The sequence below is a fragment of the Ipomoea nil genome, unplaced genomic scaffold (genome assembly GCF_001879475.1).
Source record: "Ipomoea nil cultivar Tokyo-kokei standard unplaced genomic scaffold, Asagao_1.1 scaffold0143, whole genome shotgun sequence".
NCBI classification, from domain to species: domain Eukaryota; kingdom Viridiplantae; phylum Streptophyta; class Magnoliopsida; order Solanales; family Convolvulaceae; genus Ipomoea; species Ipomoea nil.
In genome coordinates, this window is record NW_017616571.1 from 213,271 (window position 1) to 357,449 (window position 144,179).

The following is a 144,179-nucleotide window of genomic DNA, read 5'->3' on the forward strand; positions in this document are numbered from 1 at the left end:
CCGTGTCGTTTTTTTAGTTTTGTTATTTACACTAGTGTGTGTATTTTTATGGTATGGCGTGTGCAAATTTTTGGCAATGGAACTTTGTATCATGTGGTCTATTGTACACGTCATAACACTCCAATGCACACACCAAATACAAAAAACAAAAGCATATGAAGAAATAGGCCAGTGCATATCGCCTATACAAAAAACAAAAACATATGAAGAAATAGGCATGTGCATATGAAGAAATAAGCCTGTGCAAAAAAAAAAAAAAAAGGCGTGTGCATGATAGTAGCGTACGCATGTGCGTAGGTGCTGGGATTTTCAAACACATGATAATATTAAGTGGAACTGGAGGACACATCTTTATTACGAAAATGTTAATGTCGAAATTCAAAAACTAACACCAACTACTTGGAAAGGGGAACCAAAGTCAGAAACCCCAGCTAACGCATCGGACTCCAAAGTCAGGCCCAGGAGGTCATCATGGAGCTCCATAAAGTGGGCCATGTCTTCCAAAGCTCCAGCTAACGCATCGGACTTCTCAGCATATATCGCAGCCATAGTCTGCAACATTAAAAAATTGTGTTCATATTACAATGCATCCACCCCTTTACATCCCCCTGTTTATACTATAATGCATTAACCTCCTACCCCATACGCACATAGCATACTTGTAAAAAAAAAAATTTTTTAAAAAAACAACAAGTTACATTACCAGCAAGAATCCAACCTCATTGCAAAAAAAAAAAACTCAATTACGAAACAAACACAACCCGAACCCCATTAAGCACAAACCCATACTAATTAAAGCTACACCATGTTTACACTGTACTGCATTCATCGCCTAACCCCTACGCACATAGCATACTTGAAAAAACAACTTGAACTATTTTACCTGCAAAAATCTAACCTCAGCATAATAAAAAAAATCCCAATACGAAACAAAACACACACAGACTAGTTACAACACCATTAGCATGACCACCAACCCCCTACCCCCACAAAAAAAATACACTAGTCACAGACTATGTACGCACAAAGCCATAGTAAATAAAGCTACAACAAGGGTATACTATACTGCATTCAACTCTAACCCCCTACGCACATAGCGAAATTGGAAAAAAAAAAGAAGAAGATATACACAGTAATACCAACAAATACCCAAACAATATTTCCAGTACATTACAAATACTATAATGCATTAACCTCCTACCCCATACGCACATAGCATACTTGTAAAAATAAAAAAAAATAAAAAAAAATAAAAAAAAACAGCAAGCTACATTACCAGCAAGAATCCAACCTCATTGAAAAAAAAAAAAAAACCCCATTACGCAACAAACACAAACCGAACCCATTACGCACAAACCCATACTAATTAAAGCTACACCATGTTTACACTGTACTGCATTCACTGCCTAACCCCTACGCACATAGCATGACCAGTTACAACACCATTAGCATGACCACCAACCCCCTACCCCCCACAAAAAAAAATGCACTAATCACAGATTATGTACGCACAAACCCATAGTAAATAAAGCTACAACAAGGGTATACTATACTGCATTCACCTCTAACCCAATCACAATTGGCTTAACTGAACAAAATTGTAGTACCAAACAAACAGGAAAGATAATAAAATAACAACGAAATGAAATAACAGCAAAGGAACATCAAATTAAAATAACGAGCCTGACAAATTAAAGTGCTCAAAACAAATATCAAATATAAAGATATTAACAATCAAATTAGAAAAGCCTAAATTTCGATTGGGAAATTAACTTAATTTATGCAAAACAATCATGGTAAAATCATTATGAAATCTAACAAAGCATAAATAATTTGGCAGCAATTGTCTCATGCAATTTATCTTCCAAAGACTAAACACAAACATAAATTAGCAAAGAAGAATAAAAGAGGATTAAAGAATTGCCGTACAGAAGTTGCGACTACCAAAGAGAAATTCGTGAACTGTGTACATAGCAAATTAAATATTGATGTTGAAAAGCTAGACAATATATTTGAATTATAGCAAAGGAGAATTAAGCAAAGGAAAGAAGAATTCTTATGCCAAATAAGAGGACTTTGAAGCTGTCGAAACTTGCTGCTGCTAACGAGGAGTCTGTAACGTTGGAACTTCTGCTACGTCGAAGGAGATTGCTGGAATGGAAACAAATAATGTTTATCACATAACCACACCCATCACCGCCACCACCGAAAGAACACCCCACCGCTAATCACCACCAGCTAGACCACCCCCACCCCCCGCCGCAAAACCCATCACTGACCAGCCACGCAAAAGCTCCACCACCCCCACCCCCGGAAAACACCCGTCTCCCACAAAAAAAAAAAAAAAAAAAAAAAAAAAAAACGAAAACAAAACAGAATCCCCGCCGGAACCCACCGATCCCCCGTCAAACACCACTAGCAAAACCCCCTCCCACCGAAAAACCACCAAAAAACAGCCATGTAAAATTCCCTAGCCCCGGAAACCACCCTTCCCACACCAAAAAAAAAAAAAAAAAAAAAAAAATGCACAAAATGGGAGAGCCACGCGAAAAAGGCGAAACAAAAAAACCCTAATAAAGTGCGCAACCCCCAACTCCCAAGCCGGAAACTACGAACCCCGACTCCCCTCGAACAAAATGATAGAAACAAAAATACGAATAAAAAAAAGACTTAGGAATACCTTGAACACCACCAGTAGCCTCCCTCTTCCGACGCTTTGACTATCGGATGGAAGACCAAGCTATGGAGAATCCGATCGAGGAAACGACTTTAGAGATCGGTTCGAAGATTGGTTCGAAGATTGGTTGTTCAGAGAGACAGAGAAACGGGAGGAGGCGATGAGAACGAGAGGAAATCGGAAGAATTTGAGAAAGTGATGCGAAATACTCACGCAGATTCCCAGGCGAAAGTAAATACATGCTATAATAAAAGCCATTGCGAAATTACAAAACAAGCCCTAATGTCCTCACAAAGCTGATGCACGTGGCAAAAAAGTCCAAATCATCTGTACCATTCATCTAAACTAATTAAGGGTCAGAAAAGGTGCTCAGGAGCTCATCTGCCAAGGGGGTGTGCACCGGATCCAAAAAAAAAAAAAAAAAAAAAAATATATATATATATATATATATATATATATATATATATATATATATATATATATATATATATATATATATAGGGAAGGGATCAGGTGCATTTGTGTCTTCCTGTGCGTTTGTGCGGGTGGACGCATGTTAAGCATTAATATGACGCACTTAAAGTATACAACACACGCACATTAAGCACAAAAACAAAACACATTCAGAACACAACCTCACACATGTTAAACACAAGCCTCACGCATGTTAAGTACAAGTCTCACGCATATTAAACACAAGCCTCACACATGTTAAGCACAAAAGCACATGCACCTTAAGTTTTAAAAACAACTCAAATTAAGTACACACTCACACACATTAAGTACAAAATTCACGCAACTTAAGCACAAAACTCACACACATTAAGCATAAAACTCATGCACTTTAAAGTTTCAATAACAACTCACATTAAGTACACATTCACGCACATTAAGCACAAAACTCACGCACATTACGCACAAGACTCACGTACAAGACTCACGCACATTAAGTACAAAACTCACGCACATTAAACATTACACACTCACGCACATTAAGCACAAATCTCACGCACATTAAGCACAAGACTAACGCACATTAAATACAAAATCCGCGCACATTAATCACCCACACAACCACACGGGAAACACTTAAATGCACCTGAATCTGAACCTATATATATATATATATATATATATATATATATATATATATATACATTCAAAATTATTTACATGACTTATGAGTGCTATTCACATAAGGATTGTATAAAAAATATCAAACAATTAAAATTTTAAAGTATTAAAATCTTTCATTTTCTTGCTCATTTTCTGGAAAATGATCCAAACACACAAAGACAGTCTTACGTTGTGTAGCCAAACACTGGAAAGGAAAATGTTTTCAGGAAAATGACTTATTTTCCAAAAAACATTTTCCATAAGTCATTTTCCGGGTTTCCAAATGCACCTTTAATAGTAAACGTTTATTTTTAATATTCAATCCATTCTCTCTGGTCAATAACAAAGAGTGTGTTTGGTTCATGAGTTTACACATAAGAAATGGAAATTAAAATTATAGTTATTGTTTGATTGACAACTTTATAAAACATAATTATGTGATTTGATTACCCTAAATAAAACATCATTGCGTAATTAAAATATGTATTGTTCCATCTTATCCCTCCTCATTTGTCACCTCTCGATATGTTCCCTCCTCCCAATGCAGTGTTCATCAGTTCAAAGCTGCGGATTCCCAAGCCTCCATTTGCTTTACTCTTGGTTACAATGCCCCAGTTCACCAAATGATGACACTTTCTTTCACCCTCTGAGCTTCCCCATAGGAAATTTCTAATAAGTATTTCAATTGTTGCAATCACCCCAGCTGGAAATAATGTCGTTAGCATAGTGTAATAAGGGATTGACGATAACACTGATTGGGCAAGTACTTACCTGCCTGCAAGGGAGAGTGATTTGGATTTCCAACTAGATAATCTTCCTTGGACTCTCTCAATGATATTTGTGAAAGAATCTCTGTTTAATCTTCCAAGGATGGAAGGAACACCAAGGTACCTTCCTAACCCTTGGAATACCTGTTAGTTCTATAATTTCCTGCTGCACTTGAGTGTGAGTATTCTTGGAAAAAAATAAGGAAGATTTCTGTGTATTCACTCTTTGTTCTGACTGTCTGTCAAGGGCCTCACTTAAGTGCAGCAAGATGGGATAAGTGAGGCCCTTGACGTGTAACTTTTATTCCTTTCTAGACACCATTGGTTACAGCTTGTTCAATAATGTGATTAAGTCTTTCTATGTAAAAAACGAAGAGTAAGGGTGAGATAGGGCCTCCCTGTCTAATTCTTCTTCCAGTCTTAAACCATTGCGATTGATTCCCATTCCAGTTGAAAGCTAGTCTTAGTGATGATATACATGTAAGGATATTTCTTCTCCAGACCTGATTGAACCCAACGTCTTCTATAGTATCTTCAATGAAGGACCAAGAAAGCCTATCATAGGCTTTTTCTAGATCCACCTTCATGACCATCCAACCTACAGCCCTTTCTTAACTTTCATTGAGTTTAATACTTCTTGAAAAACAAGAATATTTTCAGTAATTTGCCTTTGCGGCACAAAACTCGTTTAATGAGGTCCTATCAGCTTCTTGGAGATGCCTTTGATCCTGTTTGTCATTACTTTTGTTAACAGCTTGTAGGTAACATTGCATAGACCTATAGGGCGCAACTACTTGACTGAATCCGGATTAGAAAGAATAAGGGAAATCACAGTATCATTGCAACCATTAACCAATTTACCGTTCTCAAAGAATTCTAGTGCAAATTTTATAAGGGAATCTAAAGCGACAAAGGAAATCAAGTACATTCGAGCATTTGATTCAGGCGGTGCAAGCCACGAAGCGAGAGCAGGAAAATCCTTAGGCGCTTTTAAGCCCTCTTGGCAGACTAGGACCTATTGGATGGTTAGAGAATCACCAACTAAATTCCATGATTTTTTATAGAACCCTGCAATAAAGCCTTCTGGTCCGGTTGCTTTACACGGTTCAATATAGAATATAGCCTGTTTAATTTCCTGCTCTTGGAATGGTTCATTAACTTCTTGCCAATCCATTCTCATCCTGCTGTGCTTTTATCTTATTAGCCTTACCTTTAACTGTTGTAGCAGCATGATAGAATCGGGTGTTGTGTTCTCCAGATGTAATCCAGTCCTCCCTCGATCTTTGGTACCAAATTAACTCTTCCTGATATAAAGTTTCACCTAGTTCACTGCGCAGCTTCTTATCCAATCTGATTAGGTTGGGATTGACTCGCTGTGCTAGACTTCGTTGAACTCCATTAATTCTAGCTAAGAGGCGTTTCTTCCTGTGAAATATATTCTCAAAAACTTCTTTATTCCATATTGTAAATCTCTCTACCATTGCATTTTTATTTTACTCTAAGTCTTTTCCAGTATCACAAGTGTGGTAAACAAGATTCTGGAAACCTTCATGTGTAGCCTAGGCCATATTAAATCCGAACCTTTTGCATGGGCCATATTCTGGAAACCATATTTGTGACCTGTTTTCCTTTGTTATGACCACGGACCACGGTGTGTTCCGTTTCAGCTGCAGCACGCCTAGGAGCTCCGCCTCTTCCTCCTCTACCGCCTTATTGTGTCCCTCGGAGTGAAGGTAGCAGCTATCTAGCCGGTTCAACAAGCAGCCTATCTCTCTGTGGTTTTACAGCTCCTGGCCTTTGAGTTCTGGGGCAAGGAGTTTTCTCGCTTTGTTGTTATTGGTATCAAAACCAGCTTCAGGTCTCCACATCTTCTGCAACCTCTGAAGGAGGTAGGAATAACTGACTTTCCTACCCAGCACTCTGATAATCAATGAACGACGCCAAGGCCTGCGTAGTCGCAATTTCTCTTCCCTTATTACAACAGGAGAGCAACAGGACACATCGGAGAAACATAGGACATGAGACATAATTGAGAGAAACATGGGATGTGGCAACTTTCCAGTAGAAGTCACGGGCGTCGTCACACTCATGAGAGAGCCCGCCTCGGGCACGGATTTTCAATTATTATTGTGTGGATCATGATTCACACAAATTGTGTAGATCATATTTTGTAGACGGTAAAATAATGTACATTCAATACAAAAATCATGTAGGTTCAGTACAAAAATAATGTACATTGTATTCAGGGGATGCACATTATTTTTGTACTGAGTGTACATTATATTGTATAATGTACATACAGTACAAAAATAATGTGCATTTAGTATATTAAAAATGTACTTTTTGTTATGTTTCACATAACACTGTGTGGACCAATTTGCCCCTATAGTGTAGCTATTCGCTTAGACAGGCTGCGATTCGCTCGTCTCGCCATTCGTCCGCATGTCCTTGTTGCGAGATTTAATATGCCGTTTAAAATTTTAGAAAGGTAGATTCAAACCTGGGTCCAATTGAGATTATAGGAGATTTTTATAGTGGTAAAACATTTTAAATTACATTGAGTTTTTTAAAAATATTTTGTAAAGTCAAATCTTATACATTATATTATAAAATCTAACACATTCATCAATAGGTTAAGGTCATGTATATGGGTGAATGATGCCAATAAATGCTAACAAAAATTGAGGCAGGTTCATAACTTTATGTATAGTCTGAAAATAAGTTAGGTTTATTTTTTCAAATTTAAATTTTGATCTAAATCATTTTATATATCAACTATAATATAAATACTTTATATATATATATATATATATATATATATATATATATATATATAAAACTAGTTTTTACGCGCATTGCGCGATTGATATAATGCCCAATGTTTTTTTAAATAAGTATTTTAAAGTATATATTAATGCAAAATTATATTGAAATTGTTCATGCATAGATAATTGAATGTTGAATTTACGTATTTAAATAGGTAATTTTAAGTTTACAAATGCAAGATAATATAGTCAAGATTGATTATAATTTTCAATAAAATAATTATATAGGTATGGTTGAAACCAAATACACCACATAAGGGAGAGCAAATAAAAATTAGGGCATAAAATATTAAATATATACTAATATTTGAAGAGCTAACCGTTGATTGCTAAACAAGGACATTGCGAGGTAGTTTCCCACTTCAATTTGTTGTGTGATTTGAATACTCTTTTTATCGATAAACCCCTCAAGTAGGTAATATGATTGGCTTAATTACATATATTTTTTTAATTTTTTAAAAACTATTATTATTATTATTATTATTATTATTATTATTATTATTGTTGTTGTTGTTGTTGTTGTTGTTGTTGTTGTTGTTGTTGTTGTTGTTGTTATTATTATTATTATTATTATTATTATTATTATTATTATATCATTAGGTCATTTTACATGTTAATCTAAACAGCTAATTTTTTCAAATATCTTTTTGTCAATATAATCCGCTAACGCTAACCGCTAATGCAGGTTATCAAACAAGGACATTGCGAGATAGTTCTCACTTCAATTTGTTGTGTGATTTGAATACTCTCTTTGTCAACAAATTCCTCAATATAAATTGTTAATATTTGAATTGCTAACTGCTGATTGCCAAACAAGGACATTGCGAGGTAGTTTCCCACTTCAATTTGCTTTGTGATTTGAATACTCTTTTTGTCAATAAATCCCCAAGTAGTTAATATGATTGGCTTAATTTTTTTAAATAATAATAATAATTATTATTATTACATATTATTATTATTGTTATATATATATATATATATATACCCTTAGGTCATTTTACATGTTAATCTAAAAAGCTATTTTTTTCAAATATCTTTTTACCAACCATTCATATAATTCGCTGGTTGAATTCGCTAATATAATCCGCTAACTGGTGATTGTCAAACAAGGATATTGCGAGGTAGTTTTCACTTCAAATTGTTGTGTGATTTGAATACTCTCTTTGTCAACAAATCCCTCAATATAAATTGTTAATATGATTGACTTTATTAATTATATTGTTTAAATTTTTTCATAGTATTAATAAAATACTTGGTAAATAAATATATAGCATTATTTTGTATTATAACTTTGATATTTAATTAAAAAATAGTGCACAAAAAAGATAGTAGACAATGTAGTGAATATAATCAATTGATGAATTTGAATGTAAAGAATTTTTACATTGGAGAAATATAAAGACAATATAACTAATAAAATTATTTCTCTTAATTAATTTGTTGATAATGAATAATTTTTTTTAATAAAGACATTGTAGGGACAATTAGGGATGGCAATGAGTCTGGTGTGGGTCAGGGAGTGCTACATCCATCACCCGACCCACCTTATATTTTCTCGACCCACCCCCACCCCCAACCCGCATCGGGTGGACTTTTTCAAAACCCACTCCCACCCCCACCGGGTGCGGGTGCCCACTACGGGTACCCACCACTTATAATCTTATTATTATTTTTTAAATAATATTTAAATTACTTACACATAATAAAATAATAAAATTTATTAATTATACTAAAACATAAAATAATAGAAATATTTAAATATAATAACTAAATTGTTAATTTTAAAAAATAAACTTAGTAGTTTAGATATAAAAATAGTAAAAATTTACATAAAGTTATAGAAACTCTTATAAATAACTACATGGTGGGTCGGGTGGGGTTCTAGGCGGGTTTTGTACATAGAACCCGAATCCAACCCGACCCACATCGGGTTTACTTTTTTAAGACCCACACCAGACCCATCACCCACTACCACCCAAAAAAACCCGACCCACACATGGTGGATTCGGGTGGATATCCGCGGGGCAGATTGAAACTACCATCTGTAGCGAATATAATCAATTGATGAATTTGAATGTAAAGAATTTTTATATTGGAGAAAAATTAAATACAATATAACTAATGAAATTATTTCTCTTATTCAATTTATTGATAATGAATAATTTTTATTTTTTTTTTAAATAAAGACATTGTAGACACATAATTCTAAATTAAAGAAATGCATATGTATTATTTTTTGTTGTAGCTACTAAATTATTATTTATAATAATTTAACAAGAGTAAAATAGAGTAATTATTATGCCAACTTTGATTGGGATGGGGTTCGAACATAAGACCTTTCTTATTGAAATTAATGAGTAAGTTAACGGTGAACTAATAGAAATTAACGAAAAAGATAATATTTAACGGAAAAGTTAACGGATAATCATATTCATTAAGGATAAATTATGAAATCTTAAAAAATATTAAAATCTGATCAGTTTGAGCGATTCATTTGATTAAAAAATTTAACCGCCATTTTTTCTACCCATTATAGGCCTAACTCTCTTGAGCTCTTATTAGAATAGTGTATATATATATATATATATATATATATATATATATATATATATATATATATATATATATATATAGTAGATAGTAGATATTTAAAATAATTTTGCTACATATAATAATATAATTTATTCATATTTGACGGTTGAAATATATAATATTTGATAAAGACAAAATTATTATTATTTATGTCATACAATACAAAGATTAATTTTTATTTCAATTTGTTTTTAGGTATGAAAAAAATCATTAAACAAAATTATAATTATTTATGCTATGCAATTTCAATTACGGTTATAATATATAATCGTATGTTATTTTAAAACATGAAAATAAAAATATCAATATAGGTGTTGTTTAAAAGATCTTAATTAAAGTTTTATGATATATTTTTACATATTAATTGTTTTTTGTATAAAGAAAAAAAACAAACTTAAGTTGAAATAAAAAAGAATTTAATTCAGTGTACCTTAAAAATGAACCATGGTCCATGATATGATAATCTAATATTTTTGGCAATCATTACTATAAACGAAATTAACACATATAAAACATTATGTTACGGAGTATTATTTAATTATTTAAAGTAATTTCAAATTTCAAAATAGAAGTATTTTCCTAAGATGTCTGGAAAAAACATTTAGGAGCAAGTGTAGGTTTGTAATCTTTGTTTATAGTATTATATTTGCATATAAAAAATAAAAATATTATTGCAGTTTTGATTTACTTTCTCAGATTCGAATCCCATTGAATGAAAGCATGATGTGTAAGTATTAGGAGGAAATTGTTGGGCTGCACCTACATTCTATCATCGAAATAGCGAAACTTGACGTTAATTGCTATGCAAGTACACAGAAATAGAGTTGGACTTACCTATAGCATGCTTCCTAACCTTCAGCTAAGTTCAATTACTTGCACTTTCATTGTTTACGTGCTTTCTCCAGCCATATTTGTCGGCTTAGCTCTTACATACCTAGAAATAGTTTGTGCATGCTTAGCTCCTTAAGAATGGTATCCCTTGTGGAATCGCATCCATACTTATCACTAGCTAAAACTCTTGTTTTAGTGTTCTATTACTATTTAATTGAATTATTATGAAGAATCTATTCTATTTTTTTTCGATTTATTCAAATTTAAAGAATACAATCTTATTAGCAGTTTGAATGACCTTAGGCCAGGGTAACTATCCCAACACGATAATATTGATGCCTTTCATGGTCAACCTACTAGCATGGGGAGATGCTCGACCAACACATTTGGATGATTGAGCTTCTATTCAACACTCGTCAGTGCTCTGTCTAGACGAGCTCCTTTGAATGATGATGTGTTTACACCTCTCATCCAAGTGAAGCTCGGCCCAATGTAGCCTAAGTCTACCAGACCATAACAATCATTAAAAAGACAATCGTTATACCCTACACCACGGCGCACATAGCACTATGCGCCGCGCGCTTCCCAAAACGACGTCGTTTTGGGAGGCGCGGTAGGAAGTTGCTGAGATTATGTGTATTTGTTCACACAATTACGTGTATTTGTTCATACAATTATGTGTATTTGTTCATACAGTTATGTACATTTTTTATACAATTATGTACATTCTTTTTATACAATTATGTACATCCGAATCAGAAAATTTGTGTGTATTATGTTAAGAGTTGATGTGTATTATGTTAAAAGTTTATGTTTATTATGTATTATGTTAGATTATGTGTATTATCTTTTAAAAAGAGTATGTATATTTTGTTATATAATTATGTACATTCATGTATACAATTATGTGTATTCTAGTATAACATTATGTACATTTTTTAACAGGGTCTTTTTTAGAAAAAAAATAACTGTCATTCACTGGGGCGGGAAATTTAAAAAAAAAAAAAAAAAAAATTAAAACGACGTCGTTTTGCATCTGGGTGCATAGTGCAACGCGCGCCGTGGGGTAGGATATAAATTGGCTTAAAAAGAAGGGAAAACAAACCAAAAACGCTCAAGAGCGCGGGTGGTAATCTGCCATTTGGCCATCAAGGCCCTCCTGTCTGCCCATTCCATTCAAACCACCGTCAGGGGGGTCGTCCATATTGACAAGGACTCTCTCGTACTCCGGGGGATCATTTCTTAAGGCATAATTGAATTCTGCCATAATAGATGATTCCGGGTGTTCATTCATATGATAGACCACCAGCGTGATTAATTCAAAACCAACTTCAGGTCTCCACATCTTCTGCAACCTCTGAAGGAGATAGGAATAACTGACTTTCCTACCCAGCACTCTGATAATTAATGAACGACGCCAAAGCCTGCAAAGTTGCAATTTCTCTTCCCTTGTTACCGAAATTCTTGGACAGTTTGGATCTTCCTTATCTTGAATCAATTCTTCATCATCTAATACTATTTCCGTCCCAGCTGGGATGTTTGCCTCTCTCCTGGTCCAAGCTAGCCTGGCTTGAGGTTGCGGCTGGAGTTCTCCATTGAGCAGACTCTGATTTCAGATTTGACATTGGGGTATCTTGATTCAGCTCATCAACTGGGATGGGTGTAGTTGCATCTTGCTCTCGTCCTCTCTTGGTTTTCTTGGTACTCCGTTCAAGCAAATCTTGATCTTCCGGGACCGAGAGGTTGCCGCCGGTGAGGCATTCTCAAAGAGAGTTTCAGTAATGATATCCATTCTTTTTTAAAAAATTTTTTGATTCTATTTTGATTCTGATTTCCATATGTGAACCAAACACACCCAAAGTATTCCTAATCAATTATGAAAATCCCAAGAAAGGTCGCACCTAACTTAGGGGAATAAAAGGTCTAGGAATTCTGGTTCTGTAAAACAAAATTGCAGATGTAGAATTTTGTTTTTACCTAGTAACGGGCACCGTTATCTTTTTTTTTTTTTTTTTTTTTTTAATTAACCGCACGACTTTTCTTCTTCATTTTCACATTTCGTGGTTTCACTTCCTCTTCGCGCAAGTTTCTTCAACATTCATAAATTATGAATGTCTGGGAATGAATTTATGAATGTGCAGTTATGAAATTATGAATTTTTTTTATGAGATTATGAATTTTCTGTTATGAAATTATGAATTTTCTGTTATGAGATTATGAATTTTCTGTTATGAGATTATGAATTTTCTAGTATGAGATTATGAATTTTCTGTTGTGAGATTATGAATTTACAGTAAATTCATATCTCATAACAGAAAATTCATAATTTATTAAATATTTTTCTTTTATGCGATTATGAATTTTATGTTATTAAATTATTAATTTACAGTACATTCATAATCTCATAACAGAAAATTCATAATCTGAACAAACGCGCGCCGTTAACAACACATTAACTAAATTTTTTTTTCTCGTAAAAACGACACTGTTTAGACCCGTGTTCACCATTCATGGTGAACACGTTTCCAGGGCATAATTTGCGAATGCAGGGGGCCTTGGCCCCCTCCCCCTCCAATTTTTTTTTTTTAATATTAATATTATAAGGATTTTTTTTTTTTTTTGGGCCAATTGGCCCCCCTTGTCCCATCCAAAAGATTCTAGAATAGACTTAGGCCTTGTTTGGTTGGATGTAGTTTAGTTGTAATTGAATTGTAATTCAATGAAGGCCTTAATTACCGTGTTTGGTTGGAGGGAATTGCAATGAAGGCCTCAATTAAAATGTTTGGAAGGACTACTTTTTCCTTCACATCCACAATAATTCTATTACTCCCTACCAAACAATGTAATTTGAATTATATTCATACATTATTTCTACCTTATTCTTTCCCCCCGAATTGCAATTCATTTCCTTCCTAATTCCTTCCTCCCAACCAAACACCCCCTTAGTGTAAGCTTTGAAGAAAGTTCAGCTCCAAAAGTTTCAGAGTACTCTTTACTCCAAAATTCAGCCTCATTTTCATCTAAAAAATTCAGCATCCCACCCCCACTCCTATAGTCTCATCCAAAAGATTTAAAAAAATTTTAGCTCCAACAAAAAGATCTTACTTTTCTGACAATTATCGTGATTGGTCCCCACATTCCTAAATCGTGGCTCCGCCCTTGGTCATGTCGACAAACTACTAGTTATAATCGTGTTATTAATGTTGCGGTTTCCATGAAAAGGGAGACGATAATGTAGTTGCTAGAGGCTGCTGCTAATAAGTATTTGAATTATTCTTGCCCACAATTCATTTACTAACAGTGAAAATTCAGTACGTATTTAACAAGATTCAATTTCTATTAGTACTTAAGGGTATAGATATGTGTACGAAATAGTGAAATACATTAATTAATATTAATAACGTAACATTCGGTACAATAATTATATTATGATTATATCTAACTTCATTCTCCGTCTGACTAGCTTGATTGGTGTGAGTGGCCGCATGTACTCTTTCCCCTTAAGAAAAGTTGGGAATTCACGTTATCCCTTATTAATTGGATTGGTTAGGTGCGAATTGAAATTATTCTGATGATACCTTTATTTAATTTGTCTTCTATTTCTTGAGGGCTTGAAGATCAGCATAGTACTTGGTTATCCATCTTCGTATTATCTCAACTTCCCTTTTCCGTTGCTCGGTTAACCAATCTGGATCTGTTTTACTTTCCCCAAGTATGTCTAGACAGTGAGACCCTACAACACCCAAACAAAATATATTGTTATACTTTCATCAACTTATTATATATACTTCATTCCATTATATATGGAAAATTTTAATGTGTTCATCAACATTACTATTTTTTACACTGGATATTAATAATATTTGGTTTAATTCAAAAATCATATACATGGTTTACTGGGTGTTAAAGGCACCAATATTAATCAGTATCATATTGTAAACTCCGAAATATGTATATAGACCAACATACCATTACGGGTATAGACGGCAAGTATAGTATCTGATATGTTCTCCAAAACCCTATCAATGTACCAGAAACCAAAAAAATAACATAAGATATAAGATTAATTAAAAAAAAAAAAAAAAAAGAAGCATTAATCTCTTTAAAAAAAAAAAACAAAAAAAAAAACATACCCTCCGCTGCTAAATGGGTCTCTTAGTCCGTTGGAGAAAATAATGTTGCTACCAAACTTGTTTAAAACTAATTTGATATCCTGCAATTTTAATTTGTTATATAATACTCTCCTAGAATATAATAGTAAACATGGTAAATTAAAGCTAGCTTATACGTATATGTATACATCAAATATTTGAAGAACATACCTGTCCTCCATAATAGGTTGTTATCCAGTGTGGTCGAGGTGGAACCCCGAAGAGATTAATGCAGTTCTTGGAAAATTGCTGCAGATTGAAAGGAGCTGGAAAGAACATAGTGTCCCCATCACCACGCCCGATCGGAAACGCCATTTCACTACAACTCTACACACCAAAATCTCTCAATTCTTAATAAAACGCTCACTAGTAAGCTAAAAGTTATAGTTATTAGCAGTAAATGCACAATTCTATTTCATTTCTTTATACTTCTCCCAAAAAGTTAAATTCACAATCCTAAGGGTCCCAACAGAACATTTGAAGGATGTAAATCACAGTGACTCAATGGGTCAAGGCCAAATGACACAACACTGCCGCTGCCGAGGTTTGAACTTTGATTTTTTCTTCCAAATACTGCCTACTGAACCAGTAAGCTAAACCCCTGCAGACTTTAATTCTTTATATATACTTGTATAGTCATTGTCGTCATGTTTCGATGACAAGATGCTGCACTCGACTTTCCGAGCTTCCACCCAAGAACTTTAACATTATAGTTTAATCTTCAATTCCCCATATATAAGAGTAAGGCACTGCTTTTTATATATACTTACTTGCCAACTCCATCCCCAAATAGCAGTACCGGTGGGAATACTGTAGCAAGATTGGTTCCCTTCACTAGCGAAGACACCAGCAAAAATCCGGTCAAGAATATGAGCCCCTTTGGGCGCGCCATCTATGCCGCCGCACACCTCCGTCACGGGATATTCCGGCGGAGTGTCATATTGAGCGGCGATGGAGTAACATCCAACCAAGTAATCCTTTAGCTCCCAAGATGAGTTTAAGTCCCTTAGCAGTTAGCACCATCCATAAAATTAAAACTGTGTAACTATATAGCTTTTGGGGTATTGATAAATGCTTGATCTGACAAATTATATTTATGTACACAAGTACTTACTGGCAAAGCTTGAACTTACGACTGAGAATGGAGAGGCCGTTTGGCTTGGAAGCAATTTTGTCCATAATGGACCATGATTTTCTTATAGTTTGATAACAACTCTCACTAACTTCCTGCAACCAATTAACATTCAAAAAATTCAAGCTTTTCATAAATATAATCATCATATGATAAGAAAATAAGTTTAAGTGTTTACCCTAAAGTCTTTGGTCACTATGGAATAGTATCCATTTTGTGGTGTGATATTGTCAAAGTAGAGAATGGGAGCTGATGAAGCTAAGGCACCCAGAGCAACGTGTGGATACTTCAACCGAAACCACGAAGCAAGCACTTCACAATATAATACAAATTTCAACGCTTAATTCCTTCCAAAAACTCAATCATCAAAATATTTGAAATTTAGAAAATAAAGATGGAAAAAGCTAAGATAATCTCGTACGTACTTCCTCCATATGATCCTCCGACAACAATGATGGGAGAATCTTGAGCTGAATATTTCTTCTTTATATACAACAACACCTCTGCATAATCAGCTAAAGCTTGAGCCGAGTTAAAATAGCCACGAATGTTGTCGTTTTCCAAAACTTTTTCCGTGGTTCCGAATGGAATTGATTCCCCATAGTACCTATGCTGCATGCATGATTTCCAAATAAAATATGGATTTACAGTTTAACTGTGAGCTCAATTCAAACTTTTAATCGAAACTTGAACACATTCAATACTTCAGTTATCATGGAATAGTATTACCTCTATGTAGATAAGAAGAGCCTTAAAACGAGAGGCATTATCAGTGAGAAATCCTACGTCTAGAGGGTCATAGTCGATGGGAGATTCAGCGCCGAGCCATGCGAAGATAGGGGAGTTGGATTTTGCGCCACCCCAGAACTTGGAGTTGACTATGTATCTCTGTTTGAAGGTGGCATAGCTTTGAGGTCTATAATTGAAGTGATCCAACGTTTGATGGTAATAATAGGTTCTGAATTCCGGAGGAAGAATGTCGGAAGAAGAAGATTCTGGGCGTCGTAGGTTGGACCGGTAGAAAGGAGTGAGACGAGGAATTGTGTGTGGCGTTTCAGAAAGGGAAGTTGTTGAGAAGAGAATTAGAAGAGAGAAGCATTGAATTACAAGTGTTATGAACTCCATGGAAATTAAGGAATATAATTGAAGACTGAGATTCCTGCCTGTATGGGTTTATATAATGATCTCGGGTTCTACCTAATCTTAAATATTTATAGAGTATTCCTAGATATTTCACTTATTTTTCTCCTCTAATCCATTTCCTATGATGTGTTGTTAATTAATTGGTTACTATTTTTTTTAATTAGTAGTGAGTTAGTTAATTCATAACATCCAATAAATGAAAGTCATATAAAAAAGAAATCTAATACAGGAAATTCATGAGGATAAGAAGTATTTTAATCTCTATAAAATATGACTAATTCACACCTAACAAGACCCTAACTGGTGGTTGCTTCCCGTAGTCAAGTGCCATCAATATTGATTTTTAAAAAGTTTTCATGTCCACACCAGGTTAAAAGTATCTCCAACCCTAAAGGCTCCTCACAACCCGGTCCGACAGAGTATTTGGGAGGATGTAAATCACGGCGGTGACTCAATGGGTTCAGCGGACAAGGCCAAATGTCTGTGCGCACAAAGAATCTGCCCATTTTGGACATAATTCTCACACTGCCGCAGCCAAGGTTCAAACCTTAGTCTCTTCTCCAAAACAGTGCCCACTGAAACCACTGAGCTAAACCCGTGCGGGTTTATTAGACATAGTTTGAACTGGTCAGATATGAGTAATCTAAGTTGATTAACTCCGAATGATCTTTGGGCAACTTAATAAATTCACTCATTTATTTTTTTTGTTTTTAGAATTTTCTCTAGAATCATTGAGTTGTTATACCAAGGACCAGGGTCCACCTTGCAAGGTAGATCGCGGTCCTAAACGATGTATAATTGTGCATTTTTAGTATTGAAATTGTGAACTTTTAGCATGGATGCAGTAGGCACAAGGTGCTAGTCGGGCGGTGGAGTAGCACCTAGCACCTAGACAGCCTAGGCGGGCAACTATGTGGCTTACTAAAAAAGAAAAATTAGTGCACATGTGTAGGTGTATATAAGCCATATTATATGTGTGTGTGTGTGTGTGTATATATATATATATATATATATATATATAATGAAAAATAAATTAGCAAGGCCGCAAGCCGATCGAGTTAACTTGGCTAACTCGACCGAAATGCACGAGTTAGGCGCTAGGCAGGAACCTAGCTAGGCGGTCGGTCACCTAGGGTGGAAATCGTCACGGTTTAGGGGCGCCTAGGCGGGCGCTTAGACCGATTTTTGCAACTATGACTCTTAGAATATAAATTGTGTTTCTAAGTCAAAACACATAATTTAATACAATACAGGGTTCTCAAATCTTAACTTGTTAATATTGTGTATATTAGGACTCTATGTATTTGAGTCCGTCTATGACTCCCTATCCTATTCTCCCTATAATTCTTCTTGTATATATACCTACGATCTGTACCTGTGTAAATATATTCATTCAAAATAATTCTATTAGTTCTCACCTATTATCAATTTAAAAGCTAGGGTTTCTTTCCTAATGGCTAACGGATCTGTTAAATGCATTTATGCTGTCGGTTGGTTTTAATGCTTCGAAAGCAGATGTGTTTTTGATCCATTATTCTCAAGATTATGTTTTTATGTATGTTTTTGTCTATGTTGATGACATACTTGTGATGGGAGTTGTATGAATCTAGTCAACGGGTTACTGACTAAACTCTCCATTGACTTTAAGATTAGGGATCTTGGTGAATCTTTCTTTTTTTTTTTTGTTTTTTTTTCTTGGAATTGAGACTGTTAAATGTGATAATGAAATCTTTCTCTCTTAGCAGTGATACATGTCAGACATTTTGAATCGTGCTGGTATGACAGATTGTAAGCCTTTAGCCACTCCGGCCTATATATGTTTCGAAACCTACCTTTTTCTATGCAATTTTATATGATGATGTTATATAGTATAGGAGTTTAGCTGGAGCACTGCAATATCACACAATTACTCATCCGGATTTGTCCTTCGCTATTAACCAACTCTGTCAACATATGCATGCTCCTACAGTCTCGCATTGGGAACAATTGAAGCATGTGCTACGGTATGTTAAAGGTACTATTACTTACGGTTTACGTGTACGAAAGTCAAAGTCTAGGGAATTGCATGCTTTTTCTGATTCTGATTGGGCTGGCTATCCCGAGGACCGTAAGACAATTAACTAGTGGCTATGCTGTGTTTCTTGGATCCAATCTTGTGTCTTGGGTATGCAAGAAACAAAGAACAGTTGCTAGATCTTCTACGAAGGCTAAATACAAAGCTCTAGCATATGTTTATGCTGAAGTAATTTGGATTCTATCTCTACTGCGTAAGATTGGCGTGAATAGCATTTATGTTCCCAAGTTGTGGTGTGATAATCTTGGTGCTACATACATGTGTGCAAATCCCATATTTCATGCGCATACCAAACATGTGGGGATTGATTATCACTTCGTTAGAGACAGAGTTGCCAATGGAGACATTCAAGTTAACTTTATCTCAACAAAAGATCAACTCGCTGATACATTTACGAAGGTTCTACCTGGTCCTAGATTTCTTTTCTTTAGAGACAAGCTACAGGTCACCTCTGTATCATGTCCTTCCCTATGATTCTTCTTGTATATATACCTATGATTTGTACCTTTGTAATTATATGCATTCAGTACAATTTAACAGTTCTCATCGTGTGACTGCATTATTTGAAAGTAACTTGTGAATACAAAACAAGATAATCAATTACATATATGTTAACATTATCTGTTCGTAGTATACAAATTGTGAATTTTTTAAAAGTAAATTGTTAACATTTAGTAGATAAATTTGAACATTTAGACTTGGATCCACAGAATAATTTGCAAGAATCATTACAATCGGCCAAATGGTTTTTTTTTTTAATTAATTAATTAATTTTTTATTTTAAATAGAGTTTGGAATTTATCTAATTGATGTGGGTATTGCATTTTATCGCGTTCCCACACCTTTTTTTCTTCCATAGCCATTATCAATAAATTAAAGCATGTGCATCAGAAGTGCAAGTGAACTTATCATGATGCAATATTATATCATAAACCATGGTGGAATTAATCATGATGCCATATATAATTGGAGCTTGGTGGAAACCCAATGTTGCATTCTATCATGATGCCATATTATCTTGGAGATTTTGACATTATGATCTACCTTGACTTTATGTGTATATGTTTAAAAAATTAAATACCAATGGACATTGATTTAATGGATGATAAGTTTATTTTAAGACTTGCTTTAAGTAGAATGAAGGTATTGTGCACACAAGTGTACATTTTGGTGTTGAATTTTAAGAAAAATAAAATGATAAAGTAAGATGATAAGATATTATATTTAGTAGTTTGCAATAATCCACTAACAAAAGTAAATAAATAAATGATTCAGTACAAATCCACTAACAAAAGAAAATAATTAAGTAGAAATGTTTAATTTTATATAAGTAAAATTTTATATTAAACTCCAAAAAATTGGCATGCCAACACAGTGAACACACTAAGCCAATCAAAATGCAAGGATTTCTGCAGATCCCTCTTTGTTTACTAGACAAACAGGAACATCTTTTATTGCCTTGTTGGTGTATGTTGATGATATCCTTTTGGCAGGAAATGATTCTGCTCAAATAAATGAATTGAAGCAGTCAAGATTTTAAGATCAAAGACTTGGGCAACTTGAATTATTTCCTAGGCATTGAGGCTTTTAGAACTGATGCTGGAATTAACATTTGCCAAAGGAAATATGCTTTGGAGATCCTAAAAGAACATGGTTTTTTGGAAGCCAAGCCAACTAAGACTCCTGCTGTCACAGGACAGAAACTGAACAACTCTGATGGGATTCCCATCACACAACCTAAAGTTTTCAGAAGGTTAGTGGGGAAACTCTTGTATCTAACCAATACTAGACCTGACATCTCTTATGCAGTCCAGCAGCTGAGTCAGTTTGTGGAGAAACCAAGAGACACTCATATGGTAGCAGCTCATAGGGTGTTAAGGTACCTAAAAGGGGCACCTGGAAAAGGCTTGTTCTACCCTTCTAATTCTCTTATGAAGTTGCAAGGATTTTCAGACTCAGACTGGGCAACTTGTGTGGATAGTAGGAAATCTGTGACAGGATATTGTATCTATCTTGGCAACTCTTTGATTTCATGGAAAACCAAGAAACAAGCTACAATCTCTAGATCATCTTCTGAGGCAAAGTACAGGGCCTTAGCCTCCACAACTTGTGAGGTACAGTGGTTGTTATTTCTGTTAGCAGACTTGAAGGCAACATTCTCTACTCCAGTAACTTTGTATTGTGATAACAACTCTGTCATTGCTATTGGTGAGAATTTTGTCTTCCATGAACGCACTAAACACATTGAGATTGATTGTCATGTGGTTAGACAGAAGATCAATGAAGGGGTTGTCAAACTTCTTGCTGTTTCGGGTCCCAAAATCAGACTGCAGATGGCTTCACAAAAGCCTTGCCTAAGCCTTTGTTTGACAAATTCCATGATAAGCTGGGCCTTCAAGATCTTCATGCTCCAGCTTACGGGAGGGTGATGAAGTAATGCACAGCTCAATCATCTTCAATCATCTCAAACATCTCAATAATGCAGCACCTTGCAGCAGTCTCCAGTCAGTCCAGCTTATCTCTACTTTCTTTCTTAGCTTAATAAGTCATGGGCCTTTTTGGTCTTTTCCCTTTCCCTTTGGCAGTTATAACGGCTTGTCTATATAGCCTATGAAATGTCAGCTGTATTTCAGTTAGTTATTCATCTCCTCTTTCAGCTTGTAATCACATGAACTCTCTTCACCTTCTTCAATGGAACACATGTTGCTTTCCTTCTAACCTTTGAGGTTTCTCAACAATATGGAGTTCCTCCTTTCCTATTGTTGTTGGATATACTTGCATCACAAAATGAAGAGTGAAAGAATAGGATATCTCTCTGTTATGCCAATGATCTTGTGGTTTAGTGGCATCAAGTGATTCTCCTAAATGAGAGGTCATGGGTTTGAGACCCCAAGCGGGGCGGTATGGCAAATTATTGTGTGGATCATGGTCCACATAGCTGTGTGAACCATGAATGCAATATACATTTTTAATATACTAAAAGTATATTACTTGTGTAGTAAATTTACATTCTTTATTTATTTATTTTAGTTCTCTAATGTACTAAAATAACATAAATATTGTCACATTTGTGGCTCTCTTTGAGAGTAGGTCATAAGATCGAATTTCGGTGGTGGAGTATTGAATTATTGATTCTTTGGATTGCAATAAATAAAGAAAATATAGAAGATATATTGCCTTATAATAGAGTCAATATTACTAAAAAAAGGTACTAAAATAACATAAATATTGTCATTTTATATTGCAAAAAGTTTAGAGTTTTACATATTGGGATTGAACGATAGGGTTTCCACAATTTGAATGCTAACTTGCTATTCATTTGTTGGTTTTGAATTCATATTTTAGAAATTTAGTATTTAAGCAATATAATTCAATTCAGATTTTTGAGTTATTGTTTTTGTTTTGTTTTGTTTTTTTTTTTTGTTTTTTTTTTGTTTTTTTTTTTTTTTTGAAATGCTCATGATTTCTTAAAAGGTAGTATTAAGAATCTAAGATACTATCGAGATTTGAACATAGGACCACCAATTTAGAATGGTAACTGGGATAACATCATATTATATTGTAGTTGGCAAGTTATTGCTCTTATTTCTATTTTACTTAACTACGATTACCCAGTCCACTCATTTAAGGATTATGTAGTTTTAATTTATTTGCTCTTTAATTTGCATATGTTAGGGTTATCTAGATTATATTCGAGAGAGATAGAATTAGTGAACTTCTGGTAGAGATTCTTGATAATATTTTGAAATTTTTGCCAAGAAGATGCTAGAACTGTTGTATTGTCCACTAGATGGAGATATTTGGTCTAGTCTTAAATGACTCAAGTACAAGTACATGTGGCCATTTGCTGGGTTTTATGTAATTAATAAAATTGTCATGTAGCACAATGGGCCTATTTGGAATTTTGAATTTCTTGATGATGACAAGGCACGTTCGGATATGGAGGATAGTAGTCCATTGTATGACACTGAAAACTTGTAACATTCTGTTGCGTCTTACAGCGGAGAGATTGCATCTTTATTATATGTTGATCTATATCTATTAATCATTGCATATTTTCAAATGTCATTTCACTTTGTTGATTTTGATCCTACAAGTATACTGAAATTTTCGGTTGATGATATTATGCTTGAGAACCTCTCATTTATATGAAAATTCTTGAATGACTAGTAATTGGCCTATCTATGGCAGGAATTTTTCTGACTATCAAATGCCTTAACATTGTTACACTGCTGGGAATCATCAGATTTCCGACCACCCAAAAGTGGTCGGAAATAGGCTAAATCCGGTCAGAAACGGTGTTTTCGACCACTTTTCTGATCAAATTGGGTATTTGGAAAACACCCTGTCGCTAATTCCGACCACGCGGTAACGTGGTCGGAAATAGCGACTACTTTTATAAAGTCGTCGGAAAAACGACCAACAAAATAATTGGATGGATACCGGTTTTCCGACCACCAGTGGTCGGAAACATTACCAATTAAATACTATAGTGTGGCAATTTCCGACCACCAATGGTGGTCGGAAATTAGTTAAGTAAAAATAAAAAAAAAATTCACTAATGTAAAATTTAATACAAATTATCCTCAAATAGTTTCATAACATTTTATTTCAATTTATTACTCATCGTCAATTATATAAATACAAAGTAGGGGCTAAAAAACAACAAATGTCTTACAAGGTCAGTTCTGGCTATTTCTAAAGCCTTTTCATGGCCGCTATAGCTGGAGTCGATTTCATACTCAGCATCGGATACATTACACACACACCAACATCAAATCCTTACCTATGATATTCTATCATAGTCAAAATTATAGTCACTTGCCTGCCAAACACAAAGCATATTTTAGTAATCCATCAAAACCTAATACTACAAACTAAGGTTCATTTAATTTTTCTTCTATTGAATATGAACAAGAGATAAACACATACCTAGAACCTGCCATTGTAATGCCATAATTCTTGTACAACAGATTACACAAGTAAACACATACCTATCAACAAAATATTTTGTCCATAACCTCCATATTTCATCTATTTCGTCAAGAAGACATCCTTCCACTTCTACGCTATGGGATCCTCATAAAACAAAAGCTAGTAGCCTAGTAGGCAACTATTTATTCTACAAACAGTTCATTGCTATGAAAAAATTTACCTGTTCAATACAATCATTTTATCATCTCAAAATCTAATAAAAGTTAAACTTGGGAAGAGAGGGTAGAATGCTTGGAAAATGCTGTGCAAACTGACCCAACAGATGAAAATATGATTCAATATAAAAAAGCATAAGCTGAACTTACAAGTTTCATTATCAAAGCTGTCATGCCAGTGACTATGAACGGTACGGTATATGTTGATTCCACCAATTTTGTTTCTTGAGTCACTGCAAAAGTGGGAACTGATCACATGAAATCGTAAATCGCAAGATCACTGTCAGGAAAAAAAAACTCTGGAATTGTATCTATAGCATGCACTTAATGTGTACTAAAAGCAGGACTGGGAATACCTTGGAAAAACCTGAAGATCTTGACGACAATTTGGTAGTTGCAGATGGTCATTATGATGTTTAGTCAGTAGCAGGGCAGCATCTGTTTAAGCACATCACTGAACAGTAGTTTAGGATTTAGCTAATTTCACAAGTTCATTGTTAACACATGAGTGTTGTGTGACAGTGGAGAATTATGTTTGAGGTGATTGATCATGGTGTGCAAACTTTGATGATGAGGCAGGCCTCAACTTCAGTTGGTAGGTAAATCCTGATCAAACACAGCCTGCACTGCACCTTATGGGAATTCTGAGTTCCAGAAGAAACACTATTTCATTGGGCAATATATATCCTGCTGGATAAAGAAAAAAACACAATAATAATAATCAGAAACTCATTGCCATATTCATCAATAAACTTCTAATTAAAGCAAATCAATATATATCAACTCTCCCGATTGTAAACCCTTCAATTCCTGCAAAAATAACATTATTTTAGGCACCGCATATATAACTAACTGGTAAATCATATAAAAAATTAAACAACAAAGAACCAGAAATGAGCTCAGCTTATTAATACCTAAACCTGTAAAAGCACTCAAAGAAATAAAGATCTGGTTAGCTTAACAAACTCAATAAAGAAAATGAACTAGAATTGAAATGGAAAATTTCTGTAAAATGAGGCAACAGTGTCAATATTTCCAACAATCATCCTGTCACATTAAGGCTTCTAGAAATAATAATATTACTCTGTAACTCTGTAGTATTTATACAAGTAAAGCAAAATAAATCAAGGCAAGGGGGGCAGCACTTCAAAGAATAAGTCATGTCTCACAAAGGAATATAATTTGTGAGATGGTGCTGATCAATACAAAATAAGAAAGCTCAGTCAAGCAATAACATCAAAACTTGAAAATACAATGACCACCGAAGATCTGCAATCAACTGACAGTGTGACAAATCAAATGGCTGTATCATGCATGCATCGAGCAGAAAAATACCGAGCTACTTGGTCAGATATTTGAGTTTTAATGTTGCACTAAAGGAGCTCAAATGTGATAATAATAAGTCCAGCTACATAATAGAGTTAAATCGCCTAGAAAGTTATGGAAGTGCTTTAATATAAGAGTTTCCTACAGACTTGGCAAGACAATCTAGCCTGCCATATATAAATGGTCTACTTATAAAAGTGTCCTCCATTATTGTCTCATGAACTAAAAAGCAAAATATATAAAATAATCAATTAACATCTAGCTCATATAGAATAATCAGTTAACATTCAGCAATACATTCACACTATGCCCTATGGGGAAAAAAGTTATACCTTGAGGCTGCTGGTATCAAAATTCAAAAGCCGATGCCAGAGTAGCACTGCAGATCAGCAAATGTAGCACTTACAAAGTCTAGATAAACCTTAATATCATATTTAGGATCCAGAACTCCAGAATTTTGATATGTGAAAAATAATGCAGAAAAACAAAATGAGATCAGAACACTATCATGATCAAGCTTCTTCCTCAATCAAAAAACTGCCAGCAATTAGCTTCTTCCTCAATCAAAAAACAACCTTCTTGAATGAAATACAACAAAAATAAATAAAAGATGACAAGTATTTTAAAATGCACCTTCGTTAAGGACAAATAGAAGCTAAACTATCCCACAAAATATTGAAATCAACAACAAATGTGCAGAAATATCATAATACATTGACAACAAGAATCATCCTTTATATCTTAACAGGGAAATAAAAAATGGATTTTTGGAATCCGCAGATATATTTAGAGTATAAGAAATTGAAGGGTATTTAAACACCAAGAATAAGGCAAGAACAAGAAATAGCAGAGACAAACAGAACTCAAGCCGTCGTCCACATCCTCTTTGCCGCTGGTCAAGGTCGTCGCAGCTGCTCTCTCCGATGTTGTTCACCGATCCTCGATCTTGGCGAGCCGGATCTCCCGCTTCGCGACCGATGGCGAGCTACATTTCCCCCGCGTCCTCAACCTGGCGCATCTGATTGAAGAGAAAAAGAATGAAAAATAAAACAAGAGAAACAAAAATACCTGATGGCTGGAGGCGGCGATCGCGGCTTCCGAGTTGCGACGATTTGAAGAGGCGATGACTTGGTCTGGGCGTCAGGCCGCTTAGGAAAAGAATTAGGGATTTAGGAGAGGTGAAAAGAGAAGAGGGAGGAAGGTGTGGCTGTAAAATTTTATTTTATGTACAATAAGGCGCCAAGAGTAAAATTTTGGTGGGAATTTGATTTTATTGAATTAATTTTCATACATTAATGATTTTTATAAATAATATACTACTCTCATTCCATTTTATGTGTTTTGGTTCGGTTAACCAAGTTTGACTGGATTTATTTTTAATTTAATTTTTCATAATATTAAATTTAATATTAGTATACAAAATTTATATATTTAAAAACTACACTAAAAGTACTATTAAATATAAAAAATTAAATTTAAAAATAAGTAAAAAAAATATTAAAGAAAATAAACAAAGAATAAAGAATTAGTTTGACCCAATGAATAGTAAGTAGGACAGATGGAGTATGTTTTATTGTTAATAAATAAAAAGACACGTGTCAACACCACATGACTTTAACATGATAAACAAGTCAAATTGAACTATTTTACCGATTTAGAAAATTTCAATGGAATTTTTTTTTTTTTTTACTTAGGGGACCTAATTGCACTATCCATGTAACTTAGGGGGTCTTTGACACTTTTCCCTATATAAAATACACTTGTTATTGAAGATGTTGAAGACTATATGTCTATATATCATGTGCAGATTTTCGTTGATGCTGCGGTGTTCCCAGAAACTAACGAGGCTAGCTATGGAATTCTTATTAAGGATTCAAGTGGAGTGTATGTAGCAGCTCGCCATGGACCTATGAGTTGCTTACATGATGTTCACCTCGTGGAATCAATGGCGGTTAAGGAAGTCGGGTCGTGGGTTAAAGATATGAATTTTATGAAGGTTATCGTTTTCTCTGATTGCCAGACGGTATGTAATTTCCTTAAAAGCTCTTTGCTGGATTATTCTCATACGGGTTGTATCATCAACAAGTGTCGAGAGATTCAACGAGATTTTGATTCTATGTCTCTTCAATTTATTCCTAGATCAGTGAACACAGTGGTCCCCTTAGTTATTTCAATTCTATTCTGCATTGTATTGAACATTTGATCTAATGAATTTTGGTTCCTTTGGTTTAAAAAAAATAATATATTTATAAATGTGTACTTTTTATAAATTTTATCAAGAAAATTTTTATTATAATTATATACCAATACGATTGATTACAGTGTTTCTTTTTTCAAAATTTATAATTGTTATAATGATGAATGCTTGTATTATGGGATAAAAATAATACACAGTACAATACACGATGATATACAATTCATTATGTCAGTTCGATAGAAACAAAGTGATGTGCCGAAGGGCAATCGTGGCCACTGGCGTAGGAGACACCGTAGCAACGTTAGAGACGGTTCGCTCAGACGAAACAACGGCACAACCATTAGGAATGGATGCCATGAGAAAATCTAGACTACTGATACTATATGGATGTTTGTATTATGTGATAAAAATAATACGCACAATACAATACACGATGATATACGGTGCATTATGTAGAAATATGAAACTGAATAGAATCAACAAGAATAAAGGTTTTAAAGAGTTGAAGTTAGAAAATGATTTCATGTATCTATATGGAATGAGCAGCATGGTCTTATTTTTCATAACAATAATGGTGAGTTGGTTTCTACTAGAAAATTCTTTGCATTGTTGTCGGATGAAATAGAAAAAAAAAAGTATAATTGAAATAATTAATTATTAAAATAAATCATGTGACATTCATACCATTGAACAACAACAATAACAACAACAAAAAAAGGTTACAAGTTTAGTATACAAATTTAAACTTCTAAAAATATTTCCGATGACTAGGGTGGTCGCAAATAAACTCTTAATTTTAAAAATTAAATTTGGCAAAACGTTTCCGACCACCATGTAAAAAGTGGTCGGAATTACCGACCACATATGTAAAGTGGTCGGAAATTCCGACTACTACAACCTTCCGTCGAAAAAAATAAAAAAAAATCACTTTTTGCGACCAATTTTGGTGGTCGGAAATGTGGTCGGAAAATCGCGAAATTCCAGCAGTGGCTGCATGATTTCCAAATAAAATATATATGAATATACAGTTTGTTGGTCGCGATAGGGTGGTGAAAGTCTAGAGGGGGGGGGGTGAATAGACTTTCAAACTTTTTCACAATAAATAACTCTTTGGTAATTTCAACTCTAAGTAACAAGTAATAGAGAAGTAATTAAAATGAAATGCACAGCGGAATAAATGAGTGTAAAGAGTTATGCCCAAACAATAATTTGAATCACATGCACGTGTGGAATTAATGCTCAGATGAGGTGTAAGGATGACATGAATATCTTGAATATTTAAAGGAGATGGTTCACTCAATATTTAACAATAATATTCAAGACTATAGATAAGATTTCGTGTCACGTAGATCGTATGATAAATGTTACATGCAACACGTCAAACTTGCTTAGAATAATTCAAATGTTAAGCATGGAAAGTTTGAGTTACATGCATACGTGAAAATATGCTAAACCCGAAAGATTAAGATAGACTGTGAATAGTAAATGGGTTAGTCGGATAAGATAGATAGATAGAGCGAATTATGTAAGTGCAGTATGTAAATGAGAGAGGCTTTTTATAGTGGTTCGGAAGTGGCGTAATCTTCCTAGTCCACTTTACTCCATTCACTTCTAAGAGTAATTCACTATTTTCCACACACACTTACAATAGTGAATAAGCGCTACACAAGCACTTCTTCCGGATGTCTTGCACACAACTACACCCAACTCCGAGTGTCTCGCACACAGCTACACTCAACTCCGAGTATTTCGCACACAGTTATACTCAACGCCAACTAAGTGTTTTTGCACACAGCTACACTTAGCAACTACGAGTGTTTTGCACACAGCTACACTAACTAGAGTATTTTGCACACAGCTATACTCTTCTTAACAATTACAAATACAAAGGTAATTGTATCTCTCTCCAACTATTTTTGAGACTATTCAGACTAATTCTCTAAAGAATATTTGAGCACTTGCACTTGTTTTTCTCGTGTGTATTCACGTCTCCTTTATGTATTCACCTCTATCACTTTCTATGTTCGTATATTTCTTCAAGTCTTCATGGCCTTTTTATAGATAACCAAATATATCTGTTGGAGTGGGATATTTTGATATTTGAAGTTTGAATCTTGTAGCCTGATATTGTTGACAATGGTAAGTCTTCAATTTTGATTTGATTGTCAACTTGCCTGACAAGATAATATTTTATTTCAACTTGATTTTCAAGTTGTTTCTAAAATATTATTTTCTTTGTCTATTTTGAAGTTCCAACGTCTCTTTTGCAATAAGTTCTTCTGATAGAATTTATTTCTAGGATAAGATCTTTTATCCATGCCTTCATAAATTTTTCACCGTTCTGACCATATCTTTAGGGCCGGCAATTTGGATTCTTGTGACTTGAACATTGTGCTTTTCTGATTTGGTCACACTGTGTGACCTTTTCGCATCTTGCTTCTTTGACTTCTTTGACTTCATAAATTTTTCACCGTTCTGACCATATTGTGACTTGAACATTGTGCTTTTCTGATTTGGTCACACTGTGTGTGACTTGAACATTGTGCTTTTCTGATTTGGTCACACTGTGTGACCTTTTCGCATCTTGCTTCTTTGACTTGGCACATTTTCTGATTTGGTCACATTGTGACCTTTTCGCATCTTGCTTCTTTGACTTTGGCACATTGTGCTTGTTTGACTTGAGGGATTGTGCTTCTTCTTGAAATATTGTGCTCCTTCTTTGAAATCCGGCTTATAAAGCATAAATCCTTGAGGGGGATCGATCTCGGGTGTAATCGTTGTGTGTAAGGACTTCTACCATATCCCCATTAGGCTCATCTGGCCTTTTTTTTTGCAACGCCATTGTTTAGTACTTCAGTTCTGAATGAATACTTGTAGGACCAAAATTAATTCTCCCAATTAATTTTGTTCTTCATGTAGTAGACTTTCCTTTGTATACTGACTTGATATACTGAATTATGATGCTTGTACTAAAGACCTAAAATCTAAGGGGATCTAAGATACATTTGGCTCATAAAAGCTTTATTACAAAAATATTCCTATCAATTTTCCCCCTTTTTGATGACGCCAAAACCTATACTCAGTCATTTGGCTTGTCTTAAAAGAAATTATTTTTCCAGAGATTTTATTAATCTTGACATAGCCATGATGAGTTTAATATTTGATTTTGACTCTAGGAAAGGTATTTCTAGCAACATAATTCCTATTCGCATTTTTGGTTTTTAATGATAATGAATTTTTCAATTTTTCCAATTATGCAATTTTGATACAAGCTAGGCCAAGAAATTACCTTTCAAGACAGATTAAAATATCAATAGATAAAACACTATAAGCATCATAATCAGATCAACATATTGTAGCAAAGAGATTCATGATCATACTTAGATGTTTGTAGATCAACAAAAAACATTGTACCAACAGTTACATTTTTACTTGATCATTTTGTTCCTTTTTTCTTCTAACACATGATTGACATGCTTCTTGATTTCATCAAAATTATCACTAATTGCATAATCTTTGCATACCTGCCCAATCACATAGTAGTTGAAGGCTTCAATGATGTTGTTCTCGGGCAGTATGTTTTCTTCATACCAAACGATGCATTCTTCTATATTCTTGTCTCCTTGTAGCTCAGCATCGTTCACCTTGATGTAGTCTAGAAGCACCATGATCATTAGAGATATCACATAGCTTTTGATTCTTCTAAAATTCTCCTTTGAAACCCACATATTTTGGTCACTTGGACCACTTCTTTTCATCCCTTTTGGTAGATCATTGAGATTTACCAATTGTGGCATTTCGACTCTGCCATCTCTTGGTGTGGATTCCAAATATAGGGCTGCTTTGTTGTACCAGTTAATCTGTTCTTGGTTTCCACCTGCACACATAATGTCACGAAAAGATCTATTAGTGGTATTGGCACTGCTAGATCCACCTGGACTGCTTGCATCACCACCACCAAACCAGTATTCAAGACCTCCTCTTCGTGCAACATTGCTTCTTCCAATTCTGCCTCCTCCTCTACTGCTAGATGCACCAACATTGTTGGTAGCCAAGGCAGTCATGATTGTCTCTAACATTCATTCCAAATGACTGAATCTCTCTTCCCCCTTTTTGGCGTAATCAACCAACATATGCACCGATTCTCTAAGGGAAGAAACAGACTGTGAAATAATGTCATAAGAACTACGAAGGCATCCAACTTTGGTGTTGATGGAATCAAGATCTGTGTGAACATCCCTTATTCAATTTTCTTGTTGATGAACTTCTTTGAGAATACCTTGACTTTGATTCACTGAAATCACCTGATTGGCTTCTCTATCATTCTTGTGGGCTTGAGAAAGTTGAAGAAAAAATTCATTTAGAACTCCTTTGATATTGCCTTTCAAACCACCAATCTGTCTCTCCAAGGATTGATGTGTATCAATCAGATTTTGTTGATTCCTTTGGTTATCAACAAATGATTCTTCAAGCTTTCCTGTGTGAGTGTGGATAACATGGTCCACATGTGTATAGACTCCTTGGATCAGGCCTTCCATCTTGTCCATTAAACCAAGAATAACACTTTCCAGCTTCTTCAAGTTTTCATCCGAGGCAGTAGCTTCATGTTCTCGGTCTTGGACAATGGGTTGAGAGCCTGCTCTTCCTTGAGTTGAGTTGTCACCAGGCAGTTGACTTTGTTCTTGTTCCTGCCTTGCTCTTTCTGGGGTAAACTATTCAAGCACAAAGGTGTCATTTTGACCACTCTCAAAATGTTGAGAATGACCTTCTTCAGTGTGTTGACTTCCTTGCATGGCTTGAATTTCAATTTGTGCATGGCTCATCTCAGTCTGATTCAAAACACTTACATCATATAGATCAATATCAAGATAATTTGGATTCACAAAATCATTTCCTTGACCAGTAAACTGACCAAAGAATTCAGTTTGAGAACCACTTGCCATTTCCGGATCCGTGATGTGTCGAGACATCTCAATCACTCGATCAATTTCATCATCATTTAAAAAATCATTCCCGGTTGGCAGATTTCCTTGAACTTCATGAGCTTGAACTTGTGCAATCATTTTTGCTTTCAATTTGGCTAGAAAGGCAGCATTAATAACAGAAATCCTTGTGGCTTGAGAGATAACATTACAATCAATCCAATTTAAAGCAAATATTTCCTCATTCTCCATGCTAGGTCCACGTGATATCAACTCTTGATATGTACCAACTCTCCAATCTCTCCAATTTAGTATCCTTTGGTATTCACTTACCAAGATTGAGTCTAACCCATCAAATTGACATATAATCTCACTTTGAACTTCCTCCATGGCTTCTACCCGAGAGGTTGGGTTATTTTGAGCATTGTTTTGGTTGGAGTTTTGATTGAGACTTGTGGTGTGAGTTTGGCTTAAGTTTTGGTTATTGTGGCTAGATGTATGAGTGTTGCTTGGATTGGGATTGCGGCTAGAAGTATGAATATGACTAGGAGGATCATTGGCTTGAGGTTCGGGTGGAGGATTTTCATTGATGATATCTTCTACCAATCGTTTTCGGGCGGGTAGTGCTTGGGTGGTTCTTTTTCTCTTGTTAGATTCATTTATCACTTCAAAGTCTTTGTAAAGAACCCTATTATTTCCAAAAGGTTTCCTTGTTCTCATGATCAACCCTTTGTGTTTTAGGATTTCACCAATTAACAACCCAAATCCCAACACATGACTAAACCGCCCATTCGTGATTTTTGCTCCTTTGACAAAATGGCATATTCTGCTCAACACCAACTTACTCCAATTTGCCCTAACACCAGTCATAATAGCATGCAAAAAACCAATTCATTTTGGAGATATATCCTGCATACTATTTATTTTGCACAAAATACACTTGTATATCACATTGATCAACATTTCATATTCCGGCTTCAAATCACTTTTGTCTCCGGATAGATTAGGTTCAATGGATGATTTCTCATTCCTAATCTCTGTCCAGACCTCAGTTCGGTCATATACATGCATGTCTAAATTTAACAAGGGTTATTCCGGTGTAGATATGGGCAGTCCAAAGGTTGAAAACAACTCATTTTCTCCAATGGAGGTGGGAGTTTCATTAACAGTGGACTCAATGGTCCAGCTGTTCACCTTGGCATTGACATAGAAATCGGCTACATCCTCACAATAATATCCAGAGTATGAATAGGAACATAACCTCATTAAACCATTGTCTTGTATTGCATGGATGATCCTTTGGGCAAACTCCAAATTTTTGGCGGTTTTGAGAAATCCAGATGGGTCGAAGCTTCCTCCGGCTTTGATATTGGTAGCCAACTTGGTGAGATTCAACTGCATGGGTTGTTCTTCATGGACTTGTGAGCTTCATTGACCAATAGTTTCCATTGTGTAGTCGAGATTGATGAGGGTTGAGAGAAGTAAGAATTTTAGGATGGTTCGGCTATGGAATATGAAGAGTTTCGAAAGAGTTTGTAAGGGTTGTAAAGTGGAAAAGATGATGACCTTTGACCTTTTGACCGGTTTGAGTGGAGGGGGGTGTTTTTACGAAGAGGTCCTTCACTTATGGTTTAGGGCTTCTAAGTATTGAGGGGTATATTTGGAATTCCACTCGTTGACATACTAATTGTCAGTCTAGGTTTTATATTCTCCATTTGATTTGTCTAATTTGTGGCGCCAATTTTAGAAGTATAGAATCATTTTTGACCTGCCACATAAACAAATAGTACTAAGTCTATTCCAATAAATAAAATAATAGAAAATAATAATAATAATAGATGATAGTGGCCGAGAAAATGAATGGATAGACAACTAAATAAATGCGATGAAGTAAATGCTATCAACTACCATAACTAGATGCTCTTATTTAAGCTAATAGGCAATCATCACAGCTATCTTGTCACACATAAATAAGGTAGATATTGCATGTAAGAAAATCTTTTAAATATTTATATATACACGGTTAAAGAGAGAGGTATTTATGCAAAGAAAATAAAAACAAAACATAGTATTTAATGCAAATTATCCTAGAAGTGACATTTTGGTGCATGTTGGACGCATAGACAATAAAATGTGACCGAAAAAGAATGATACATAAAAAAAAAAAAAGAACTTATAGTTAAATGAGATTTAGTGACTTACATGCCCATCTCGTGTCTCAATTTTGCAAACCTTGATTCACACAGAGGCTTTGTGAGAATTTCAGCTATTTGATCTTCGGTCGGGATGTATTCTATTGTTAATTCTTTCTTTTCAACATGATCCCGGATAAAATGGTGTCTGACATCAATGTGTTTTGTTCTTGAATTTAACACGGGATTGTGTGTTATGGCTATAGCACTTGTATTGTCACACAATATGTTGACATTTTCACAATTCACGCCATAATCTTTTAGTTGTTGTTTTATCCAAAGAATTTGCGCACAACAACTCCCAGCAGCTATATATTCAGCTTCAACGGTGCTTGTAGCTATGGAGTTTTGCTTTCTGCTAAACCATGATACCAATCTTCCCCCTAAGAACTGGCATGTCCCTGAGGTACTTTTTCGATCGATTTTACATCCTACAAAATCTGCATCTGAGAAACCAGTTAGTGTAAAATTACCTTCTTTAGGATACCATAATCCCACATTGACTGTTCCTTAGGTATCGAATGATTTTCTTGGTAGCAAGAAGATGACTTTTTTTGGCTTTGATTGAAACCTAGCACATACTCCCACTGAGTAAGATATATCTGGTCGGCTTGCAGTGAGGTATAGTAATGATCCAATCATTCCTCGATATTTTGTTTTGTCAACGTCCTTGCCTTCATCATCTTTATCCAATCTTAAAGACGTGCTTATCGGGATCTTGATTGAGGATTTTCCATCTTGACCAAATTTCTTTATAAGATCTTTTGTATATTTGGCCTGATTGATAAATATTCCTTCATTGAGTTGTTTTACTTGTAATCCAAGAAAGTAATTCAACTCTCCCATCATGCTCATCTCAAACTTATTTTGCATGAGCTTAGAAAATTTCTCACATAAAGTTTTATTAGTACTTCCAAAGATAATATCATCAACATAAATTTGTACCAATAAAATATGATCATTTTCTTGAATTTTAAATAAGGTTTTATCAACAAGGCCTTTTGTGAAACCACAGTTAATTAAGAACGTTGATAGGGTGTCATACCAAGCTCTCGGTGCTTGTTTTAGCCCATATAACGTCTTCTTTAATCTGTAGACCTTATTAATATCACCTTTTACCTCGAAACCGGGTGGTTGCTCAACATAGACTTCTTCTTCAAGTAAGCCATTTAAAAATGCACTTTTCACATTCATTTGATAGACAGTGAAATTCTTGTATGCGGCATAAGCTAGAAATATTCTGATGGCTTCTAGTCTTGCAACAGGTGCAAAAGTTTCATCGAAGTCTATTCCTTCTTCTTGTGAATATCCTTTTACCACTAATCTTGCTTTATTTCGAACAAAAATTCCTTCTTCATTGGCTTTATTCCGGAAGACCCATTTTGTTCCAATTACATTGTAATTTTCGGGTCTTGGAACTAATTCCCATACGTCATTTCTTTTAAATTGATCAAGCTCTTCTTGCATTGCGTTAATCCAGTCTGGATCACTTAGGGCTTCTTCAATGCTTGTGGGCTCCACCTAAGAAAGAAAACAAGAAAATAAAGCATCTATATTTGAGGACCTTGTTTTTATTCCAATTACTAGCTTTGGAGGATGATTTTTGAGCCATCTCAAGTCAGGTTGTAGATTGCATGGATTTTCCACATTTCCTTGCTCAGTAGATAAGTTGGAGGTAGGCACATTTTGCTCATTAGATTGTTCTCCAACTTGTGCTTCTGCTTGAGAATTTTGATTTCCCACGTGTGGATCTTCATTTACTTCCACGTGTCCTTCACTATTGCATTCAATGTCCAATTGCTCCATACCCTGTACAACTTGATTCTTAAAAGATATGTCAATATCATTAAATGATTTTTCAACTTGACAACTTTCCTGATCATTTTTGTTGCTCTGGGTTTCCTTCTTATAGGCTTCATCAAATGAAACATGAATTGATTATTCTACCACCATTGATCTTTTGTTCAACACTCTGAATGCTTTACTGGTAGATGAATATCCCAAAAATATTCCTTCATCTGCACGCTCATTAAAAGTCTTTAGATATGTTTTACCATTATTAAGAATAAAACATTTGATGCCAAAAGTATGGAAATAGCTGAGTTTAGGTTTTCTCCCTTTCCATAGTTCGTACAGAGTCTTATTGTAAGACTTGTGTATCAAGCTTCGATTTTGCGTATAACATGCGGTGTTGATTGCTTCAGCCCAATATCTTTTAGGTAGCTCGGTTGACGTAATCATCACACGTGCGAATTCTTTTAGCATTCTATTTCTTCTTTCGGCTACACCATTTTGTTGTGGTGTACGTGCGGCAGATAATTGATGTAGAATTCCTTGAGAATTGCAGTAGGCTTTAATTACTTGATTCACAAACTTGGTTCCACGACCAGTTTGGATTTTTGCAATTTTCAAGTCTTTCTCATTTTGTAGTAACTTAAGTAGTTCTGGCAACTTTTGCTCCACTTCATTTTTCTTCTTGAGAAATATTGTCCATGTGTACCTGGAAAAATCATCAACAACAACTAGTGTATATTTCTTACCACTTAGACTTACAGGGTCTACTGGACCGAATAGATCCATGTGTAGTAGACTTAGCGATCTTGTTGTAGATTCTTGAGCTTTGGATTTGAATGATGACTTGATTTGCTTTCCTCTTTGGCAAGCATCACATATTTGATCTTTCTTGTAAACGATGTCGGGTAGACCTTCAAGGAGTTTGTTTCTTGCTAGCTTGTTGATAGTCTTGAAGTTTAGATGGTTCAACTTCCTATGTCATTCCCAACTTGTTACGCGTGAGTTGTTTGCTAATAGACATACTGATTCTTTAGTTGTGTTCCAATCCACCACATACATATTTTTCTTTCTTATTCCTTCGAGCACAACTTCTCCCGAGGAATTATCCTTCACTTGACATTTGTCTTTGAAGAATTCTACTAGATATCCTTTGTCACAAAATTGACTTGTACTCAACAAGTTGAGTTTTAGACCTTCAACAAAGGATACATCTTCGATTTTCAAACCATTGCGAAGTATCGTACCAATTCCTTTTGTTATGCCGTATCGTTCATTTCCACCGAATACGACTTTTGGTCCTTCGATATATTTAAGATTCACAAAACTAGATTTATTTCCAGTCATGTGTCTAGAACATCCACTATCGAAGTACCAAATTTCCTGCAAATAAATTACACATTTTTAGGTACCCAACTTGATTTGGGTCCTTGGGTGTTAGTCATTTTTGGTACCCAAATCCACCTTGTACTCACTGATCTAAGTCTAGGTGATTGGTAACCATTAAACACATTATAATCATATTTAATTTTTGAAAATATTTTTGGTGCCGGTTTTTGAAAATAGACTCGATTTTTTGGCACTTGGGAAGAAGATTGTTTGAGCCTATGATAGGCATTAAATCTGGACTTAGTCCATTGTTTAATATCATCAAACCAATCTTGTTTAGAGGGATAAAGTCTCCCTGCCCCAATTCTCGGATTCCTTCCCATTTTCCTATGAGGGCTTTGTGCACTTGACTCATTGGTGTGTTTCCATTTAGGAACAAACTTTTGCCTTTTTATATACTGTTTAGGCGAAATATTGTTTCTTTGAGGCTTCGGCCTAACAGCATTAATTTTGACATTAGTTTGATAACCAATTCCTTGTCTCACTGTGCTTTCTTGACCTTTTAAAAATTTTACTACTTGGACTTTATTATTTAAAGTAGTAGTAGAATTGGTCAATTTATCAGAGGCTTGAGAACACAACGGATCATAACCAAGTCCGGTTTTAGCACTTGAGGGTTTTTGCATATTTACCATTTTGTCCATTATTTTGGATGAATGCGTAAATGTTGCTATAACCTCTCTAAGGTTGTGTTCTCTCACTTCCCTTGATTTACACTCTTCTTGAAGACAAATAATTTTATCTTTCAAGTCTTTCACTTCAAGTAGAGCATTTTGCAATTTTTCATTTAATTGATCTTTTTCAAGAATCAAAAGATAATTACGCTCTTTGAGTTGAGAGTGAGTGTCCATTACGGTTTGACATTCTTCCATTAAGTGAAAGAAGGACTCTCTAGAAAATGAAGAATTTATAGAATCGTAAGAATTAGATGTTACCTCATTTTCCTCATTTTCATTTGCCATAAGACACATGCCCTCGTAGGGTGTGTTGTTGGAGATACTCATGCAAAACATTGCATTATCATCCTTTGAGGTGTCACTTTCATCACTTGAAGATTCCTCTGACTCACTTATTTCAAGTGGGTCACTAATAAGTGCTTTTCTTCTCTCTTTTGTGAACCTTTTATCTTTGGTCTTGGATTCTTCCTGTTGAGAGTTAGAAATATTTGTATATTGACTTTTACTTACCTTGGGGTGTGGACAGCTTGCTGCAAAGTGTCCAGGTTTTCTACAGTTGTAACACAAATTTGAATCTTCCTCAACCATTTCTTTCTTCGAATTCTTCGTTGCATTCCACGATTTTCCTTGTGGATTTTTCTTGTAGTTGCTTCTCTTCATGAATTTCCTAAATTTCTTGACAAAGAGAGCAAATTGATCATTAGGCAATAATTCAACATTTTGTACTGACCTTGAAGTTGATGATTGCTCAGCTACAAGTGCGTTGTTCTTCTCTTCATGATCTTCCTCTATTCTTGATTTCATCTCAAATACATAAGCTTTTAGATCACTAAACAGCTTATCGGTTGATAGGGTTTTTAGATCCCTATGATCTCTCATGGCCGTGACCTTCATGTCCCATATAGATGGTAGACCACGTAGAATTTTGAGTGAAATTTCCTTTTGATTAATATCTTTTCCAAGATCATTAATCTCTCCTAAGATTTTAGCAAATCTTGTTTCTATGTCGGTAATATTCTCGCCGTTTAGCATTTTGAAATCCTCGAATTTCTTTAATGCTATGGTGAGCTTATTATACTTTTCTTGTTCGTCTCCTTCACCAATTTGAATGAGCGTTTCCCAAACTTCTTTCGCGGATTGGCATTTTCGAACTTTTGGGAATGTCGTGTCATCGATAGATTTAAACAAAATATCCTTGACAATATTATCCAAGTTATTTCTTGTTCTATCTTTACGAGACCATTCCGCTTTCGGTTTTGGAATGTATTGTTGAGTGTCACTTGTTTGTACGGATGAAGTGTTGACTTGTAAAATTTCAATAGGACCACTCGTAACCACTTCCCACATTTCATCATGTAATGCGGATAGATGTACCTGCATGCGAATTTTCCAATCATCAAATTTTTCTAAGGAAAACAGTATATTTTGGGCAAGAGCCATATCTCTTTTCATCATCGTGATTTTTCGAGATCTGTCTAGCAGTCAAAGTTGACTCAAATAGACAACCGCTCTGATACCAATTGTTGGTCCCGATAGGGTGGTGAAAGTCTAGAGGGGGAGGGGGGGGGGGTGAATAGACTTTCAAACTTTTTCACAATAAATAACTCTTTGGTAATTTCAACTCTAAGTAACAAGTAAATAGAGAAGTAATTAAATTGAAATGCACAACGGAATAAATGAGTGTAAAGAGTTATGCCCAAACAATAATTTGAATCACATGCACGTGTGGAATTAATGCTCAGATGAGGTGTAAGGATGACATGAATATCTTGAATATTTAAAGGAGATGGTTCACTCAATATTTAACAATAATATTCAAGACTATAGATAAGATTTCTTGTCACATCGATCGTATGATAAATGTTACATGCAACACGTCAAACTTGCTTAGAATAATTCAAATGTTAAGCATGGAAAGTTTGAGTTACATGCATACGTGAAAATATGCTAAACCCGAAAGATTAAGATAGACTGTGAATAGTAAATGGGTTAGTCGGATAAGATAGATAGATAGAGCAAATTATGTAAGTGCAGTATGTAAATGAGAGAGGCTTTTTATAGTGGTTCGGAAGTGGCGTAATCTTCCTAGTCCACTTTACTCCATTCACTTCTAAGAGTAATTCACTATTTTCCACACACACTTACAATAGTGAATAAGCGCTACACAAGCACTTCTTCCGGATGTCTTGCACACAACTACACCCAACTCCGAGTGTCTCGCACACAGCTACACTCAACTCCGAGTATTTCGCACACAGTTATACTCAACGCCAACTAAGTGTTTTTGCACACAGCTACACTTAGCAACTACGAGTGTTTTGCACACAGCTACACTAACTAGAGTATTTTGCACACAGCTATACTCTTCTTAACAATTACAAATACAAAGGTAATTGTATCTCTCTCCAACTATTTTTGAGACTATTCAGACTAATTCTCTAAAGAATATTTGAGCACTTGCACTTGTTTTTCTCGTGTGTATTCACGTCTCCTTTATGTATTCACCTCTATCACTTTCTATGTTCGTATATTTCTTCAAGTCTTCATGGCCTTTTTATAGATAACCAAATATATCTGTTGGAGTGGGATATTTTGATATTTGAAGTTTGAATCTTGTAGCCTGATATTGTTGACAATGGTAAGTCTTCAATTTTGATTTGATTGTCAACTTGCCTGACAAGATAATATTTTATTTCAACTTGATTTTCAAGTTGTTTCTAAAATATTATTTTCCTTGTCTATTTTGAAGTTCCAACGTCTCTTTTGCAATAAGTTCTTCTGATAGAATTTATTTCTAGGATAAGATCTTTTATCCATGCCTTCATAAATTTTTCACCGTTCTGACCATATCTTTAGGGCCGGCAATTTGGATTCTTGTGACATGTGAGATGTATCAATATAAATTCTTTTCGAATTTATACAATTTCTCATCTTCTTGCTTCTTTGTCACATTGTGCTTGTTTTTCTCATATTCTTGATTCTTTGTCACATTGACTTGGCACTTCTTGCTTTTTGACTTGAACATTGTGCTTTTCTGATTTGGTCACGCTGTGTGACCTTTTCGCATCTTGCTTCTTTGACTTGGCACTTTTTCTGATTTGGTCACATTGTGCTTTTTTTCTCATATTCTTGATTCTTTGTCACATTGACTTGGCACTTCTTGCTTTTTGACTTGAACATTGTGCTTTTCTGATTTGGTCACACTGTGTGACCTTTTCGCATCTTGCTTCTTTGACTTGGCACTTTTTCTGATTTGGTCACATTGTGCTTTTCTGATTTGGTCACACTGTGTGACCTTTTCGCATCTTGCTTCTTTGACTTGGCACTTTTTCTGATTTGGTCACATTGTGACCTTTTCGCATATTGCTTCTTTGACTTTGGCACATTGTGCAAGTCACTTTTTCTGATTTGGTCACATTGTGCAAGTCACTTTTTCTGATTTGGTCACATTGTGACCTTTTCGCATCTTGCTTCTTTGACTTTGGCACATTGTGCTTGTTTGACTTGAGGGATTGTGCTTCTTCTTGAAACATTGTGCTCCTTCTTTGAAATCCGGCTTATGCTTCTTTGACTTGGCACTTTTTCTGATTTGGTCACATTGTGACCTTTTCGCATATTGCTTCTTTGCTTCTTTGACTTTGGCACATTGTGCTTGTTTGACTTGAGGGATTGTGCTTCTTCTTGAAACATTGTGCTCCTTCTTTGAAATCCGGCTTATGCTTCTTTGACTTGGCACTTTTTCTGATTTGGTCACATTGTGACCTTTTCGCATATTGCTTCTTTGACTTTGGCACATTGTGCAAGTCACTTTTTCTGATTTGGTCACATTGTGACCTTTTCGCATCTTGCTTCTTTGACTTTGGCACATTGTGCTTGTTTGACTTGAGGGATTGTGCTTCTTCTTGAAACATTGTGCTCCTTCTTTGAAATCCGGCTTATAAAGCATAAATCCTTGAGGGGGATCGATCTCGGGTGTAATCGTTGTGTGTAAGGACTTCTACCATTTCCCCATTAAGCTCATCTAGCCTTTTTTTGCAACGCCATTGTTTAGTACTTTAGTTCTGAATGAATACTTGTAGGACCAAAATTAATTCTCCCAATTAATTTTGTTCTTCATGTAGTAGACTTTCCTTTGTATACTGACTTGATATACTGAATTATGATGCTTGTACTAAAGACCTAAAATCTAAGGGGATCTAAGATACATTTGGCTCATAAAAGCTTTATTACAAAAATATTCCTATCAATTTTCCCCCTTTTTGATATTTGAAGTTTGAATCTTGTAGCCTGATATTGTTGACAATGGTAGGTCTTCAATTTTGATTTGATTGTCAACTTGCCTGACAAGATAATATTTTATTTCAACTTGATTTTCAAGTTGTTTCTAAAATATTATTTTCCTTGTCTATTTTGAAGTTCCAACGTCTCTTTTTGCAATAAGTTCTTCTGATAGAATTTATTTCTAGGATAATATCTTTTATCCATGCCTTCATAAATTTTTCACCGTTCTGACCATATCTTTAGGCAATTTGGATTCTTGTGACATGTGAGATGTATCAATATAAATTCTTTTCGAATTTATACAATTTCTCATCTTCTTGCTTCTTTGCCACATTGTGCTTGTTTGACTTGGCACTTCTTGCTTCTTTGACTTGAACATTGTGCTTTTCTGTTTTGGTCACATTGTGCTCTTTTCGCATCTTGCTTCTTTGACTTTGGCACATTGTGCTTGTTTGACTTGAGGGATTGTGCTTCTTCTTGAAACATTGTGCTCCTTTTTAGGGATTGTGCTTCTTTTCAGAGATTGTGCTTCTTCTTGAAACATTGTGCTCCTTCTTTGAAATCCGGCTTATAAAAAATAATAAAAAATAAGTCCTTAGGAGGGATCAATCTCAGGTGTGATCATTGTGTGTAAGGACTTCTACCATTTCACCGTTAGGCTCATCCGGTTTTTCTTTGCAATGCCATTGTTTAGTACTTCAGTTCCGAATGAATACTTGTAGGACCAAAATTAATTCTCCCAATTAATTTTGTTTTTCATGTAGTAGACTTTCCTTTGTATACTGACTTGATATACTGAATTATGATGCTTGTACTAAAGACCTAAAATCTAAGGGGATCTAAGATACATTTGGCTCATCAAAACTTTATTACAAAAATATTCCTATCACAGTTTAACTGTGATGAGCTCGATTAAACTTTTAATTGAAACTGAACACATTCAAATTCTTCAGTTATCACCGTATTACCTCTATATAGACAAGGAGAGGCTTAAAATGAAGGGCATTATCAGTGAAAAAAATTTGAGGGTCATAGTAGACAGGAGATTCAGCGCCGAGCCAGGCAAAGATAGAGGAGTTGGATTAGGCACCACCCCAGTACTTGGAGTTGACTATTGGAACACGAACGGGAAAGATAAGAATTAATCAGAGTTGACCCAAGCAAGGTTTGGCAAATGCACTAGTACAAAAAACATCAATAAAATCGACTAATTCGCGTCCAAAATTAAAACTTTGAACGCCAAAAGTGTAACGCGGTGGCATTTTTATAATTAAAATGCCACTGTATAAATAATTTTATTTTTTTTAATTTTAAAACAGTTTTGGCGTCCAAAGCTATGTACTTTGGACGCTGATATTAAAAGCCTTCTATTATTCGCGTCCAAAGCTGGGCACTTTGGACTCAAATAATAGAATCCCTTTATCCCCCACAACCCTAGCATCAGATCAGATCGACGCACCACCTTCCACAGCAGATCAGATCGTAGCTCTCCATCCTCCACCGCACGCCGTCCATCGCCGTCGTCCGGCCAGTCCAGTCCATCGCCATCGTCCGGCCAGTCCAGTCCATCGCCAAACACTGCCGCCCAAGCTTCTTCATCGTCCATAGCTCCGATCGCACGCACTGTCGTTGCTTCAGATCGCTTCCCCTCCGCTGCTGCCCAAGCTCGCTTCATCTTCCATAGCTCCGATCGCACGCACTGTCGCTGCTTCAGATCGCTTCCCCTTCGCTGCCGCCCAAGCTCGCCGCCGCTGCCGCTCCAAGCTACGCACGCCGACCGCGCCTCCGGTCTCCAAGCTTCGGACGCCGACCGCATCGCAGGTACGTACGTCGTTTTTAATTGTTTTTTTGTTTGTTATTTTTTTCAAAAATAGTAATTAATTTAATTATTTTTTGTTATTTGTTATGGTTGTTTATTTATTTTAAAATTTGTTGTGTATATTCCTTTTCGATCCCTCCGTATGTTCTTCTATATTGCTTTTATTGGAATCGGTTCTCTTGGGGGATTTATAGCCACATCACAGCTGTTTGGAGCACTGGCAAATTCATCAAGAGCTGCTGAAGTTCCAGAGATCGCACAAGGTCTTGCTATAGACATTGGAGCAGTCTCCATATTTTCCTTTCTTTATTACAGGGAGAATAGAGCTAAAAATGCTCAAATAGCTAAGCTCTCAAGAGAAGAGAACCTCTCAAATCTAAAGCTTCGTGTGGTTGAGAAGAGAATTCTTCCTGTTAGTGATTTTAGAGGAATTGCTTGTTTGGACATTCTTGCTGGTCCTTCATCTTTCATTTCTGAGTGTTTTAAACTCAGTGAACCATTTACTAATGCCCTTGTAGAAAGAGGAGTGCTTGTTGTTCCATTTGTCACTGATGGGAATTCACCTAGTTTTGAGTTTGAGGAAAATGAAGAGATGAGGGAAAAGAATGCCCGGAGAAAAAGGCTATGGCAGCTTTCTCCGGTTTATGTAACTGACTAGATCAAGTAAGTTACTATTAGAAAATAAGTAAGATAGTCTGCTTTCGTAATATAACATCCTTTTCAAGCATGCTTGTGATGATTTTCAATATAGTGCTGAAAAATCTATGATGGAGGAAAAAAGATTCTTATGCCTTTTCTGTTGATTGCAGATGGATAGATGAATAAAAGAATATGGCTAATGTCTCCCCTGAGTCTCCTGTGTGAGTAATTTTCCCTTCTATGGTGATCTTCCTCTTCAATACACTGAATTTAACTTTGAGATAAAAACTTTTAAACTGTGTTGTTGTCAGTTGCCTCGGAGAAAATTCAGTATTAATGAAAATGAATAGTTTAATTTTCAATTTTAAATCTATTATTGTGTACTTTTGGTTACTTTACTTAGAAGTATAACTATGTGTTGCAGTGAAAATTGGTAGGCCTGGCTATAGGGTGACAAAACAGTTTGATCCAGAGACAAAACAAAGATCTCTCCTTTTTCAGGTTTGGCTACTCTCTCTCTCTCTCTAATCTTTACCACATTCTTGATGTGTATAACATTCCAGAGTAAAACATGCTTATTGTAATTAGATTCTTGGTTCTAGTTGGCTTTACTCCACAAGAACAAGTGTTGTACCAGCCAATATTTTTACTCTGTAAAGAAATAAATGTTACTGTACTGTTAGCTACCAAAGCTGAGAAGAGGGGTTACTTTCCATATTGATTATAAGAAGTGGCTATACAATTGTTTGGCATAAAACGAGTCAGGAATTCACATTAGGCATACTGGTGCTAGGATGTGATAGTGAAAACCCCATTCAGATAAATTATCTTAAACAGAGTGTCTTTGCTCCATGAGAACAGGAGTTAGATCAGCAAATATATATGCTTTTTCTTTGTTTTTCCTTATTGGGTTATGTTGCTCCAGAAGATGCTGACATGTGTAGTGGCTTTGGTGGTTGGTGCAGATTGAATATCCTGAGATTGAAGACAATACAAAGTCGAGACATAGATTTATGTCCTCCTTTGAGCAGGTTTGTAATATCTTTATAGAAGTTGTATTTTGAAGGGCTAAAGTGTTTTCCATGGAATATCAATATCTTTTGTTTTCTGCAGAACCATATGAGATCATTTCTTTTAAGGTAACTCCCACATGACAGGCAGGATTCTTTAATTTAACCTGTGATTAGGTGTGTGTTTTGTTTAATGGATTGGCTCTCAACTCCTATGCATTTATTCTAGGTACCAAGCACAGAGATTGACAAGTCAACTCCAAATCCGGCCGCCGGCTCTGTTCATCGCCACAGGTGCGTATGTATTAGTTTTAATTTTTTTTAATTTTTTTTTTCGAAAATCAGTAATTATTATTATTATTATTATTATTATTATTATTATTATTATTTTGTTATTTGTTAGAGGCATGAAAGTTGGATGGCATTTATCTGAGATGAATATTCTAAGGAAAATGGCATTTTTTTTTTTGTTATTTGTTATAGCCTTAGCATCATATAGTATATATAGATGCAGTTCAAATTATGCTAAGATTCATCATGATATACAGAATGAAAAATTTAGAAAAAAATGCCATTTAATACACAATTCTAAAAATGCCATTGATGAATACACAATTGTAATATACTATCATGATGAAGTATACTATCAATTGTAATCAATTTATCATTCTGTAATATACACAATTGTAAAATTTAGAAAAAAATGGCATTGTTGTAAATTGATTAATGTTGAAGTATATTATTTGTTGATAGTTATGTTGGAATGTACAGGAAAATATTGATAGTTTTATTAAATAAATAATTTTTTTTTAAAAAAAGAATGACTATACGCGTCCAAAGTTCATGAACTTTGGACGCGTATAGTGCTTATTTTTTTAATAAAAAAATACTATAGCGTCCAAAGTTCATCAACTTTGGACGCGAATTATCATTTTTCGCGTCCGAAGTACTTCAACTTTGGACGCGAATTATCATTTTTCGCGTCCAAAGTTACTTTGGACGCTAATTGTATATACAATCAGCGTCCCCGCCATCTGCGTCCCAGCTACTTTGGACGCGAATTAGCCTTAACTTTGGACGCGAATGACTGTTTTTGTACTAGTGATGCATGGTTAGTGTCGTCTTTGCCTCAATCGTTATGGTTGATTATGGTCTAATACGATGCCCTTTTTAAAATTAAAAGAAACGGTTACCGTTGTCATTAGCTAATGGCGTATCACGCTACAGAAAATGTATATTGTCAAATGAACTTGTAGTGTAATTAAAATGATACTTTAACATTGCTATAATTGAATCTATAGTGCCTATAAAATGAAACTGAATAGTAGTACTTATACAAATATGTATATTGTCAAATGACATGCATGGGTAGCTTAATTGGTCACAAGGGTGAAATTTTGAAAGAATGACCAGGGATCGAATCTCACCTGCGGCAGTGAGGGGGTTTTTGGGTTCTTCCTTTATTGGAAGAATGTATAATCTTGTTAAAGATAGTGGTTACCTCACCACGTTAAAGCCTGGTACTTTACCGTCTAAACCATATCAAATCCCGCTGGGAGCAACTTCTCAAAGTGAGGGGGGTTCGTCTAAACCATATCAAATCCCGCTGGGAGCAACTTCTCAAAGTGAGGGGGGTTCGTCTAAACCATATCAAATCCCGCTGGGAGCAACTTCTCATAGTGAGGGGGGTTCCTTTAAACCATATCAAATCCCGCTGGGAGCAACTTCTCAAAGTGAGGGGGGTTCCGCCTTTATTGAAAGAATGTATAAATGTTGTTATAATGTTGTTAAAGATAGTGGTTACCTTTATGATAATGTGCGTCTTTATTACTCACCTCAACATCACCACGTTAAAGCCTTTAATTGAATCGTATCACTGGGACTTTACCGTCTAAACTATATCAAATCGTATCATTTTTTCGCGTTGTGGTATTTAATTGAATTGAAGTTTTTTTTTTTTTTTTTTTTTTTTTTTTTTTTTTTTTGCTTTAATTTGATGACTTAATAATTGTTTCACAAATAATTTAAGAATTTATTTGACCACTTATCCTTTATAACTAGTTTTACACGCACACTGCGGGAATAAGTTAATACCCAATATTTATAATTAAATAAGTATTTGAAAGTATGTCAATGCAAAATTATATATGAGAAGTTCATACATAAGTAATTTAATGTCGAATTTGTTTACAGTATATGAATACACGACAATATAGGAGATTCATTATAATTGTCAATAAACTTTTTTTAAATAGTAACCAAGTATTTTTATTGCAAAGAGTTCTAATATATTTAATGAATGCACATACAAGGTCAATGAATGAATCAACGGTACCAGTCCTTTAGGATAAAGAAATTCTTACAAAGTTATTGTTAGGAACAAGTGTAATTAGATTTTGATGATACCAAACTTGCTAGGATTGTAGACCCCTATTTTCATTTTGTTTTAGAACTTTCGTTGCAAACGAAAGCCATTGTAACTCAACGTATGATTCGCACTATGTAGTACACGAATCTCAATTGAGGCTAGCATGATAGGTCTACTTGAAGACATGACAAAGAGAAGAACGAGAGATCAATACAGACGAAAGATGAATGCGTCTAGCTCTCGTTTAGATATCAAACGAAAAGAAAGATCATTTGATAACGAAATATATGGACAATCTTTCGTTAGAGACAACAAGTCTAAGTCAGACTTGAAAAGACAACCTTATCAAGAGAAGCAAGAAGAAAGTTGTCTTTGTCTCTCAGCTGGGCAATCATCCTAGACAAAAGGTGTCCTAAGAATGACATTCACAAAAACCAAGCAGCATTAAATGATTGGTACCTTCTTGTTAGCAAAAAAGGACAAAAAGCCATGTTATTTTTTATCATCAACGGCTACACAGTACAGCCGAATTAATTGCTCTATGCCCACTGGTTAATGCACGTTGGGTAATAAGTTTGAAATTTTCATCTCCCTCTAACGGATGAATTTCTTCCCACCTATAAATACCTCTCTTCGCCATTGAAGAAGGTGCTGGTTGTTCAACAGATTTTATCCATAGAAAAACTCTTTAAAACAAGTTCATTCATAAGCTTTTCATAATCAGCTTATTATGTTTGTGAAGTTTTCAAAGAGGCTCATCATAAATCTACCTTCACAAACTTGAAGAAGTCTTGCATCTTTTCGAAGATTCATCCAGTCAACAAGACAAGACTTCAGCCCGTTGGAAAAACACAACATTATCTTTCCAACACTCAACTTTGAGGAAGAAGTTGATAGAGGCGGAGTAAACTTGAAGAGTTGAAAAACCTACCAAGTAGCTACCCGGCTTAGTGATCAAGGAAGCTGGCTTGAAGTAGTTTGTACTAGGAGTGATAATTAATGCAAACCCTTTCACAAGTTGTGAAAGAAGAGTAGAGTAGGCTTTGTTAACAACCGAACCACTATAAAAATCTCTCGCTCTATCTCTCTTTACTTTCAGTTGATTATCTTTCATGCATTGCATATCATACTGACTCAATTATATTCTCTCGTAACAAAACTGTGCAAGGTTCAAACTAAAACAAACTAGTTATTCCGTTGTGCATCACTCCGAAAGGAGTTGCTTTGAAAAATCGAGTAGAGTCTATTCATACCCCCCCCCCCCCCCTCTAGACTCTCATTTCGACCCTACCGGGACCAACAGTTATTGGACGGTGGGTAAATATGATGTAACCCAAAGGTCAAAACGCTAAAGAAAGTGTTTGGTTATTCAACAGTTTGGAGCAACACTTTGTTCCAAACCACTAAAAATAAAAACAATGCAATTTACAACATTTTCACTTTGCGTTTTGGTGAATGATTTTCTCAAAACACCACTTTATTTAAAAAAAAAAACAAAAAACAAAAAACAAAACTACTGTAGAGGCGTTTCAATTCCTTGAATAACAAGAGTCAGTTTAGCTGGCACACTGCTTGCCCATCCGTAATTTTTAAATTGGAGACTTGAGGCTCCTTTGCTCCAATGCCACTTTTCCCACCGATGTGGCGAAAGTGGCAAAACATCGTAGCAAGGTTGATTCCCTATTCTGGTGACGACACCAGCATGTATCTGGTCAAGAATATGAGCACCTTTGGGTGCGCCATCTATGACGCATTTGGTCCCCGATCGTTAAAACTGACGGAAATTTTTAAAAATATTTAAAATTTTAGGGGTAAAGTAAGAAATTCACAGTTTATTCACTTTCTTATATTGAAACCACTTTTGCAACATTATTTTCAACTTCCTAGCATTCTATTTCAAGATTCTTCAATTCCAAAAGCAATTCAATAATCTTCGTATGACTTGTTAGTAATCTGAGTCGGAACTTGGGTATAACTCAGGGACCAAATATGCTATTTTCCCTATATATAATTCAAAACATATACACTCTTTTAATTGAGTTTGTCATACAACTAAATGCAATATTTAACCAGAATGATATTAAAAACTTACTCGCAGAGCTTGAACTTGCGACGGAGAATGGAGAAGCCATATGGCTCGGAAGCAATTTTGTCAATAGTGGACCATGATTTATTTATAGTTTGATAACAACTCTCACAAACTTCCTGCAACCAATATTCAAAAAATGATATGATCTTGTATCCCAATACGAAATTGGGAAAGAGAATATAAAGATAGAATGTAAAGAGACATTATCCCTATTATTTATAACATTGCATTAAAGTACGTCTACCCAATTCTAATATTCTACTAATTCTAATAATATAATAATTTTTTTTCAAAATACTACTGACTTTATTACAATGCAGTATCTGTTCATAACTACTTTCTCAACCAACAGAAACACAAAGAGCCAATATCGGAATAACTTGGTGCCATTGGACCACAAGGTCCTTAGCTAATAATATAATAATTTATATTCTAATGTTTCTCTGATTCTAATAATATAATAACTCCTAGTATAATGTACGTTCATCTAATTCTAATTATACAATGCTTCCTATTCCTATGAAAGTACTCCGTATCAAAAACTCATTATCATCTCCCCTATACTTATATTTTGGAGTTGTCATTTGCCCCTAAAAAATGGCACCCCTTGCTTACCATTGATTTCAAATCTAATGGATGAAATTTTTTGATCTAATTTTTGATTTATTTTTTCATTTTAATTGCCCTCAATTTTTAAAGAAATAACAACTTTACCATTACTTTTTTGTCTTCTTCCTCTTTGCCTTGATATGATCTTTGTCTTCTTTTTTCTCCATCATTCCAACACTCCATTCTTTTTTCTTTTTTTTTTAAAAACATTTTTTTGAAAAAAAAAAATCACTACATTATTCTAGCTAACATCTCCATTCTCTCCCTCAAAACCAAATCTAATGTCCTCCCGCATGTTCCTAATTCAATTATTGTATATCATGTTGGTATCTAAATAACTTATTTATGTATTCTTATTTATTTTGTCATATAACAATTATTAAAAATTATATATATTATTATTTAAAAATTAGAACATACTCGATTTAAAAATAAAAAATAAAAAATTAGAACATAATAATTGATTGTTGGACATGACGTTTCGCGCAAAGCGCGTGCCCTCGACTAGTTATATGATATAATAGAAAGTTTGGCTGCATGCTTACCCTAAAATCTTTAGTTACTATGGAATAGTATCCATTTTGTGGTGTGATATAGTCAAAGTAGAGAAGAGGTGCTGAGGAAGCCAAGGCACCCAGTGAAACATGTGGATACTTCAACCGAAACCACGAAGCTAGCAAGCACTTCAAAATATTAGACAAAATTCATATATGCTTTAATTCTTCTAAAAAAAAAATTAAACTCACGAAAATAAAGAAGGAAAAATATATTATCATACTTCCTCCGTATGATCCTCCGACAACAATGATGGGACAATCCTGAGCCAATATTCCTTATTTATGTATAACAATACCTCTGCATAATCAGCCAAAGCTTGAGCCGAGTTGAAATAGCCACGAGTGGTCTCATCTTTCATAGCCACGAGTGGTCTCTCCTTCCCCTTTACTCTCGCTTTTCTTGCAGCTGCAACTCCTTCGAATTCTTCTCCAAGCCTTTTGCGAGTTGTCCCATCTTCCAACTCAGTAGTCAGTTCTGCTTTCCACCCTCCTTTCTTCCAGGTGTGTTTGTAGGAATCAGTGAGCTAAGCTAAAGTTTGAATGATGAGAGCTCATGAGGAGAAGGAAACGAAGAGAGGAAAAGAGAAGTTGTATTCGTGTCTCATTGAAAGAAGCAGAATGCATATTACATATAGACCAGGGAACAGAAGCAGTTATAACTGCCAAGGAAAGGAAAATACCAAAATACCCTTCTACACTAATTTTAATCCTTCATCACCCCCCGTAAGCTGGGGCATGGATGTCTCGAAGGCCCAGCTTAAGTTGGAACAAGTTGAAAGCAGGAGTAGGCAAAGTCTTGGTGAATCCATCAGCCACCTGTTTATGAGAAGGAATAGGCAACAATTTTATCAATCCTTCATTAACTTTTTGCTTGACAATGTGACAATCTATCTCTATGTGCTTTGTTCTTTCATGAAAAACATGATTCTCTCCAATGGCAATAGCTGAGTGATTGTCACAGAACAGGACAGTTGGAACACTGAAGTTTACTTTCAAATCAGCTAGCAGGTAATGGAGCCATTGAATCTCACAAACAGTTGATGCCAATGCTCTATATTCAGCCTCTGAAGAAGACTTTGAGATTGTGGCCTGTTTCTTAGTCTTCCAAGAGATCAAGTTGGTACCAAGGAAGATACAATAGCCAGTGATTGATTTTCTGGAATTTGGACAATTGGCCCAATCAGAATCTGAGAAACCTTGCAGCTTAAAGTAGGAATCTTTGTGATAGAATAGGCCTTTTCCTGGTGAATGTTTGAGGTATCTTAATACCCTATGAGCTGCAGTAAGGTGAATGCTAGATGGTTTGTCAACATATTGACTGAGCTGCTGCACAGCATGTGATATATCTGGCCTTGTGTTGGTTAGATATATCAATTTGCCAACTAACCTTCTGTAAACTTCAGGCTTGTCAAGGGAGTACCTTCTGATTGTGTTAGTCTGATTCCTGCAGTAGCTGGACTCTTTGCAGGCTTAGAATTGAGAAAGCCATTCTCTTTAAGGATGTCAAGAGTGTACTTCATTTGGAACAAGCTGACCCCTTCATCACTCCTAAAAGTCTCAATCCCCAAAAAATAGTTCAGAGACCCAAGGTCTTTAATCTTGAAGGCAGTGTCAAGAAACTGTTTTAAAGCTGCAATTTGTGATGAATCATTCCCAGTGACTATATTATCATCCACATAGATGAGCAAAGCAGTGAAGGAACCTCCTGAAGTTCTAGTGAGTAAAGATGGATCTGCTGCTGACTGTTGATAACCATTATCCATCAAAGCCTTAGTTAATTTTGAGTTCCATTGTCTGCTAGCCTGTTTTAGGCTATAGAGAGACCTAAGTAGCTTGCAGACCTGGTTTGGTTTGTCACTGTGGAACCCAGGAGGCAACACCATATAAACTTCCTCCTTTAGATCCCCATGTAAAAAGGCATTGTTTATGTCTAATTGTTGAATGTCCCATCCCCTTGCAATGGCTACAGCTAGGAATGACCTTATGGTAGTCATCCTTGCAACAGGTGAAAAGGTCTCAGTGTAGTCAACTCCCATTTGTTGTGTATAGCCCTTGGCTACCAGCCTAGCTTTGTACCTTTCCACTGAGCCATCAGCCTTGTGTTTCACTTTAAATACGCACTTACAACCAATTGGTATTTTTCCTTCAGGCAGGTCTGTGAGAATCCAGGTGTTATTGGCAACCAAGGCTTCTATTTCAGTTAGCATTGCCTTTCTCCATATCTCAGACTTAGCAGCTTCATTATAAGTGTGTGGTTCATGTGTGTTTAGGATAGAGGATGCACAAATTTTGTGATGCAGTGGTAGGGACTCATAGGATATGACATTGTCTAAGGAATGTGGAGAAGTGTTGCTGGTCTGAACTATAGACTGACAGTAGTAATCTTGAAGTTTTGTGGGAATGGTTCTCACCCTTTCAGACCTCCTGAGTTCCTGCTGGTTAGGATATGCCACTGCAATCTCTTCATTGGTAGCAGCAGATGAATCTACATGGACAGATGGGGAACCTTCTTCAGATGTTGAAGTAGTTCTCATGGAATCTGTATGGGCTATGGATTCAGAACCAGATTCATTGGCATTATGGATACCATGCTGCTCAGTATCCATGGAGTGAAAAGTATCATCATGGCTATGAGCCATTCTATGTTCTTCTGGAGGCACATCTGCATCAATGGAGATTACAGGCAAAGCAGGATTATTCTCATGACTGTGGGAGTTTTCTGAAGTGCATTGTTTAAGAGGGTAGATCTCTTCATAAAAAATAACATCCCTGGAAACAAAAATAGATTCATCAGTGACATCAAACAACAGATATCCTTTTACATTTGCTGGAAAGCCCAGAAAAATGCACTTCCTTGCTCTAGGCATCATCTTATTTCTTCCCTTAGGAGTAGTAGCAGCAAAACAAAGGCATCCAAAAACCCTTAATTGATTATAGTCCACAGCTTTCTTGTAGAGAAGTTCAAAGGGTGACTTTCCTTTGTTCACTTGTGTGGGAAGCCTGTTGATAAGGTAAGAAGCATGTAAAACACAGTGACTCCACAATTGTAATGGAACCCCAGATTGAAATCTAAGAGCCCTTGCAACATTCAATATATGCTGGTGCTTTCTCTCAGCAATACCATTTTGCTGAGGTGTATAAGCACAAGACTTTTGATGGACAATCCCTTTGTCATTAAAAAAGGATGTCATGAAGAACTCAGTTCCATTATCAGACCTCACTGCCTTAATCTTAGCTGAGAATTGAGTGTCAACAAACTGGTAGAAGTTCTGAAATAGCTGCTTAACTTCAGTTTTATTTCTCATTAAATGTATCCAAGTGAATCTGCTATAATCATCAACAATTGTGAGAAAGTAATGTTCTCTTTTAAGTGAGGCAATAGCAGAAGGACCCCACACATCTAAATGCACCAAATCAAAGCATTTTGCAGCTCTTGTATTGCTAATAGGAAATGCTAATCTCTTTTGTTTAGCAAAATGACATGAGTCACATACAAAACCAGCAGGCTTATGAAATTGAACCTGCTTTATTCCATTTAGACTATGAATTTTGTCTATAGGGTAATGCCCTAGTCTATTATGTCACATTTGCAAAGATAAGCTATTACAGTGTTTATCAAAATCAACACACTGACTTCTCTTAGCAGGAGGATGACTTAGAAGATAGAGTCCATCCTTTGCCCTAGCAAAACCATCCATCATCCCATGTAGCCCCTGAATATTACACAAATCAGCATTCATAACAAGAGTACAGCTATTTTGTTTTGTCAGCTTGCTAGCAGATATTATGTTGAAAGCAAAGGAGGGTATGCATAAGACATTTTTCAACAAAAGATTGGGGAACAATCTTATTTCTCCTATGTGAGTCACCTGCACAGAATCTCCATTTGGCATTCTAACAAAAATGCCAGAAACTTTATGATGATTATCAATATAATCCAAAGAGCAAGTGATGTGATCAGTTGCCCCTGAATCCAATATCCACATTTTTGCACAACTTAAGACAGCATTTATATGGAATTTAGGAATGAACCTGCCTTCTTCTGTACCAGCAGATGAATTGGTGAACTCTTGCTTCATTCCAGTTTTACTCATAGTGATTGCAGCATTGGTAGAAGCTTGGTTAACTTGGCTTCCCTGGTTCTGATTTTGCAAGAGAGAAACCAGCTTCTGAAACTGGTCAGCAGATAACCCCACATCTGCAACCTGATTCACAGTAGGACTAAAACTATGTTGGCTGTCCTGATTGCTTTGGTTCTGCTTATATTTAGTTTTATAACCAGGTATCCAACCAGGTGGATATCCATGCTTCTTAAAACATTTATCTATAGTGTGGCCATTCATACCACAATATGTGCACTTAGCCACATTTTTCCCTCCATAGCCATTAAACTTCTTCTTATTGTTTGAGCTGGTCATTGCCACAACATTCTGATCCTCCCCAGTTTGATTTTGAACAGCATTAGATTGCACAATTTTAGAGGCCTTATAGCTACTAGAACCATTGAGCTTTCTCTCCAGTTTCAAGGCCATATTGAGAGCTTTTTCCATACTAGGTAGGGGATCCATAACCAGTGCACCAGATTTTATTGTTTCATACTCATCATTTAAGCCATCTAGAAACCTAATCACTTGATCATCCTCCCTATCTTTTATAACTTTGCTCAAAAGTGTGCAATTGCATCTAGGTGTACATTCACAGACAGGCAGTGGTCTAACAGCTTTCAATTGTTCCCAAAGAGCATTACACCTAGTGAAATACTCATTAATTGATAGATTACCTTGCACACTTTTGTAGATCTCATTCTGAATCTCAGCAATCTTGTGTGGATCTGCCTGAGAGTATCTTTTTCTCAAGGCACTCCAGATCTCTTCTGCTACCTCAAAATACAACACGCTCTCAGCAATGGATGGACTGAGCGAACGTAAGATCCAGGCGCAAACGATATCATTGCACCTCTTCCAAGTCCCGTATCTAGCATCTGACTGAGCTGGACAGGGAATCGTTCCAGTGACAAAGGCAAATTTGTTCTTCACGCCAAGTGCAATCTTCATGGACCTACTCCAGGCTGCATAATTACTCTCAGTGAGAGGAGGAGAGACAAGTATGGTGTTTGGATTCTTTGTTGCGTGAAGATACAAAGGATCGTCCAGTTCATCTACTCTGTGAACTGGACTCTGATTAGCTTGGATCTGACTGATCGGAGTTGCTGCTCCTGCTGTACTTCCAGCAGGATTTCCTCCGGCGACATTTCGATCCATGGTTACTGCGGCTGCGTAGCTGAATGGAAGCTCTGATACCATGTAGGAATCAGTGAGCTAAGCTAAAGTTTGAATGATGAGAGCTCATGAGGAGAAGGAAACGAAGAGAGGAAAAGAGAAGTTGTATTCGTGTCTCATTGAAAGAAGCAGAATGCATATTACATATAGACCAGGGAACAGAAGCAGTTATAACTGCCAAGGAAAGGAAAATACCAAAATACCCTTCTACACTAATTTTAATCCTTCATCAGTGTTCTTCTTTTTTACTCTTTTTCTAAAAACTAGTATTTGTCCCATGCGATGCACGGAAAATATGTTATAAAAATATACTCTATATGAGATTTATTCATATATAAAATTTTTGTTATTTAATAATTATTATGTGTAAATTCCTATGATAAAATTATGAACATAAATATATTTACAATTAAAATAATATTTAAGGTGGGTGATTACTACAAATCTTAAACTATATTAAAAATTTAGTACATAGTATTTTTTTTTGAATGCTACTAGCTCTATTACATTGTAGTTTCTGTTCATATACTTTCTCAACCTACTGAAACACAAAGAGCTAATAACACCACTACTGAGGCTCAAACTTACAACCTTCCAAATGGAAGTCCAACCCGGGTACCATTAGACCACATAGTCCTGGTTTAGTACATAGTATTTAATATTACAAATTTTTAAGAACTTAGTAAACTACAATAGTAATTGAATTACAATTTTAGAGTCGCCACGGATCAAAATTTTTAGAGCTTTGAGATTTCTAACTCTAGATGTAGCAACATACAATTGACCTTTAAAGACCAAAATCACAATCTTAGTTCGAACATTGATTTTTTCTTCCAAATACTATCGAATTAAGTGTGTAATCAATAAAAGTTGAGAACTAATAATTCGAGAATATAATCTTAATGTTACTAAGCCTACTTCACGTCAATTAAGTTGGAGAGTGTTGTTGGATAGTATCCGATAAATCCACGAATAACGCATCTTTGTCTCCGTAGTCCTCAATATGTACATCAACAATCTTAAATATTAGGCCGCCTAGCTATGCCATATATTAATTTCAAACTTATGAACTTTGGGGTTGCATGCAATAAAAAGTATATTTTAAATATACTAAGGGTACATTATATAGGGGTGTTCAATCGGTTAACCGAACGGTTAACCGAACCGTTTTAACCGAACCGAATTAACCGAAGTTTTTTTTCTTTTAACCGTTAACCGAACCGAAGTTTTCTCTACCGAATTCACCGAACCGAAATTTTTTTCGGTTAATCGGTCGGTTAACCGATTAACCGAACTTTTTAAAGTTAAAATTTAAAATTCTAAAAATAACACCTAAAATAATAAATCCAATTAAAATAAAATACATATTATAATAAATTCATAACAAAATATACAAAAACATTAATTATAAACTCCAAACATCCATAACTTCAAATTAGTATTTATATTTATATTATTATTTATATATATATTACAAACTTCGGTTAACCGTTCGGTTAATTCGGTTAACCGACCTTTCGAACCGAATTAACCGTTAACCGAAGTTTTAAAATTTCTTTAACCATTAACCGAACCGAAAAAGTTCGGTTCGAAAACGGTTAACCGAAATTTGTCGGTTCGGTCGGTTAACCGAAAATTATCCGAAGTTTGCACACCCCTAACATTATATATGTATGTAAGGTACTTTCAATATAAAAATAATGTATTTTTAATATATTAAAAATGTATTTGATATTCATGATCCATACAATTATGTGGACCATCGGTCACACAATAATTTGCCAGTAAAAATTGAAATATAAATAAATATTATATATATATATATATATATATATATATATATATATATATATATATATATATATTAGAAACTGTCAGTGGAAATTATTATCATTTTTATTATTGCAATTATTATTGTTATTGTTATTATAATTAACAATATTATTATGGTCTTGTGAAAATTAAATGTTGATTATCACCATTTAATTTTCACAGGACCATATAGCTTTATTATATATAGGATGTTTTCCTCTAACCCTACTCGCCAGGCGTTACATATAACCCTTTGACGTCTACCTCCCAGCCGACTGCTTTCCTGGGTTCCACGTGATAACACCTCTATTTCACTATATTTTACCCCTTCTTATTCCATTCTATGGATATATTAAGGCTTGTAAAGTTGTAAATTTGGTGTCGTTATCCATAATTACAACCATTTACACAATAAAGGGGAAAAAGGAGCATAATAAGTGATTTTGGCAATTGAGGAGCTAAAGAACTCGTCGGATGAGAGCAAGAGGACACATAGGAGCAACATTGGATCGGAGTAGATGACACATAATTGAGCGAAACATGGGATGTGGCAACTTTCCAATAGAAGTCACGAGCGTCGTCACACTCGTGAGAGAACGAGTCTCTGGCACAAGTGTCGACACGCTTGTGATGTAGCTATCCGCACAGACGGGCTACGACACGCTCATCTCACCATCGTGCGCATGTCTTTGTTGCGAGATTTAATATGTCATTTAAGATTATAGAAAGGTAGATTCAAACTCCGGTCCCATAAAACCATCAATGTGCTATCAATCATAGAGGATTTTATTGGGGAAAAAAAATATTATAGGAGATATTTTTAGAGGTAAAACATTTTAGATCACGTTGAGTTCAAAATCATAGGTTACTTGATTATTTACAGAATAATAGTTTAAAAGTAATACATGTAATTTAACACATCTAGTGAGATCTCAACAAAGTCCACGCTTGAAATTGGAATACGCTTAGATTAGCATTTTCTTGCACTTCTTTCCAAATCTCCCATGGATCTCATGATCATGTCCAGATCATATCCGTTCCTCTTGGTGAAGGATGACATAATCAAGAAAGCTCCATTTGAAGTTCTCAAACAAATTCTAAGACTCTGTCTCTGCCACGATGGTAAGGCCGATAAACACGATCAGGCGCTATGGTATCAGCGCTGACTCATTTGAGGGTGGGAGGCACTCTGTAATATACATACAACGCCACAAACACTTACACAAATTTATTTATATATTTTAGAATAGAAATGTTGTTTTCTTGCCTATCTTAGACAAATAATTCGATTTTGAAATTCAAAAATAATGAAATTAAGTTTTATTAATATATATATATATATATATATATATATATATATATACACTAGTATTTTCTTATGCGCAATGCCCAAAAAATATGTGCCCAATATTAGTATTTTATGTTAAGATTTTTTATATTTAAATTATTATAAATAATAATAATAATAATAATAATAATAATAATAATAATAATAATAATAATAATAATAATGTAAACATTTTTATACATTTGATATTTATATTGTAGGAAATAACTCCAAATTATAATGTAAAAATATGTGCCCAATATTAGTATTTTATGTTAAGATTTTTGATATTTAAATTATTATAAATAATAATAATAATAATAATAATAATAATAATAATAATAATAATAATAATAATAATAATAATGTAAACATTTTTATACATTTGATATTTATATTGTAGGAAATAACTCCAAATTATAATGTATATATATTATTATTATTGAAGAATATAAGAAAATATATGGTGGATGCATGTGCATGGTAACAATGGTGGAAAAGATAACTGAAGTTATTACGGTAGGGGTATGTTTGTCCAAAATATTACAAAGTACAACATTTATAGCATAATGTATAAAAAAACGTAACGGAAAAAATGGACATAAATGAAGGATATAACCTTCATTCACACTTATTATATTTTTAGATTAGATATATATATATATATATATATATATATATATATATGTATATGTATATATATATATATATGTATATATATATATATATATATATATATATATATATGTATATATATATATATATGTATATATATACATATATATATATATATATACATATATATATATATATATATATATATATATATATATATATATATATATACTAGTTTTTATGTGCATTGCGTGATTGGGATAATGCCCAATGTGTTTTTTTTTTTTTTTTAATAAGTACTTTAACTTATATCAAGGCAAGATTATATTGGAATTGTTCATGCATAGATAATTGAATGTTAAATTTGCGTATTTAAATAGGCAATTCTAAGTTTACAAATGCAAGATAATATAGTCAAGATTGATTATAATTGTCAATAAAATAATTGTATAGGTATGGTTGAAACCAAATACGGGACATAAGGGATAGCAAATAAAAATTAGGGTATAAAATATTAAATATATACTAATATTGAAGAGCTAACTGCTGATTGCCAAACAAGGACATTGCGAGATAGTTTCTCACTTCATTTTGTTGTGTGATTTGAATACTCTTTTTGTCAATAAATCTCCCGAGTAGTTAATATGATTGGCTTAATTATATTTTTTTAATTTATTTTATATTTTTAAACAATTATTATTATTATTATTATTATTATTATTATTATTAGTATTATTATTATTATTATTATTATTATTATTATTATTATTATTATTATTATTATTATTATTAAATATATGTATACCCTTGGAAGGTTGTGAGTTCGAGCCTCAGTGGAGGCGTTATTGGCTCTTTGTGTTTCATTAGGTTGAGAAAGTATATGAACAGATACTACAATGTAATAGGGCCAGTAGCATTCAAAAAAAAAATATATATGTATACCCTTAGTTCATTTTACATGTTAATCTAAAAAGTTAATTTTTTCAAATATCTTTTTACCAACCGTTGATATAATTCGCTGGTCAAATTCGCTAATATAATCCGTTAACTGGTGATTATCAAACAAGGACATTGTGAGGTAGTTCTCACTTCAATTTGTTGTGTGATTTGAATACTCTCTTTGTCAACAAATCTCTCAAATAGTTAATATGATTGACTTTATTAATTATATTTTTTTATTTTTTTTATGGTATTAATAAAATACTTGGTAAATAAATATATAGCATTATTTTGTATTATAACTTTGATATTTAATTAAAAAATAGTACACAAAAAATATAATAGACAATGCAGTGAATATAATCAATTGATGCATTTAAGTGTAAAGAATTCTTACATTGGAGAATTATAAAGACAATATAACTAATAAAATTATTTCTCTTAATTAATTTATTGATAATGAATAATTTTTTTAATAAAGACATTGTAGGGATAATGTAGCGAATATAATCAATTGATGAATTTGAATGTAAAGAATTTTTATATTGTAGAAAAAATAAATACAATATAACTAATGAAATTATTTCTCTTATTTAATTTATTGATAATGATTTTTTTTTGAATAAAGACATTGTAGACACATAATTCTAAATTAAAGAAATAAGAGTACTAAATTATGCCAACTTTGATTGGGATGAGGTTCGAACCTAAGATCTTTCTTATTAAAATCAATAAGTAAGTTAACGGTGAACTGACATAAATTAACGGAAAAGATAATATTTAACGGAAAAGTTAACGGATAATCATATTCATTAAGGATAAATTAAGAAATATCAAGGAAAAATTAAAATCTGATCAATCTGAGCCATTCATTTGATTAAAATCTGTGACCGCCATTTTTTCTACCCATTATAGGCCTAACTCTCTTGGACTCTTATTAGTATAGTATAGTATAGTATAGTATAGTATATATATATATATATATATATATATATATATATATATATATATATATATTAAAATGCATATAAAATAAATCACATACAAAATCATTAAACATTTTAGATTTATAAAGCATTATATGTATATATAAAATATTTAAAATAATTTTGCTATATATAACATTATAATTTCTTCACATTTGAAGGTTGAAATATATAATATTACATAAAGACAAAATTATTATTATTTATTTCATACAATAGAATTGTTAATTTTTATTTTAATTATAATTTGTTTTAAGGTATGAAAAAAATCATTAAACAAAATTATAATTATTTATGCCCTGGATTATAATATAATTATTGTTGGAATATATAATCGTATGTTATTTTAAAACATGAAAATAAAAATATCAATATTGGTGTCGTTTAAAAGATCTTAATTAAAATTTTATAATATATTTTTATATATTAATTTTATTTGTATATATAAAAAAAAAAAAAAAAAAAACTAAACTAAACTTAAGTTGAATAAAAAAGAATTTAATTCAGTCTATCTTAAAAATGAACAATGGTCCATGACATGATAATCTAGTATTTTTGGCAATCATTACTATAAACGAAATTAACACATATAACATTATGTTACGGAGTATTATTTAATTATTTAAAGTAATTTCAAATTTCAAAACAGATGTATTTTCCTAAGATGTCTGGAAAAAACATTTAGGAGCAAGGTTAGGTTTGTAATATTTGTTTATAATATTATATTTGCATATAAAAAAATAAAAATACTATAGCAATTTTAATTTACTTTCTCATATTCGACTCCCATTGAATGAAAGCATGATGTGTAGGTACTAGGAGGGAATTGTTGGGCTGCACCTACATTCTATCATCGAAACTTGACGTTGGTTGCTATGCAAGTATACAGAAATAGAGTTGGACTTACGTATAGCATGCTTCCTAACCTTCTGCTAAGTTCAATTACTTGGACTTTCATTGTTTACATGCTTTAATTTATCCAGCCATATTTGTTGGCTTAGCTCTTACATACCTAGAAATAGTTTGTGCCTAGCTCCTTAAGAATGATATATCCCTTGTGGAATCCCATCCATACTCATCACTAGCTAAAACTCTTCTTTTAGTGTTCTATTACTATTTAATTGAATTATTAAGAAGAATCTATTCTATTTTTTTTTTTTCAATTTATATCTTCAAATTTAAAGAATACAATCTTATTTAGCAGTTTAATTTGAATGATCTTAGGCCAAGGTAACTATCCCAACAGGACTATATTGATGCCTTTCATGGTCAACCTAAACTCCATTCTTCAACGACACTGTTGTCAGAGTGTAAAGACATGGGTGGCGAATGGAGCTATAGTATAAGGTGCACTCACACATATCTTTGTAGCATCTAATTCAATCATGCATACTAAAATGAATTTTTAATATAAAAGACACCAGTGCGGATATAACACCTTAAAAAGTCCTTATTTTATTATAATTTTATAACACTAGCTATTCCGTATAATGTTAACTGTTGTATATAGTTCTTTAAAACAGTACAATGTTGTGTTCTACTTCTTGAGGGCTTGAAGATCAGCATAGTACTGGGTTATCCAACCTTGTATTATCTCAATCTCCTTGTTCCGTTGCTCGGTTAACCAATTCGGATCCGTAGCTCTTTCCCCATTTAAGTCTAGACAATGAGAGCCTACAACACTCCAAACAAATTTATACTTTAATTTCATCAGCTTTTATAGTATACACTACTATGGAGACAAGAATTTGACAGTATTCAGTACAACTAAAGGCATAAATGCTGATCCACAATGTGTATATACATATTGATGAACATACCATTTTGGGTATAAACCGCAAGTATAGTATCCGATATGTTTTCCAAAACTCTGTCAATCCACAAAGACAAGAAAGCAAATAGATAACTTAAGATATGGAGGGTGCAGTGGGAATTTTTTTTTTTTATTAACTAAAAAGAGTGAGAATTTTAGATTACCCAGCAATGCTATATGGATCTTTCAGACCGTTGGAGAAAATGATGTTGCTACCAAAATTCCGAAGAACTAATTTAATATCCTGAAATTTTAAGTTATCATATAATAATATAAATTAAAGCTAGCTCATATGCATACATGAAGAAATTTCGCTGCTGCATATTCCAATATAATGCAACCATGCCAAAAACGAAAAAAAAAAAAAAAAAGTTGAAGAACATACATGTCCTCCGTAATAGGTTGTAACCCAGTGTGGTCGAGGTGGAACGCCATAGGTATCAATGCAGAGGTGAGAATATTGGTGCAAATTGAAAGGAGCTGGATTGAACATGGAGTCGTTGCCTCTCGCAATCGGAAACACCATTTCACTACAACTCTACACATGCACCAAAATCTTTAATTTCTTATTACATAATCATCGGCAAATTACAACATGGATCAAGACCCATCTTGTATTGTAGGTGTATCCTGATCCAAAATGACATTAATATTATGTGTTTATAGTTAAAATATTATGTATATTTAACATGGTTGCAAAAATGACAAGGCGCTACTTGGACGTCCGGAGCACCTAAAGCCTTTTTTTTTTTCTTATTTAATTTATTTTTAATTTTTTCAAACTTGATAATTATAAACTACTTAATACTTTAATAATTAATACTAAAACATTAAATATTAACCTAAAAACAGATTAAATATCACACAATTTAGAGTTATTTCATTCAAAAAGATTAATTTGAGTGAAATAACTTATTTTAAATGAGCAGAGTAATACTGTTTACTTACTTGCCAATCCCATCCCCAACTATCATCATCCTCTCCGGGCGACCCGGACATCTCTCCGGCAGAAACATTGTAGCAAGGTTGATTCCCTACTCTGGCGACGACACCAGCATGTATCCGGTCAAGAATATGAGCCCCTTTGGGCGCGCCATCTATGCCGCCGCACACCACCGTCACTGGATATTCCGGCGGCGAGTTATATTGAGCGGCGCCAGTATACATATCATCCAAGTAATCCATAAGCTCCCACGACGAGTTTAAATCCCTAAACATCAATGCCCACAATGTAAAAGCTTTAATTTAAACAAATTGAAGGGTAAAAGCTAGATGGGAAAATTTGTACAAACTCACTGTATTATTGCAACATACACATATATAGATATATAGATGCATACTTCGTATATATAATATAAAACATATAAATTCTCGAGTTAGATTTTTGTCACACTCTTTTAATCCTCGAGAATTATATAAAAACTTACTGGCAGAGCTTGAACTTGCGACGGAGAATGGAGAGGCCATATGGCTTGGAAGCAATTTTGTCAATAATGGACCATGACTTTTTTATAGTTTGATAACAACTCTCACTAACTTCCTGCAACCAATATTCAAAAAATTATGTTCAACAGTACAAAAAATGATATGACCTTATTATATCCCAATAAGGATTTGGGAAAGAGAATATAAAGATGTAAAATATGAAAACATTACATTATTAGTATGGATCACTGATAGTCTGGTTTTACAATATAAGACATGCCTACCATTAATTTTATTTAAAACTGACATTGTATTCTAATATTCTACTAATATAATAATTTATATTCCTATGGAAGTATCAAAAAATCATTATTATATGATAATAACGGAAAGTTTAACTGCATACTTACCCTAAAATCTTTAGTTACTATGGAATAGTATCCATTTTGTGGTGTGATATCGTCAAAGTAGAGAATGGGGGCTGAGGAAGCCAAGGCACCCAGTGAAAGATGTGGATACTTCAACCGAAACCACGAAGCAAGCACTTCAAAATATTGGACAAAATTCATATATATATATATATATATATGCTTTAATTCCTCTAAAAATTTAAATAAAAAATATTTGAACTCTAGAAAATATAGAAGGAAAAATATAATATCATACTTCCTCCATATGATCCTCCCACAACAATGATGGGGCAATCTTGAGCCGAGTATTCCTTCTTTATGTATAACAATACCTCTGCATAATCAGCCAAAGCTTGAGCCGAGTTGAAATAGCCACGAGTCTCATCCTTCATAGCTTCTTTCATGGTTCCGAATGGAATTGATTCCCCGTAGTACCTATGCTGCATGGTTAAGATAATTTTAGGATTAAAGGCTTACCACTCATGCCAAAAGTTAGAGCTAGTAGCGAAATACGCAATTTTATTTCGCTATAGACTACCATCACATTTTCGAGAGGCAGGTGTTGGACTTAACCCTTCACCGACCTCCGTCCAACAATCTTTTAGCCATCAATTGATGAATTTGACCATTTACTGGCCTCCACCCAGTAGATAATATAATGAAAAAAGACTTGCATGGAGCATTTAATACTAGTACTATATACTACGTTATTATACTAATAAACCTCGTATATATATATCATTGTATCACCTCTATGTAGACAAGAAGAGCCTTAAAACGAGGGGCATTATCGGTGAGAAATCCAATGCCTAGAGGATGAGAGTCGATTGAAGATTCAGCGCCGAGCCATACGAAGATAGGGGAGTTGGATTGGGCACCACCCCAGAAGTTGGAGTTGACTATGTATCTCTGTTTGAAGGTGGCATAGCTTTGAGGTCCATAATTGAAGTGATCCAATGTTTGGTTGTAATAATAGGTTTTGAATTGAGCAGGGAGAGAGTCAGAGGTAGCAGAAGTCCTGTCGGAAGAAGAAGATAACCGATACTGTCTGGTGCGGTAGAACGGAGTGAGACGAGGAATTTTGTGTGGGGTTAGAGAAAGGGAAGTTGTGGAGAAGAGAATGAGAAGAAAGAGGTATTGAATTATAAGTCTTAAGAACTCCATTGCAAGGAATATAATTGAGAAATTGAAGAGTGAGATGCATGCCCTGTGTATTATGGCTTTTTATTATGATGGATGGCCAACAAAGTTTGTAAAATTATTCCTATTTTGGTATGAATTAGAAAATCTAATTCTGTGATATTAAGGAAAATAAATTCTACTTAGGGGACCAAGACTATGTGGTCTAATGGTACTCGGGTTGGACTTTCATTTGGAAGGTTACGAGTTCGAGCCTCAGTCGAAGCGTTATTGGTTCTTTGTGTTTCAGTAGATTCAGATACTACAATGTAATAGGGCCAGTAACATTCAAAAAAAAAAAAAAAATTCTACTTAGGGGAGATAATAAGATTCTTTAATTTCTTGACTAATTAGGAATCTATCAAATTTATTCAATTAAATATTCATCATTTTGGTGTCAGGTTAAACGAACCAAACATTTTAATTAAGAGTTAATACCCAAAATCGTCCTCGACTATAGTGATTTTTCTCAATTTCGTCCTAAATGACTTTGGTGACATAATATCGTCCCAGACTTTTGTGTTTCGCTCAATTTAGTCCTCCATTTGTTATTCCGTCAAATTGGTGTTAAATAAAGGGACAATTCAGTAACGTCAATATTGATCTCTCTTTACTTTCAACTTGTGAAGTGCGAAATTCCTCTTTCTTGTACGAATTACACCCAGAATTACTCCCGGACCTACAAATCAAATTTTATATTCGCAGTTTTAGGAGTAATTCTGGGAGTAATTCGTAAAAAAAAGGGATTTCGCAGTTCACATGTCTATGAGTAAAGAGATTCCAATATTAATATTACTGAATTGTGTATTTATTTAACACCAAATGGACAGAATAACAAATGAGGGACTAAATTGAGCAAAAACACAAAAGTTTGAGACTAAATTGAGCGAAACACAAAAGTCTGGGACGATATTAGGTCACCAAAGTCGTTTAGGACGAAATTGAGAAAAACCACTATAGTCGAGGACGATTTTGGGTATTAACTCTTTTAATTAATTTTCTAGATAATTTATTAATTATTATGATTTTAAGGTAACACCAAACATGTTAATTAAATTTTCTTGTAAATTTATTTGTATCAAATATATTCATTGAAAATATTTTCGTTAGAATTTATAAATTGATGGGAAAGTATCAAATGCCCTTTAAGATTCCACCTAATGATAAATATTTGAGTTATTAATTTAAAAAATGATCAATTGACTATTGACATTTATTAATTTTTATTTTCGATTTTTAATTAGACCATTTTATGGTCGCTTAGCAGGGCTATTGATTTTGTTCCGAATTTGGTCATCCAGGTAAATTACCCATTTAATAAACAATAAATTTAAGAGTAATAATGTAAAATTTTAGATCTTCACATTCTCACGGATGATGATCCCAATGTATTAAGTTTATAAACCAAACTTGCCCATCTCAACAAAAAAATTAATTTTTACATTATTATCATTAAATTTAATATTTACTAAATGGATATTTAACTAGATGATCAAATTTGAAAGAAAATCAATAGTCAATGAACTATTTATGGTCAAATTAAAAGTCGAATATGAAAAATTGGTAAAAGTTTCACTTATGATTCAATTGAAAATCGATGACAAAAATTGATAAATGTCAATAGTTAAATGACCATTCCTGAAAATAACTCTTAAATATTTATACATTTTTAATTTTTAATTTCTTAAACTATGACTAATTCATTGCTACTTCAATTCTCTCAGATCATTACAATAATAAAGCAAGTTTTATTTATCCTTTCAAACTTGATTTTTACCTTAATTGTAATTTAATCCATTTGAATTGACGTATAACTAACACAAATGCTATTTGCAAAAAAAATATGCATTGAAATTTAATTTAAGCATGTTACCTATCCTCATGTCTATAAGTTATCTAGTCATACTACGAACTAATCAAACCAAAGTATGTTATAGTGTTTGTCTGTTAATTAATTATCCTTTATTGCATAATCAAGCTTACACTTCATCATAATAAAATTATATATCTTCTCGATCTAAAAGGCAAAGTACCAAATATTCACACTAATATTTTATATTGAGCGAGAATTGGATTTTGACTACGTAATAATTTTCAAAACATACCAGAAAGATAAACTGTACTAGGAAGACTCTGTATCACGAATTCGTCCAAGAAGATGTTGACAAGGATTGAATTTATGACCTTTTAAGTACGACAATCATACTTCAGCAGTTCAGCCACTTGACCACCTCTTAAGGGCCAATATACCATATTTTAAAACTACTGGATACTACAAATTTAATAAAATATACATATATACTACTTGAAATTAAATATTGTTCATTAAACGAGACTTTAGTAATGGTTATGACTATATTTTATAAATTTTGATGATGCTAACTAAATTGAATAGGGATTAAAATAAAAAAATAAATAAAAAAACCTAAATTGAATAGGGAATTTAGAACCCAAAAGGACAGGTAACTTTAGGGAGTTGTATTGGCCATATTTGTGATGCCAATTAAAAATGGAACACAATAAACATCATTGAAAGTTCTCTCCCCACATTAGAATTAAACTCCCCACGCAAATGAAGATCCTTAAAAAGAAAATGAAACACAAAAAAGAAAAAAAAAAATCAACAAACACATGATTAATTTTACATACATAACTTAGTTATGGAAACCAAATTCCGATGCAATTAGGGATACAAAGAGCATTATATAAAGAAAGATCATAGCCGAATAGGAATCACTAAAACCATAACTAATGTATTGATTTTATTAATTGGCCTTACTGATATACAATCACTAATCCCAGTTTTGTGAATGGGTTGTTAATAATATCGATGCAGTTTTTACAATCATTATTGTGTGGATGGTCAATACAAAATGTGTGGACCATATTTTGTATACTGTAAAATAATGTATATTTAGTATAAAAATAATGTACATTGTATTCAAGGGATGTACATTATTTTTGTACTGAGTGTACATTATATTGTATAATGTACATACAATACAAAAATAATGTACATTTAGTATATTAGAAATATACTTTTTGTTATGGTTCACGCAACATTGTGTGGACCATGGTCCACACAATAATTTGCCACAGTCCAATCATTATTGTGTGGACCATGGTACACACAGGTTGTGTGGACCTATTTTGTATACTGTAAAATAATGTATATTCAGTACAAAATAACAAAAAATGTGTGGACTTGACATGATTTGGATGAGTGTTTTAGAGTAACTGAATGATTGTATTCACAGTCAATTATACAGAACATACGAGATAGAACAATATACAGAAAATAACTTAGGAGATAGAGTCTCAGTAGGACACAACTTATAAGAGTCCTATTACACCCCCTCAAGCTTAAGGTGGGAAAGACACAACATTAAACTTGGAACGCAGAAGCTCAAACCGTGTAACAGACAACGATTTAGTGAAAATGTCAGCCACCTGATCTTTAGTAGAGATAAAATGAACCGTCAGCTCACCACTAGAAACCTTATCAAGCACAAAGTGATAATCTACCTCAACGTGCTTTGTCCTTGCATAGAAAACTGGATTCGCACAAAGATAAGTTGCCCCGTTATCACACCACAAGGAAGGCGACTTAGTAGGTTCCAACCCGAGCTCCTTCAACAAAGATACAATCCAAGTGACCTCCGCAACCACATCTGGCAAACCTTTATACTCTGCGTCAGTTGAGGACTGAACAACTGTTCGCTGCTTGCGACAGACCCAGGACACCAAATTACTACCAAGATATACAGCAAACCCACTCGTAGACTTGCGGTCCACACTATCACCAACCCAATCTGAATCAGAATAGGCACATAGAGCAGACGACTCCGGCACTACAAACGCAAACAAAAAGATAATGTACCTTTAACATACTGCAACACTCCCTTCAAAAGGACCCAGTGCGCTACAGTCAAAGAGTGCATATGTTGACACAGCTGATTCATCGCCAATGAGAGGTCCGACCTTGTCACTGTCAGGTATTGCAACGCACCTACCAGACTTCTGTACTGAGTGGGATTGTAATACATAGCATTAGAATAAACAGCCAGCCGGGCAACTGGTATTGGCGTGGCAAGAGGCTTGCAATCAGCCATACTCGCACGCTTCAGGATGTAAGTCATGTACCTGCGCTGAGACAAAACAAGACCACCATCAACAGACACGATCTCAATCCCGAGAAGAAAACTAGGCGTCCCTAGATCACGAATCTTAAACGTCGTTGCCAGACGACACAACAAAGTAGAAACTAGATTAGGATCACTCCCCATTAACATAATATCATCTACATACACAAGTAAAAACACCTGAGACCCATTAGTGGAATAATAAAATAGCGACACATCGGTTTTGGAGGCCTGAAACCCCACCGAAAGAAGAAAGTCGTGGAAACGCTTGAACCAAGCACGAGTAGCCTTCTTTAACCCATATAAGGACCGCTGCAAAAGGCACATGTGATCCGGGTAGGTAGGATCGACATAGTCGGGCGCTTGCTTCATATACACTATCTCAGCCAGGTGCTCATTGAGAAAGGCATTATCCACATCCAAGTGACGAAGAGTCCACTTCCAAGACAAGGCTAAGGATAGTAACAGCCTCACAATGGTGGGTTTGACCACCGGACTAAAAGTATCAAAGAATTCCCTGGCAATCTAATTGAAGCCCTTAGCAACCAACTGAGCCTTGTAAAGCTCAACAGACCTGTCTGCCTTATGCTTCTTCCGGAAAACCCACTTGCAACGAACAACATTAAAATCAGGACGTGCAGGCACCAAATTCCAAATCTGATTATAGAGCAAGGCATTGAACTCCTGGTCTATAGCCATACGCCACTCCAGATGTTGCGTAGCCTGAGTTTAACACGTCATATCAGAATGAACGGCCACCAGTGCCTACAACGGCTCATCATGCTCCATATGTTGAAGGACCATGGAATGGGAACGAGGCGGAGGCGGACCAACCATAGCTCGATGCCTGGTAGGCCGAGCCGGAGCCGTGGCGGCTAACGAGTCACTTCTTGGCTCAACAGGCAATGTAGGCGCCATACCAGGAATCATAGGAGGCATAGAAGTAGAAACCAACGGGCTAGCCCCCCATGAGCCCAAACTACCATCACTCGAGCCATCACGGCTCACCTGCACAGAAGACACCCTAGCAAAGGGAAAAACATCATCATCCAAATGAACATGACGACATATAAATATCTTACCTGTACTACGGTCCAGGCACCTATAATTAGGGGTGAGCATAAATACCGAAAAACTGACAAAACCGATGACCGATAACTGAACTGACCGAAAATTTCGGTTATCGGTTATAAGAAAAAAAAATTTGGATTTTCGGCCAATCGGTTATGTGATCAGTTATAGCCCATTCAAAACCTCGGTTACCGAATAACCGACGGTATATATATAATAATTTATTATAAATTATAAATTATAAATATATAATTATAATGAATTAATGAGGGCTGAGAGTGTGAGACACGTGTAATGACTATCTAGTATCTACTAAGTCACTAACCCTTAAGAGTTAAGTCCAGTCTATTCGTCTCTCACTCTCTCTACATCTATCGCCGACTCGCCATTCGTGAAGACGCGAACCCTCTCCGCAGCCGCAGCCGGCCAGTCGAGGCATCGAGCAGCGCCGCTACCACCGCAACCCTCTCCGCAGCCGCAGCCGGCCAGTCACGCTCTCACCGTCACTCCGTTAGGCAGTCACCAACTCATCTAACCATCACTCCGTTAGGCAGTCACGAACTCATCTCACCGTCACTCCGTTAGGCAGTCACCAACTCACCGCTGGTAAGTTTCTCTCCACTTCTCCAGTATTTCACTGATTTTTTTTCTATCTCTCTATAAATCTCCACTTCTCCGCTGCAGCCTTCTCCAGTCTCCACTGTTTTTTTTTTTTTTTTTTTTTTTTTTTTTTTTGCTCTGCATTGTTTCGGGACTTTCAGCTCCAAAATTCCAAGATCCAGATTCCAGATTCAAGGTAATTTCTAATTTTTGCTTACTTTTAATTTCTAATTTTTTTTTTTACTTTAAATTTTTTATAAATTATGTTCATGTCTGAAATGTGAATTGTGAATTGTTATGTACTGATGTGTTTATTTTGTTGTAAATTATGATAAAGTGATAGAATAAAACTGCAAGTTGTTCATTTTGCTCTGCACTGTTTTGAGATTTATCTTGTTGTGTTGGGGTGGGAAAAAAGTAACAAGCTGGTTCCAATTTAGTTGGCGTTTTAGTTGGATTCTTCAATCTTCAATCTTCAATCTTTAATCTTCCTCAGTATTTTTAAATTAGTGGCGGCCTATCCTATCATATAAGCTACTGGATGATGATATTTGCATTTTCAACACCTCTTGTATTCACCTAATATTTCTTGTATCATTTCTGGGGGTTGTTACTTGTTACTAGTATGTCTCTATTGATTCAGGCATTATTGAGAATGAAATACATTGGTACATCATACATATGATAGTGACCCTAGTCAAACTGAATTGCTTGAAGGGGAAGGACCACTAGGTTGTGTGAAGTATAGTGCTGAGGCACTTAGAAAGAGCATTGGTGAAATGCTTATAAATTATGAAATCCCCTTCAAGTTTGTTGAATTTAAGGGTTTTAAAAAATGTTTGTCTATTGCTTGTCCAAGGTTTAAGGTTCCATCGCGATGGACTATTGCTAGGGATTGTTATGGTATGTATTTGGAGGAGAAGCAAAAGCTGTCTAAGTTAATCCATATGTCTTCACTTAGGGTATCACTTACCACTGACACTTGGACATCATTGCAAAGGGAAAATTATATGTGTCTAACTTGTCGCTTTATTGACAATAATTGGAGCTTGCAAAAAAGAATAATTAATTTTTGTCCAATTAATAGTCATAAAGGTGAAGATATTGGTAAGATGATTGAAAAATGTTTGCGTGATTGGCCAATAGACAAGGTTTTCACAATTACCGTGGATAATGCTAGTTCAAATGATGTAGCTACTCAATACTTGAAAATGAAATTGAACAATGTTAGTGAACTATATTAGAGGGAAAATTTATTCACATGAGATGTGTTGCACACATTATTAATTTGGTTGTCACGGACGGGTTGAAGGAAGTGAATGAATCAATTGCTCGGGTTAGATCCGCGGTGAAGTATGTGAGGCAATCACCGGCTAGATTGCACAGGTTTAAAGAATGTATAGAATTGGAAAAAATTCAATCTAAATCTTTGTTGAGCATGGATTGTAACACTAGGTGGAATTCCACCTACTAGATGTTAGATGTGGCTCAAAAATTTGAAAGAGCATTTGAGAGATTTGAAGAGATTGACCACAATTATAAGCATGAGCTTGTGTTGAATGGTGGCACACCCAAGGAAGAGGATTGGAAAAATGTTAGGAAGATGAACAAATTTTTGCAACGTTTCTATGAATTCACATTGAAAGTTTCTGGAACTACATATGTGACTTGCAATGCTTACTTTCCTGAAATTTGTGAATTGTGTTGTACTTTTTGTGATTGGATTAAGAGTGATGACGAACAGTTTAGCGCTATGGCCAAAAGAATGAAGGAGAAATTTGACAAATATTGGGGGAATGTGGAGAGGATGAATATGATACTTTATGTTGCAACTGTGCTTGACCCTAGAAAGAAATATGTGTTTGCTGATTTTTGTTTCAAGAGAATGTATTCACTTGATCAAGCTTCAGTGTTGCCTTCTAACCTTAAAGAAGTGACTAACAAGTTGTTTGTGGAATACCATGGGTTGGTGAAAGTTTCATATTGTGAGGGTAGCAATTTTACTCAACCAATGACAATGAGTGCAACTAATGCGGATGTGAAAAGTCCACTAAACATTGTAACTGACTTTGAAAAGTATTTGGCTGAAATTGGACTTGGGCAGCAAAACAACGAATTGGATAAATACATGAATGAAGAGCTTGATACTCAGATTGGTTGGTGGTGAATTTGATATTCTCTGTTGGTGGAAAGAAAATGCTCATAGATTTCCCGTTCTTTCATGCATGGCTCGTGATGTATTGGCAGTTTCTATATCAACGGTCGCATCTGAATCTGCATTTAGCACGGGTGGACGTGTGCTTGATACTTATAGGAGTTCGTTAACTCCTAAAATTGTACATGCTCTTGTATGCACTCAAGATTGGTTACGAGAAGAAAACGTTATTTCAATGACTGATTTAGTTGAGCATGATGTTAGAGAGGTATAAATTTGGCGTGGTTGAGTATCAAAATCATTACTTTATTTTAAATATTATAATTTTCTTATTGTTCTTTCTTTATGTAATGTTTGTATTTTTATATGATTTAGATATGTCAAAGTTGAGTTTGGATCATGTGATTGATTAGAAAAACAAGATTCAAGAAAAATATAATTGACTGTGTAAGTTAGTACTGCTATACTGTATTATTTATTATGTATTAATTAATTATTATCATATTCATATATCATATATTCAATTTTGATTATCTTTTGATGCAAGCAGGTGATGAACTCTGGTTTTGGAATTTGGAAACATGTTGATGAATGATGACTTGGTCACTTGGGCATGGATTGACAGATTGTAGACTTGTAGTGTTAAATTGCTTATTTTATTAACTATGTTAAATTGCTTGGCAGATTGGAAGTATGAACAATGTTAAATTGCTTATTTTATGAACTTGGTACTTGGTAGTGTTATGAACTTGGCAGTGTTGTATTATTATGAAGTATGAACTTGTTTATTATTTTATTTGATGAAGATTTGCAGAATTTTCAAGCTCACTTTCGGTTATTCGGTCACCACCATAACCGACCGAAACCGACTAAATCGGTTTCGGTCGGTTATATGCATAAGGGGGTTTTAAAAAGGTAATCGGTTATTCGGTTATAGGTCGGTTATTGATCGTAACCGATCGATGCTCACCCCTGCCTAAAACCACGAAGGGAGGACGGATAACCCAAAAACACACACGGAGATGACCGAAAAGCAAACTTGTGTTTGTTATATAGTCTGAGATAAGGATAGCACAAGCACCCAAAAACTCGAAGATAAGAATAAGACGACAAAGAACAAAATGACCTAAAATATGGACTATCCATGTTAAGAACAGACGACGGAACTGTTTGATAAAAAACACAGCCGCCTCAAAAGCGTAGTCCCAGTATTTAAGGGAAACCAAGCATTGAGCAAGCAGTGCCAGACCAGTCTCAACAACATGTTGGTGCCGACGCTCCACTCGGCCATTCTACTCATGCGTATAAGCACAAGACTGACGATGAACAATATCGAGCGAAGCAAAGACAGACCCTAACTTGCGGTATTCACCCCTAAATCAGATTGTATAGCTTTAATTTTACGAGAAAAAAGACGTTCAACTATCACACGAAATTTATCAAACACCGCATATATATCAGTTTTCAGACGCAAAGAAAACAACCAACAGTAACGCGAAAAGTCATCTACAAATAAAACAAAGTAATGATAACCAGTTAAAAACAAAACAGGCGCAGGGTCCCAAATATCACTATAAATAAGGTCAAGTACATCAGAAGTTGTAGATTTAACACAAGACAAAGGAAAGCGGGAAGATTTTCCTAACTGACCAAGAAGAACACAAAAAAGAAGAACTAACATCTAAACGGCTAACCGGACAAGACTGCATGTTTCCTCCTCCAATCAAGTTGCATATGGATTCACAAAGCCCTTGCCAGTTTTTCAATACCAACATTTCACCTCTAAGCTGGCATCCAAGACTTGCATGCTCCTACTTAAGGGGGGTATTAGAAGATGCGAGCACAACAGATCAAGAAGAAAGACAACCGCAAGGGCATTAGTGTAATAGCGTCTCCCTAGTTAGTTTCAACAAACTTTGCCGCCATGTAAAGCTAATAACACCTCCACTGAGGCTCAAACACACAACATCCCATATGAGAGTCCAACTCGGGTACACTATACTATTTAATTGAATTATTATGAAGAATCTATTCTAATTCTTTTCAATTTATTCAAATTTAAAGAATCCAATGTTATTTAGCAATTTGAATGATGTTAGGCCAGGGTATAAATAACAACACGATAATATTGATGCCTTTCATGGTCATACTTTTAAGTTTTAACAATACTATAGTCTGAGTATAAAGACATCGGTGCCAAATAGAATTATAGTATAAGGTACTCTCAACACATATCCTCATAGTATCTAATTCAATCATGCATATTAAAGTAAATTTTTAATACAAAAGACACCGCTATATATATACACATATAATACATACATACATACATACATACATACATACATACATACATACATACATACATACATACATACATATATATATATATATATATATATATATATATATATATATATATATATATATATATATATATATAGTGAAAGGTTCTCGTGCGGTTGTGCGGGTGATTAATGTGCGTGAGATTTGTACTCAATGTGTGTGAGTGTTGTGTCTAATGTGCCTGAGATTTGTACTTAGTGTGCGTGAATGTGTAAAATTCAGCAGAAAATATGAATGTCAGTTTCTCCTTTCCCAATGGGGTCGATCACCCTTCGCCGAAGTTCTCGCATGATTTACGGATAATCGAATTGCAGGTTTTTCGTATACGTCATATGTTTGTGCACACTCAATATGCAAGAACGAACTCAACATAGCAGCATAACATACATAAGCAAGCTAAGGCAGCACTGCAAAGGTTTCCAAGAGAAGAGAGAAACAGAAAGAGTTTATTGAAGGAAGAAGTAACAAGAAGCTTGTGCTTTAATGTACGTGAGTTTTCTGTTCTGCTTCATTCTGAGCTCGTAATTCTGAATTACTCCCGCACATTAAGCACAAATCTCACACATATTAAGCACAATACTCAGGAACATTAAGTACAAAACTCACGCATATTAACATGACGCACATTAAGTACAAATCTCAGGCACATTGAGTACAAATCTCATGCACATTAAGTATAAATCTCACGCACATCCGCACGGGAAGCAACAAATGCACCTAATCCCTTCCTATATGTATGTATGTATATATATATATATATATATATATATATATATATATATATATATATATTGTAAGTGTACAAATTTAGTACACATTAAAAACCTTTGTTGGCTAATTTATTTAGTTTTAATTTAATTCGATTTTAGTTAGATTAAAACTTTTTGGACCATTACTTATTATCTAATCTAATATTAATTAAAAGGCTAATATTAAATGGTTGAGATTGGAAGTCAGCTTTGGCGTGAAGTATGAAGGGTTCAAGACAACATTGTGTGGCTATGTTTGATTGAAGACTTTATGATGCTAATAATGTGGATCATGTGATGGGGTGAGCTTTACTATAAAAGGAAGACATCTTCTTTTGGAAAGTGACCAATTTTTGAGAATTCGATATTGAGAGAAAGGAATTTGCATTACAAAGTTATTTTATTAAATTCACTCTTTGCTATTAATTCGTGTGTGATTAAAACACTGAGCTGCACAGACAGTACCTGGAACAGCTCAAGCTTCGCTTGAAAATTCTCATGGCATGCACGGTTCAGTCCTGAGTAGGTGTTATGAATGGTTGTGGTAGTAAAGGCTAATAGCCATTTGTACTTACCTTTTGTATAACTCCTTGGTGAACAACTATAGTGGATTGGGTAGACGTGGGTTGCCCCGCAGACGTAGGAGAAGTGCTCCGAACTGCGTAACAATTCTCTGTGTTGTTATTTTATTTTATGCTTTCAAGTTCAATTATTTATATTTGATTAAATAACCTAATTAATGAACACGATTGTTGCATAAATTAAAATCACGTAGAATTCTAAGGTTCATCTTGTATTCAAGATTCACGGTGCAATTTCAATTGGTATCAGAACCTGCAGACTTAATTTATTAGTCTGTCGATCTGGCTATTTCGTGCCTCTTGAACTCAAGCTTTCAGCGGCCTTTATTGCTTTTCTTTAGTCTGTTAATTTGTTCAATCTCACGGATTGTTGTGTGTTACAGAATGGATCGTGTTAAGGTTCTTCCCTAGCTAATCGGCGACAACTACGCTTATTGGAAAGCTCGCACACGTACACATCTAAAAGCTCAAGGTGATGCAGTGTGGCGGTCCGTGGTGACGGGTTAAACTCATATGACTAAAGCCAGTATCAGTGATGATGGAACGCGAGTAACTAAACTTGAAACCGAATGGTCCCAATCTGAAATAACTAATGCTGGAAACAATGATATACTATTTAATCTCTTATCTATGAAAGTAAATTTCCTATAATTGCAGGTTATAACTCCGCTAAAGGCGCTTGGGAAGCCCTTGAGTCAACTTACGAAGGTACGACGTTTGTAAAACAATCGAAGCTGCAACCGATACAGTCCGATTTTGAAGAACTCCGGATGAGTGAGGATGAAACCATCACGAATTTCCACACACGCATTCAAGAACTGGCAAATCGGTGAACATTTTTTTCCAAGAAAAACTTGTTAAAAAAATTCTGAGGTCGTTACCACCAAGGTTCAGATTGAAAGTCACAGCCATTCAGGAACACGCTGGCTGGGAAAACAAAACTGTTACTCAGTTAATGGGAAATCTTAGAACCTATGAAATGGAAATTTTAACTGATCACACGAAAAAACAAAAAAAATGTAACTTTTGCCGCTGAAGAAAATAATGTTGTATCTGATTCAGATGAACCAGGTGATGATACTATTGTATTTTTTACTAAACGGTTCTCTAAAATTTTGAAACAGGTTTCAAAAAATTCGCGCAACAGAAATCCACAAAGAGGAGCAACATCATCCAAAACTAGCCCTAGGACAGGCTCGTTAGACTTCAATCAGTCTGTCTCACGTCCAGGGCAGTCCAAAGAAAAATCTAACAATAAAGGAATCAAATAATATGAGTGTGAAGGCTTTGGACATGTACAAGCGAAGTGTCCCACCTATCTCAGGCGCAAAAAGACTATGTCAGCCATTACTTGGAGTGACGACGATCCTGGCGCTGAAACAACTAGATCTAATGTAGAAGAAGTCTCCGGTAATTTTGTTGCTTTTACTGCACATGTTGCTGGATGTTTAGAACTTGAAGAAGGAGTTGACTCAGAGGGAGGTGAATATGTCTTAGCGGAAGATTTAGAATTAAATGCTTTATCTTTTGAAGTTGAGTTTAATAAGTTGTACACCAAATGGGAAGCCCTAAGAAAAGAAAATCGCAAATTGACTAGTGAGATAGGGATTGTAACAAATGCTAGTAAAGTGTATCAAACTCAAATAGTTGATAGGGATCTGCTTCTTAAAGAGGCATCTGCCCGAGAAGAGAGACTGAACAGGAGGTACAGACCCTGAAGCAGGAGCTAAGCACCTACAAACGACAAATCCAAATGATGGACACCACTTCAACACTTGAAAAAATCCTTGATTCCGGAAGAAAAACTTCTGCAAAATTCGGTTTGGGTTTCACCGGAAGCAACTCAAAGGATAAAACGGTATTCGTCAAAGCGTCTGGACCTGATCCAGGAGACATTCCTGAATCCAGCTCAATGAAACATAACAGTGGTATAGTAATGTCATACAATCAACATTACAAACTCTATAACCCCATATGTCATTATTGCAGGTTGCGTGGCCATACCATGCCTGAATGCTACTACTTTTACAAGGATCAAAGAATCGAGAAGTTCAGGCACAAGAACATCAAACCCTTTACAAAACAGATTTGGGTTAAAAAGACTGACTATATTTCATTTGTCTCTTTTCACTCTAAAAGTGCAGGAAGAAAAGAGAAATAGTACTTTGACAACGGCTGTTCCCATCACATGATAGGAAATGTCAAAATTTCTAAGTAACGTAAATGCAAGCAAAGGTGAAGTTACCTTTGGTGACGGTATTAAAGGTCAGGTCACTGGCATAGGCACGCTAAACGTAGTTGGCCTGCCAAAGCTAGAAAAAGTATTGCTAGTCAGTGGACTTCACGCAAATCTCATAAGTATAAGTCAACTATGTGACCAAAACTGGAACGTGTGCTTCACCAAAAATAACGGCAGTGTCCTGGACAAAACAAATCAATGCGTTATGGAAGGTAAAAGGTCAACTGACAATTGCTATATTCTAACTAACATATTTTATGTTGCAGGACCAGCATAGATGAAGCTAAGCTATGGCACCAAAAACTGGGGCATCTGAGTTACAGACTACTTGATAAACTAGTGAAGATAGAAGGTGTTTGTGGTTTACCCAAGATGAAAGTCGAATCAACCATTTGTGGTGCCTGCCAAGCTGGGAAATAGACCAAATCATCTCATCTAGCGCAACATACCATAAACACGAGTCACTGCCTAGAACTGATCCACATGGATCTCATTGGTCCAACTAAAACAGAGAGTTTTGGAGGTAAGAAATACATAATGGTATGTGTTGATGATTTTCAAGTTTTTTGTGGGTAATCTTTCTCAGGGAAAAATCCGAAGCACTTGAAGCTTTCAAAACACTGGGACTGAAACTCCAAAATGAAAGAAATGAACCTATTATTCGAATTCGAAGTGATCAAGGGGGGAAATTCGACAACAACTTGTTCGATGCCTTTTGCAATCAATAAGGAATTACCCACGAGTATTCAGAACCAAAGACACCTCAACAAAACGGAGTCGTTGAATGATGCACCATTCAAGAAATGGGACGAGTCCTGCTCAACGCCAAAGGATTACCTAAAAAATTCTAGGCAGAAGCTGTAAACACCGCATGTCACATCCTTAACCAAGTCTATCTTCGACCAGGCACAAGTCAAACACTGTATGAATCATGGAAAGGTAAGAAACCGAATATTAAATATTTTCACATTTTTGGCTCACGGTGTTTTATTTTGAAGGATAGAAATCCTATTGCAAAATTTGAACCGACGAGGGGATCTTTCCCGGTTATTCAACGAACAGCAGGGCATATCATGTATACAACAAAGTGAACAAGACCATCATGGAGTCTGCAAATGTTGTAATTGATGATCAACCGAATGATATTGTTGAAGTTTCACAACCTGAGTCAGTGACAGAACCTGATGCAAACCGTTCTGAAACTCCTGATCCTGAAACTCCTGAACCAGATCCAGTGTCGCCTACGCCATCACCCACGCCAACTTAACCTGACCCAGAACCAGAATAAGAATCTGATACTGATCAAGACGACATTGACATTCCAACACGCATCCACAATAGATCATCCGTCTTCAAAATTAATTTTGCCATCATCTTTGGTGAAAAGGTCTACAGGTTCATTACTCTCTAATTCCTCTTGTTGATTTCATGAATATTTTAGGGTGTCATTGTCTAATGTGTCCTGTGAAATACCTGAAAATATTCCTATGCCTAAAGCTGAGTTTTTAAGTGTTCCTTTACCTAATTTGGTGCCCTCTACTTCAATATCCTTGCATTAATCAAATCTTGACAATTCTCCATCTTTGCCAGTGTAATATTCTGCATCTGTGATAGAATCTGTTTCAGGATCAGGAATTTATCTTTTGAATTCATGGTTCTGTTCCTACATGCTCTCACATTGCATCTATGTCTTTTTTGTGAGTGTGTCTCTCTATGATTGATTTGTCCTCTATTCAATTTTTTTTTTTAATTTTCTCGCTATTAGTTCTTTTCGTTACGTACTACTCTAAATTGCGGATTGATTCTTTGTGTTTTGTTCTTGACTGTTTTCTATGCATTTACTAAATGTTCTACTTGCGTTGTTTTGAGTGCCTTTGAACTGATAAACCTATTTTTGCTTAGGTTATTTTTGTTTCTTGTGTTGCATCTTTGAATTCTCTATGGTTACTTGAATGAAAATTTGATGCAATTTGTTTAATATTTGCACAATATGTAAATGTGTTTTGTTGGTCCGGTCATGACCGTATCTGTGTTTTCTTGTATACTTATTGTGCTAACTGTTATAAATTCTTGCTTGAAGTTGATTTATATGAATCTATGCCTGATTTTGCTCTATTTGAATCGCTGGCTGAATATGCTTTACCTGAATGTGCTTAGTGTCTTATTTACCAATCTGTATTCTTGAGTGACCTAATTGTGTACTTTTTGTGTTATTTGCTATGAATTTATGCTTGAATGTGTTTGTTACTTGGTATGTTTTATCTACTCAATCTGTTCCAACTTGACTTGTGCTTATATGTTATTTGTTAAAATTGTTATCACGTTCTGCTTTTCTCGTTGTTTCTAATCTTCTTATGCAGGTTCAGTCCCATAGGGCACTCCGTCAGACTCAATCCAAGAATATAGATGTTCACCTTTGTCAATTTATTGGCAAAAAGAGAGAGTACAATGGGGAAGTATGAATTAAGTACAAAGGGGGAGTTTTGGTAAAATTGTTTTGGTAAAAATTGTTGGAATTTTGGTTTGGTATGTTCTGGTTGTTTTTGTTGGAATAAGGGGGTAAATAAGAAAGGGGGGAGTGATAGTTAAATGGTTGATGTATTGGCTTGACTATGACTGTTGCATATGGTATTCTTTTTGGTACTACTACTCTTATGGTAAGCCTTTATTTGGCTAATCCATCTATTGTGTATTGTGTTTGGGCAATGCTTATTCTCTGAATTGTGAAGCCTCATGGATTCTTCAATAGTCAAGGGTCAGTGAATTATAATAGGTACACGGATGGTACATGGTCCAAAAGAGTTAATTTTAATTCCTTTTATTTATTAAGTTTTGTTCAGTACATATACTAAGGGCGTCAAATAAAATTAATTTGATTCTTGTATTTTGCCCAAAGTATTATATACTATAGTTTTACCGAATAAATTGCCAAAGGGGGAGATTGTAAGTGTACATATTTAGTACACATTAAAAACCTTTGATGGCCAATTTATTTAGTTTTAATTTAATTAGATTTTAGTTAGATTAAAACTCTTTGGACCATTACTTATCATCTAATCTAATATTAATTAAAAGGCTAATTGATGGGGTGTGAACCCGTGGGCTCAGAAAGGCCCAAGAAGAGAAGGGGTCAAGTCCAGAAGAAGAGCGGCCCAAGAGAGGTATGGGCCAAACCGAGGGGTCGGCTCGACCCCATGGTCGGCGCGAGTGAGATGTCGGCGCGAGTAGAAGGTTAACCCGAAGATAGCCGTTAAGCATTTAAGAGGTCTATTAAAAGGCTCGGTCAACGAGCAGTTGGGAGACCCAATAACGGCAGCCCAACGGCTCCTGAAGTTAATAGAGTTAATAAGCTCATTTATGGCCTTCAATGTAAGTTTTTAAAATGATTCAAGGGCTGACTCACTATAAAAAGGGGGCCCCTCAAAGAGTGAAGGGGACGGCGAGAACAGGCCAAGAATACACATATACTTATAGCTATTATCCTTTTTATTTCTATTCTTGAAAGGTGAATCCACCAACCAAGGTTGTGTTGGACCTCCCTGGGCCCAAAAACCCTAAAACCATGGCCAGGCCTCCGATCGTAACAGCGTGCCTGAGGCGGACCTATGGGATCAATTGAATCAACGAAATTCACAAAGTCAAGGAGGTGATTTGGCACCTTGAAACCGGCCCCCATCGATGATACCTCTCACCCCCGCACAGATTAACGGCATCGCTCGCGCCGTAGCTGAGCAAACCCGAGAGTTGAGGGAGCAATCGATCTCGCGATCGCCGAATCCACAGCCGTAAAAGCAACATCCACCCCAAAGGTCTCGCGATCGCCCCTTTTACGGAAACGGCTTAACACCCTCGATAATAGGGTAGGAAGCATCATGGGGGAGCAAGGAAGCCGTGCTCCAGGAAAGCAACCTGAAGGGCAAGAAGAGGTTGGTTAGCAATCACCACCACCTCATGTTAGCCATGTGGTAGGAGAAGCTGCTTCCCACTTACCTGCAACTGAGAAAACTATTCCAGTTACCGAAGGCATGATACCGGTGGATCAGTTGAAGGACTACATAATGGGGGCCATCAAAGGCAAGTTGGATGGAAGCCAACCTTCATATTCCTATGCTAAGCCCTACACACAAAGAATTGAGGAGTTGAAAATGCCCTACGGCTATCAACCTCCTAAGTTCCAGCAATTCGATAGCAAGGGAAATCCCCGACAGCACATTGCCCACTTTGTGGAGACATGCAATGATGCAGGGACTTATGGCGATCTGTTGGTAAAGTAGTTTGTCCGTTCATTAAAGGGAACTGCGTTTGATTGGTACACTGACCTTGCGCCCGGCTGCATTGATAGCTGGCATGATATGGAACGGGAGTTCTTATCTCGTTTCTATAGCACAAGGAGAACGGTCAGCTTCTTGGAACTCACCACTACTCGCCAATGGAAGGGTGAACGCGCCGGTACCTACATCGAAAGGTGGAGGGAACTATGCCTGAATTGCAAAGAAAGAATATCCCAAAGTTCTGCAATTGAGATGTGCATCCAAGGAATGCACTTTGAACTCTCCTATATCCTACAAGGGATTAAGCCAAAGTCCTTTGAGGAGTTATCCAGTCGTGCTCACGACATGGAATTGAGCATCGAAGCCAGCGGGGGGCTCAACATATTGAACTTGCCTAGCTCCTCCAATGCACATGGAAAACAAGAAGTTAAAAAGTGGAACAAACCTTTTCCAAAGCAGGAAAAGAAAGAAGTGATGAATGTGAAGGCTACTCCCATGACAGTCTTCACTAAGGCAACTGAAAGGCCTAGGTCAAGATCATTTTCTGGCCCGTCAAGGGGTGGTAGAAGGCCGACAATTGAAGAAAGGCAGGAGAAGACTTATCCTTTCATGGATTCCAATGTATCTCCCATGTTTGATGAACTACTCAAACTTAGGCTCATTGAGTTGCCTGAAATGAAACGTCCCGATGAAGCTACAAGGGTGGATGACCCATATTACTGCAAGTACCACCGTCTTCTTGGTCATCCGATTGAGAAGTGTTTTATCTTCAAAGACAAAGTTATGGCACTGGCCAGGGATGGAAAAATTGAGCTCGCTGATGCTAACGCGAGCTCGAATCAAATCTCGATCACACCCGGACGGTTCGCTCCGCTGTGCACTGAAAAGGAAGATGGGAAACAACAGAAGCGTCCACTCCCCTTCATTGTTAAGCACGTTGTCGGTCAAAGTTCAGAACCACGGCGGAACGATAACACATCCGAAGGAAAATGGGTGATTGTCACTCATAGAAAGAAGAAAGTTGAGCCTGTGAAGCATCAAAAGCACATAGTGAAAAGTTGGCTTGAGAAAACCTCAAAAAATACTCATGCCCGCAAATAAAAAACGAAGGGCCATGTCAAACAGCCACGTGCACCAGTTCCTTTGGCTCAATATATGCCAAAAGGATTTGATCTTCAAGGGGTAGGCACTTCTAGCTCCTGCTTAAATACAAATGACAAGCCAGAAGATGGAGGTGAATGTTCATCTCCTAAACATATCGAGGACGAGGAAGTGCTAATGCATAAGGCTACTTCCTATTCCACAGAAATTACCTTCAAGGATGAAGACTTGTTACTTGGAGGCACGCCACACAATCGCCCATTATTTGTTGAAGGCTACACCCGTGGGCAAAAACTCAAAAGAATTATGGTTGATCAAGGCTCAGCTGTCAACATCCTATCCCTCCGAGCTGTGAAGGACCTTGGTATATCTACAGATGAGCTTGCCCAAAGTCGTCTAATGATACAAGGCTTCAACCAGGGAGGGCAAAGAGCAATTGGCATCATCAGACTTGACTTAAGAATTGGAAGCCTAAGTTCAGGTGTCCTCTGCCATGTCATAGATGCAAGGACATCTTATAACTTGTTACTTGGAAGGCCGTGGATACATGAAAATGGGGTGGTACCCTCATGTAACACCCCGTGTTACGAATCCTAAAATCAACTGATTAATTAATTAATTAATAACCCAGGAGAAAGAATAAATTATAATGATTAATTAGGGAAAAAGACCACCATAGCCCATGGGCCCAAATATATAAACCCAACCCCTAACCCCAATAGGATTAAACTCTAAATAAACCCTTGGATCTATAAATAGGGAACTTAGGGAGCACCTAGAACCCCCACGCGCCTAGACGCCCCCACCACACCAGGAGAGCTCCAAGAATTCCCTTAGAAGAAATCAAGAAAGCAAGAAAGCTTAAAGAAAGATCCTTCATAGCCAAGGAATAAGGAGGCTACCCGCTGGAAATTACACTACCTCGGGCTCCCGGTTTCCCCGTTTGATGTTTCCCCGATCCCCGTGGTGTCCCAACGGACCCCGTTTGTCGTGCCTATGTCTAGTTTGATGTTTCGGGTACCGTTCGTAGGTTTTTGAGTCTGTTATATCGCATGCTAGATGAATTGGTATCCCGTTGACCTAGGTGAAGGAAGTATGAACCCCTTAGGACTATTCTTAGTATGTGATGGATCACGCATAGGTTTGTTATACGCTTTATCCCCCTTCCCAATGTGTAACGTGGGTTGCATGTGCTTGCTATGTGTTATGTGTGTGTGCTACCCCAATTCGGTTGCGATCGGATTGGTTATCCTGAGCTGCGGTTCAGAAGCTGGCTGCGGTCAGATTGGTATTCCTGGCTGCGGTCAGATGACATTCTCTTGGGCTGCGGTCCACCGTTTGGTTGCGATCAAACGTTTCTATACGAGCTGCGGTTCGTCCTTTATCCTGGCTGCGGTCAGATGACACTCTCTTGGGCTGCGGTCCACTGTTTGGTTGCGATCAAACATTATGATGAGCTGCGGTTCATCGGTCGGTTGTGATCGACCTCCCCGTGTTGCGATACGGGGTATGGTGCTGCGGGGCTGTGTCAGAGCTATATGCGCTGACCCTCATGTATGGGCATGCGATCGGTCCCGTGGCGCCAACAATGTGCGCTATGTGTGTGATATGGACGAATTGTGACTATGAGTGCCTTGGGGAATGTGACTATGGGAATTATATTGGGGATTGTCATGCTGGGTTATGATTATCGTTTATGCTTGGCCTTATCTGCCTTATCTGTTGTGAACTGCATATGCTCGTTATAACTGTTGATTGTGTCTGGCATTACCTATCGAGTCATTCCCGGTTTTGAAAGCTAGAGTTCGTAGGATATATCTTCATGCTCAAAATGGTTTTCGTATATCTATATATATCTCTATATGTATTGTATTTCAACGCGTTGGAGTGGGTTACCAGCATCTCTCGCTGAACAGATATATTTGGCTTTCAGGCACAGAAGAATAAGTCACTGGAGCGCGCTAGAACTCGGAACGTAGAAGTAGATAGTTCCCTTCTCGGCCTGCGTGCCATATTATGCATTTACATTATTGAGGATATTAGTTAGTTAGCCTGTGCACCTGGGTTCTCCAGCTCAGGTGTGGCATAGCACCCCGTACACTTGTATTATGTTTTGGGATTTAATGAGATAATACCCTTATTTTATAAGTTTTAAATGTCTTGAAAATCTGGGGTGTTACACCTCGTCTTGGCATCAATGCCTTATGTTTGAAAAGAACGGCGTAGTTGAAAAGGTTGTCGCCGATGAAAGCCCTTTCACAGAGGCTGAGTCCTACTTTGCGGATGCAAAGTTCTACATTAAAAGGCAAGTTATTGTTGAAGATGTTGAGGAAAGCAATGACGATTCACCTTCCCAGTCAAAGTCAAAAGGAAAACAAGTTGTAGAGGGAGATCAACACAACACAAAACTCATTTTCCCGCTTGCAAGGATCGATACACTCAAAGCAAATGCAGCAAAATCATCTGAAGAGAAAGATGGTGGTAAAGTGGGCCAAATATTCCCCGCCAAGCGTACAGAGGGTTTCGACCCTAATGCTTATAAGCTTCTAGCCAAGGCTGGCTATAACCCCAACGAGCCACAGAAGTTGGGAAAGCTTATCCCAGAAGCCGGTGGTAAAGGCAAAGCAAATCACCAAGAACCTCAAACGCGCAAAGGGTTGGGCTATGTTCCCCCTAAACCAGTGCGAATTCTTATAAACAGGGCTGCAAGTAATTGTATCTCCGCGGAGGGAAGCGAGTATGACCCAAAACTCACTCCTACCAATGGTAATGGGCAAGACAAAAAGAAGTCAGTCTTTGACCGAATTGGTAAGGCAGACTCTCGACGTTCAGTCTTTGATAGGCTGGGGTCAAGTCCTAAAGCCCTAAAGAGAAAGTCGATGCATGATCGACTTGGAGCTGTCCAAGTTATTAGAAACAGTGCTAATGTTCCTGCTGAAGTGGAACCTCCAAAAAGGCTCAGAAGCATGATTCCTTCTCGTATGAGACGAGAAACATATATTCATGTTACATGCGGTGAAGTATTGAAAGTCCAACCGAAGACCATTGTACACACTCGAGTACATAAAGAGGAAAATGAGGAAAGCGTAGGCTCAAGTGATGACGTACTACCAACTACTCAGGAAGAGGTGGCATCTTCGTTCCATATCACGTTATGTGATGAAACCCCGATTGAGGGGGAAGATGCAGAAGATGCACCCCATGAGTTAGAAGAAGGGGTACGAGCCGCGGTGGACGAATTAAAAGAAGTTGATCTGGGAACGCCTGAAAATCCTCGTCCTATCTTCATTAGCGCACTCCTATCTGACGAAGATGAAGAAATCTATGTCACATTGCTGAAAGAATATATTGATGTCTTTGCATGGACATACAAGGAGATGCCAGGGTTAGACCCAAAGGTAGCTGTGCACCGCTTAGCAGTGAAGAAAGGGTGTCGCCCGGTTAAGCAAGCGCAACGACGCTTCCGCCCCGAGCTCATTCCCTCGATTGAAACAGAAGTTAATAAGCTTATTGAGGCTGGCTTCATTCGTGAAGTTAAATATCCAACCTGGATATCCAGTATTGTGCCCGTGCGCAAGAAGAACGGCTAGATCCGCGTCTGCGTAGATTTTCGGGACCTCAATGTGGCATGCCCGAAAGATGACTTCCCGCTTCCTATCACCGAGTTAATGATAAATGTTGTGACTGGGCATGAGATCCTGTCATTCATGGATGGCTCCTCTGGTTACAATCAAATCCGCATGGCGCCGGAGGATGAAGACTTAACTGCATTCCGAACGCCGAAAGGCATCTACTGTTACAAAGTAATGCCCTTTGGTTTGAAAAATGTAGGTGCCACATACCAACGGGCTATGCAGACAATATTTGATGATATGCTGCACAAAATGGTTGAATGCTATGTAGACGACCTAGTTGTGAAGTCGAAATTGCGCACAAATCACTTGGTGCATTTAAGGCAAGTCTTCGACCGCCTACGGAAGTTTCAACTCAAAATGAACCCCCTGAAATGCGCTTTTGGGGTTGCTGCTGGAAAGTTCCTCCGGTTTACTGTTCGACACAGGGGCATCGAGATCGAGCAAGCAAAAATCGATGCCATAATGAAGATGCCTGAGCCGAGAAACCTTCATGAGCTTAAAAGCTTACAAGGGAAGTTGGCTTACACCCGAAGGTTCATATCAAACCTAGCGGGAAGATGTCAACCTTTTAGTCGATTGATGAAAAAGGGCATCCCATTCATATGGGATGAGGCATGCAAGAACGCATTTGAGAGTATCAAGTCATACTTGATGAAGCCGCCTGTGTTAACTGCTCCTGTTCACGGTCGCCCGCTGATCCTTTATATCTCCGCCCAGGATTGTTCTGTAGGCGCCTTGCTTGCTCAGGAAAACGACAAGGGGAAGGAGAATGCTCTCTACTATCTTAGTAGAATGATGACCCCGAACGAGTTAAAGTACTCCCCAATTGAAAAGCTATGTTTGGCACTTGCGTTCGCCATCAAAAAACTTAAGCACTACTTCGGGGCTCATACAATCCGGCTTGTTTCCAAAGCGAACCCGGTGAAGTATGTTATGGCGAAGGTCGTGCTCTCTGACCGCCTTGCAAGGCGGTACTTATTGTTCCAACAATTTGAAATCATCTATGTGCCGCAGAAGTCTGTCAAGGGGCAAGCCTTAGCCGATTTCTTAGCAGACCATCCAATACTTGCTGAATGGGAGTTGTCTGACGATTTGCCTGATGAAGATGTGTTTGTCATTGAAGTCCTACCCCCATGGAAAATGTACTTTAATGGAGCTTCGCATAGAGAAGGGGCAGGTGCTGGAGTTGTCTTCGTCACTCCAGAAGGCGAGGTGTTGCCATATTCATTCACCTTGACCGAGCAATGTTCAAACAACGCTGCTGAATATCAAGCATTGATACTTGGGCTCGAAATAGCGGCTGACATGAAGCAACTAAGAATTAACATTTATGGAGATTCAAAGTTGATCATAAACCAAGTGTTGGGTCTATATGAAGTGAAAAAGGCGGAGTTAGTCCCATATAACAACTATGCAAAGATACTCATGCAATGGTTAGGGGACATCACAATTGAACATGTACCGAGGAAAGAAAACAAGCAAGCTGACGCCTTAGCCGCATTGGCTTCAACTATTGCTCATCCTGCAGCCCGAATACAAGTATGTCAAAGGTGGGTGGTTCCACCAATCTTTAATGAAGACGGCTCAGTTGATGAAACTGTTGAACTCCATACTGCCTCAGTGTATGATATAGGCAAAGACGACTGGAGGCAACCGTTAATTGACTACCTCACTGATGGAAAGTTACCTGAAGATCCCCGTAAAAGGGTGGATATAAAGCGTCGAACTCCTCGCTTCATCTACTATAAAGAAACATTGTATCGTCGTTCCTTTGATGGAATATTTCTCCGATGTCTAGGGGAAGAGGAAGCTTTACAAGCTATGCAAGAAGCTCATTCTGGGGTTTGCGGTGCACATCAATCCGGTCCCAAGTTGCATTTCCACATTAAGCGAATGGGATATTATTGGCCTACAATGGTATATGATTGCATAGACTATGCTCGAAGGTGCCAAACTTGTCAATATCATGCAAACTTTATCCATCAACCACCAGAACCTCTGCACCCAACAGTTGCATCTTGGCCATTTGATGCTTGGGGACTTGATGTGGTTGGCCCAATTACGCCTAAGTCATCTGCAGGGCATGCCTACATATTAGCTGCCACCGATTACTTTTCGAAATGGGCTGAAGCCGTGGCATTGAAGGAGGTGAAGAAAGAAAATGTTGCAGACTTTCTCCGTGTCCACATCGTCTATCGATTTGGTATCCTGCGATATATCTTAACAGATAATGGGAAGCCATTTGACAACAAGTTGATGGACAAGATCTGCAAGCTTTTTGACTTTAAGCAGCGAAACTCGTCAGCTTACTATGCAGCTGCAAATGGGCTTGCTAAAGCTTTTAACAAGACCCTATGCAATTTGTTGAAGAAAGTGGTCTCAAAATCGAAAAGAGACTGGCATATCAGAATGGAAGAAGCTTTGTGGGCGTATAGAACCACATACCGCACACCTACTCAAAGCACTCCATATTCTTTGGTGTATGGTGTGGAAGCGGTCTTGCCTCTAGAGCGCCAAATACCTTCCTTAAGGTTGGCTATACAAGAGGGGCTTACTGACGAAGAAAATGCTAAGTTACGCTTGGCTGAGTTGGAAGCCTTGGACGAAAAACGTCTGCAAGCGCAACAAAGCTTGGAATGCTATCAAGCTCGCATGTCTAGAGCTTTTAACAAAAGGGTTAGGACCCGTTCCTTTCAAATTGGGGACAAAGTCCTAGCTGTTCGCAGGCCCATCATTGTCACGAGAAAAACTGGCCACAAGTTCACTTCAAGGTGGGATGGTCCCTACGTGATTTTGGAAGTTTACACAGGCGGGGCTTATAAGCTAATTAGTGAAGATGGTTTGAAGATCGGTCCGATTAATGGAAGGTTCCTAAAGCTTTACCACCCTTAAACTTGGGTGTCAACACAAGTCATGAAGATGTGATGAATGACTGATCCACCAAAAATGCAGCATGTGGATAAACTGCTAATGCATCTCGCTTTGTCTATGGGTGGGCCCAAATCATAGACGCTCCTGGACCGCATGAGTCTAAACTGTGAACGGCTCTACTTTGTAAAAAAAAAAAAATCATTTGAACTACGTTTGACTTGATCTCCTTGATAGGAGTACGTAGGCAGCTTAGAATCAAATTATCTAAGTTCAGTCATAACAAAATCAAATCCAATTCATGTTGCAAGAGTGGGTTATCTAGACAATCCTTCAACGGGTGAAAGAAAAGTTGTATGAATTATCGCTAAAGGACCGGCACATAAATGAGAAGCATTCAATTATCAAAAGTTAGAAACGAAACAACAAAAGTTCTTGCAATCAAAAGAGAAACTAAATGACAAAGAGTATCAGTCAATAAAAAAGCCTAAAGCTAAGCATATCGTCTTTGCACGCTTCTAAGCCTCTCTTTGCCTCCTTTAAGCTCATTTCATCTTCTGGCGTCAGTACAGTCAGGTCCTTAATGCGGGTGACCTCTGCCCCAGCCTCCGAAACGGCAGTCTTAGCATTGCCCAGGTCATCTGTAATTTTGGCAATCGCAGTATCGCATTCCTCTGCCTTAGCACGAACTAACTTCAGTTCTTTCTCCAATTCCTCTTCCCGATCTTTTGTGGCCTTAAGCATCTTATGTTGGCCCAATAGATCTTTCTTGAGTTTCCTAAACTCGTCTTGTGCATTCTTAAGCGCATCCTCCGCCAGGGATAAAGACTGAGACTCGCTCGATGTTTTGTCAGAAATTGTGGACCTTAACTTATCAAAGGCTTGAGCTTTCGTGAAAATGTCTGCAACCCGTGTTTCCAAGGGAGAGATATCAATGTCTAACTTCCGTAGATTTGCAAAAGCGTTCAAAAAGCTCTCTTGCAAAGATGAAACGTGTTCTACCGAGGTGTCGTCCAACTTTTTGCGAAGCTTGTTCCAGACATTTATGACAACCACCTTAAATTCTTCCAGTACGAGGTCTTTTCCATCAAAGACAGAGACCTCTGGTCTATCTTGCTGACCTACGCGTGGCTCGTCGAGGGAATTCCCCAACTGGTGCGTGTTTGATGCTGAGGCATTGTTTGAATGTCCACTTTCTCCAGTATTGCTGGCTGCCACCCTTTTATTTAATGACTCAGCCCCTCCACTAGCAGGTATCGCCACATTTTCCTGTCAAGAAGTAAAAGAGGGTAAATTAAGTGCTACCAGCAATCATTGGGATAAGCAAGAACAGTGATTTACCTCCACTGGGGAAGGCGAACATCTGTCTCGTCGCCGTTTCCAGTGACGGTCATGGCTTTCCTCATCACCCGAGTCCGACCATACCACATCGGCCCTGTTTTTCGAGATGATATGCTCCTTTCTCTTCTTGGGTGGTAGTTCATCTCCCTGGACTGGGTGTTTGCCCTTCTTGGCGGTGCCAGCCTCCTGCTGCACGTTGGCTGGATCCTCAGGAGCTAAACCCTTGATATTGCGCTCGAGGTAGTCCCCATGGACTTGGGCCCACCAATCTTTATAGCCCGACGAGAAATACTTCTTCATGGTGACAGTAACTCGAGTCGCGGGAAATGTCACTCGCGACCCTGAACCCCTAAGTGTAGAGTGGCGCCAACGTTGGAAACCCTCCGAAAGCGTGACCTCACGTTCATCATTGCCCAGTATGCCAGAGCTGTCGTCTTGGTAGTAGCTGAACTGTCGGCTGAATCGATGAGGAGTGTAAGGCTCTGCGATACATGCATCCGCCCATCGCAATATGAGGTGGTTAGAACGAAGACACATGAGGTACTCGTGGTCGGTAGAGTGTGCGTCCCCATTATCGAGGAAGTGGAGATCCTTAGTTAGGCGGCGCGTCGTGCAGAGCCAATTGGCGCTGTCGGCTTTGAACATCTTACGACGAGCCTCTACTGGTCCATAATACCTCGCGCCACCCTCTCCAGAGTAGGCAATCATCAGCGGGGAAGCGGACGTCTGATCATTTGCGAAATGAGTGTCGAAGTAGAACGACAGCCATCCATACACATAATGAATGGGAAAGTGACTATCAACTGACCCCGTCGTACTAGAGTGCGATATTACATTCAATCCATTGTAAATGCTCGCAAGTACGGGGATCCCAAGGTTCAGTGTTTTGCCCGTCGCCATTAGACTAGCCATTTTGAATGTTTGGGCTCGAATGAATCGCGTTGCTTTGATGGAGAACACGAATACGCACAGCCAACAACTTAGGTATGCCGCCAAATGGGTCTCCTCCTCGTATTCGGAGGGAATTCCAAGCTCAGCAAAAGGCGCTTTGGTCGTTTTGGTCCAACCCCCGAATGCTGGGATCTTGCCACTTGGATTATGGGTGTTCCTCGGGCGAGTCTTCTTCTTATCCTCCTTCCTAGGCGGTGGCCTGTCATAAACTTGCGGTCTTCTGCTCCAGAATTCTATCCACTCAACAACGTGAACTGAACGACTTTTCTCCTGTTGCCCACGGCGACCACCTCGTTGCCTAATTCGGTTACCAAGGTGACAGTATGCTTGGAACAAATACTTACAACATTGAGGGGCGGAGTCGATGTCTTCCCCTGTTAATTGCGAGGCAGTTGGAACATACTCATCGTAGATGTCGCCAGATATCGGTAGACCGCAAAGTACATGCATATCCCAAAGTGAGATTGAAAGCTCATCGAGGGATGTAAGCAAGGTATTTGTCATGGGGCACCACGCTTCGCAGAATGCTTGGACGATAGGCGTCGAGCGGTCATATGTGAATAAGGAGGCATATATGCCGTCGTAGATCATCACATCCTCTAGAAGTTTGCGATGCCGACTGAGTATAGCCTCAGTCCACTCCCAATACCCCTTTGTGAAGCTAAATTCACCTTTAAAGCTGGGGTGCTGATTCCATGAAGCCTCACCTTCAAGTATCCATCTCCCTAAAGTCGGGAGTGTGTCTGTGTAGTCCACATGACTTAAGCCGGTCTTCAGAACCCATGTTTTCGATGGCTGGGTGTCAGTGTCATGGGTCCAATTTTCCACTTTATATGGCGGTATCTGGGAAAGACGAGTTCTCGACGCCATTGGTGGGTAAACGATGAACGACATGCTATCTTTTCCAGTCTCGTCGCTTGATACTTTGAGCCTCCTCTTCTGATCGGCTCCCACGGTTTCCCAAAACACTACCATTGTTCAAAGATGTTTTGCGATGTATGAATCTGCATGAAAATCAAGAGGCCAAGTCCATAAGTAATAACAATTTGTAAAGCAAGGAAAAGTTCTAAGTCTAAAATCGCCATGAAACTGTTCAAGGAAATTTTTCACGTGATGATATGTGCACGAGGCAACCCATATAATATATATTATACGTATACACTTACCACGTACATATATTACATATTACATGCGTGTGTACGTATATTATATGGTAAGGCAATTATACACCCACAACTTATATAATGGAAGCATGGGTTATATATTATATACCCTCACATACCAGTGGCCCACACGACATATACATACCCACACTATAAAACATACATATATAATATACGGCTTATATATGAATAGTGGACCATGTTACTATGTATTATATATAAACCCATTCTGGCAGTAGGGTGAAAAAAAAAAAAGCAAAAAAAAAAAAAAAAAAGCAAGAGCCTCCCATGTTACATATACGTGTATGTTCATACACAATTGCATACTACCCAAAACTACCTTATATAAATGTATTATATATAGGTAATATAGCCACACTACATGCATGCTAGTGGACCGTGTGTTTATATTGCATATATGTAATTCGAGCAATGCAACGCAAGCCAGTGCATTACATCAGTGAACATGCAAAGGGACGCGTGGAAGCTCAGTAACCAAAGTTAGGCTCTTGGTGGTTGATATCCAACATATCTAATCAGTTCCATTCAGTCGTGGTTAAACAGCAAAGAAATTTCTCTTGCTATTTTGGAGCTCCTGTTGACAGTGTCACCGGCGACCTCTGTAGCGGTCTCCTCTAGCGACATGGCTCACTGGCGACCTCTATTTCATGGACGAATGCAGCAACAGCAACCTGCCGGGGCAGGTGCTCGGCGACATCCTGGTTGCTTTCTACTCCGGTGATGGTAGCTGAACGCGTGAGTCAGGGCAAAGGTAGAAAACAAGCTGGAAAGTCGATTTCCAGGTGTTTCTTCGTCGACATCGCAACGGGAACAAAGAAGTATAGATGAGCGGCGGCGACCTTACGGCGGCTACGGCAGCGTGCCGGAGCAACGTCCTGAGGCGACATCCCAGCAGTGGCCTTCTCCGATGCGGTGGCAACAGCGACAACACGCCGGAGCATGTGTCCGGTGACGTGCCAGCAGTTTTTCGTCCCCAATGACGGTGGCCGGTGGCTGGCGGCGTGAACCCAAACAGTGGTGGAGGTCATTCCGGAAAAATCAATTTCCAAAAGGTTCCGGTCCGCTGATGGGGAGCTCAAGAAGAGACATAGCAAATGTCCGATGCGATATTAGATCGCTAGCATGATTCCGTTCCCTTCATCGCCAAGTACGATGAAGGCACTATCCGCTGACAAGAGAAGATCCAAACAATGGTGAAAACAACCGGGAAATCAATTCGCGGGAAGCTCCGGTCCAAATGTTTGTGACAATGGCGAGTCCAACACTGGCGAGAAAGCAACGGGATAGTTAATTCCCAGGGAGTCCCATCAAGTGCTATCAATCCTCTTTGTTTGGTTTCTCGAATTTCCATTGTAGATGGAAGCTGCAAAAATTAAATACATACATATATATATATATATATATATATATATATATATATATATATATATATATGGGCAAAAATTAAAGTTACCTGTGTTATCTCTCCGCTCGTTGAAGGTCTCGCTGAAGATTGAAGATGCAGAATAAACGAAAGGGTATTTATAGTGTTGTTTGGGTGGATATGGTTCATGTGCTCACCGAAACTATCTCAAATTTGCATTCAATTTGCAGGCAGTCTGTTACGTTTGCATTATCAGCAATACATGCATGGTTTAGGAAGACTCCGTTTCCATTTGGGATTCTAATGCTGGGTTGTGAGCAGTTGGCAAATTCCTAGTAGGAGAAGGAAGCTGCGAGCCTAAGCTGTGATTCAAATTTCAGCATTCTTTGAAGAAAAATTAAATTTGATTAGAATTAAAGAAAAAAGAAATGGGCCTTTAATGTTATGTTTGGATACACTATGCACTTCGGATATTGGAATGCTATAAAATATGAATGTTGGGTTACTGTCAAATTGGGCACCTGCAGCCAGTAAGTAGTTAGTTGGGCTTCTGTGTGCAAATATGGGCTTTTTTTAAAAAAAAAAAAAGTCAAAATAGCATTTATTGGGTTGCTACAAATATGGACTTTTGGATTACTACGGTTAATTTCGAGACTACCTTCCCTTTGCATTTGAGGCACGTCAAGCAAATCTCGAAGGGGCAATTTGTAAGCATTGAAAATTTAAATGATGCTATTGGGTCGTAGTGGATATTTAATTATTAAGATTAATTGCTTTAATTTTGCTAATTGGACTAATATTTATTTAATTGGGTTAATTAAATGGCCCATTGAATAATTAATTAGTCTAGTTACTTAATTAAATGTAATTGGATGTTCGATTATTTGGCCCAAGTTGGTGGAATATTTAATTGAGTTGGACCAGACTGTTTGGATGAATTGGGTTGCCTAATTAGTGGGTTTGACTTGGTCTTGGCCAATCAAAATTATATGTGGATTATATAATTTTGAGAAATTTGAATATTTGATATTATTTGGAAATTTAATGAAATCATGAACCTGGGCACAATGGTGTCCCGATACATTCCTTAATTTAATTAATGAAATTAAATTAAATAAGAAATTAAGAGTTGGTTGGAGATTTTCTCTCACCCTCACCACTATAAATAGTGGTTTCATTTTCAAAGAATGAGCGCTGGAAATCTGCATATCGAAGCTCTGCCGAAATCTCGCCAGGATATCGTCTGGAACACGCCCGCAGTTGTACTGCGTATACGCGCTGAGGAACACGCCACTTGAACACCGGAAGCCCTTCTTTGAAGATCAAGCTGCATACTAGCCCTTCATTGAGGAACAAGCTTCTAACTCCGGAGGCCCTTCAGCAAGGAACTACTCCAGTTCGGCACACTCCCGAACTCGGCATACATCCAGTTCAACATACTTTGAACTCGGCATACCTCCAACAAGGAACAAGGAACAAGGAACTACTTCAAGTTCAGCATACTCTGAACTCGGCACACTTCCAATTTGGCATATTCTAAATTTGGCACACATCTAATAGGCATACTTCTAGTAGAGAATCAGAGGACTTCTCATATACAGAGATTGTACCCCTTCTTGATTGATACATACTACTTGTAACCGATACTTTGAATTTTGAATATATACAATTCAAGTTTTTCGCGTTTACAATGAGTTCGTAGTATGACTAGATAACTTATAGACATATGAGGATAGGGAACATACTTAAATTAAATTTCAATGCATATTTTTTTGCAAATAGCATTTGTGTTAGTTATACGTCAATTCAAATGGATTAAATTACAATTAAGGTAAAAATCAAGTTTGAAAGGAGAAATAAAACTTGCTTTATTATTGTAACTATTATTTGCATCCGTGCGATGCAGGAAATGGATTTGTTGTAATATATTAATAATATATGAATCGATATATAATTATTTAAATTAGAACATCAAATATTATATAGTACAATTAAAGATATGATTTTGATCGTTTATATATTTTGATGTTATCATTGCTTGAATTTATGCAAATAATTGCTCAAATTAATAGCTATATTTAGATGTATGCATGCGGTGCTATAACTTTGAAGATTTTATTTATCATTGTTTAGTATTTTCATAAATTAGGCAAATGTGCTCGTTCTCTAACAACTCAGTTACATAAATAAATTGCTATCCTTATTCACTTGTATGGAAGATATATTTTTTTGTCAAGATATATAGCAATTTTTTCATTAAAAAAAAAACTTAATATCACCGATTATATTTACACATTATTGAAACCTCTTTGTAGATGACATTGGTAGTGGCAACACAATCTTGTTCATCTTCGTCTAGAGCTAACACTTTCAATCCATCAAGACGGGTTACTTGGGTGAAAATATATAATGGTAGAATATTACTCAATTAGTTATCCTTTTATATTTTCAGTTAATTAGTAATATCAGATTTATTTTTAGCCAATTTTTTTTTTATTTTCAGTCAATTAGTCAATTAGAATATCAAAAGTAGTTATATTTTTTCCTAATTTTCGTTCCATTTTTATTTGATGATGTAGATATTATTATTGAAATATTTCCGTTCCATTTTTTAATTTACATTTACTATTATTTAAAATATGCATTTACTATTGATAATGTAGAATATTATTATTGAAATATTTTCCTCCAATTTTTAATTTTCATTCCATTTTTAATTAAAATGCAATGATCAGACAAATTTTTTGTAGTCAATTATGGATCATTTTTTATTTGCAATCAATTATTAATATTCATTTCCTTTTATATTTTCAGTCAATTAGTAATATTAGATTCATTTTCAGTCAATTATTATTTTTTATTTTCAGTCAATTAGTCAATTATAATATAGATGCAGTGATATTTTTACCTAACTTCCGTTCTATTTTAATTTGATGATGTAGAATATTATTAATGAAATATTTTCGTTCCATTTTTAATTTACCTTTACTATTTTTTAAAATATGCCTTTACTATTTGATGATGTAAAAATATTATTATTGTTATATTTCCTTTCCATTTTTAATTTTCCTTTACTTCTCAACAACACCAAAGAAAAAAAAAAAAAAAAAAAAAAAAAAAAAAAAAAAGAGAGAAAAAGAACAAAAAAGAGACTTTGGACTTCTCAATACTTGTCCACATTGATGGACAAGAAATTATGTTTGTAAGATGAGCTGGTCCTCTTATATATATATATATATATATATATATATATATATATATATATATATATATATATATATATATATATATATATATATAAAGGAGCCTGTATGACATTTATTCAAAATATGCATAAATAGATGCTGGTGGATCATAGTCCGAGTACATAATAGTCAACTGAGTAAATGCAGTAGATGCTAATGTATGAGCTAAATAATTATCTAGTCTAGGAACATAATGAAGCAAACAATAATCAAAAGATGATATACTAGTCCTGCAACTATCAATGGCATAAGCCAAGTAAGACCGTGACGAGTGTGTCATAGATGATAGGTATTGTTGAAGCACCAAACAATCCGTGAAGAGCTCGATAGACTTTATTTCGCGATTTCTTAACCACGAAAAAACTTCCTTGCATGCAAAAGCCTCCGCCATTAGGGGTGAAAAACAGTCTATCATAGGGGCAGTCATAGACGAAACGTAACCTCCTTGCCAATTTAGAATAATGGCTCCCACCGCTGCTTTGTTTGTCCGTGGGTCGTAAGCCGCATCGAAGTAGCATTGATCCCTTATGCTTTGAGTGGCTTGGTGTATCATGCTTGGCGTTGGCGGCTATGGTGTAGGCGGTACGGCAACAGCATTGTTCGTTGGTGAGGGCACTGCCGTAGCAGTGTGGTTGTCCACCACAGCAGCAGTTCGGTGGTTTGATGCCGTGGAGATGGCCGGCGGACATAGACGACTGGGATGGGCTACTTTCCAAGCATTCACAGCTGATGATGCCATTGCAATTATCTTCCTAGGTCTGGGCAAGGTCGCATCCCATACAACCCCATTCCTTGCACGCCAAATATAATATAAAAGCGCCACTGCATAAATAATTCCATCATCATCTAAAATATTCATCAAATCATTAAACCAATCACTGAAAATATTTGTGACACTATTGGGGATTGGAAGGTGGGATTGTGCCCAAATGTTTGTCGTATAATCACATGTGATCAAAGAATGCACAATATCTTCATGTCCAATCCCACACCTGGCACAAGTTGGATCAATATCAACTCTCCTTATAAGTAGGTTCTTCGTAGTGGGCAAAATATCATTTAGAGCTCTCCACAAAAATGTCTTCCACTTTGGGGGGACTTTAATTTTCCATAATATTTTCCATTTATCAAAGGTCCCCACCGGTTGGGTGTAGTTACTTACTACTGTTCTATAGCCACTTTTAACAGAATATTTCCCTTTTGGGTCCCCATACCAGTACCACAAATCTTCATAATCTGGTGACACAGGTATTTTTAAAATTCGCTCCACATCCTCAGGGTTGAAAATATCGGTGAGAATATCCTGATCCCAGGTTCCTGTCTGTTGATCCATCAGTCCCATCACCTTTGCCTGTGCCAATTGGGGTGGTTTTTCTGTTAATATTTTCAGTTGACTCTCGTCATGCAACCATGGATGGTCCCAAATCAAAGTTGATTTGCCATTCCCAATCCTGCGCCTAACTCCTCCACAAATCAAATCCTGTGCCGCCAAAATACTTCCCCAACAAAAACTTGGGTTATTTCCCAAGCATGCTTCATAGAAAGAGTTAGTGGGATAATACCTGGCTTTATAAACTCTTGAAACCAATGATTGTGGTTGTGTCAGAAAACGCCACGCTTGCTTGCCCAGCATAGCAAGGTTAAAGGCACGCAACTCTTTGAACCCCAATCCTCCATATTTCTTTGGGATACACAGTTTATCCCAAGCTTTCCAATGAATACCCTGGTCATTCCTCGATCTCCACCAGTACCGATTCATGGTTCGCTCAATGGCAGTGCACAGAGTCGTTGGTAGTAGAAAAACGCTCATTGAAAAGGTAGGCATAGATTGAGCCACACTTTTCATGCCTATGACAAAAGTTTCTTATTCCACGAGCTAATCCTCTGCCTTATCTTATCCTCAATATAAGAAAACGTCGCTTTTCTAATCCTGCCCACAAATGATGGAAGCCCCAAATACTTCCCAAAATTCTGAGCCTGCACTACTCCCAATATATTGGCAATCTCCTCCCTTATTTCATCTCGTGTATTTTTACTATAACAAATATTCGACTTGTGATAGTTAACTGCCTGGCCAGACATCTTTTCATATTCCGACAAACAACGTTTAACCACACCCGCCTCTTGAACATTTGCTTTGAAAAAAAGCAGACTATCATCGGCAAAGAATAAGTGGGTAATGGAGGGAGCCCCTCTAGCCACTCTGCAGCCATGTATCTCTCCCTTTGCCTGTGCCTGTTGTAATAATATTGAAAGCCCTTCAGCACAAATAATGAATAAATAAGGTGACAGGGGGTCACCTTGCCTTAAACCACGAGTCGGGATTATTTGATCAGTCCTTGAACCATTTACCAGTACACTGTAAGACACAGTGGTTACACACATCATCAATAACTCTATCCACCTTTCATCAAATCCCAGTGCCCTTAGCATCTTTTGCAAAAAAAGACCATTCCATACGGTCGTAAGCCTTTGCCATATCCAGCTTTAAAGCCCCCCAACCTGTTAGTCCACATTGCTTCATGTTCAAATAATGGCCAACTTCCGCAGCTATCAAGATATTATCTGTAATTAGCCTTCCAGATATAAATGCACTCTGGGATTCAGATATAATATTCTCCATTAGTGGTTTCATCCTGGCTGTAATCACCTTCGTCATAACTCTGTAAACGACATTACTCAACGCAGTTGGCCTATAATCAGAAACCATTTCCGGGGTTTTCTTCTTGGGAATCAAAATAATGTTTGTTTCATTCAATTTATCAGGCAGTGAAAGTATTCAGACAATTCACAATATAAGAAGAAACATCAGTACCCACTAGATCCCAAAAGTGTTGATAAAACCCAGGATTCATACCATCCGGACCTGGTGCTTTATCAGGATACATTGAGAACAATGCAGACTTTACCTCACTCTCCTCAAAGGGGCGCAATAACCCCTCATTCTGCGTGATTGTTACTTGTGGTTGTATACTCCCAAAGAAATCATCATTAATAGTAGGAGAACTCAAGTTAAAAATACCACGATAATAATCCAAGATTACATTTCTCATGGCATCTCCCTCAATCCAATCCCCATCATTATTCATAATTTTAGTAATAGCATTCTTTTTCTTTCGATGAGAAGCATACCTGTGGTAAAACCTGGTGTTTGCATCCGCATCCTTGAGCCAATGCTGTTTGGCCCTCTGTCTCCAGTATGTATCCTCCTGTAATTCAATACGAGTCAAACACTCATCTAGTCTCCGAAACTCGGCCAGAGATACCGGATCCGTACACCCCCTGAGGCGCAATTGTTCCTTGCGTAAGTTCAATATCTTCTCACAAAATTTATGGAATCGGTCTCCACCCCAGCGTGTTAACCGATCACCACATAGTGTGACACACTCCTGCAACCCCCTACTCCTTCAATTCCTTCGCCTCATGATTTTTCCACCACCTCCCTACACCCTTCATCATGTAGCCATGCCATCTCAAAACGAAAACCCCTCTTCAGGTCACCCCTCATTCCCCGAAGATTGAGAATCCCAAGGAAAAGGAAGGAATGATATGATTTCCGGGTTAATATATTCTGCACATTTGCATCAGCCACCAACTCCCTCCAGGTTTGAGTAGCCAAAACCTTATCCAATCGTTCCTCTATCCAGTTTGGCGTGCCTTTTCCTTTCTCCCAAGTATAGGGATATCCAGGCTGGTCCTCTTTCCAAACATTTTCAATGTGAGATCAAAATGATCGCACATCATTTACAAAGGGAGCCACATGCTCCCTTTTGTCTTTTATTTATTTATTTATTTTATTTTTTTTATTTTGTATATCATTTTGTTTCGATTATTATTATTATTATTATTATTATTATTATTATTATTATTATTATTATTATTATTATTATTATTATTATTATTATTATTATTATTATTATTATTATTATTATTATTATTATTTTATTATTGACAATTTTGCCAAAATTTTAACAATTTCGCTATTTTAACAATTTATCTTTAATCAAAGCACCAAAATATTATTTAATAACTCAGTAATTTGCTCCAAACTGCTAAAAACTAAAACAACACATACATTTTGGGTTAATCTTTCCCAAACCCCACTAATAATAAATAAATAATAAATAACTAATAAAAAACTAAAAAAAAAAGAAAAAAGACAAAGCTAAAGTTTCTTAAATAAGAACCTTTTGACTTATCAATACTTGCCACATTGATGGACAACCAATTATGTTTGTACCTCTTATATAGAAGATCTCAAGAGCTCCTCTTTTCAAACATTTTCAATGTGGGATCAAAATGATCCCACATCATTTACAAAGGGAGCCCGTGGCTCCCCTTTGTCTTTTTTTTTTCTTTTTTCTTTTTTTTTTTTATTTGTTAATTTTAATTTTATTTTGTATATAGTTTTGTTTGGATTATTATTATTATTATTATTATTATTATTATTATTATTATTATTATTATTATTATTATTATTATTATTATTTTCACCCGTGCGATGCACAGAATGAATTTGTTGTAATATATTAAGAATATTTGGATCGATATATAATTATTTAAATTAGAACATCAAATATTATATAGTGCAATTGAAGGTATGATTTGGATCGTTTGTATTTTTATGTTATCATTGCTTGAATTTGAGCAAATAATTACTCAAATTAATAGCTAATGTGTAGATGTACGCATGTGGTGTTGTAACTTTGGAGATTTTATTTATCATTGTTCAGTATTTTTATAAATTATGGAAATGTGCTCGCTCTTTAGCAACTCAGTTATAAGAATGAATTTTTATATATTTTTTGTCTAGATATATAGCAATTTTGCCATTTAAAAAAAATATATAATATCACCGATTGTATTTACACATTATTGAAACATCTTTGAAGACAACATTGGTAATAGCAACACAATCTTGTCCATCTTCGTCTAGAGCTAACACCTTCAGTCCATCAGGACGGGTGACTCGGGTGAAAATATATAATGGTAGAATATATCAGTCAATTAGTGATCCTTTTATATTTTCAGTCAATTATTAATATCAGATTCATTTTCAGCCAATTATTCTTTTTTTTTTTCAGTCAATTAGACTATTAGAAGCAGTGATATTTTTACCTAATTTCCGTTCCATTTTTAATGGATGATGTATAATATTTTTATTGAAATATTTCCGTTATATTTTTAATTTACCTTTATATTGTTTAAACTTTAAAATATGCATTTACTATTAATGATGTAGAATATTATTATTGAAATATTTCTGTCTAATTTTTAATTTTTGTTTCTTTTTTAATTAAAATGCAATGATCTTGACAATTTCTTTTTTCATTCTAGTCAATTAGTCAATTACTCAATTAGAAATATTATTCTTACCAATTAAGCTTTATTAATTTTTTACTAATTAATTAATATTCATATTAATTTGGGCGGGAATGTTGAAAATGAGGACTTTACTTTTATTAATAGTATAGATAGATTAATTTCATTTTGAAATCATTGGTTAACATATTTGAATTATTTATTTTTTCATTATTTATTCGCATGGTAAACATAAATGATATTGCAATAATTAATTTATGATGTTTATCAAATTGTATCTTTTTAAAAATATAAAATTTTCACATGTTTATGGGTTAAAAAAATTTTAAAATTATTTTTATTTTAAAAATATTTTCTAGCAACCCAAACACTCCATTACTCTCCCATCAAAAACTGATAAAGAAAAATCATTTTATTACGGAAATTAAAACTAATTAAATTAAATCTAATGATGCTATATTTATTTGTAAGTTGTAACTGTATATTAATTTTATTTTGAAATCATTGGTTCACATATTTGAATTATTTATTTTTTCTTTAATTATTCTCATTGTAAACATAAATGATATTGCAATAATTAATTTATAATATTTATCAAATTGTATCTTTTTTTTTAAAATATAAAATTTTCTCATGTTTAAGGGTTAAACTAATATTTTAAAATTATTTTGAATACATATTATACATTAAGTGTATATATATATATATATATATATATATATATATATATATATATATATATATATATATATATATATAGATATAGATAGACACACACACACACACACTTTTAATTCTATATTGATAAGCATAGTGTGTGTATATACTTTAAGAAAACATTCATTATTGAAAATGAGATAAAATTTAAAAAGTAAATTATTAATTAGATTACCTAATATAATTGTCCTACTAATTGATTCCATGCTACTATGTATAATTCATATATTTGAAGACTTGTTAAAGCTAAATACCTATTAATTACCTTAATAATAATTAAGATAATTTTTAGTCAATCAATATTCAATAGTACTAAAAGTATTACTTTCAATTTTTATAAATAAGATATAATAGTATTAAACCGAAATAATTAAATATAATGTGTCCGTAGTACAAAAATTTTATAATAGTAATTTTTATTGCCTAATAGAATTTGTCAATTATTAAACATTATTTATGAAAAATTTTACTTTTATTAATAGTATAGATATAGACTGACATAAATAATAATTAATAAATTATTATTTTCTTATAAAATTACACCGAAATTATAGTATAGATATATATTGATGTAAATTATTGTTTTCTTATAATATCACTGGCTTGAATTACACATTATTGAAAATATCTTTGTAGACGATATTGGTAGTAGTAACAGAATTTTGTCCATGCATCCTCGTGTAGAGTTAAAACCTTCAAGCCATCAGGATGGGTGACTCGGGAAAAAGTCACGTACAATTGATCGTGATTAAAGACTTTTTTTTTTTAAGTAATAACCCAACGTGAGTTAGTATTTGGCCCTGACTTTTGTTGACAGCAGTCATGGTATATGCGAGCATCAACGGAAATTGTTTATGCTAGAACTTGAAGGGTAATCTTGTATCAGAAGGGGTAAGAGACATTTTAATGGAAGATTTTACTTTTATTAATAGTATAAATATAGATTTGTGTAAATTATTATTTACTTTTATTAATAATATAAATAGATTAATTTCATTTTAAAATCATTGCTTAACATATTTGAATTATTTATTTTTTCTTTAATTATTATAAACAGAAATGATATTGTACTAATTAATTTATAATATTTATCAATTTGTATTTTTTTTAAAAATATAAGATTTACACATGTTATTAGGGGTTAAAAAAATATTTTAAAATTATTTTTTATTAGTAAGTATTTTTATTTTTAAAATATTTTCTAGCAACACAAACACTCCCTTAGTCTCCCATAAAAAACTGATAAAGAAAAGTCATTTCATTAAGAAAATTAAAACTAATTAAAGTAAATCTAATCATGATATATTTATTTGTAATTGTATATTAATTTCATTTTGAAATCATTGGTTCACATATTTTAATTATTTATTTTTTTCTTTAATTATTATAAACAGAAATGATATTGTACTAATTAATTTATGACATTTATCCAATTGTATTTTTTAAAATATAGTGTTTTACTCGTTCGTTGCACGAAAATTTTTTGTTATTAAGAATTTAAAATTGAAAATAGACAAAAATGAAAAGATGTTAAACTGTACAATATAATAATATAGTTGGACTTTTATATATTTGGTCAAGTATCTATTTTCATAACATACAAAATTTAAATTTTGTATGATTAATATAATCTCTATTAATTACATATTTAGATAAATTTATAAAAAAAATTCACATAATTAAGTTGATTTATTCCTAATTATATTTCAAATATATTATAATTCTAAAAATATGAATAATAACTAACAAAATTATATATACTTAGAAATCAATAAAAAATGTAAATTTTAAATTTTGTATGAGTAAATTTAAACTCTAATCAGACGCATTTCCTTATATGATTGTATAATGCATTGTATATACACATAATATTTATTAATATGTATATAAGAAAATTATATAATATAATTTCATTAATTATAATTTATATTGATAGATTTTATTGAGTGGTTAGCATTATTAGGATTGTTAGAATAATCCTATGTTAGTTTCCTATCATTTAGCTCTGGTGTATATAAAGCCTGTAACCTCATTCTCTAAAATACACTGAAATAAACACTATTATGTGCACTCATCGATTTATAATTAAAAATTACATTTAGAAATTTAACAAAAAAAAAGTAACATTTAAATTTTGTATTATTATTAGTATAGTGCATAAGTGTATGTATGTGTTTATCTTAAAAAAAGTGTATGTATGTATATTTTTTAAAAATTATAAATATTCATGTTTTGTTAATTTAAAAATTTTATTTCCTTAATTATATTTCATATTTTATTAATTATAATTTAATGAAATTGCCATAATTAAATATTCATGTTTTGTTAATCAGACGCATTTCCTTATATGATTGTATAATGCATTGTATATACACATAATATTTATTAATATGTATATAAGAAAATTATATAATATAATTTCATTAATTATAATTTATATTGATAGATTTTATTGAGTGGTTAGCATTATTAGGATTGTTAGAATAATCCTATGTTAGTTTCCTATCATTTAGCTCTGGTGTATATAAAGCCTGTAACCTCATTCTCTAAAATACACTGAAATAAACACTATTATGTGCACTCATCGATTTATAATTAAAAATTACATTTAGAAATTTAACAAAAAAAAAGTAACATTTAAATTTTGTATTATTATTAGTATAGTGCATAAGTGTATGTATGTGTTTATCTTAAAAAAAGTGTATGTATGTATATTTTTTAAAAATTATAAATATTCATGTTTTGTTAATTTAAAAATTTTATTTCCTTAATTATATTTCATATTTTATTAATTATAATTTAATGAAATTGCCATAATTAAATATTCATGTTTTGTTAATCAGACGCATTTCCTTATATGATTGTATAATGCATTGTATATACACATAATATTTATTAATATGTATATAAGAAAATTATATAATATAATTTCATTAATTATAATTTATATTGATAGATTTTATTGAGTGGTTAGCATTATTAGGATTGTTAGAATAATCCTATGTTAGTTTCCTATCATTTAGCTCTGGTGTATATAAAGCCTGTAACCTCATTCTCTAAAATACACTGAAATAAACACTATTATGTGCACTCATCGATTTATAATTAAAAATTACATTTAGAAATTTAACAAAAAAAAAGTAACATTTAAATTTTGTATTATTATTAGTATAGTGCATAAGTGTATGTATGTGTTTATCTTAAAAAAAGTGTATGTATGTATATTTTTTAAAAATTATAAATATTCATGTTTTGTTAATTTAAAAATTTTATTTCCTTAATTATATTTCATATTTTATTAATTATAATTTAATGAAATTGCCATAATTATTTCCACGGATAAAATCTTATATTCATTATTGAAAAGTGGATATAATTTAAAAAGTAAATTATTAATTAGATTACCTAATATAATTGTCTTACTAATTTTTTTTTTTTTTTTTTTTTTTTTTTTTTTTTTTTACATCAGAGAGGAGGGGGATACCCGAGAAAGGAGCTAGTTAGCATCGCTGCTAGCCCACATCGCACGAAGGCGACCTTTCAATAATTTCCTCAATGCCAGGGGGGCTAATTGTCTTACTAATTGATTCTATGGTATGCATAATTCATATATTTGAAGAGTTTTTAAAGCTAAATACCCATTAATTGCCTTAATAATAATTAAGATTATTTTTAGTCAATCAATATCCAATAGTACTAAAAATATTACTTTGATTTTTTTATAAATAAGATATAATATTATTAAACCGAAATAATTAAAAATAATGTATCCATAGTACAAAAGATTTTATAATGGTAATTTTTATTGCCTAATAGAATTTGTCAATTATTAAACATCATTTATGGTAATTATGCTAAATTTACAACATCAAATAATATCTCAAAATCAACTTAGTACTTAAAACTGAAATTACTACACAACAATATTTTCCTCAAAATAACAAATAATTAAACTGTATTCCTTCTCAACTTGAATTTATCCCGAATTCCTATCCATGTTCACTTGTATAAAATTTTTTACACAAAAACAGAATGTTGACAAAAATTAGCATAAGCTAAGTAAGTTTCACTCCACCCCGTAAAATAATGGCTTGGGTTTTTTATATTTTCAAAACTCATATAATTTCATACTTTTCCAAAATACATGTGGAGTTATACATTTCCTTGTATAGAGAATAAATAGTTATTTAGGGAGAAGTAACCAAACTTATTTTGCACCCGTGCATGAATTTGTTGTAATATATTAAGAATATATGAATCTATATATAATTATTTAAAATACAAAATTAAATATTTCCTTGTATGGAGAATAAATAGTTATTTAGGGAGAAGTAACCAAACTCATATAAATAGTTTTTTTTTTTTGAAAGAAAAGAATTTATTTTCCTTAATATCACAGAATTAGATTTTCTAATTCATACCAAAATAGGAATAATTTTACAAACTTTGTTGGCCATCCATCATAATAAAAAGCCATAATACACAGGGCATGCATCTCACTCTTCAATTTCTCAATTATATTCCTTGCAATGGAGTTCTTAAGACTTATAATTCAATACCTCTTTCTTCTCATTCTCTTCTCCACAACTTCCCTTTCTCTAACCCCACACAAAATTCCTCGTCTCACTCCGTTCTACCGCACCAGACAGTATCGGTTATCTTCTTCTTCCGACAGGACTTCTGCTACCTCTGACTCTCTCCCTGCTCAATTCAAAACCTATTATTACAACCAAACATTGGATCACTTCAATTATGGACCTCAAAGCTATGCCACCTTCAAACAGAGATACATAGTCAACTCCAACTTCTGGGGTGGTGCCCAATCCAACTCCCCTATCTTCGTATGGCTCGGCGCTGAATCTTCAATCGACTCTCATCCTCTAGGCATTGGATTTCTCACCGATAATGCCCCTCGTTTTAAGGCTCTTCTTGTCTACATAGAGGTGATACAATGATATATATATACGAGGTTTATTAGTATAATAACGTAGTATATAGTACTAGTATTAAATGCTCCATGCAAGTCTTTTTTCATTATATTATCTACTGGGTGGAGGCCAGTAAATGGTCAAATTCATCAATTGATGGCTAAAAGATTGTTGGACGGAGGTCGGTGAAGGGTTAAGTCCAACACCTGCCTCTCGAAAATGTGATGGTAGTCTATAGCGAAATAAAATTGCGTATTTCGCTACTAGCTCTAACTTTTGGCATGAGTGGTAAGCCTTTAATCCTAAAATTATCTTAACCATGCAGCATAGGTACTACGGGGAATCAATTCCATTCGGAACCATGAAAGAAGCTATGAAGGATGAGACTCGTGGCTATTTCAACTCGGCTCAAGCTTTGGCTGATTATGCAGAGGTATTGTTATACATAAAGAAGGAATACTCGGCTCAAGATTGCCCCATCATTGTTGTGGGAGGATCATATGGAGGAAGTATGATATTATATTTTTCCTTATATATTTTCTAGAGTTCAAATAATTTTTATTTAAATTTTTAGAGGAATTAAAGCATATATATATATATATATATATATATATATATATATATATATATATGAATTTTGTCTTATATTTTGAAGTGCTTGCTTCGTGGTTTCGGTTGAAGTATCCACATGTTTCACTGGGTGCCTTGGCTTCCTCAGCTCCCATTCTCTACTTTGACGATATCACACCACAAAATGGATACTATTCCATAGTAACTAAAGATTTTAGGGTAAGTATGCAGTTAAACTTTTTGTTATATCACATAATGATAATGATTTTTTGTTATGCTACAGGTATACAAAGTATTGTATTATTAGAATTAGATCAACATTATAATAGGATTTATTATATTATTAGAATTGGAGAAACATTAGAATATGAATTACTACATTATTATTAGAATTAGTAAAATATTAGAATTAGTCAGACTTTATTACCAAATACATTGTTATAAACAATAGGCATGTAATGTATTGTAAAATGTGAACCAGAATTATAATTATACAATGTTTTCATACTTTTCCTAACATTCTTTCGCTATATTCTCTCTCACAATTCTTTACTGAAACTTCCACTCCCTTGAAGTAGTTCTTACTTGATACAAGATTGTGGTCCTGTTTGATAAATGACTATTAGCTGTTAGCTGATTGAGTTAATTAGAGGGTATAACTAATTGATAACATTAGCTGATTGTAGAAGTGTATTTGGTAAATTAGCTGTTAGTCGATACATGTTTGGTATAATTTATTTTCTCAAAAAGTCAATTGAAAGAGTTGCTTTGAGCAGCTTTTTGAATTCACTGCTAGAAATTATGGAATTTCCGACCACCTGAAAGTGTTCTTATATCAAGTCGAAAGCAAAAAGTGGTCGGAAATAGCAACAAACGTTTTTCCGGATACTAAAAGTGGTCGGAACAAGGCTTTCAACTTGATTTAAGATCATTTTCAGGTGGTCGGAAATTCCATAATTTCTAGCAGTGATTTTAGCATTTTGGAGTTACAAAAAGCTAATTGACCAAACACTTATATTGATTTGTTTTAACTAAGTCAAACAATTAATAATGGTCAAATAAGTCAAAATTGACTAATATGCTAACTATTTTACCAAACGTGGCATGTATATTTTTTGTTGAATAATTTAATTTTATGAATGTTGGTTGCAGGAAGTTAGCGAGAGTTGTTATCAAACTATAAAAAAATCATGGTCCATTATTCACTATAAAAAAATCATGGTCCATTATTGACAAAATTGCTTCCCAGCCAAACGGCCTCTCCATTCTCAGTAGCAAGTTCAAGCTCTGCCAGTGAGTTTGTGCAAATTTCCGCATCTAGCTTTTACCCTTCAATTTGTTTAGGGATTTAGGCCCTATTTAGTAAATGGTTGTTAGTTGATAGCTGTTAGCTTATTAGGTTATAACTAGTTGATAACATTAGCTAAATGTAGAAAAGTGTTTGGTAAATTAGTTGTAGCTCATAGCTGTTTGCTATAAATGTATAATTTCTTTTTTTAAAAAGCTAATTGAAAAAGTTGTTTTGAACAACTTTTTGAATTTTAGCATTTTGGAGTTACAAAAAACTAATTAACCAAACACTTATATTGATTTTTTAACCAAGTTATACAATTAATAGTGGTCAAATAAGGTAAAAATTAGCTGATACGCTAATTATTTTACCAAACAGGGCCTTAAACTCGTCGTGGGAGCTAATGGATTACTTGGATGATATGTATGTTGGCGCCGCTCAATATAACTCGCCACCGGAATATCCAGTGACGGTGGTGTGCGGCGGCATAGATGGCGCGCCCAAAGGGGCTGATATTCTTGACCGTATACATGCGGGTGTCGTCGCCAGAGTAGGGAATCAACCTTGCTACAATGTTTCCACTGAAGAGACGTCGGCGTCTCCCGGAGAGGATGATGATAGTTGGGGATGGAATTGGCAAGTAAGTAAACAGTATTATTGTCTGCCTCTCATTTAAATGGGTTATTTTACTTAAAACAACGTTGTTTTGAGCGAAATAACTCTAAATTGTGTGATAGATCAATATGTTCTTTATAAAATTTACAATTTTAGATGTTTTTTTAGGTTAATATTTAATATTTTAGTATTAACTATTAAAGTATTAAATAATTTATAACTATCACGTTTTAAAAAATTAAAAATAAAATAAAAATTAAAATAATAATATAAAAAAAGGGCTCTAGGTGCTCCCGGACACCCAATGAGGACCTAACGATTTTTTTAATATATGTTAAATATACCTAATATTTTAACTATAAACACATAGTCTTAATATCATTTCGAATCAGGGTACATAATGCAAGATGGATCCTGATCCATGATGTAATTTGCCGATTATTATGTAATAAGAAATTAAAGATTTTGGTGCATGTGTAGAGTTGTAGCGAAATGGTGTTTCCGATTGCGAGAGGCAACGACTCCATGTTCGATCCAGCTCCTTTCAATCTGCACGAATATTCTCAGTTCTGCATTGATACCTATGGCGTTCCACCTCGACCACACTGGGTTACAACCTATTACGGAGGACATGTATGTTCTTCAACTTTTTTTTTTTTTTTTTTTTTTTCTTTTTTGGCATGGTTGTATTATATTGGAATATGCAGCAGCGAAATTTCTTCATGTATGCACATGAGCTAGCTTTAGTTTATATTATTATATGACAACTTAAAATCGCAGGATATTAAATTAGTTCTTCGGAATTTTGGTAGCAACATCATTTTCTCCAACGGTCTGAGAGACCCATATAGCATTGCTGGGTAATCTAAAATTCTCACTCTTTTTAGTTAATAAAAAAAAATTCCCACTGCACCCGGCCTCCATATCTTAAGTTATCTATTTGCTTTCTTGTCTTTTGTGGATTGACAGAGTTTTGGAAAACATATCGGATACTATACTTGCAGTTTATACCCAAAATGGTATGTTCATCAATATGTATATAGCATTTATGCCTTTAGTTGTACTGAATACTGTCAAATTCTTGTCTCCATAGTACTTAATTAAAGTATAAATTTGTTTGGAGTGTTGTAGGGTCTCATTGTCTGGACATAAATGGGGAAAGTGCTACGGATCCGAATTGGTTAACCAAGCAACGGAACAAGGAGATTGAGATAATACAAGGTTGGATAACCAAGTACTATGCTGATCTTCAAGCCCTTAAGAAGTAGAACATAACATTGTATTGTTTTAAAGAACTATATAATATACAACAGTTAACATTATACGGAGTAGTGTTATAAAATTATAATAAAATAAGGATTTTTTAAGGTGTTATATCTGCACTGGTGTCTTTTATATTAAAAATTCCTTTTAGTATGCATGATTGAATTAGATGCTACAAAGATATGTGTGACTGTACCTTATACTATAGCTCCATTCGGCACCAATGTCTTTACACTCAGACAAGAATGGAGTTTAGGTTGACCATGAAAGGCATCAATATAGTCCTGTTGGGATAGTTACCCTGCCTAAGATCATTCAAACTGCTAAATAAGATTGTATTCTTTATATTTGAAGATATAAATCGAAAAAAAAAGAAAGAAAGAATAGATTCTTCATAATAATTCAATTAAATAGTAATAGAGTATCGGGACTATGTGGTCCAATGGTATCCGGGTTGGACTTCCATTTGGAAGGTTATGAGTTCGAGCCTCAGTGGAGGCGTTATTAGCTCTTTGTGTTTCAGTAGGTTGAGAAAGTATATGAACAGATACTACAATGTAGTTGAGTATGGATGATGGGATTCCACAAGGGATATCATTCTTAAGGAGCTAAGCACAAACTATTTCTAGGTATGTAAGAGCTAAGCCCACAAATATAGAGAAATTAAAGCATGTAAACAATGAAAGTGCAAGTAATTGAACTTAGCTGAAGGTTAGGAAGCATGCTATACGTTAGTCGAACTCTATTTCTTTATACTTGCATAGCAATCAATATCAAGTTTGGATAGTAGGATGTAGCTGCAGGCCAACAATCTCTTCCTAGTACCTACACATCATGCTTTCATTCAATGGGATTCAAATTCGAGAAATTAAAACTGCTATAATATTTTTAATTTTTTTTTTATATACAAATATAATATTATAGACAAATATTACAAACCTAAACTTGCTCCTGAATATTTTTAATTTCCAGCCATCCTAGGAAAATACTTATATTTTGAAATTTGAAATTACTTTAAATAATTAAATAATACTCCGTAAAATAATGTTATATATGTTAATTTCGTTTATAGTAATGATTGCCAAAAATACTAGATTATCATGTCATGGACCATGGTTCATATTTAAGGTACACTGAATTAAATTCTTTTTTTCTTTTTTTCTTTTTTTCTTTTCCTATATTTTATCAATGAGGAAAGGGAATACCTATACAATACTCAAAGCTATACATCCTCTAATTGCCTTCAAACCGGAATGCCAAATTGATCCTCTTCCAAGATCTTCTTTATTTAAACTTAAGTTTTTTTTTTTTTTTTTTTTTAACAAAAACAATTAATATATAAAAATATATCATAAAACTTTAATTAAGATCTTTTAAACGACACGTATATTGATATTTTTATTTTCATGTTTTAAAATAACTCCAATTATATATTCCAACCATAATTGAAATTGCATGGCATAAATAATTATAATTTTGTTTAATGATTTCTTTCATACCTAAAAAGAAATTAAAATAAAAATTAATCATTCTATTGTATGACATAAATAATAATAATTTTGTCTTTATCTAATATTATATATTTCAATTGCCAAATATGAAGAAATTATAATTATAATATTATATATAGCAAAATTGATGGAATTCAGAGAAGAAAGTGAGAGAAGGAAAAATGCAATATGCTGAAATATGGAGAAAGGAGGATGGATCATTACTTTGGAAAATCAGTCTTTACAGAAGAAGGCTTGCAGCCTTATATACAAGCAAGGAAAAAGGAGGGAAAGCTCAACAACTAACTGCCAAGGTCTAATAAGGTTCAACTGAATTAACTGCCTCCTTGGCTTGGCTCTTTGAGTGTTGAGTGGCACGTGTTGACACCCCCCCCCCCCCCCACAAGCTGGAAGGTACATATTGTGTAGCTCCAGCTTGGAGATAAGATCATGAAAGCTATTTTGTGCAAGAGGCTTGGTAAAAACATCTGCAAGTTGATTAGCAGAGGAGACATGTAGCAGTTTTAGAACTCCTTTTTGTAATTTTTCTCTCACCAAGTGACAATCTAGCTCAATGTGCTTCGTTCTTTCATGGAACACAGGGTTCTCAGCTATGGCTATGGCAGATTTGTTGTCACAAAACAACAAGGCAGGAGGGTTTTTAACTATCCCCAAATCTTGCAGCAGGTACAGTAGCCATTGGATTTCACAAGCTGTGGATGCTAGGGCTCTATACTCAGCTTCAGAGGAACTTCTTGAGATTGTGGCTTGCTTTTTGGATTTCCAAGTGACCAGGGAACTGCCAAGGAATATGCAAAAGCCAGTTACTGATCTCCTAGTGTCAGGACAAGCAGCCCAGTCTGAATCAGTGAATCCTTTCAGCTGCAAAGATGAAGTTGCTGAGAAGAAAAGGCCTTGTCCTGGGGCTACTTTGATGTACCTGAGAATCCTGTGAGCTGCTTGCATATGTGCATTAGTAGGACATTCTAGAAACTAGGATAATTGTTGAGTGGCATAGCTAATGTCAGGCCTTGTTATAGTTAAGTACAAAAGCTTTCCCACAAGTCTTCTATATTGAGATGTATCCTCATGCTTTTCACCAGTGTCTCTGCTGAACCTTTCTGATGTAACCATAGGAGTTTTTGCAGGCTTGCAATGTATGAAATCTGTTTCTTCAAGAAGCTCCAATGTGTATTTTCTCTGTGTCATGGAAATTCCTGAACTGCTCCTTGCAATTTCCAATCCAAGAAAGAATTTTAGGTACCCCAGATCTTTAATATGAAAGGCATCATCTAAGTGCTTTTTGATTTGCTGAACTTGAATTGAATCAGGACTTGCTATCACAAAATCATCAACATAAACAAGTAGAGCTACAAAACTGTCTCCATATCCTCTGAGAAATAAGGAGGGATCAGATAGAGATTGCCTGAATCCTATGTGTAGAAGCTCTTGAGTCAGCTTCACATTCCACTGTCAACTTGCTTGCTTCAAACCATATAAGCTCTTTATCAATCTGCACACCTGACCAGGGTTTTGAGGAGAGAACCCAGGAGGAAGCTTCATGTAGACTTCTTCAACAAGGTCCCCATGAAGGAAAGCATTGTTGACATCTAGTTGGTGTAGAGCCCAGCCTTTGATTGCAGCCACTGCCAATAACATCCTTATGGTAGTTATCTTGGCAACAGGACTGAAGGTGTCAAGGTAGTCCAGACCAGGGGTTTGTGTGTACCCTTTTGCAACCAGCCTAGCTTTGTACCTTTCTATGGTACCATCAGCTTTAAGTTTAGTTTTGTATACCCATTTGCATCCTATTGGTTCCTTATTGGGAGGGAGTTCTGTAAGCACCCATGTGTTGTTGGCTTGCAGAGCATCAATTTCATCCTGCATAGCCTTTCTCCAACACTCCTTTTTGATAGCTTCATTATAGGTTTTGGGTTCTTTGGCCACCAAGGCATTAACAACAAAGGCCTTGAACTTCTGAGACAGACTGTTATAGGAGAGAACATCAGAGATGAGATGTGGAGATGTTCTCTTTGCAGTAGCATTCTGACAAGTATAATCACCAAGGTAGGTAGGAGTGGTTCTAACTCTGGTTGATCTTCTTAGCTGAGGTTCAGGTGCAGGTTCTGTAAAGAACTCTTCTTGAACTGCTGTTGGCATTGATTGAACCTATCCATCAGTATCTCCTTGAGCTTGATGATGATCTCTTGGATCAGTGGTGATTTCTTGCACTTGATCATCATTATCTAAGCCACTTATCAATTGTGAAGGTAGGACAAGATCAGTTTCCAAGTTGGTTTCATCACTCTGATCATCTTGACTGTACTGGAATGGGAATGAGCCTTCATAAAAACAGACATCTCTGGACAGAAAGACTTCTTTGGTTTGTAGATCATATAGTTTGTAGCCCTTCACCCCACTAGCAAAGCCTAGGAAAATGCATTTTTTTGGCTCTTGGAGATAGTTTTCTTCTCTGGCAGCTGGGGATCACAACAAAGGCTAGACAACTAAATACTCTAAGATGTTGGTATTGTGGCATTTTACCAAAAGGACTTTGTAAGGTATATTGTTGTCTAGGGAAATTGAAGGAAGTCTATTGATAATATATACTGCATGAAGGATGCAATCCCCCCAAAAAGCCTCAGGTAGATGAGCTTGAATTCTGAGAGCTCTTGCCACTGCCAAAATGTGGCCATGTTTCCTTTCAACAATGCTATTTTGCTGGGGACTATATACACAGGATGTTTGGTGAAGAATGCCTTTGTTTTGATAGAAATCCTTCAAGAGAAACTCTTTCCCATTGTCAGTTCTTATACACTTCACATTCTTGCCAAACTGTGTGTTGACAAGCTCACAAAAGCCTTGCATCAACTACTTAACTTCACTCTTGCACCTCATTAGATAGACCCAAGTGGCTCTACTGTAATCATCTACTAAAGTGAGGAAATATTTATGACCATAAACAGTGGGGATTTGGTATGGACCCCAAATGTCAGCATGCACCAAATCAAAACAATTAGCAAAAACTGTAGAGCTAAGCTTAAAAGGCAATCTTTTTTGTTTGGCCAAATGACAACAATCACATACATTGGGCTTGTCATTACAAATTTTATTGTGAATTGATTGTAGAATTCTAATCTTATTTTCAGAAGTATGTCCAAGCCTAGCATGCCAAAAATTGCAGCTATTTACAGCAGGTTTACAAAAGAGGAAATCTGGGAGAGTAAGCTGATAGAGCCCTTTCTTCAACTCAGCTATGCCAATCATATTCCCTTGGAGTTGATCCTGTATAACACATTGATTAGAGTGGAATAGGATGCTGCAATTAGGTCTTCTTCTAAGTTCACCCCCAAGGATATCAGATTATATTGAAAGATAGATACACACAGAACATTGAATAGAACTAAGTCTGTTGACAGTTGAACAGTCCCAATGTGGGAAACTTGAGCTTGGTGTCCATTTGGTAAGTCAACATGTATTCCTTGAACTTCCTTGGGATTTTTCAGTAGACTTAACTTGCATACAATGTGGTGTGTGGCACCACTGTCCAGGATCCATATGGATTCTGAATTTCTCAGCTCATTGTTATAGTTGATAGTTTTACCTTCTACTGCAGCATTTGGAATAAAGTTGGCAGCTATGGCATTAACTTGAGGAGCAGTTTGGAGAGGAGAGCTGATGGCTTCACTTTGCTTCTTGAATTCCAAGAACCTCTTATAGTCTTCTTGGTTAAAAAGAGACTGATCAGTCTCTGATTTGCCAGGTTCTTGCAGATTGGATTGGACCTGATTAACAGCTCCCATTCCCTTGTTTCTTGGCTTCCAACTGGGAGGATACCCATGCTTTTTGTAGCATTTCTCGATGGTGTGACCAGTGTATCCACAGAAGCTGCACACTGGTTTCTGTTTCTGATTTGGATAAGACTTCTTGCCTTCATATTTTGTGAAGAAGACCCCTGCCCCTGTTAGATTTTCATCCAGAATACTAGATTCCACAGTGATCTTCCTTTCTTGTTGGGAAACCATAGAGAATGCTTCTCCAACATCAGGCAATGGTTTCATCAACATAATCTGCCTCTTAGTGTTGCCAAAGTTATCATTTAGGCCAATGAGAAAAGATGATAGCATGTCATTCTCTAATTGTGCCCTGATTTTCTCAGAAATCTTATTACCACATTCACATCTTGATGAGCATTCATAGGAGGGTACTGGCCTTAACACAAATAATTCATCCCACAACAACTTTAATTGTGTGAAATAGTCATTCACAGAGGATGTACCTTGCTTTGTTCTATAGATTTCAGATTGGATTTCTGCAATACGAAAGACATCTTGTTGGCTAAAACGCTTTTTCAAATCCTTCGATACACCCTCAGCAGTGTTGATCCACGGCACACTCCGTCCAATGGTGGGAGAAACAGCTCTAAGAATCCATGATAAGACCATATTGTTGCATTGATCCCAGTAGAAATATCTGGGATCTGATTTACTGGGAATTGCTAGGGTTCCATCAACTAAGCCCATCTTGTTCTTCGACCTCAATGCCATTTCCATGGCCCTTGCCCATGGATGGTAATTGGATCTACCTTCCAACTGAGCAGTCACAAGCTGTAGTGAAGGACTCTCATTGGGGTGAAGATGGAGAGGATCAGTTCTGTCTCTTGGATCATAAGTTGCAAAGCCCGGAGGAGGTCCTACTGGATTGGTTGTTGCTGGAACGGTTACTGTTGGATTGGTTGCTGCCATTTGGGAACGAATTGTGTTTACCAGTGGTGTTTGCCAGGCCATGACCTCATGGCTCTGACACCATGATGGAATTCAGAGAAGAAAGTGAGAGAAGGAAAAATGCAATATGCTGAAATATGGAGAAAGGAGGATGGATCATTACTTTTGAAAATCAGTCTTTACAGAAGAAGGCTTGCAGCCTTATATACAAGCAAGGAAAAAGGAGGGAAAGCTCAACAACTAACTGCCAAGGTCTAATCAGGTTCAACTGAATTAACTGCCTCCTTGGCTTGGCTCTTTGAGTGTTGAGTGGCACGTGTTGACAAAAATTATTTTAAATATTTTATATATACATATAATGCTTTACAAATCTAAAATGGTTAACGACTTTGTATGTACGTAATTTATTTGATATGCATTTTAATATATATTATTATAACAATAAAGCTTTAAGGATTCTGGAATAAATTTATTTAGTAAGTATTGTAATATATATATAGGCTCAGGTTCCTGTGAGAACAGGTCTTCCCGTGCGGTCAGTGCGGCATACACCATTAGGTATATATAAATGCACCACACAGTGTTCGAAAATGCACTATTATGTGTGGTGTATTTTGTTTTTGTGTGGTGCATTTTTGGCATTTCATTCATGTGTATTCTCAAACACTGTATGGTTATGCATACCTAATGGTGTATGCCGCACTGACCGCACAGGAAGACATGTTCTCACAGGAACCAAAATCATATATATATATATATATATATTATAATTGATGATTTTATCGGGACCAGGTCCACCATAAATCGGGTACAAAGATATAGAACGGGGTAGGGAATAAATATTAATGCAACGCACTGGTAAACAATTGATGATTCGGCCTGGTAGTTTGGACGCGTTTTGCACGGGCGAGGTCCCTTGTCTAGTCTTCAATTGCAGCAAGTTTTATTCAATTTACTCCAAGCCCCCCCCCCCCCCCCTTTGTAAACAATTGATGATTCGTGGTCTGGAACGCGTGTTGCACAGGCGAGGTCACTGTTCTAGCCTCCGATTGCAGCAAGTTTTATTAAATTCACTCCAAGCCCCTTCTTTTGTACTTTTTAGGCCACTATGCCTTTTGATTGTTTTTTTATTTCAAAATTGAATTGTTTGTCTAGGATAGTAGGATGGGTGGAAAAGGACATTTATATTTTAAAATATATAGATAGATTTATTATGTGTTTATGGCTTAATGGATAAGGCGTCTAACTTCTAATCAGACGATTGAGAATTCTATTATATAATTAATTTACATAATAATAATTGAACATTTTTTGTGATTACAATAATTTTAAACTATTATTTTTGTAAATAATCAAGTAACATTTTTCTTGTAGTATTTTTTTTATTAACATTAATTATACATTAAAATTTTATTGGTTAACAACATAGTTATTATTTTATTTAATAAATATTAAATTCTATATAATAAAGTAATTATATTATACTTGATATATAAAATGATTTGGATCAAAATTTAAATTTGAAAAACAAACCTAACTTACTTTCGGACTATATATATATATAGTCTATACATAAAGTTATGAACCTGCCTCAATTTTTGTTAACATTTATTGGCATCATTCGCCCATATACATGGCCTTAACCTCATTGATGAATGTGTTAGATTTTCTAATACAATGTATAAGATTTGACATTACAAAACATTTTAAAAGAACTCAATGTGATTTAAAATATTTTACCTCTATAAAAATCTCCTATAATTATTTTTTTCTTCAATAAAATCCTCTATGATTGATAGCACATTGATGATTTTATGGGACTCGGGTTCGAATCTACCTTTCTAAAATCTTAAATGACATATTAAATCTCGGAACAAGGACATGTGCATGAATGACGAGACGAGCGTGGCGTAGCCCGTCTATGCGGATAGCTACATCACGAGCGTGTCGACACTTGTGCCCAGAGGCTGGCTCTCTCACGAGTGTGACGACGCCCGTGACTTTTGTTGAAAAGTTGCCACATCACATGTTTCGCTCAATTATATGTCATCTCCTCCGATCCCATGTTGCTCCTATGTGTCCTCTTGCTCTCATCCGACTAGTTCCTTAGCTCCTCAATTGCCAAAATCACTTATGATGCTCCTTTTTCTCTTTATTGTGTAAATGGTTGAAATTATAGATAAAGACACAGAAATTAGTCACAATTCATAACTTTACAGGCCATAATATGCATGGAATAAGTGGGGGGTGGGGGTGGGGGTGGGGGTAAAATATAGTCAAATAGAGGTGTTATCACGTGGCACCAAGAAAAGCAGTCGACTTGGAGGTAGACGTCAAAGGGTTATATGTAACCGCCTTGGTAGGTAGAGTAGTAGGAAGACAATTTTAGAAAAAGGGTAAAAAAGACGAATGCACCTGGAAGGAAGGAGGGTGGAAACACGAACTGACTACTGTGTAGGAAGATGGGACGGCTCGCAAAAGGCTTAGAAAAGATCGAATTTGAAGGAGTTGCGACTACAAGAAAAGCGAGAGTAAATGAAAATGAGAGAAATAAAGGGGTATTTATAGGCCAAGGGATGCCACCAGATGACAACGCGTGGCGTAGATCTAAGTGTTGGTAGATTGAAAGTACGAGTGATGTTACGGTTAGCATGTAGAGAAGCTAAGGGGATTTTTAATTTTTAATAAAGGCGAAAAGGTTAAAGGGTACAATAATTATGGTATTAATGAGGTAGTCGAATGATTTTGGCAATGAATCGACAAAAAGATAGGGGCCAACCAGTTTTTAGTAAAGTTACAAACTAATTAAACCAGTTGAAATCGAAAAAATAACCAAAAAAAAAAAAATATGTAGAGACAAAAATGCTCTTACTAAAAATAGGAAAAATAATGATAAGGACTAAAAATCCTAAAAAAATTATAGTCTGTGATGTTAAATCGCAAAAAAGATAATTTAGAACTAAATTTAGAATTGTCACCAAAGATAAGGGACCTCTAGTGAAATTAACTCTAAAAAGTCATAATATTCTTCAACTTACATTATATTCCTTGCAAGTTGCAATGGAGTTCTTAAGACTTGTAATTCAATGCCTCTTTCTTCTCATTCTCTCCTCCACAACTTCCCTTTCTATAACCCCACACAACATTCCTCGTCTCACTCCCTTCTACTGCACCATCCTACGACGATATATATATATATATATATATATATATATATATATATATATATATATATATATATATATGATTGCTGATGAAAGTATAAATTTGTTTGGAGTGTTATAGTCTCTCATTGTCTAGACTTAAATGGTGAAAGAGCTACGAGTCCGAATTAGTTAACTGAGCAACGAAACAAGGAGATTGAGATAATACAAGGTTGGATAACCAAGCACTATGCTGATCTTCAAGCCCTCAAGAAGTAGAACACAACATTGTTTTAAAGAACTATATACAACTATTAACATTATACTGTTATAAAATATAATGATAAGGATTTTTTGAGGTGTCATATATGAAATTGCACCGTGAATCATGAATACAAGATGAACCTAAGAATTCTACTTGATTTTAATTTATGAAACAATCGTGTTCATTAATTAGGTTATTTAATCAAATGTAAATAACTGAACTGAAAGCATAAAATAAAATAAGAACACAGAGAATTGTTATGCAGTTCGGAGCGCTTCTCCTACGTCTGCAGGGCAACCCACGTCTACCCAATCCACTATCGATGTTCACCAAGGAGTTATACAAAAGGTAAGTACAAATGGATATCAACCTTTACTACCACATCCCTTCCTAACACCTACTCAAGACTAAACCGTGCATGCCATGAGAATCTTCAAGCGAAACTTCAGCTGTTCCAGGTACTGTCTGTGCAGCTCAGTGTTTTAATCACACACGAATTAATAGCAAAGAGTGAATTTAATAAAATAACTTTGTAATGCAGATTCCTTTCTCTCAATATAGAATTCTAAAAAATTGGTCACTTTCCAAAAGAAGATGTCTTTCTTTTATAGTAAAGCTCACCCCATCACATGATCCACATTATTAGCATCACAAAGTCTTCAATCAACCATAGACACACAATGTTGTCTTGAACCCTTCATACTTCACGCCAAAGCTGACTTCCAATCTCAACCATTTAATATTAGTGTTGGTTTTACGATTTTTGGGCCCAGGGAGGTCCAACACAACCTTGGTTGGTGGATTCACCTTTCAAGAATAGAAATAAAGAGGATAATAACTATGTATATGTGTATTATTGGCCTGTTCTCGCCGTCCCCTTCACTCTTTGAGGGGCCCCCTTTTTTATAGTGGGTCAGCCCTTGAATCATTTTAAAAGCTTACATTGAAGGCCATAATTGGGCTTATTAACTCTATTAACTTCTATAGCCGTTGGGCTGCCGTTACTGGGCCTCCTAACGGCTCATTGACCGAGCTTTTTAATAGACCTCTTAAATGCTTAATGGCTATCTTCGGGTTAACCTTGTACTCGCGCTGACCTCTCACTTGCTCCGACCGCTCGGTTTGGCCCATGCCTCTCTTGGGCCACTCTTCGTCTGGACTTGACCCCTTCTCTTCTTGAGCCTTTCTCAGCCCACGGGGTTCACACCCCATCAACTAGTCCCTCACTTTTCAATATTGAGCTCTTTTCCTAGCTCGAATATTGGAAAGTATCCATCTAACTTAATGCAAATTGCTTAACTCACTCCCTGATCTCCTCTCTTCAATGGTCGGATTATGGTCGGATCTTCAGTGATCTTTTTTATTATATCTTCCTGATTCGTTCTAACTCCTAATTTGCTATTCGAACCTATGAATGGCGTCCCAGTCTTCGTCTCTCTTTGTCTTCCTCGTCAACATGGGTCGCCCGCCAATCAAAGGAAAGAAAATTGACTTCGGGTCGCCATCCCGTTCCCCTCCTGCCAAGTGATCGAGGTCCGAGAAGGGGAAGAGGAAGGCTCACAAGCTTGCTCCTCGCAAGCGCTTCGTTGGTTCTTCTTCCTCTGGTTCGCAGATGACGACCGAGGCTCCCCCCCCCCCCCCCCGGCTGTCGATCCCTCTCCTCTGGTCGACCGGAGTCAACCGCTCTCATGCGAGACCCAACATGGTAAAAGTCTCGAGATATAGGATGTTGACGCTGCTCCCGGTGTCTACCAAGATCCGTCGAACAACCACCCCGTTGACGTCCATCGTGATTACCAGTGCGTCGCGGTGTGGTGCTTGGCCAGTTAGTAAATCTCTGTCAGTGAAAGTTATGGGTTCTCTGCACACTTTCTTCGGGCTGCCTTCACGTCCGTATACTGTACCTACATACAACTGTCGAGCCCAGGTCTTTCGAGTGTTAGAGGAATCGCCTCCTTCCGGGCCACTGACTATCATGTTGATGATTAGCTTCTGTCTCCATTGTGCTTCATCCTCCGCGGACACTGGCTGCTTGTCACGGTCCAAATTGGCCGATCCGGAGGGGTGGTCGCCTTCCTTAGTTTGGGATGTTGCTCTTCTTCGCCATTGATTAGGAGGCGAAGTACCTTGCTGAATGATTCCCTCCATGATCTTCTTTAAATAATAGCAATCCTTCGTGTTGTGAGTATAAGTTTTGTGATAGCGATAGTACTTAGATGGCGTACCGGATCGGCACTCGTCGTATGCTCGCTCGGCAGAGGCGGCAGGGGCGGCGCACTCGCTTTTACTTCGTGCACTGGATGCGGGGGAGGCGGTCGGTAAGGGTGCGCGTTGGCTCTGTCATGGACGCGCTGGGCATCCTAACGGCTCGGCGGGTCCTCCCGGTGCTTTTCTCTCACCTCAGCTCTGGTTCGCTTTCCTCCAGAGCCCCCCCGACCTCGCGCTGTCGCTTATATTTCATTGCCTGCTCAGTGTCAGCCTGCTTGTTGGCCATGTGGTTGGCTTCCGCGTATGTGGCCGGCCGATTATCTTGTAGGTCTCGGTACAGTTGGCCGGATCAAAGCGACTCGATAAAGAACGTGACCGCAGTCTGGTCCTCGACTTCTTTGATAGACTGGATCTCCTTCTGCCACCGGGCCAGGTATGTCTTGAGTGATTCTCCCTCATCTTGATGGATATCGCCGAGGTGCGTAAGATCCTTCTGAGGTTTTATGTTTGCAGCATAGTGACTCATGAAACGGTCAGCCAATCCTTCAAAGTTGCGAATCGATCCCGGTGGCAAGGCGACGAGCCACCTTCGAACTGGTCCCTTTAGGGTCGGCAGGAAGGCGCGGCACATGACGGGGTCTTTGACTCCTAAGACCTGCATTTTCTCTTGGTAACTCAAGAGGTGTTCACGCGGGTCGCCCGACCCATCGAAGGTAGCCTACTCCAGAAATTTGAAGTCGTCAGGTATCTTATATGCCATGATCTCGGCTGAGACGGGTAAGGCGGTGAGCAAAGTCTGACCCGGAGACTTGGTCTTGCCCTCCACTTGCTCCTTTAGATTACGTAATTCCTGGGCCAGATAAGCCATCTCGCCAGAATTCGTGGTATAATTTCCAGTGGACTCAGTGATTTCTCCGGCCTGGGACTTGGCTTATCGGTCCTCGTTCCGGGCAGGCCTCTCGGTCCGTCGCCCCTGGGTTCTGGTTCTTCTAGTGTGAGTCCTTTCCCGGGTGGCCTCAGACTCTGTGTTTGTCGCCATGGCTCTATGTTTGTCGCCATGGCCGGCATGACGTTGTAGACATGCGACCACTCAGGTGCAGCCTTCCATAATGGATGAGGCGGAGTTACGGGGGAAGTGCTCCCGCTACTAGCGTTCCCTTGCATAGAAGTTGGACTACCACCATCGGTAGCTCCCTTGGGAGAGGGTGGACTTCCAGCAAAAGCAATTGCCTTAGAGGCAGCAGGGGCCTTGTCGAGCCTTCGAGCCACACGTCGTGCCATGGACTGAGGTTCAGGCACTTGGACCCCCAAATCCTTTGCGCGGTTCCTTGTCAGCGGACCATGCATTTTTGGGGTAGTGCCAGAGCTAGCTACAGGCGTAGACTTGGACTTGGTAGCTTGGGCATAGGTCCTCCTGAACATGGGATTGTTCGATGCCATTTGATGCGCAGGTAGAGGTATGGTAGTAGTAGAGAGATGAGAGGCAGAGCTGTCCCACTGGGCGTGCCAAAATATGTAAACGCGAAAAACTTGAATTGTATATATTCAAAATTCAAAGTATCGGTTACAAGTAGTATGTATCAATCAAGAAGGGGTACAATCTCTGTTTATGAGAAGTCCTCTGATTCTCTACTAGAAGTATGCCTATTAGATGTGTGCCAAATTTGGAATATGCCAAATTGGAAGTGTGCCGAGTTCAGAGTATGCTGAACTTGAAGTAGTTCCTTGTTCCTTGTTCCTTGTTGGAGGTATGCCGAGTTCAAAGTATGTTGAACTGGATGTATGCCGAGTTCGGGAGTGTGCTGAACTGGTGTAGTTCCTTGCTGAAGGGCCTCCGGAGTTAGTAGCTTGTTCCTCAATGAAGGGCTAGTATGCAGCTTGATCTTCAAAGAAGGGTTTCCGGTGTTCAAGTGGCGTGTTCCTCAGCGCGTATACGCAGTACAACTGCGGGCGTGTTCCAGACGATATCCTGGCGAGATTTCGGCAGAGCTTCGATATGCAGATTTCCAGCGCTCATTCTTTGAAAATGAAACCACTATTTATAGTGGTGAGGGTGAGAGAAAATCTCCAACCAACTCTTAATTCCTTATTTAATTTAATTTCTTTAATTAAATTAAGGAATGTATCGGGACACCATTGTGCCCAGGTTCATGATTTCATTAAATTTCCAAATAATATCAAATATTCAAATTTCTCAAAATTATATAATCCACATATAATTTTGATGGGCCAAGACCAAGTCAAACCCACTAATTAGGCAACCCAATTCATCCAAACAGTCTGGTCCAACTCAATTAAATATTCCACCAACTTGGGCCAAATAATCGAACATCCAATTACATTTAATTAAGTAACTAGACTAATTAATTATTCAATGGGCCATTTAATTAACCCAATTAAATAAATATTAGTCCAATTAGCAAAATTAAAGCAATTAATCTTAATAATTAAATATCCACGACGACCCAATAGCATCATTTAAATTTTCAATGCTTACACTAATAATCAAACCAAAGTATGTTATAGTGTTTGTCTGTTAATTAATTATCCTTTATTGCATAATCAAGCTTACACTTCATCATAATAAAATTATATATCTTCTCGATCTAAAAGGCAAGGTACCAAATATTCACACTAATATTTTATATTGAGCGAGGTTTGGATTTTGACAGCGTAATTAATTTTCAAAACATACAAGAAAGATAAAATGTACTAGGAAGACTCTGTAACACGAATTCGTCCAAAAATATGTTGGCAATGATTGAATTCATGACCTTTTAGGTACGACAATCATACTTCAGCCACTTGACCACCTCTTAAGGGCCAATATACCATATTTTAAAACTAGTTGATACTACAAATTTGATAAACTATACATATATACTAGTTGAAATTAAATAGTGTTCATTAAAAGAGACTTTAGTAATGGTTATGATTATATTTTATAAATTTTGATGATGCTAACTAAATTGAATAGGGAATTTAGAACCCAAAAGGATATGTAACTTTATTGAATAGGGAATTTAGAAATGAAATTTTGATAAGCTTGGAACGTAGAAGCTCAAACCGTGTAGTAGACAACGATTTAGTGAAAATGTCAGCCACCTGATCTTTAGTAGAGATAAAATGAACCGTCAACTCACCACTGGAAACCTTATCAAGCACAAAATGATAATCTACCTCAACGTTCTTTATCCTTGCATAGAAAACTGGATTCTCACAAAGATAAGTTGCCCCAAGGTTATCACACCACAAGGAAGGTGACTCAGTAGGTTCCAACCCGAGCTCTTTCAACAGAGATACAATCCAAGTGACCTCCGCAGCCACATCTGCCAAACCTTTATACTCTGCCTCGGTTGAGGACTGAGCAACTGTTCGCTGCTTGCGACAGACCCAGGATACCAAATTACTGTAAAGATATACAGCAAACCCACTCGTAGACTTGCGGTCCACAGTATCACCAGCCCAATCTGAATCAGAACATGCACACAGGGCAGACGACTCCGAGCACTACAAACGCAAACCAAAAGATAATGTACCTTTAACATACTGCAACACTCGCTTCAAAAGGACCCAATGCGCTACAGTCGAAGAGTGCATATGTTGACACAGTTGATTCACTGCAAATGAGAGATCTGACCTCGTGACTGTCAGGTATTGCAACGCACCTACCATACTCATGTACTGAGTGGGATTGTCATACTGAGCATTAGATTGAACAACTGGCCAGGCAACTGGTATTGGCGTGTCAAGAGGCTTGCAATCAGCCATATCCGCACGCTTGAGGATGTCAGTCATGTACCTGCCCTGAGACAAAACAAGACCACCATCAACAGACACGGTCTCAATCCCAAGAAGAAAACTAGGCGTCCCTAGATCACGAATCTTAAACGTCGTAGCCAGATGACGCAACAAAGTAGAAACTAGATCAGGATCACTCCCCATTAACATAATATCATCTACATACACAAGTAAAAACACCTGAGACCCATTAGCGGAATAATAAAATAGTGACACATCGGTTTTGGAGGCCTGAAACCCTACCGAAAGAAGAAAGTCGTGGAAACGCTTTAACCAAGCACGAGGAGCCTGCTTCAACCCATACAGGGACCGCTGCAAAAGACACACATCATCCGAGTAGGTAGGATCGGCATAGTCGGGCGGTTGCTTCATATACACTATCTCAGCCAGGTGCTCATTGAGAAAGGTGTTGTACACATCCAACTGACGAAGAGTCCACTTCCAAGACAAGGCTAAGGACAGTAATAGCCTCATAGTGGTGGGTTTGACCACCAGACTAAAAGTATCAAAGAATTCCTCCCTAGCAATCTGATTGAAGCCCTTAGCAACCAACCGAGCCTTGTAACGCTCAACAGACCCGTCTGCCTTACTCTTTGTCCGAAAAACCCACTTGCAACCAACAACATTAAAACCAGGATGTGTCGGCACCAACCTCCAAGTGTGATTATAGAGCAAGGCATTAAACTCCTGGTCCATAGACATACGCCACTCCAGATGACGCGTAGACTAAGTATAACATGTCAGATCAGAATGAACATCCACCAGCACCTACAACGACTCATCATGCTCCATATGCCGAAGGACCATGGGATGGGAACGAGGCAGAGGCAGACCAGCCCTAGCTCGACGCCTGGTAGACCGAGTCGGAGCCGTGGTGGCTGACAAGTCACTTGTTAGCTAAGCAGGCAACGTAGGCGCCACACCAGGAATCATAGGAGGCACAGAAGTAGAAACCAATGGACTAGCACCCCATGGGCCCAAACCACCATCACTCGAGCTAGCACGGCTACCTACACAAAAGACACCCTGGAAAAGGGAAAAATACCCTCATCCAAACGAACATGACGACATATAAATAGCTTACCCGTACTACGGTCCATGCACCTATAACCACGAAGGGAAGACGGATAGCCCAAAAACACACACGGAGACAACCGAAAAGCAAACTTGTGCTTGTTATACATTCTGAGATAAGGATAGCACAAACAGGCAAAAACTCGAAGATAAGAATAAGACGACAAAGAACGAAACGGCCTAAAATATGGACTATTCAAGTTAAGAACAGATGACGGAACTGAATGATAAAAAACACAGCCGCCTCAAAATCGTAGTCCAGTATTTAAGGGAAATCGAGCCTTGAGCAAGCAGTTCCAGACCAGTCTCAACAACATGTCGGTGTTAATGCTCTACTCGGCTATTCTGCTCGTGCGTATAAGCACAAGACTGACGGTGAACAGTATCGAGTGAAGCAAAGACAGACCCTAACTTGCGGTATTCACCCCTAAATTAGATTGTATATCTTTAATTTTACGAGAAGAAAAAGGCGTTCAACCATCACTCGAAAATTTTCAAACACCGCATATATATCAGTTTTCAAACGCAACGAAAATAGCCAACAGTAATGCGAAAAGTCATCTACAAATGAAATAAAGTAATGATAACCAGTTGACGACAAAATAGGCGCAGGGTCCCAAATATCACTATAAATAAGGTCAAGTACAATAGAAGTTGTAGTTTCAACACGAGACAAGGAAAGCGAGAAGATTTTCCTAACTGACCAAGAAGAACACAGAAAGGAAAAACTAACATCTAAACGGCTAACCGGACAAGACTGCAACACTTTATTCAAGACTCTGAAATGAGGATGGCCCAAACGGTTGTGACAGATACTAGACGGAGCCCGAGCCGACAGAAACGCAACTGGAGTTGACAACAGAAACTGCAACCTGTATAACCTCCCGGAACTGGGTCCCTTAAGTAGAGGAGCTTTGGTGATGATGTCCTTCACAACAAAACATGAGGGATAAAATTCAAAGTAAACATTATTATCACGGGCAAACTTTTGGATAGAAAGTAAATAATTAGACAAACCCAAAACAATAAGAACATTAGACAGACGCGTAGACTTAGTAGAAGGAATAAGTGCATGACCAGTACGGGAAATAGCCAAACCTTCACCACTGCCAACACGCAGTGTATCATTGCCGTGATAAGCTTTGGACTCAACCAATCCTGCCTTCGTGGGCGTCGCATGATGAGTCGCTCCCTTTTTCGGATACCAGATCATCGGGGACTCACCACCAAGGACTGGAGACGCCATGTTCGCCTGGGGAGACGGCAGCTGCTCGAAGTAACGCCGGATGTAGTGGACGATAGTATGACCATGACTACGACAAATCTGGCACCGCGGTCTACGGCCACAGTGACCACCATGACATGAATGACCGCCACCACCAACGTGCTAGGAACCACGACCACCATGCCACTAACCTCCGTCACCAGTCTGTCTTCCGCCATGTCGCGACACCATCGCAATCGAAACTGCCGACTGATTCTCCAAGGCCAACGAGAAATCGTCACTGTAAATAAATTTTTGCACCAACAGGTAATCAAATAGCTGAGCAATCGTCACAGGCACACCCGACGTGACGAATGAAGATGGCATGACGCGGAACTTTGGACGCAAACCCCGAAAAATGTACAGGTTTTGCTCGTCCAACGAGACCGGACGGCAGGCCATCGCCAACTCCTCGACGATAACCTTTGCTCGACCCAAATACTCGGCCAGTGTACTATCCCCTTGCCAAAGACCATGAAGCTGTTCGACAAGACCAAGGGTACGCGCACGGGTAGAAGAATCGAACACACCCTCAACAACCTGCCAAACCGTTATGGACGTGACTGCCTAACCGCGAGGTACATCACCTAATCTGAAAGATATGCCACCAACATGGAGAGGATGGCTTGGTCCTACTGCACTTAAGCCACCACCGCTGGATTATCTACAGTAGAACCACCATAAGCCGTGACCGCCACCAACGACAAACAAATATTCGAATCGTCGTCGTAACCAACCAAACCTTGGCCACAGAGGAAGGGAACCATCTGGGTGCGCCAGAATCGATAGTTCCTGAAGTCAGTTTGATTGACACAAAATGATGTGCCGAGGAGAGAGATTACAGAGCGACTGCTAGACACGCCAGTGGGGTGCCAGTGGTAACCGTGCGTTTAGTCGAGGCAACAGATTGGTCTTCAACCATCACCAGAATCAACCTAAGACTTACTGATACCATATGAGTGTTTTAGAGTAACTGAACAATTATATTCACAATCAATCATACAGAACATACAATATAGAACAATATACAGATCAGAGAATGACCTAGGAGATAGAGTCTCAGTAGGACACAACTTATAAGAGTCCTATTAATTTAAACAAAAATGTGTTAATTCAAAACCCTAGACAAAAATGTGTAAAGTACTAATATCATTACCTTCTTTTCAATGCTTTGACCTAAAATGCTACAAAAAAAGGCAATGCAATTGCTTTCTTTTCACTTTTTTTTTTTTTTTTTTTTTTTTTTTTTAAGTTAAGAAGGCAATAGTATTGCCTTCTTTACTACTATAAAAATTTATATATTAATTAATTAGAGTTGCAAACACCATTAATTTGTTTAATATATGTGATTATACGATCTTCAAAACAATTAAAGAATTTATATTGTTTGATAAGCATCCTTACTAATTCTATATTTAATTAGAACACAATCCTTGCAATTTTTATTGCTTCGAATTTTTTAAATTTGTATTTTATTAAATGTTAATTAATAACATAACCTTTTAAAAAAAATCACATAAACAAAGATTTTAAAATTTTAAATAGTTATTTGTAGTACGATAGATTACATGATAATAATAACGTATTTTTAAATATTTTTATTATTATGTATTTATTAATTTTATTATTTGCATTGTGGTGAACTCGATAATTATAAATGTGTAATTATTAGTGCAACTATATTGTAATTTTTCATGACATTCATATTAACAAAGGAGCAATGGATTACATAGAGGGCATATCGTCAACAACGCTCACGTGCCTGCCACCCCTCAGGTGCCCGCCGGAAGTCCATTTCATTAGGAAATCGACTTCTACGTTGTTGACCTCTATGAGCTTTCCGGCGGGCACCTGAGGGGTTGCAGGCACGTGAGCGTTGTGGTCAGCTGAACTTCGTCATCCGGCAATGGATTTAAGTCTCCTGCATAACTTATTATGTAATACTATAACGAGAAGACTTGTGACACAAAGGAGTCCGAGACAGTCCCTCTATAATGGCATGCGACAATGACATACGCACAAGGTAAGCCATCTACAGCCCAACGACTGCAGCTACATGTCCAGTCATTCAAATTTACCTTAACATAACGTGGCTGGCCCAGGGAATTGGAAGTTGATTCAAGTGCTACCTCGTATATCCTTCTTTTGATGTTATAGGAGTGAATGGTTGCATTACTTGAACCGTTCCCGAGCGGACATCTCCTTATCAATATCGGTTGGCCAACACAATCCAGCTTGTTGCATTAACTCACCAATAGAATGCCTGTTTTGAAACATAGCCACTAATTTGTGGAAAGTCAATCGAGCAATAATAGTGACAGGTAACATTCGACAACCTTTTAGTGTATTGTTGAAAGATTCAGAACTATTAGTCGTCAAATTGCCAAACCTGTGTCCACCGTCATGAAACAATGCCCAGTATTTTGGTGGGATTTCTGCCAAGTACTGATATGCATTAGGAAACATCTCTTGTATAGTCTTCATTGCCAAGTTGAAATTTCTTTGTTTTACAGAAATACCTGTCTCTCAAACCAACGACTTCAGTCTCTTGTTCCGGAACTGTGTCATCACGTTACTTCGTAGATGACGAATTGGAAGGCAACAACAACGATGGGTAATATTTTAATAATAATAATATTATTATTATTAGTATTAGTAATATTGTATATTCTAATCAATATCGAATAAACCATAAACACTAATTATTATTATTATTATTATTATTATTATTATTATTATTATTATTATTATTATTATTATTATTATTATTAATAACCTAATTCGTACTACATGCATCCCTGCATAATACTCCAGGTGATCTCCACCACTACTTTGAGAATCACAATTTGTTGTTACAAACAAGTCCCTTAGTACACCTTCCATTAATGAATTAATTAATTTATATATTTATAACGCATTGTCTATCAGTTATTTAATCAAGCTCAGTTTTAGCAGGATATTAATTTATATATTTATAACGCATTGTCTATCAGTTATTTAATCAAGCTCAGTTTTAGCAGGATATCAATTGAAGATCTTCTCCTTCCCAAATACAAATGCATATAAAAGATTTTTTTTTTTAAAAAAAAAAAAAAAAAAAAAAGGTGAAATTACATCTTACTCCGTAACTTGTCCCCTACTCAATCAAGAAAATCAAAACCCCAAAATGGTCAAAGTTGACATATACCCCACTCCCATGCAGCATTTATTGAGATAGATGTTAATGTAACCCTTATATAAATTAAATAACCATAAATCCAAAGCAAAAAGATCTTAATTGACAGAACGTACAAAAAAGGAAACTGTTTCCATTACATTTCAGTAAGCCATTAAAGTCCTCAAAGATTACATATTTACATCAAACAACAACAACAATAATAATAATAATAATAATAATAATAATAATAATAATAATAATAATAATAATATTATTATTATTATTATTATTATTATTATTATTAGTTGCCCCAAAAATTATAAACAAAACAGCATGGAGTATGTTCGTATCTCGACTATCCCGGTAACGGTGCTAGTTGCAATTGTCGGTTGCTTCCGATGTGGGCTACCGAGGAGAAGCGACGATATGATGGAGGAGGGAAATATGATGTTTATATATTTCTCGATCATCTTCTCCCTCCCCATGTATTTATGCGTGAAGGAGGGGAGGGAGATTTGTGGTGAATAAAGAGGGAAAAAGGTAGTGGGTAGTACATTTTTCTCTCTCCACGTACATAAATGAGGAGAGAAGAAGATAGTGGTGACAACTCTTTTTTTTTTTTTTTGTTAAAAAAGGTAGGTTGATTACTTTCTTCTTGAAAATTGAAATGACAAGAAAGTAATCAGTTTAATACTTTACACAATTTAGTCTACCTTTTTATTTTTCTACATATTTTTGTCATCAGCCCTTGCAAAATATACAATGGAGTTGTTAATAATACTTGTAATCCAATGCCTCTCTCCCCTTATTCTCTTCTCCACAACTTCCCTTTCCCTAACCCCAGACCCCAATATTCCTCGCTTCACTTCCTTCCACCGGCCACGACAGTCTTCGTCGGTTTCCGACAGCGCTGCTGCTCTTCCGGCTGAGTTCAAAACCTATTACTACAACCAAACGTTGGATCACTTCAATTACGCACCTCAAAGCTATGCCACCTTCTCACAGAGATACATAGTCAATTCCAAGTACTGGGGCGGCGCCCAAAACAGCTCTCCCATCTTCGCATGGCTCGGTCTTGAATCTCCGATCGACCGTGATCCCTTGGGCGCCGTATTTCTCACTCATAATGCCCCTCGTTTTAAAGCTCTTCTTGTCTACATAGAGGTGACCATATGATATCTATGATGATCGATAAGGTTTATACGTAATTCTATATATGCATGCCCTCAAATGTTGTGATGATCATATATGCAGCATAGGTTCTACGGGGAATCAGTACCGTTCGGAACCCAGGCGAAAGCTTTGAAAAACGAGACACTTCGTGGCTATTTCAACTCGGCTCAGGCTTTGGCTGATTATGCAGAGGTGCTGTTATATATAAAGAATGCCTACCGAGCTCAACATTCTCCCATCATTGTTGTTGGAGCATCATATGGAGGAAGTAAGAGATTATTGTTTTTTTTTTCTTTCTTTTTTCTAGAAATACTTTTGGGTTTTGGCAGGAAATAAAGCTTGAAGTTTGTGTTGTTTTGAGAAGTGCTTGCTGCGTGGTTTCGGTTGAAGTATCCACACATAGCAATGGGTGCCTTAGCTTCATCAGCTCCCATTCTCTACTTTGATGACATCACACCACAAAATGGATACTATGACGTAGTAACTAAAGATTTTAGGGTAAGATGTTAATTTTTTGTTCTGTGATGAGGAAAACTCGTGACAACTATTAAAGGTGTGCATGTGATAAATTTCATCTAATCCTAATTGACAAAAGACCACAAAAAATAAACTAATTTAGGTTGCTCATAACTAGACCGGTCAAACCAACAAAAGCCTAGAGATCGATGTCAAGCTGGCCCAATTGACATCTCTAACCGTGCTTACCCTCACTTTCTCCCCCATTCAATTTCCTCATTGCTAGGGAAGAGAAAAATCTCCCTATTCCCATCCCCATGGAGATGATCCAAGATGGGGAATCCTACCCGGTTTACAACTTATAAAAAATACTAAAAAAATAAATATATGTCAACTACCCTGTAGAGTGATGACATCCAATTACCATTCCAAATAAGTGGTCATAGATTTAAATCCCACTGGTGAGGGCTTAGATTGGAAGCTTCAATTGTCCGAATGTTGGTTGCAGGATGTGAGTGAGAGTTGTGTTGAAACTATAAAAGAATCATGGTCCAAAATTTACGAATATGCTAAGCTGCGAAACGGCCTCTCCATTCTCAGTCGCAAGTTCAACCTTTGCAAGTAAATATTAATATATTTGTACTTTCATTTCACCGTACCCTTTCTTCAAAGCTTTAATTTCATCGTGTACGTGCGTTGATGAATAGGAACTTGACCTCGCCGTTTGAGCTACACAATTACTTGCACACTCTGTATGCGTATGCCGCTCAATATGACAATCCGCCGGAATATCCAGTGACGAGGGTGTGCGGCGGCATAGATGGCGCGCCCAAAGGGTCTGATATTCTTGACCGGATACACGCCGGCGTCGTCGCCTATAAAGGGGTTAATTCTTGCTACAGAGTTTCCGGCGTAAACGCGCCGGCCTCGCCCGGAGAAGGTGATATAGTGGATGCATATGCTTGGCAAGTAAGTAAACAATGCAATAATATCGGGAAGATTATAATAATTTATTAGGGAAAATTATTGTTTTGCATTGTCAATTTAGTCTCTAATTTTTAATTTGATCGATTGTCCCTCCAATTATTTTAAATTTCGTCAATTAAATATCTTAGTCACTGCTTTAGTAACTAACGATGGACTGACGGAATAGTGGTTACGGGACTTAATCGATGAAATTTAAAATAATTGAAGGATCAATTAAACCAAATTAAAATTTAAAGATTAAATTAACAATTGTAAAACAATTGAGGGACCAAAATAATAATTTTTTAATATTAAGAAATTAAATAAGGATTTTGGTGTGTAGGCTTGTAGTGAAATAGTGTATCCGATTAAGCCAGGCAACGATTCCATGTTCTTTCCAACTACTTTCGACATGCGGTATTATTCCCAGAACTGCATGAATGCCTATGGAGTTCCACCTCGACCTCACTGGGCCACAACCTATTACGGAGGACACGTATGTTCTTCAACTCTTTCCTCAGGAAAACTTTTTTTTTTTTTTTTTTTTTTTTGGGTGACGAGGAAATCTCACGCGCCTTGTAACTCTAGCTGGTGGAGGATCAGAAGGTAAACCAGCTTAAATTGCCTATAGCTAACAGATTCAAACCAAGAACGTCAATAGGCATGCACTCAAACTGAAAGTTGAACTTTTAGCCTTGTCAATAGTGTGGCTAGCTTGGCTGGAGTTGCATATATGTATAATCTAGCTTTAATTTATATATTCAACAATATTATTACATGCATGTCAACTTAAAATTGCAGAATATTAACTTAGTTCTAAAAGACTTTGGTAGCAACATCATTTTCTCCAACGGACTAAGAGATCCATATAGCATCGGAGGGTAACTTATAATGTCTACTCTCCCTTTTCTTTATTAAACAAAATGTACCAACCTTCGTATCTTATGTCATTCAATTTGCTTTTTTGTCTTTGTGTATTGACAGGGTTTTGAAAAATATATCAGATACTTTAGTTGCAGTTTATACTCAAGAAGGTATTTTGGTTAACACACATTCATAATGTGGATTGTTTGTTTGTTTGTTTTTTTTTTTTTTTTTTTTTTTTTTTTTGCACCGAATAAACTTTTCAAGTTTTTAATATTTGTATCAAGATGATCAACGATTGAAAATTTTAAAAAGAAAAAAAAACACAGTTAAATTTATGTAATTATGATTGTACAGTAGAAAATATTTAACAATGCACTTGAAAAACCTGATAGTGCTAATGAAAGTATATTTTTATTTTGGGTGTTATAGGCGCTCATGTTCTGGACTTAGTTGGAGATTATGCAACAGCTCCATGTTGGTTAACCGAGCAACGGGAAAAGGAGGTTAAGATAATACAGGGTTGGATAAACAAGTACTATGCTGATCTTCAAGCCCTCAAGAAATAGAAGACAATGTTGTTTTAAGGAACTATGCATAACACATAATGCTACAGTTATAAATAAATAATAAAATAAGGATTTTTCTAAGGTCTCATATAACATATTGCACGGTAGAAATTCCATGAAATAAAAGTGTATCCTCTCGTACTTCTTAGCATCATATAAACTCAGTTGTGGATGCTTTGATTCATGTGGCCGATTTTCTTACGCTCTGTTGTAGAGCTTATTTATGAGCTTATAACTTATTTTAAGCTACTAATGAACTATAAGCTCTGTTTGTAATGTTCCCAAAACAAACTCGTAGCTTAAAATAAGAGCTTATTTTCAAAATAAGCTAGTAGCTTTCTAACTTTTTCTTCATTTTTATCCTTATTATTTTAAAGCAATGACATCTTTAATTTTACCCTTCCCAATTAAAACCTTTTACTTCTCCTTTATCGCAACTTTCATGACAAATCCTTTATTATTATTATTAAACATTTTAAAGAAATGACAAATTCTTTATCCGCACCTTTATCCTTTAGTATTATTATTATTATTATTATTATTATTATTATTATTATTATTATTATTTGGGTGAAGTGCCAAATAGCACCATGAACCAATTGCAATATGTCATGCCGCACCTTAATCTTACATAAGTGATTATTCGATTCACAAACCAAAAAAAATTGTCCACCTAGCATTTTTTTACAGGTTTCCCGGTTGCCTTGATGACATGGCACAGGTAATGTGCTGATGTGGACTTTTTTTTTTTTTTTTTTTTTTTTTTTAAGTCAGTCTTTGGCTCTTTGCTTGGTCAAATTAGTTTTATAGCCTTTGTTTTAAGTCAGTCTAAGGCTACAGAACTCCGTCTTTTCTTGCTGATTTCACAAGTAATGGGCATACCACAAAACCTCATAGAGCACCTCATCAAATTTAATTGTCTTCTTGCTGATTTCACTCGTTGCTGCCAATTCTACAGTGTTCTCCACCTCTTTCACCACATTCACCCCTCCCACCTTCTCAGACCAGACCACTATACCCTTTCCACCGTCCTCACTGCCTGCGCCAACATCCAACACACGGGAATCTTTAGCTTTTCTACGTACAAAGACTGGGTAATAAAAACAATGATCACTGTAAAAAAACCCACTACCATTCTTGCTCCAGTAAGTTAGTAACTTGACTTGGCATGAAAAGAAACATCAACCCAATTCTCATTCTCAATCCAATCATGTCTGCATGTCCACCGACTAAACCAAACCTTAAGATTTAATATCTTCCCAAAAATTTTTCAGAATGAGGGATGTTTCAACTTACCGTACAAAGAGACTGAAATCAGCAAACCAATTGGGTGAGGTTCTGATAGTCGATAACAAATTGAGGACGGCGATCACGATTCTGAGGTCGCAAGAAGGGTTCGCCGTCGTCCTGAGCATTATCGCCATCCTCCGACCGTCGAGGGCACCGCTTGCTGCGCAACAGAGTCCACAAATTCTGGACTACTCCGATCAACAATCCGAGCAGTGGAAGTTGATCTAGACGCATCCCTAAGCCCATCTACAGCTTCCGATCGTCCATACATGGACTCAAACGCCGGAAAAACCTCCCGCGACGAAGATTGGTTCGCGACTTGGGACTTCGCTGATGGTTGCCGATCGCCAAACTGATGGTGGCGATCACGTCGCTGGGAGTGGGAGACTGCTCTGGAGGGTCGCGAAAGATCATCGCTGGCCATAATATCATGATAAAAGATCGGCCAGAATATCACGATAGAAGATCGGCCAGAATATCACGGTAGAAGATCGGCCAGAAAATCACGGAAGAGTATAATAGGAGGTTAGTTTATATTTAATATAAATAAATGGTGAAAGGGCTGCCAACTAAATACCTCCACATCAGCAAAAAAAAAAAAAAAAAAAAAAAAAACCTCCACATCATCAAGTTATAACCTGTTACTTGGAGGCAACTTGCTAAAAGGGCTAGGCGGACAATTTTATTTTTGGTTTGTGAATTGAATAATCACTTATGTAAGTTCGGGGTGCGGCATTGACATATCGTAATTGGTTCATGGTGCGATTTGACACTTGAGCCTTATTATTATTATTATTATTATTATTATTATTATTATTATTATTATTATTATTATTATTATTATTATTATTATAAGATTGATTATCTAATATATATGATTAATAGGATGAAGATGTTTTGGGATGCTAGATCGTGATTATGCTAACAATTTTATTTCAAAATGTTATATATTTTTTGATGACTAAATGTTAAATTTTAATATTAAACAAACTAATTAAAATTTTATGAAGATGTCCTTTTTAGTCTTTTTACATTTATCAACTTATCAAACAGCTAATTTTACCAAACACTTTCAAAC

General features: G+C 36.1%; 6 protein-coding genes, 3 long non-coding RNA genes and 1 pseudogene across 11 annotated transcripts; 5 read left to right on the top strand and 5 right to left on the bottom strand.

Moving 5' to 3' along the window:
- Positions 1-6,092: 6,092 nt before the first annotated feature.
- On the bottom strand, positions 6,093-25,075 carry LOC109171504. Its single transcript, XR_002052601.1, has 3 exons — positions 24,815-25,075; positions 24,654-24,691; positions 6,093-6,106 (listed from the first exon to the last, which is right to left on the bottom strand). It is a non-coding gene; the product is annotated as an uncharacterized LOC109171504 (long non-coding RNA).
- LOC109171482 (lysosomal Pro-X carboxypeptidase-like) lies at positions 14,172-17,266 on the bottom strand. The gene is made up of 9 exons (XM_019320516.1): positions 16,821-17,266; positions 16,517-16,703; positions 16,270-16,403; positions 16,074-16,186; positions 15,730-15,964; positions 15,131-15,286; positions 14,942-15,021; positions 14,778-14,827; positions 14,172-14,541 (listed from the first exon to the last, which is right to left on the bottom strand). Exons 1-9 carry the CDS (start codon positions 17,214-17,216, stop codon positions 14,405-14,407), a joined length of 1,488 nt encoding a protein of 495 aa, XP_019176061.1. The 5' UTR covers positions 17,217-17,266; the 3' UTR covers positions 14,172-14,404.
- Positions 24,309-24,641, bottom strand: LOC109171510. Its single transcript, XR_002052602.1, has 2 exons — positions 24,609-24,641; positions 24,309-24,463 (listed from the first exon to the last, which is right to left on the bottom strand). It is a non-coding gene; the product is annotated as an uncharacterized LOC109171510 (long non-coding RNA).
- A 20,104-nt stretch (positions 25,076-45,179) lies between the features above and the next one.
- On the top strand, positions 45,180-47,069 carry LOC109171886 (annotated as a pseudogene).
- Positions 47,070-64,814: 17,745 nt separating this feature from the next.
- On the bottom strand, positions 64,815-68,208 carry LOC109171450 (lysosomal Pro-X carboxypeptidase-like). The gene is made up of 9 exons (XM_019320511.1): positions 67,681-68,208; positions 67,187-67,370; positions 66,931-67,064; positions 66,523-66,635; positions 66,044-66,305; positions 65,481-65,633; positions 65,260-65,339; positions 65,103-65,152; positions 64,815-64,956 (listed from the first exon to the last, which is right to left on the bottom strand). The coding sequence occupies exons 1-9, from the start codon at positions 68,092-68,094 to the stop codon at positions 64,820-64,822; spliced, it is 1,527 nt and encodes a 508-aa protein (XP_019176056.1). The 5' UTR covers positions 68,095-68,208; the 3' UTR covers positions 64,815-64,819.
- A 5,478-nt stretch (positions 68,209-73,686) lies between these two features.
- Positions 73,687-76,526, top strand: LOC109172482. Its single transcript, XR_002052755.1, has 3 exons — positions 73,687-73,928; positions 74,007-74,118; positions 76,453-76,526. It is a non-coding gene; the product is annotated as an uncharacterized LOC109172482 (long non-coding RNA).
- A 14,578-nt stretch (positions 76,527-91,104) lies between these two features.
- LOC109171913 lies at positions 91,105-93,891 on the top strand. Its single transcript, XM_019321009.1, has 3 exons — positions 91,105-91,443; positions 91,588-93,614; positions 93,726-93,891. The coding sequence occupies exons 1-3, from the start codon at positions 91,105-91,107 to the stop codon at positions 93,889-93,891; spliced, it is 2,532 nt and encodes an 843-aa protein (XP_019176554.1).
- Positions 93,892-112,425: 18,534 nt separating this feature from the next.
- On the top strand, positions 112,426-116,711 carry LOC109172432 (lysosomal Pro-X carboxypeptidase-like). Its single transcript, XM_019321588.1, is given in 10 exon segments — positions 112,426-112,933; positions 113,244-113,427; positions 113,574-113,707; positions 114,641-114,664; positions 114,666-114,781; positions 115,158-115,419; positions 115,875-116,027; positions 116,175-116,254; positions 116,364-116,413; positions 116,526-116,711. Coding segments are annotated over 10 exon segments (1,554 nt in total). The 5' UTR covers positions 112,426-112,519; the 3' UTR covers positions 116,663-116,711.
- Positions 116,712-120,316: 3,605 nt separating this feature from the next.
- LOC109171934 lies at positions 120,317-122,934 on the bottom strand. Its single transcript, XM_019321045.1, has 3 exons — positions 121,531-122,934; positions 121,340-121,432; positions 120,317-120,472 (listed from the first exon to the last, which is right to left on the bottom strand). Exons 1-3 carry the CDS (start codon positions 122,932-122,934, stop codon positions 120,317-120,319), a joined length of 1,653 nt encoding a protein of 550 aa, XP_019176590.1.
- A 15,603-nt stretch (positions 122,935-138,537) lies between these two features.
- Positions 138,538-141,892, top strand: LOC109172369 (lysosomal Pro-X carboxypeptidase-like). Of its 3 annotated transcripts, XM_019321571.1 has the most exons (9): positions 138,538-138,947; positions 139,038-139,224; positions 139,321-139,454; positions 139,921-140,033; positions 140,120-140,381; positions 140,722-140,874; positions 141,180-141,259; positions 141,363-141,412; positions 141,675-141,892. In XM_019321571.1, the coding sequence occupies exons 1-9, from the start codon at positions 138,546-138,548 to the stop codon at positions 141,809-141,811; spliced, it is 1,518 nt and encodes a 505-aa protein (XP_019177116.1). In that variant the 5' UTR covers positions 138,538-138,545; the 3' UTR covers positions 141,812-141,892. The 3 variants fall into 3 exon arrangements, 2 of the variants coding, with proteins under 2 accessions (XP_019177116.1, XP_019177115.1); XR_002052747.1 differs by lacking the exon at positions 141,675-141,892 and having other exon boundaries at positions 140,722-140,984; positions 141,363-141,401; XM_019321570.1 differs by lacking the exon at positions 140,722-140,874.
- The last annotated feature ends 2,287 nt before the right edge of the window (positions 141,893-144,179 follow it).

What these genes read in the sequence shown, in the direction of transcription:
- LOC109171482 (XM_019320516.1), bottom strand. Translation starts at nt 17,216, where the DNA reads ATGGAGTTCATAACACTTGTAATTCAATGCTTCTCTCTTCTAATTCTC. An exon ending in TAGTGACCAAAGACTTTAGG is followed by an intron (nt 16,187 to 16,269) that starts GTAAACACTTAA and finishes AATTGGTTGCAG; the next exon opens with GAAGTTAGTGAGAGTTGTTA. An exon ending in CGTAAGTTCAAGCTTTGCCA is followed by an intron (nt 15,965 to 16,073) that starts GTAAGTACTTGT and finishes CTAACTGCTAAG; the next exon opens with GGACTTAAACTCATCTTGGG.
- LOC109171450 (XM_019320511.1), bottom strand. Translation starts at nt 68,094, where the DNA reads ATGGAGTTCTTAAGACTTATAATTCAATACCTCTTTCTTCTCATTCTC. An exon ending in CGCAAGTTCAAGCTCTGCCA is followed by an intron (nt 66,306 to 66,522) that starts GTAAGTTTTTAT and finishes ATTGATGTTTAG; the next exon opens with GGATTTAAACTCGTCGTGGG. An exon ending in CAACCTATTACGGAGGACAT is followed by an intron (nt 65,340 to 65,480) that starts GTATGTTCTTCA and finishes TTAAAATTTCAG; the next exon opens with GATATTAAATTAGTTCTTCG.
- LOC109171913 (XM_019321009.1), top strand. Translation starts at nt 91,105, where the DNA reads ATGGCGCCGGAGGATGAAGACTTAACTGCATTCCGAACGCCGAAAGGC. An exon ending in GGGGCATCGAGATCGAGCAA is followed by an intron (nt 91,444 to 91,587) that starts GCAAAAATCGAT and finishes TTGATGAAAAAG; the next exon opens with GGCATCCCATTCATATGGGA. An exon ending in GCCTTGGACGAAAAACGTCT is followed by an intron (nt 93,615 to 93,725) that starts GCAAGCGCAACA and finishes AGCTGTTCGCAG; the next exon opens with GCCCATCATTGTCACGAGAA.
- LOC109171934 (XM_019321045.1), bottom strand. Translation starts at nt 122,934, where the DNA reads ATGGCCTGGCAAACACCACTGGTAAACACAATTCGTTCCCAAATGGCA. An exon ending in TTCTATTCAATGTTCTGTGT is followed by an intron (nt 121,433 to 121,530) that starts GTATCTATCTTT and finishes TGTGTTATACAG; the next exon opens with GATCAACTCCAAGGGAATAT. An exon ending in TCCTCTTTTGTAAACCTGCT is followed by an intron (nt 120,473 to 121,339) that starts GTAAATAGCTGC and finishes TTCCCATTCCAG; the next exon opens with TACAGTCAAGATGATCAGAG.
- LOC109172369 (XM_019321571.1), top strand. Translation starts at nt 138,546, where the DNA reads ATGGAGTTGTTAATAATACTTGTAATCCAATGCCTCTCTCCCCTTATT. An exon ending in TAGTAACTAAAGATTTTAGG is followed by an intron (nt 139,455 to 139,920) that starts GTAAGATGTTAA and finishes TGTTGGTTGCAG; the next exon opens with GATGTGAGTGAGAGTTGTGT. An exon ending in TGCAGTTTATACTCAAGAAG is followed by an intron (nt 141,413 to 141,674) that starts GTATTTTGGTTA and finishes TGGGTGTTATAG; the next exon opens with GCGCTCATGTTCTGGACTTA.